The 134,339-nt window shown below is 46.1% G+C and overlaps 1 protein-coding gene across 1 annotated transcript; it reads left to right on the forward strand.

Moving 5' to 3' along the window:
• Positions 1-51,606: 51,606 nt before the first annotated feature.
• On the forward strand, positions 51,607-96,078 carry SLC6A1 (solute carrier family 6 member 1). Its single transcript, XM_048315254.1, has 15 exons — positions 51,607-51,890; positions 77,426-77,830; positions 78,781-78,912; positions 80,279-80,379; positions 81,766-81,875; positions 81,985-82,117; positions 83,376-83,510; positions 83,628-83,731; positions 83,947-84,071; positions 86,046-86,158; positions 88,222-88,353; positions 88,831-88,933; positions 90,189-90,289; positions 91,671-91,838; positions 93,699-96,078. Exons 2-15 carry the CDS (start codon positions 77,596-77,598, stop codon positions 93,801-93,803), a joined length of 1,797 nt encoding a protein of 598 aa, XP_048171211.1. The 5' UTR covers positions 51,607-51,890; positions 77,426-77,595; the 3' UTR covers positions 93,804-96,078.
• The last annotated feature ends 38,261 nt before the right edge of the window (positions 96,079-134,339 follow it).

A 134,339-nucleotide genomic window follows, 5' to 3' on the forward strand; every position in this document is an offset into this window, starting at 1 on the left:
CTGCCTTCTGAGCTGTTCTGGCTCTGCTTCCAGCTCTCCCCATCTTGCATTTGTAGTGCTGAAGCTTTCCTAAATCTTCCCTGTGTTGCTGTGGTTCTCCCGTCTGCATGGGAGTGGAGATGCCCCAGGGATCACACAGGGCAGGAAACCCTCAGAAAGGGCAGGTGCTGCTGAGGAGACAATTCCTTTGCCATGGGACAGGGAGGAGTGCTCCTCTGGATAAATTAAATCTTGATTTTCAATTTATATCTTTGTCAATCAATAAATATGTTTGATGGGAGCAAATAGACTCCCTCTCCTTTCAGAAGTTGCCTTTCCTCTCTGAAATCACCACAAACAAAGGTGATCAGCCCCCCAAATAAATAAATAAATAAACAAATTGACTGTACTTTGGACAGGGTGTGTGGGATTACTGTGGTACAACACCTCCAAAAGACACATTTTCTGCCTTGGAGGGTGGGGCAAGATTTGCTTTCTTCCTCAGACTGGTATTTTCTAGTACTCCTTGGGTGTCTTTCCCTTGCTCCTTCCCCTCAGTCTATTTGAACTTCTGGAAGGAGAAGAGAAGGAAAAAAGCTACCAAAAATGGGATTTCCCATTCCATGCCACACGATTTTCAGATGCTTCAGTTTGACTCTTGCAGTAGCAGTAGTTTATAATTGTGGGGTTATTTCAGCCAGATATTTTGGTGTTCATTAAACCCTGCAATCTCTTATAGCCCTCAGGAGGTGCTGCTCACAAGGTGTTCCGTGGGTGGGGAGCTGAAGCTGTGGTGAAGGAAGCCAAGCTGAACAGTTGAGATTATAATGCCAATATCTCGTGGTCCTGCTCCTTTCTGGGACTTGAATTCCTTTCCAGAGCATGAAGTGGATTGAGGGGCAAAGCCTTGCCTTCCACACCTTCAGAGGTTTGTGTTTGTAGCATTAAAGAACACAAACATCAGGGCGATCTGCAGGAGGAGCAAAGGCACAGGACACTGGCTTAAAAAATCACCTCAGCAGCAGAGAGCAGAGGAATATGTGCCTGCCACTTCACTCTGACTTGATTTGACAACCTCATCTCATCCTAATGTCACAGGACATCACAGTCTCATTTTCCCATGGCTCAGTGTTGGAGGGAAAGAGCCCTGTGTGTGTTTTGCATGTTCTGCTTCAGAACAGAGCAGAGTGAACATTTCCAGGCTCTGCCTGGCAGGGGCTGCCTAGAGCACCAAAACTGCCTGCTAAGTCCCCTCCCAATTAAAACAAAAACAGGGAGATTTTACTATTCCTGTATTCTTCTGCCTTTTCACTTGGCTGAGCATTACTGGATGCTGTCTCTCTGTCAGTCACATCTCATCTTATCCCTTTGCCTCCAGCCCTTTCGGTCTGGAATTGATTTTCTCACCACTCTAAGCAGAAACTGTGAGATCTGAGCATTTCTCAGAGCTTTGTGCAGTGGTGGCAGTGGGCTGCATCCTCCATGCAGCTGCTGAATGTCTTTATTCCCCTCTCGAAGGCAAAGGAAGTCGCAGACACTCAGTAATTGTAGCGGATGCTCAGAATTTTGCATACTCAAATCCATTTTTGATGCTGCTGGCAAGTGTTTGCATGAATGTCTGTGGATAAATCCATGTAAACGTGGGCAGGCCCATGTGTATCTGCATGTATAGATGCACGTTTCCTGACTGGAAAATTCTGCCTGATAAATAAATTTGTCTCTCAGCCACCGGAAAAAAAATATTAAAAGCTCTCGATGCTCTAAACAAAACTCACCACAACTGCATTCCAATCATATTCTGTCAGTTTATCTTCTAAATAACTCAAATGGCCTCTGATTTGATGTGTGATGGGACTGGAATGAGCGATTCCTTCACCAGCCTTGGTGTGAGTGGCTCCAGGGCCCTGCACTGCAGCTGTGTCTGCTCAGGTAAGCGGTGCCTGAGACACCTGGGATGCTCCATACCCTCCTGGAGAGCATTTCCTTCCCCAGGACAACCAGGGATTGCAGTGTTGTGGCTTCCTTTGATAGAGAAGCCGTGGGATTTGGGGTGGGTTGGTGATGGGAAGCAGAAGTCAGAGGCTAAAGAGGAGGATGGACTAATATCCATTCTTGGATTGAGGTGAACTCATCCTTACAGGTATAACAGAGTGGCATCCACCCCTACACACAGAAATACGGATTTGTTCCCAGAGAATTCTTCAAAGAATTGGATCCAAGGCAGAGTGAGGATCCAGGGTTTACGTCCACTTCAAAATTGGTGACATAATCAAATATGTAAAGTGTAGGAAAAAGGAGAGCAGTTTTTCCGCTGAATCCCTGCATCATCCCAGCAGTTTGTGCAGGCCATATTAATGCAGAGTGCCTTTAATAATGGTGGTTTTGCAAGGAATTAATAAGGGAAGTCCAGTTCAAAGGGTCCAGAGACAGGCAGAAATTCGGGATAACACAGAACGCCTCCCTTGGGCATGTGTAGGGCCCTTTGTGCAGAAAGTGTGCTCAGGGTGATGTCTTGAGCTATGGGCTCAGTAAATAAAGAGAGAAGATAGAAAACCAAGCAGGGCACACATCTTTCCATCCTCACACCTGCATGCCAAACACGAGGAACGCTGAGAAAACAAAAGGCAAGAGGAATCCTTCCCTGTCTCGCCCGATTTGCAGCGATTTTTTGCACTCTCTGACACTCACAGGAGTGGTGGCTGTGCCTTGAGCCCTCAAGATCTGTCTCATTCTTGTGCCAGGAGCAGCAACAGCCCCTTCTGGCTCAGTGCTCACTGAGACCTTCCAGTGCAGTGACAGTGGCAGCAGGGACAGCCCCTGGCTACCCCTGGGTGTGTGGGCATGAAATTGTCTGGGTGTGTGTGTATAACACAGCCCTGTGTGCGTGTGCACATAAATGCACGGAGAGACTCAAAAATCCCCCATTTTGTGGGGCTTGCAGGCAGGGATGGGGTGCAAAGAGCAACGTGAGCATCTGTCAGAAGCCTTGGAAGGGTGGGGGGTTGCTCTCCCCATGGGGATTTTGCTTTTTGGCAGCAGATTCCTCTCCCCACCTAGGGTAATCGCCCATGCCTTGGTTCTAGATCCATCATTTGGACATGGAATAGACCACTAAAACCAGAGGCATGCCAATAATAACCTTCCACCTCCGGTGTTTTACGTGCCTGTGCAATTTCCATGGCGCCTCCTCTCATGGAACGTGGGCCAGTTAACCCAACATCCTGCCCTTTGTAGCTCTGTCTTTCCATGGGTTGGTTCAGCATCCAGATTTGCTCACTGGAACCTTCTCCAGAAGTCTGGCCCCCTCAGAGGGTTTTCTACTTTCACTGTGCAAGGATCACATTAATCTGGGGGGGATTTCTGGGCTCTGCCATACCCAACAGCTTTCCAGCATTTGATTTCTCAGAACAAACAAATACCTGAAGTATTTGAGTATTTGAATTGTTTGTTTGCTTGTTTCCACTTGGGAAAAAAAAAAAGAAGTTAAATTGAAAAAAAAAGGATGGAGTTAATAAAGGAGAGATGAAGGGGAAAATAAAGGAAAAGAGGCACCTGAAAGAGTGTTGTACCAAATCTGAAACTGCTCATGGGTGCTTATGGAGCAATTTCCAAAGTTTTCTATAGAGAGACCTGACTCAGTGAGCAGATTTGTTTTCAGGTGTTGGATGGCTGTGAGCTGGTGTGTCTCAGCAATCCACATGCCCCCACCTATGGCTGCACTGCACTTTGAAGCCCCAGATGAGTGCAGCCCCATGCCCACAGCCCTCCAGAGCCTCTCCTGGGAGCCAGGCAAAGCAAACGAGGAGCTTTATGGAATGGTGATTAATTCATCAAACCAACAAAGCAGAACGCTGGATCTCCCTGAATGGCTCATTAACCTAAAGCAGATTAAGCTGCTAACACTAGTTAAAGTCACATCTAATCGGGACTGGCACTGCAGGGAACACTGACTGGCACATTCACCCCGGATTCACTCCCTCAGTGCTTGTGCCTCGGCTGAGCAGGATGCAGGGGCTGCCTGGGAGAAGCCCTCTCAGGAAAGTGAAGAAACTGAAATTCCCTAAAAATATGTGTATACTCTTAGATCTTTATGCTGTAGGAAGCACCTTGCTAACAAAATTTCTTTGAGGTTTTGACCATTGAAGTCTTCTAGTTGCAAGTGCATCAAATGGCACGGTTTTCCTGAACTCGGTCAGTCTGTGTCCACTTACATGTTTCTCTATTTCCACAGGAAAGTGATGGGATGTAAGTAGAATGTGCCATAATTCAGAGAAAATGAAGCAGCTTCTCTGTACGGGAAACACGGAATGTCACACTTCCAGGTGAATTTGGGGTATGAGGCTTCATACAGGGTTCCTCTCCGCAAAGTGGAACCATCAGATGTGCTGGGAGAGTGGTATCACTCAACCCCCGCCCATGCCAAACAGGCCCATCCTACCCCTCCACACGGCCGTGTCTGACCCAGGGGCTTGAATTAGAAACCTGTGAGATGCACCCAGGGCGTTTCTGAGCCTGGCTGTGGCCGGAGCAGCGAGGCAGAGCTGTTCAGCTGCACTGAGCAGTGGCCACTGCAGCTCTCCCCGTGTCTGTGCTGGCTCATACGAAGCTCAGCGCCGGCTCTGCCACAATTATTTCTTTACCCATCCTGTTTGCAGCTGAGTTGAAACAAGAGCTGACAAGTGGGAGATACTTTGGGTACATAATTGAACCGAAATGCGGTTGAAAATGAATTCTCCTAGAAGGCCTCTTGGAGCAGCTTCTCGGGTTGTTTTGTGGGATGTTTCTCCACAGATCTGGCTCTTTGGGACAATGGATTTGCTGTGTTTATGTTGGGAATCTTTGTCTCCTGTGCCTTTGGATGAACATTGCTTCCATGTCATGAGGGAAATGTGAAAACATTCTGTTTGCCTTTTTCTGCTTCTCTTTTACTTCAGCTTTTGTTTCTTGCTTTTTTAACTTCATGGGGAGCACCCAGTTGCAATCACTATTCCTTTCTCCAGCTGGACTGGCTCAGTGTGTACAGAATGAGGTGTGAGAGTCCCATCAGTGCTAACAGAAAATTCACACCTTCAAGTCCTTCCTTTCCCAAAAAGCTGCAATTTGTGCTGTTCTTTTGGTTCCTCCCTCCCATAACCTCTTTGCTTTGCTATTTAGCATTCCAAACCCCAGCTACCTGAAGCTGAGCAGTTCACTTGCCACAGCTAAATCAAATTTACAGCTGCACATGCCTATAGTTAGCTGAACTGCAGGCAGAACTCTGCTATCTTTTGGTTTTTTTGACATATTATGCTTACATGAGTAAAATCCCTGCTGTCACAGCACCACTCATTCTTTCTAATACTGATTATTGCCCCCCTCTTTTATCTCCTTTACTCTTTTACTCCTCCTTTTGTCTCTTTTTCTCTCTCTTCCGAATAAAGCAGCTCTTGTCCACCAGCAGAGTGCCTTTAAACGGGGAGGATATCAGGTTTGTTCACATTTTCATCTCAAATAAATACAAGCAGTGAAGTTATTAGCTGGCTGTAAAAGGCTGTGGTCAGTTCTGCACCATGTCCTGGTTATCAGGGCTGTGCTCACTGCCTTTCCCTGCAGCCTCTCCACAGGTGGGCTCTCTGGATAACCACTTGCAAGCAGCATTTCCCTAAATCCATCCCCATCTCTCTAGTTCAGCAGCCAGTGTTGGAAGTGGCTGGGAGCTGCTCTTCTCTCTCCCTGATCCAACACCTGCTGCCTTCCACAGCCTGGGTGGGTTTCTTCTCTCCCAGCAATATCCAGGCACTGGACATTCCCAGGAATATCATCCTCAAGATAAATCTGTGGAGGTTCTCAGTGCTCCTTAACTAGAACTCTTTGGCCTTTGAGCAACGGAAGGTGCAGGCTGAACCCCCAAGCTGTGGGGGAAAGGAATTGCAGGTTTTCTCTGGCTGCTGAATTTCCCTCTGTCAGTCATCAAAATGCACTGAGCAAGACTCAAAGGCAAAAGGGATAAACAAAACCAACATCTGTATCTAATTACTGCGTGAAAGCAAGAAGAGTTAAAAAAACACACTGCACACAGAAGAACAGCAGATCTGCTGCTTTTCTGTCCCTGTTTGCCCTGCACAGAGGCAGTTCCTGGTGGTTTGAGGCACTCTGGGATGGATGCCGCCTGTCACCATGAATGGAAAATGCAAACGTGGCTTTCAGTCCCACCAGACCCCTGTGAGCTGTGTGGGGACTTCCTACAGCCCCACAGAGCAGGGTCCCCTCCAGCAAGAGGCTTTAGAGGCTTTTTTGGCAGCCTGTCCTCCCTCCAGCAGTGCTTTGCTCTCTGCTGGCTCCAGGTGTGCCTCTGGAATGCAAGGTGGAAAAGGAAAGCGTGGTATTCACAGGGATTTCATTTCCCCTCTCACCCCCCACCTGTTGTCTTGCTTTCAGTGCAAGATGCTGTTCTGCACCATACAGCTCCCACATCCCAAATGTGCTCCCTGGGGAATCTAATTTTCCAATAAATTTCAATGCCAGCACACCCTGAGGGCTCCACAGGACCCCCCTGGCCATAAATGGGACGTGGGAGCAACGAAAGCTGCAAATCACCTGGGCCTTGTGGCGAGAGATGTGCAGGTCTGAGGAGAAGGGGGGTGAGCACTGTGCAAGGATTTGGGAAGGAAATGTCATCAAGCCACATTCACAGGCAAAATACCAAAAAAAAAAAAGAAAGAGAGAAAAGATACTGAGCACTGCTGATGGCAGATGCTGGTTGAGCAGGATGCAAATTGCAATCAACCCCTTACAAAAATAACTGGAACAGACTTTGTCTTCTATTTGGAGAATTATCTTTTTGCATTTGCTGCTACCTTTTTTTTTTTTTTTTTCCTCCTTCCTAGGAGTTCTTTTTTTTTTCAAATTTATTTTCTTTTCAGGATGATCCATTCTTTCACAGGTCAATTATCAGACAAATGCAGGCAAAAGTGCAAGTGTGGTGACTTTTTTCCACTCTTGACATTCACTACAGAGTGAAAGAACCAACCCCCTTTTCTTTCAGCACCTGACCTGACCCAAAAATGAGTTTAGAAGCACTGAATAAGAATATGCAAACCCCCAACAGGTAGATGTGGAAAGTGTGATGCCTCCAACAGAAAGGCAGAATTTAAACCTAAGGCCTCATTACTTTATTTCTTGCTTGTAAACTTGGCCTCAAACTGGGCAAAGTAGATTATTCTTTCTTCCAGGTGTCAGAGGAACTGAATTCTGTCAAAGTCGTAAAGTTTCATCGGGACTTCTCCTTTTCAAAAGATTTCAGTTAGAAGCTTTAGTTGGATTTGTAAAGGGTGCTCAAATAAACCCCAAAACCTCCCAGACAAAAAGACCTGCCCAGAAGTTAAAAAAACCCAGTTTAACCCAAAGCAGGCTTTGCTGAGTAGGGCAGGTAATAAATCAGAAATTCCTTGCAGACCCTGTGAGCAGACAGAACCTCTTCACATTCACAGTGCTTTATGCAGCACCTTTATAGAGCCCCCTTTTGGAAGAATTTAAATGCTTTTTACTAAAATGTTGGTGATGTAAATGGATGGCAACCAACAGCAAATTCTGCTGAGTGAGAGCAACTGCCTGGAGAGGAGAGCAGAGCAAAGGGAAACCGAAAATCGAATTCCCTCCCCAAATCCTGCCACACTGAGGCTTCCTGCCAGCCCTGAACTCTCCATAATAAATGGGGGAATGCATAAAAAATGTACATTTTTGGGGTTCTGTTTCTTCATTCCCTCTTTAATTACGTTGCTTAGGTGGTGGTTTCTTATTGAGTAAGTTTTTTATATGTATCCACTTTAAAAGCACAGATTGTGCTTGCTTTAAATAGGAACCACGTGCCCCTAAACTTCTTGGGCTTCCTAGGGAAACTTCCTCCAACATAACTTCTAAATTAGCATAAAAATGTAAGAGTTTTGTATTTTCTCCTGATGGAATGTGCAGTTAGCTTGGAACACAACAGTGGGCTTTGAGTGCAGGAGGAATGACTCCCCGATATTTGATATTTATATGAAGATTTCTACCTGATCCTGGTGTCTCCTGCAGCATCCCAGGCTCCCAGCACAGCTGCCAGGATGTGCATGGATCCCCCACAGCAGAAGAAAATCCAGGTTCCTTGGCTGGCGATTTGTGCCAAGTGGGAATAGGGAGAGGGACTCGCAAGATGAAACCCTGCAAACTTTATTTGTGTGAGTAATTCTAACTGGGCCGGAGCCTCATTTCATGCCTTGCTGCCTTAATCACAAAATGAGCCTTTCTCTGGGCCCCAAAGCAGCTCTGGAGAGACAATTTAAACAGAAATCCTGCCTCACAGAATTCCTGACAGGGGGTTTGCAGCATCCCTTTCCTCTGCAGCCATTTTGGGACCATTCTTGGTGTTCACTCTTCCATCAGGGAATGGTTTCTCTCTTGGCCATTGGTTTTGCTGTGCTTGTGCACAGTTTGTTTCCAGATGGAGTTCACAACATGGAATTAAAACCCAGTGTGTTCGGAATGTAGGGCAGAATGATAATTTAAAGGCGAGAAAAGGTCTGGAAAGCCTATAAGGGAATATCAGAGAGGAGAAGAGGTTTCCATGACAACAAATCCACCAAAAATCTTTGCATTCATATTGATTCTAGTGATGGATGAGTCAATTTGGGGGCAGGGAACGGGAGGGGAGAAAAAAAAAAATAAAGGAGAAAATTATTTAACCCTGATGAAGAATGCAAAATAAAATAAATGATAGAAGTTGTTCTCCCTGAAGTGCTTAAGTCAGACCCCAGCTAGATGAGCCTTCATGCAAAGCCTGGCTTATTTCCCTGCAGCCTGGCTCACTTTGGAGGGGCTTTTGTTAATTGTGCCCCCCAGCTGAAAGGGGACAGTGGTCTGCACAAAATGGGGCTGAATGAAATTATAGGGGATTGTCTTTTCTGTGGGTGGCAGAACCCAGGGTACAGAGCAGGGCAGGGATGGGCTGTGTGTGCCAGGCTGGAGCAGCCTCAGGACACCTCTCTGCTCTGCTCTGCTGCTCACAGAAGACTTTTCCCCTTCCCTCTCTGCCTGGTTTGCCCAGCTGATGCCAGGCACTGTGTGCCACCCTCCCTGCACCCAGCGTGGGCACCCACGTGGCTGTCCTGCCCCTCTGGGCAGGTGTGAGGGGCTCCAGGAGCACACACCCAGCTGCCCTTACAGCTTTTCCACTCCTGAGTGCTGATATCACTGGAAATGAGCCCCTTGCAGATTTTTACACATTTTGCTGTTTTTTAAAACCTTCCCTGCGCGTGGCTTTTACAAAGTGTGCGGCTCTGAGGCCCAGCTGCGTCTGTGAGGAGAATGAAACAAAGGGAAGGGGATCAGTAGGACTCCAGCCTCCAGTGAGGAACTTACCAAGGAAAAGCATTTTGTGCTGGGTGGTCTCCCGTGGACACCACGTGCACTCAGATAAGCCCTGCTCCCTTCAGCCCCTGACACCCTGACTCTCACCAACACCATCCAAACCCGTCCTTTGCTTATGAGAAATCATCCCCAATATTTCACATTCTGCTCGTGCCTCAAACTCCTTTCGAGAAATGGCTGTGTTATCTTTTTAATGGATTAAATGCAGCTGGACTGAAACCTTCCTGCAGTCAGGGGAGCTTCAAGGAACACTGCTTGGCTTATCGTTGCCACCCCATGCAGGAAAGGCAGGAAGGGCTTCATTCTGCTGGAGCTGGAAGCAAAAGCAGAAAATAGAGCTGCAATTGCTCCAGGAGCCAGCAAACCCCAGTGCAGATAATGCAGCAGATCATTGCTGGGATCTCTGGCATCTCCCGGAGCAGGAATCAATGCCCAGGTCTGATCTTACCCTGTTCACCAAGCACAGGCTTTGTTATCAGAGGCCTGAAGGACCTGGTGAGCCAGGCCGGTTTTGCGTGTTAATTCATAACCTCATTGTCTGGAGGTTTTTCATTTCCAGGATGAATTCTTTTCTGTTCTTAAACAAATAATGAGCTGAGACGCTGATATGGCTGATTTTAAAGTTATTGCTCCTACGTGCTGGGGAAAAAAAAAAAAAAGAGGACATGGAAGGTCTTAAATGTGGCATTTGTTGGGTTTTTTTATCATAACAGAGAATCATGGAATATTCTGAGCTGGAAGGGACCCACAAGGATCAAGTCCAACTCTTCAGTGACTGGCCCATACAGGGATCAAATCTTCAGGCTGGATTAATCCTGGCTGTTGTCTGATGAAAACCTGTGGAACATTGTTAACAGGCAGCTCTTTGGGTTCTCACACTCTTGCCCTCACTGTTTAAGGTCTGCTTAGGTTTTGTGCCTGATTCTCACTATTTGCACATCTCTAACTCGAGGCAAGTGACTGAAAAATGAAGCTGATTTGATGATGTATTACTGAATTTCATGTATTACTGAAGTCGACAATTGAAAAAAGGTGTGACAATGGTAAAAAATATGGCTTGGCTTTCACACAAGGATAAGTCATAGACTAAGACCTGGAAGATCTTGGAAAAAAGACAAAGGAGAAGGATGGCACAGCAATAAAATCCCAGTGGGTGTGGAGACCAGCTGGGGCAGCAAAATGCATCCCCAGAATGCCAGCAAGGGGCAGCCAAGGAAAACAGCAGCAAGCAGATTGAAGAGCTATCAAAAAGGATATCTTTGGGTCACAGTCCTTACTTAGATTTGAAAGGCCTTGCTGGTGCAAGTTCCAAAGACACAGCTTTAAAAAGAGGAGGATTTGTGCTTCCTTCTCTGTTCTCTGTCCCTGGAGACTCCTTAGAGCTGGGGTGGCACAGCAAGGCCTGGGGTGACCATGGGAACGCTCCTGCCTGGCCTGGCACCTCCTGCACCTCGATGATTTTAAACTTAGTGCCAAACCTGTCCTGTTCCCGTGTCCCCCACCCCACTGCAGGCACAGCTTTAGGGCCAGGAGCAGCCCTGTGGAGAAGCAGTGGATGGAAACATTCCCTCTGTGTGCAAGGGTTCACTCAGCACCTTCGTTTCCATATTTTGGAGGTCACCCCGGCTGGCAGGCTCTGCACTCATGCAGCAGAGGAAGCTTCACTGGCAGCTACAAAGGAATGAACCATCACATCTCTGATCTTAAATTCACGTAAGATTTATTCCTATGGCGGGATGAGCTTGTGATTTAAATGCAAATGTGCCTCATTTAACTTTTAGGTCCTTCTAAGGCCCATGGGAAGGCCTGAACGTGGCACTCTGTCAGCAGCTGGCACTGCCTCTGCTCCTCAGAGCACAGCAACAGGGACCATTACTTAGATTTAAGGGTAGAATATGTTTTAAGAGGCTGTTTGGAAGGTTATTCCAAATTTTCAGGCTGAGATTACCTAAAAGAGTTTCACACCATCTCCTGTGGTAATACTGGAAAGGAAACTGAGGATATAGATGAGAGGGCTGAACACCCCAGTGACAAATGAGTGTCAATGCCCTGTTTTCACCATTCAGTTCATTTTTAGGAGAAAAATCTTCCCCTTTTAATGGGACAGAGAGCAAGACTGGCAATTCAGGTCCCAGGGACGAGAGAAGAATTCAAGCCCTGGACACCCAGTGTCTAAATAAATTTGTGAATAGGTCTTTTTTGCTGTCTCCACACAGACAGACACACTCATCTTCAAGCAAGAGTTTCTCAGAAAGTTTCTGATTGAAGGGAACACAGAGCTCCTCTGCTCTAACTTGACACAGTTTCCTTGAAGTCGGTGAATTGAGCTGGGGGAGAGTCTAAACCACAGTCGTTAGCAGTGCTTTGATATTCACAAATTATGCTCTTGAAATGGATATAAAAATCCCAGCTGTCCCTCAGGGGAGCAAACAAGGGCTCTGAAAGCTGGGGAAGGAATTATCCAGTGCTGGACTGCTTCAGCCCTGTGTGGAACCCAGCAATGAACTGGATCTGAGCCTGCCCTCAGAGGAGCTCCCCGGAAAAATGACAAAGAGAATTGTTCAGCAGGTTGTTTTCCACCAGCTGCCTCCAGAAAGTGATCCCTGTTTGTGGCATATTCTGTTTATTTATTCATCAGCAAATGAGATTTGGAGGACTAAAGATAGGGCTGCCTTAGCAGGCAATGTGGGAAAGATTTGGCCACAGGGAATTGTGTCCTCACAAAGACAATACAGCTGTGTCCCTCACCAGGGCTGTGTGGGAAACAGCAGCTGGGGGGGAAAGGAAAGGGAAAATAAGACAAAAATATAAACGGGATAATTTTAGACAGCCTTAAACTGGTGAAAAACAGCCAGCAGAACCAGGAGGAGTTGATGTTCGTCGCTAGTCCTAGAATTAATTTGAGATGAGTGTAAATTGGCTCTTTTAGGGACAATCCTAAACCTCTCAGAGGTGTGTTCTTCCCTTTCCTTGCCAACTCACTCCAGGGAAAACAATCCCATGGGTAACTGCAGCAGGAACACCAAGGAGAGCCTGGAAGTCACAAAATCTGTCATGAAAACATGTCAAATACCTCAATAAAGGTACAGCTATGCCCAAAACCTGAGTTAAGAGTACAATTTTTATATTTACAGATATAATGCTGACCGACCATGTGAGATGAGTGGTAAAGGCTCAGCTATTAAATCACTAAATTCCATTTCAAAAGCTAAAAGAATTAACCTCAGAGACTTTCATGTGTTTATGATTTAATGCAGACACAAAGTTCCTAACAGAACTTTGGGGTGATCATTTAGTAATTTTTACTCTTCTGCACAAAATACGACAATATAAAAAGCAACCCCTGTGCAAACATCTCCCCCAGTAAATCCCAAATGTAAAGAGGACGCCAAGCCCAACCTAATTAAAACAAATCAGGTGTTAAATCACCTTTTTTTCAAGCTAGGTGCCAGTGGATTTGGGAGTCTTGCTGGTGGGTGATGCTAAATGGAATTTGGTCTGCTGTGCTTATTGTTTGTTATTTCGGTGCAGCAACATCTGGCTGAGCCAGGCTTAGCTGGGCTGTGCTCGGTGCACATGAGAGTCCTGCCACATGTAAAACACAGGGTGCTGGGAGTTTTTTCCCAAACAGTCAGTGATTAAACCAGCATAAATGTTAGGGAATGCCACCATTGTTTTGAAAAAAACAGGAGGAAGAAGCCTGACCATACAGCATTACCAAAAAGGAAGGGACTTCATGTAATAATTATAAGTTTTTATATATAAAATAGCAGTTTAAAGTGGGAAATCTATGGAAACAAAGCCCTGAATATTGGTAGTGCTAATGAGGGGTTGTCAGAGAATAATACTCTGAAAAACTGTGTCTAGAAAAACTTGGCATTTCCTATAAAAAGTGTGTGAGAGAGGTTATTTATTTATTTTTTTTAACCACATTACCACTGGCACATCTCAGAACTGCTCAGCAGGTGATGTGGGACCATCCAGGATTTCCAGGAGGCACTTTGGAGCAAAGTGCAGTGCCAATAGAGATGATGATTGGATTAGCAGAGGGGATAATGGATTTGTGAGAAATCTAACCAGGATTTGAACGATTTTAATGTGCACCTAAATTCCTTTTGGCGAAGGGAACAGCAGGTCATGGAATCCCAGGGAGCACTGAAATCCAAATATGGATAACAGATTTCTGAGAAATCCAACCAGGATTTAAATTATTTTAACATACACCTAAATCCCTTACGGTGGTGGAGAAGGGAACAGCAAACCAGGGAGCACCCAAACCCAAATGCGGCGACAGAACGAGGGCTGCTTTCAGGAAAATTGCTGTTTTCCAGCTTTCTGCAACAAAAATAATGATGTGCCCAAGCCCCAGGCCGTGAGCCCCTGGGAGGGGCTGTAATTGGTGCCTTCTGTGCCCCCCAAGCCGAGCAGCCAAGGAGAGCCCAGGGACCCAAAGTGACACAAACCCACGGCCAAACCCCGGCAGAGCGCTGGGCTATGAAGGCTCTCCAGATGGGAATTTAAATGCTGCATTTGCCCTCGTGTTGTGGAGCAGGTTGCTTTACCCCTCATTTGCTTGCCATCTGTCATTACTTGAGAAAAAATGTGCTTGTGACTCGTCACCCCCCAAACCCAGACAAGATCCCGCCTCGAATCACCAGGAGATGCAATTTCAGAATAATTACAATGGTGCAATTAGGGGGAAATTTTCATTTTGAAGTTGTTTCAGTTAGTAAAGTAAGGTAAAAAAACACTCCAGCCCTGGGGTGGATTTTTTTTGTTTGTTTTATTTGGGTTTTTCTGTTTTATTTGGGTTTTTCTGTTTGTTTCTGCACACACAAGCGAGTGGGTACATCTGTCTGGAAATCTGTGATAGGAGCAGATCATAACCAACCAAAATGGACTGAGAATATGATATATCCACTCTGTTGGCAAAGAGTGTTCTCAACTGCATTTGTGGTTTCATTTCCCTGCCAATTTGGGAGTGCAGTTCTGTACATAAAACCTTAGCACATGGGAAAAAAAGGCAGCTATTTATTTGCCAAAGAATTATGAGCTGCTCTTTGCTCACCTGAATTGCATTAGGGAGGGAGAATATGGTGATTTTTCCGAAGAGAAAAAGAATGGCGAAAGCCTAAGACCCAATATAAAAGAAATGCAATGAAACATAATGTAATTTCTGGGTTTAGCTCTTCCTCTACCAACAAAAAGGAGATACAGAAAACCTCAGAAGTTATTACCTATTTTGAAAATTTAGTTAAATAACATAAGCATTCTTTTAATCTCCCTGTTTTTTATGGAATAGCCATGGAAGAGTGCGGCGTGTCAGACACTGAGGCCAGAATATCTTTTCACATCTTTCCTTCCACCAGTCGAATATGGGAATCCTGCTGAATTGACTTATGCTCTGGTCAGAAAATTCTATTAGATTCACAGGACCAGAGGGTCTGTGATGACAATCTCCTGTGGACTTTTAGATTTCATTGAGTTGATTCTCACTATTTCTTGGTCTGCTGGGTTTAAAAAAGAAAATTCTCAACTAGTCCATTGTCAAACTGTTGAAGTCACAGTCCTTGTGCTGCCTGACACACAGGAAAATGTTTTGGGGTCTTTTTAACCACTCAAATGTGTTCAGAGTGAGTAAATCTCAGAGTTGCCAGGGGTAATATTTGACAGCAGTCCCTGTGCTGGGCACTGGGGAGGCACCACCCCAAATCCTGGGGTCAGTTCTGGGCTCCTCAGGACAAGAAGGACACTGAGGGGCTGGAGCAGGGAAGGGAACGGAGCTGGGAAGGGGCTGGAGCCCCAGGAGAGGCTGAGGGAGCTGGAAAGGGGCTCAGCCTGGAGCAAAGGAGGCTCAGGGGGGACCTTGTGGCTCTGCACAAGTCCCTGACAGGAGGGGGCAGCCCGGGGGGTTGGGCTCTGGGAACAGGGAACAAGGGATGGAATAAGAAAAAACTGCCTCAAGTGGCCCTAGGGGAAACTTAAATTGGATATTTGGAATAATTTCTTCCCTGAAAGGGTTGTCAAGCACTGGCAGAGGCTGCCCAGGGCAGTATTTGAGTCACCATCCCTGGAGGGATTTAAGAGATGTGTAGATGTGGCACTTGGGGACAGGGGTTCGGGGACTTGGCAGTGCCAGGTTAACATTTGGACATGAGGATCTTAAGAGTCTTTTCCACCCTAAATGATCCTGTGATTCTAATTGGGAGAGCACGGTGCAAGTGACAAAACAGAATTCAGGACTATTCACAAAATGCAGCTGTAGGGGGAGGAAAAAAAGGGTGGAAAAGAAAGAAGCAGTGAGATTTCATCAGCTGCATTTGTGGGGGAACATATGGAATGGTTTATGCTTTGAAGGGCTCTGTATCTCCAGTGCTCCTGGCTGGGAACAGGGGCTGTGTGCTCAGAGCACATTTGACCTTGTCTTGCTCTGTCTGCCTCTCTCCCATTCCCATCTGGGGCAATCCCACTGCCCAACCTCTGCATTTCTGCCCTGGAATTAGCGGGTGTCGCTTGCCCTGGGTTGGAAAGCCCCTGTGGATTCCCCAGTCCCACAAGCAGCTCGTGCTGTTCACACTGAGGGCAGTCAGCCTGTGGGGTTATCATTCAAATCTGACTTTCTGCTCTCTGCCAGGGATGGACACATCAGGCACCTTTCTGTGCCAGTGCCAAGGGAACAGAAACTTGGTGCTTCCAGGGGAATTGGGGATGGCAATTGGGATAATGCCACCATTTTTTTCCAAGAGATCAGAACCTCACAGTAAGCTTTTGAACATTTCACCCATTCGAGCATCACTTACAAGATTAAATGTAAGATTGGATGTTTGTTGTTCTGTGAGAAGCTCATAATTAAGATCTCACTTGTTAGAATCTCTGGACAGCTGAAGTCCTTCCTTTCATATTTAACACCCTTCAGTGGACTAAGAGTGCTTTGCAAATTATTCTCCTTAGAGAGGTGAACTTTGGAAATTTCTTGTGTTATCAATGGAGTTAAGGCATTTTGTAAAGGCAGGTTTCAGTGCACCTGTCTTATTTTTCTCGTGGTGAAGCTTAGGTTGTTGATAATCCACAGTTTGCTTTGAAATATATTTTTCAGGCTTTTGCCAACCATCTTTCAAGGTCTTTTTTCTAGATCTCTGAATATCAGGGGAACTCCTCCAGGGCAGGAGGAGTTCAGTCCCTTCACAGCCAAATCCTTGTCTGCCTCCCACCATTTCAGCAAAGAGAACGACACAACCCCACAAATCAAAAACTTCACATCTTCTCACTTGACAAAACTGCTTTGCTTGCAGTTTAAAAACATAACAAGGAGGAATTAACATTAGATTTGCTGGAGAACTCCTGTAAGGATATGCTGATTCTGCCATTCCTGCCAAAGCAGAACCCTACTGTCACCTGTATCCGTGGGAAAGGAGAAATGGATTTAAGGATCAGAATATGAACCCCAACTAAGAGACAGGAACTCTGGGGCAGAGTTTGCCACGTCTCCTAAACTCCTCAGTGCCTCAGTTTTCCAAGCTAGGCAGCGCAGGGTGACAAAATTACCTGGATCAAGCCTAAGGAATGGGATAGAGCCAAACCAAAGGAGGCAAAATAGAAATCCCTTCCTTGAGGCTTTCTGTCCAGCCATATGCATTAATTTCTAAATTAAATTCTTGAAAGGACAAAAAATAGCTGATTAACAGTCAATCCATACTGCAAATGGCAGGATACAGGAAAGGAGCAGGGAACCAGGTGGAATGTGAAGTGTCTGTGGTTTTCTGGGACCCAGCCCCTGCACAGAGGGACACAGAACCAGGGTGCTGTGTTATTGTGCAAATAAAAAGGCAGAGAGGGGGGTCTGGCTTGTAATGGAAACTGTGCTCCAGGGCCAGGCACTGCTGGGACTCCAGATGTCAGGAGTTGCTTCAGCATACCACAAACCACCACGAAATGTAAAAAATGCAGCTGGAACAAAAGGTTAGGCTGCTTCTCTCCATGCCTCAGCGCCGGCAATGGGAACAACAACAAAGTCCCCTGGCAGCTGGGGCTGCTCCAACCCTGCGCTCCCCACGGCCAGGCCCTCGGCTCACTACACAAGCAGCACCCTGCCACGAAGCAAACAGGGTTTCTGTCATGCCAGCACTGCATGAACACCCCCTACCAGGGCAAAAGCATCCTCTCATCTCCCTGCAGCCCGCTCCGTTCCCAGCCCAGCGTCCCCGTTACACAGCGTGTCCCACTCCTGTGGAGAGAGCTGAGGAAGCACTGCTGAGCTAAACAAACAGCCCCGAGAGCTCTGCTTTGCTGAAACTTGCCCCAATTTTCCTCCATCTTCATGCTCTCCAAAGGCCCAGACTGGCTTTTTATGGGGAATGTCATGGATGGGTCACTTTGGCCAAGGTAGGGAAAACCTTGGGAGAAAACAGCCTGCAGGGCCTGAGTGCCCACCTCGCTGTCCTGCTGCTCAGCTGGGGCTGCTCTGATCCTCCTGGATCATTCTTTCCAGGAGAATGAGGGTTATCCCATCTCCCTGCTCTTGGACTCAGCTCTCCTCACAAAGAGTGCTCCCTCCAGCCTGGACCATCAGCGTGGACCTAATGACTGGTAAAGATGCAGCAAAGGCAATATTAGGGATTGTCCCACTGAGAAATCAGGTATTGAGGTGAAAAGAGCAGGACTCGGATTCTCTGCTCTGAAGGACTGTGCGATTTCAACACTTCAGCTCTGCTTCTAAATGGAACAAAATCCTCCAGTTTTTATAATCGTATCCTGTATCTGGCTCTTTAAAACGCCTGTTCTCTCTTCTAGTTCCAACAAAAAATAATAAAAGATTCAAAGGAGCACGTTGAAACCTGTGAAATAAAACATCAAGGCAGGTAAGGGAGGAGGAAATGGCAGTAATTTTTATTGTACCAGCTGCTGTTATTGGTAAACAGGCTTTGGGGCATGCAGCTCCTGCCTTGGGTCTGAAACAGAAACAGTCTTTGACTGCTTTCCAGATGGATCATCTGGCCTAATAAAAGATACTGGGTCTCCCAGCATGCCTTACCTTATTCATGTGTTTAGGCCTCTTCTGCTACAATAAATAAGAATAGGATATTTCTGTAAGAAAATGACATTTCAACAGTGTTAGCACCTCTTTCATCCCAACACCACTCAAGAAAAGATACCTGGTTTTGTCAAACTCTCTTCTTCAGCAGGCTCAGACTTTCCTATTCTGAATAACAACTCGATTTAGGAGAAATTATCAGTGTTCCAAAATAACACATAAGTGTTGGTAAAACATGGTGAGAACAACTTTTATTTGGCAAAAACCAAAACTGGTTGGAAAAGGGTCAGAAAGAAGAATAAAAACGGACTCAGCAGAGGCATCACATAAAGCCTGAGGTCCTATAACAGGACAGGGCTGAGAAAAATGGAATTGTAAGGGTCAAGTGGCAATTTTTGCCATCTCCAGCCGAATTTGGAGTTCCATATCTTTGAGCACAATCCAGTCACCAGCTGTGATCAGAAAATGAGCAGAGAATTTGTTACTAAACATTTAAAAAAGCCCCAAACTGAGGGCACTTCCCAGTTTCTGTCAAGTTGCCCTCCATGCTTTGAAAAGATCTACATTTCTTTTTCCTGGGTTTGTACTCAGCCAAGGCAGGGATTTCTGTTGAGATCTCTTTGCTCTTCCTGAGCCTTTTTTATGCTCAAGCTCTGGCTCCTCTCACATTCAGACATCAAATCCTTGCACACTCTTTTCTCTACCTGCACCAGAGATCCAGGCAAGTGTTCTACTAAATTTTAACCCTGCCTGTAAACAAATTCCAAAATAAATCATGAGGGACAAAATCAACTCTACTTCTGTCACCTCCTCCTGCTCATCCCATACAGCATCAAATAATTTTAATATTAACCTCAGGTAGGCAGCAAGTTATTCATTACCTGTGACAGTCTAAGGGAATTGGATTATTAGGTTTATTCATATAAAATCAGAGTGTACATTTTGCTGAAGAGCCACAGAACAGTACTGACAACAAGAGGCTACATTTGGGAAAGGAAACGAGTCTGGAGAGAGTTGTTGGCTTTGGGAAAGCATTTCCAGTCTACCACTAACAGCAGGGTTTTCTCTCTTGTGAAGGAGGGCAGAAAAGGAAAACCGTGTCCATGTTCCAAGACATTTCAGGGTAAAACTCTATTTTCTGTATTTCTGTATTTTCTGTGGCTCTCGTGGCTGCAGTGTTGGGATGGAAGGATGGGGGCTCTGTGGGAAGGACAGGCAGGGGACACGAGGAGCAGGTGGCACCTCTGTGTCACAGAGCTCACCTGGGAGGGATGAGGAGCCACCAAGGATCAGGACTGAGGGCAGGGCAGGGACAGGTGACATTTTAGTGGGGTTTGCTCCAGGCCTTCTGCCCAGGGAGACTCTGTAGGAGCAGCATCACCTTAAACCCTGGTCCTTGTGGGGCATTTCAGCCCAGCATCTCTGGGAGGAACACGCAGCAGGGTAGGAGAAATCCAGCAGGTTCCTGGAATGCACAGATGGGAATTCCCTTCTCCAGAGGAGAAGAGGGGCTGGGCTGGACCTGGTTCACCATCAGGGGCAGCGTGCAGCTCAAGGGCAGCCCTGGCTGCCATACAAAGGGCACAAAAGCAACATTAAAGGAACTTTTCCTTTCCTCTCTCTGGTGAACGTCCATCACCCTGTGTCTGATGCCCTGAGAGCAGCCCCACCTGCTTTTCCTTTCAGAGTTAAGTGGGTTTAGCTCCCAAATTTGCCCCTGACTGTTTCAGTTGCCAGTGAGCTCGGAGATGGCTTTGCCACTAAAATTGCCTCGGTGGCTTTGTAGCAGCTGTCTGTTCAGTGGCACCATGGGATCCCTGTTTAATGTTTAACCATAGGGTTTCTAATAGGATTTCGAATATCTCATTACTTAGGGCTTAGAACTGCATTTCCAGCCCCAGCAATGTACAGACAACCAATCCTCTTAGCCTAAGGCTTCTATTACAGGGCTCCAGACTGTAGCTATTTCCTCAGGAACAACAGGAAGACAAATTATTCACTCAAATTTTCTTTCTTTTAGATATCAGGACCAATGAGGATGAACACCAGTTGGAGCAGGTGGGATTTGGAGTTGTTCTGTGTTATCCCACCTGCAGTTGCTCATTCTGCATCTCACAAGCCTCAAACGATTCACCTTTAGAACCCTCAGTGCCTGTGAGGAGCCTCAACACCTTGCTGTGTGTGCAGAATCCACCTTCCCATCCCCTGAGGAACAAAATCATTTAACTGCTGGCTCCAAAAGTGCTTAGGGAATGTGTCCTTTTGAAAGCAAAATATCCCCAAACGTGCCTAGCTTGAAGTAAAGCCCAAATATTCCCCTTTTACAAAGGGATCCAGCCCACATTATCGAGGAGTGGTTTACTGGTTAGATTAAAATTGCTATTTTGCAATGAATTTGAAATGACAGACCATTAAATGCTTGGTTGCACACTCAAAGAGATGGGTGAGGCACTGCTGACTTTCTTATCTCTGAGATCTAGTGAAAAGCTTCCAAGACAGGAAGCTACATAATGTGCTTTAAATAATTCCATTAATTTGAATAGTAGATGCCTATCTGGCCTCTTAAGATAGCTCTGAAAAATTCCAATTTTGATTTCAGCATTTCGAATTCATCGTAGGGGAAAAATAATTTCATGTGTCTCCCTAAACCAGGGTGTCCTCACCAGTTCTGCAAGAAGCCAGCATTAAAAATTATATTTCTTTAGCCTGTTTTTTTATCTAATTTCACCGCTCTGCGCTTCCCCAGGAGATGCTGACTGGGCAATGAACAAGAAGCATCACTTCCAAAACTCAGTGTGATCAGATCATCCTCCCCAATATCCAAGTGCTTCACTGCTCCTGGGTGCTTCTCCTGAGCTCCAGGAATGCTGTCAGGGTGCCAGGGGCAGGGCAGCTCCCAGAGCATCAGTGCAGATGGGAGGCACAAAGCACCACCAGCACTGACGTGGCCTTTCCATCATTAGAGCATCTCCAGTTGTAGAGCTGATGATTGTCATTGTCTCCAGTGCCTGGCAGCACCCTCGAATTGCTCTTTATTATTGAGCCTTGTGATTCTGCCTCTCCTCCTCCACATGGATTTTCTTACTACAGTGATGCTGAATTTAAATATTCCTGTGGTTCTGCTCACAGCCCTCAGATTAGCATTTCTTGCTTGGTTTTTTTTCCTGGCACTGTTCTTGCAGTCTGCTCTTCCAGCCATTTACTCCATATAAAACACTCCTTACCTTATTTATATCATGCCTCCAAGAGCTGAGACATCTGGAGAGGAATTCACAGACTCCTGACATGCATTAAAAAAAAAAAAAAAAAACCAAAAATCAAAAAACCTCTCAACCTCAGCAACACTTTTTTTTTAAAACTACCACGTTCTCACATTTGTTTTTCCATCACACATGCACGTATGAGTGCATTTGTGTGTGCAGCTGCTGAGGTCACCAAAGGGGAAACTGAAATATTTTTAACAGCGGAATATCTCCAGTTCCAAATTCCTTGACTAAAGGAAACCAGCCCATATGATGGCAAAAAAAAGGGAGGTGAAGCAGAGATTCAGCATTGCAGGTGACACTGTGGTGTTATTTCTTTCCACACGGAGCTGTTGGATGGACCCAGCCCCAGGAAAATTTTCCTTAAGGGAAGAGCATTCAGCAGCTTCTGCTAAAACTGGGTTATTTCTTTTATCAAATAGTTTCATTAATGAAACTTAGAGTTTCATCTGAAACGTCTCCTTAGTCTGGGGTGAATTCAGGACACTTCCTACAAAATAATTATAGATGGAAATAAATTTTAAAAGTGCTTTGATTTTTGCTCTCATGAATCCTGCTTGGCACTGGGAGTAGTGTAGCACACAGAAAAAAGTCTAAACCACGAGCAGGAATATTGACTGGCTACTAAAAACTGCTGATACTTGCCAAGGTTTCCAGGGCACCTGCACCTCTCACCTTCCTCATCTTCAGCTCCAGAGTCCACAGTTAATGATACAAAACCCACTTGGAATCAAAGAGCTCCCTCCCTGGCACCTCTCACAGAGAAGATGATGATTTGCTGTTACTTCTTGTTTACGAAGCTGCCACCACCTCTATCCTGACAGGCATTTTCCACAGAAGATGCTGGCAGGCAGGGGAGTGTGTCCTTCTCCACAAAACCCTGTGTGTTCTCTTAATGGGAGCTTAGTAGGGCCAAGCCTAGAAGGAAATTCAAGCCAGCTGCTGGTTACCAGTGCTAAAAGCAGCAAACTCAGCCCAGCACTGGGAATTTGGTCTCTGAGCAGAAGATGCTTTTCCAGCAGAGCTCCAGGGCAGGAAGACTGCAGCCACCAACACTTGGATGGGCATTCTCTGGCTAATGCTGCCACCTTTGAGGCCAGTGGATGCTAAAGTGAGCTGGGAAAAATCCTTGTCCAGAGCAGCACTGCTGCAGCCTCCTCCTGATCCCACGAAAAGCAGAGCTTGGTTCCCAGTTAGCCTCAGGAAAAGGGGAAGCTGGTTAATTTGTTTGATCTTAGGTGAGGGTGAATAATATTTATTGTGTTATGGTTTGAGACTTCTTGACAGCTGGTGTTAGACCTCATCCATCAGGAAGGCACTGAACAGGCTTTTCAGGAGGTGGGAATCACTCCTGCAGACAGTAACCAAGAGGAGCAGGTGCCTGACAGCATTTAATGCTCTCAGAAAGCACATGCACTTGCCAGGCCATTGTTTTATGGCTGATGAAGGCAGAGGCAAGCAGGAGAACGGAGAAAGGTCAGCAGGGAATTAAAATACCACCAAAACACAGAGGCTTGAAAAGAGCCAGAATGACTCTGAAGTCCAAACATCACTGGACAGCAGGAGCTCTAATTTATATACATGATATAAATGTAATTTATGGTCACTTTGAATCTTTCTTCTGCTTCCACACGAAGCAAGAAGGCATTTGCAGAAACAGCTGTGCTGCCTCCATTCCCTTCCCTCATCCTCCCAAGGAAATAATAAATCTTTTGAAGCTGCAGATTTGGGTTTACAAGGCTTTTGTGTGCTCCTGCCCATTGGGAAGGGTACAAACAATTACAGTGTAAGACAGACCACGTTTATCTCTCTGAGGGATGGGATCAATCCCAAACACTTTGACTTTCAAACCCAGAATTACATTGTTCATTTTTATCTCAGTTATCAGTCTTCAGACTAACCTGCCTCGGGAGGATTTTATGCCAGCTCATAAAAAGTTGAAAACTGTTTGGGATCTCATATTTTTGTGTTCAAGTTCTGTGTCCTTTCTCTTTGCATGAATAGCTAATTACTGTTATCAGCTTATCTATCAGCTTGTCAGTTTTTTCTACTTATCTCTTACCTACAGGACTTTTATTTTAAATGTCCTTATCAGAGTAAGGCAGAAATTATCTTTACACTGGCAATCTCTTCAGTGTGGTGAAAACACTTCTCTTTTCCTGCTATAAACAAATTTTAATAAGGTGGGCTCTGATTTCCTCAAATAATTCCTAACAACTACTTTGCATCTGAACTTTTGGAAATCCTTATTCAAGAAAGACATAAAACACAGACTGTAAGTCTTTTTTGCTCTTTTTAAGATGGCATGGGAAACCTTTTCAAAAGAAGTCATCCTGGGTGCTCAGTTTGAGGGAATAACCAGGTTTTCAGAGCACTGCTGCTCCTCATTTCCCAGAGAGAAATCCTTTTCCCATTTGTTGAGGATGTGAAATCACAAATTTAAGCAATCTTAGCTTTTCTATCTCACTACAAAATCCAGTTTGTATTACAGAGAGAGCCCCACTGATGCTTCTCTGGCAAGAATCGGCATAAATGCCCATTCGTGTTTGAAACTGGTTTATAGAATGGAGTAAGGAAAGAGTTGGAAGGGGGAATTCCATCAAGTGTGATGTAAGCAGGTAGAGAAGCTGCTGAGTAAATTGAGCACCCCCAGCGTGTCCCACACCATGCAATTCCCAGGAGCTGGGGAAATCAGCTAACAGGGCAGTCCCTGGGTTGCTTGAGACCAGTCAGAGGGGCAGTGGATGGCTGAGACTGCTGGAAATGCCACTTCTGGAGACTTCTGGGCACCTCCTTCCACACAGCTCGGAAATCCCTGCTGTGTAATCCTAACAATCCACAAAATCCATGCTGGATAGGAACAGGGCCAGGAACAGCCTGCAGGGTGGAGTTAATGAATATTTGGGGTTGTAGGACACCGTTCCTACAGGTGATTTTTACAGGACTTTAAAGCTGCAAAGAACAGCAGAGGAGGCGTCAGAGCTGCGAGCAGGAGCTGCTGTGTGTGAAGGGAGAAAGATGAAGCAGGCCTGGGAAGAGCTGGCTGCTTTTATGGTGTTTGTGGTGCAAGTCATGGCAGTGTTTCATGGCTTCTCTGGCCCTTAAGATATTTCTTTCCCCACACACTCAGCTGCTGGGATACCCCCGTGAAATCTGTGCTTTCAGTGTTTGAACTCCAACCCTGGCTGTGCTGGGTGATGCTGAGGGAGCTGTATTGCACAGTGAAGGTCAGAGGAAATGCTCAAAAACTTAAGGATGAGTTTGGAAGTGCTTTAAGACTGCTTAAACAAGATTTGCAGGGTTTACAGCCTTAAACAGGGGTTACACCTTGTTGTGCACAGCCAGCTTGTGGCTGGCACATTGTTGATGCCCCACGAAGTCTGCACTGGCACAGACACAAACATTTCTGTCTGTAAATGCCAGTCAGAAGGGCTCTTGCCCTGGAATAAGATCATGGTGTCATTTTGGAAGAATTCCTCACACATCTGTGCCACACTCACTCTTTTTACACCTCTCTCTTCCCGAGTTGGGATGGGGCAGTGATGAGATGGCACTGGGGAATAGAAATTTCCTTTTCCAAACTGCTGCTGCTGCTTTTCCAGCCTCTGCTACAGGGCTGGAGTGTGTGGTGAGCAGGAAATTACAGGGTAAGGATTGAAGAGACTTTTAAAAATTGATTTTTTTTTTTTAACCAACTGTAGAAAAGGTGCTGGCTTTCAGTGTGCTTTTAACATTAACTCCTGCTGGGATATGTATTCCTGAGTGTGTGCACATGTGGTGTTTGTTTGGGGGTTTTCCCACACACTAAATTATTTTTTAATAACTTTATACAGACAACAATAAACCAGCAAAACACGTGACACTGTGCTAATGGGACCGTGCAATCACCATCAGCAGTAGGACACAGCTCAACAGAGAAATACAGAATACTTGTTTATTCTCCCAGTGAAAATCAATTCTCTTGTAGCTGCTTAATTGCTTTTCCCCTCTCCCTCCTGTTCTTCCAGCTAAAATTGATTTTAGGACTTGCCTTTGCAAGGGGGCTCCCCCTTATCAGACACCCATGGCCAGTAGAAAAGAGATCATTAGAATGGTCATAAAATGCTTTGTTGGTGGGCTACAGATATCCAATTTTTGGGGTTAGAGTTAGGTCCCAAAATAAACTGAGACTGAAAATCCACTGTGGAGGGCTTCAATGTCTTTGCAAGGATACAGCTCGGAAAACTTCAGACGAGGACAAAAAACACTGCGCCACATTTTTGCAAAACGAGAGCGTCTCACCCTCTCCCCAGGAAATTAATCAGAGTGCAATCAAAATATATTTCCAGCTGCTGGAGTTCACTTCCTCCCTTGTAGATGTTGCTCACATAAACCTCAAACTCAAAGTCGTGTGGGCTGAGCAGCCACTCTCAGAAGCTGCACGAAGTGGCAGTGCCTGTCTTATCCCTGCTCTCTGTGCTCCTGCTGGATGGAACTTCCTCACACAGAAATCCCACATGTGGCAGAGGGAAAAACCCACAACACACCCCCCTTGTAGCTGAGATTTACTCCAAATCAAGCAGCAGCTTCCTAAGTGGCAGTGGGATCCACACAGCCCTGGCTTGGAACTGTGACTCTGCTGTGGCATTCCCACTCTGCAGACTGGGATCAGCACAGCAATGAAGGGAGGAAAGGGCTGAGATAAAGATGTTTTCAGAGGTGAAGCAGCAGCTAAGTGCAGAAAAAAGCAGAGGAAGGAGCTCATTGCCTGTGTCCCAGAGGTCTGGCAATTCCCAGGAAAGCAGAGCTCCCTCTTGCACAGTTTTGATTGGGAAGACAAATAGCACAGCTCTGAACATTTCCCACCCCGTCTCCTCCTTTTCCCCGGCTTTTGTTGCTGAGCATGATGCCCTAGGACATGGAATATCCCTCTGGATAACTGGGATCAGCTGTCCTGGCTCTGCACCCTCCCAGTTTCTCTTGCACCCCCAGTTGCCTTCCTGGAGGGCTCAGAAGCAGAGGCGGCCTTGATGTTCTAGAAGTGCTGTTCACCACTAACTCAATCATCCCTGTGCTGTCAAAACTGGGGCACAAATCCAAAAACCAGGTACTGTGATGAAAATTAACTCCATCTCAGCCAAAAGCAGAACATGGGGAGCAATTACAGCTGCAGGGAAAACACGGGGCAGGCGGAACGGGCTGGAACAAGGCCAGGACAGCGGGGCTTAATGTTCTTCCTCTTGTGAAAGGAAGAACAAAAACCACTTTCACCGCAGCACCAGGCCCTACTTTGGCTTCTTCTGAAGCACAGCACCTCCCATGGCACTGTTGTCAGCATTTTAGTTGCCACAGGCTCCCAGGGAACTGGTCCCTGTTGCCTTCTGGTCTTTATTGCCTTAGGTTTGAAAACGGGGGGGGAAAAGCCAAATCAATTCAGACCCAAACCCTACAGCACACAGGTGATTTTAAGGGACTTGCTGCCAAACTTTAGAGCACAGCACCATTGGAACAGGGGGCTGCTGCCAATCCAGAGCCTGCAGGTGACTTTAGAAGTTGTTTGCACATCCTACCGGAGGAAAAAACAGGCTGGAGAAGGAGTAATAAAAAGAAACATCAAAATATTGGAAATATTGCACCACTGAGCTAGAACTAATTAATTTGCCTAACTATCCTGAACAGACGTGCAAGCACAGCACTGAATGTAGTCACAGCACCAGCAGAAAATGCAAAATGCTGGCAGGCTCCTAAAATGGCACAAAGTGCATTAAATGGCTCTGCATACAAAATCGCTGTTAATATTTAAATATTTGTATTTTTGAGCACAATTAAGGCCTGACATTAAGGCCTGACACAGGGATGAGGGTATCCAGTCACCAGAAGACGATGGCAGAACTTCGACTGGGGAAGGGTTTGTCCCGGTAATTCCAATGTAAAGCCTGAATTAAATCTCTGATGGTTTTTAATCTCTTTCCAAACAGATCTGTTAGTGTGTTCGGTTGATAACTGAGGGTATTTTTAGCATTCCTGTGAGTGTCTAGCATTGCTTTGGGTGTTACTCAGTTCTGCTCATCAACAAGTTCACACAGCACAGCTTATGTGGGTTTTTGGGGAAAAAGAGATTGGCACAGATTTGAGGACTCCCTTCTCAAAGGTCTGTTAAAGGTTTTTGATGTCAGTGATTATTTTAACTTGGGAGCTCGTTAGGAGATAAGGAGGGATGACATTACCTCAATTCTTCGTACAGAAGGATCCGAGTTCTGTTTGGCTGAATAACACAGAACTCACTGAGAGTCCATTTCTTGTCCTGGTTCAGTTACCTGCCCCTTGCTAGGAGATCTCCTCTGAGCTGGTAACAGAAATGTTCCTTCTCACTTCTCTTACGCACACAGCTCCCCCAAATAGTGCCTCAGTCCCCTGGATTTAGTCCCAAAAATCCCCTTGTCTCAGAAAATCAGGCCCTATGCTCAGATATGTACTTGGGGATCCTCCTTTTCTTCCAGCAAACTGGTGTGAAGCAGAAACTCTTATATTTAGCCTTACTATATCTTTTAAAAAAATAAAAATGCATTTGATGCTTTGAGAGAAGAACTTGATTTCTTTTTTTTGTGGTGATATCCAGCTCCTCGAGGTGTGAAATCTGGAGGCTGATTTGTCAGCCATACATTGAACAAACACCACCTTCATCTGCAAGGTGCACCACAAACTGAGGGCTTGGATGTAGAGAAGTGTTACAGGAGTGAGGGGAGGTTTGCTTTCATCTCCTAGCGAAGAACAAGCTCCTTGACAGAATAAAATGTTGCTTCTTGCATCCTTAAACCTGTTCAAGAGCAGGTGAAGGATGGATCCTGTGCTTCTGAAGTCATCCTTCTGGGGTTTTAATGCTTTATTTCCCCTCTGTGTGATCAAAGAAAGCAAAACTCATTCACACCAGGAAAGCAAACCTCATTCACACCAGGAAAAATATATATATTTATAAATATATATGTGTGTGTGTATATATATATATATACATACACACACACAAAGTTTCTGCTCAGCAAATCACACTGCCTGAACACAGCTTGCTATCAGTTGCACAACCAGGAGGAAATGCTGATGAGATTCAATTAAGTGGTACAAAAGAACTCACTCAATTGACTCAGTTCGTTCCTGAGCCCATTTCCCACAGATGAGAGGCAATAAACCCCCAGAGGGCAATAATCAATGAATTGAGTACAAAGCCCTTTGGGTTTCTCCAGTTTTCAGTGTCTGAAACAGCTGGTTCTGAAAGATCTTGGAAAAATAACCTTATAGAAGGGTCTGCACAAGCCCAAATCCTGGCACAAGCACCCTGCAATCAGGAAATCATGTATTTCAAAAGGTGTGTTTTGTGGGAAGAAAGGTCTGAGGTCTCACTGATCCCTTTTTGCTGTTCACTGATAACCTAAGAAGGAATTTAAAGGTGAAAAAATTAAAACCCCTATGTGGAGCTGTGCTCTTCTTCCCATGACTTTGAGGAGTGAGTTCTCCTGGTGCTGTGTCCATGAAGATTTTCTATTTTCCTCCTATGAACAACTTTTATAGATTTTTTAAAGATTTTCTCCCCAGAATTTGTGTGGCACTGGGGCCATGGGACACGTGGCTGCAGCCACCTCTGTGTGACATGCCTTCCTAGACAGCAAAGTCCTCTGGCTTCCAAATAGTGCCCAACACACTATTCTGGCAGGAGGGAAAAAAACCCAACCCCAGCTTGTCCCAAATTAATCTGACACGGTTCGCAGGACGAAAATAATGCTAACTGCATTTGAAAAATAACCTCCTCAGCTGCATCAGTGAGCTGTAGGGCCAGTGAGCTGTAGTGTGAGGGGCTGCTTTGAAGCAGAGTGTGCCAGAGGAGGAAATTTTGAAAACTTTTTTGGACAGCAGGAAACGCTGGCCCTGGCACCAGCTCTCCCAGCTATTGTCCCTGATGAAGCTGGCTTTTGCCACTTCCTCAGCCACACAAGGCCTCTATAGTCCCTCTTTTCCCTTGGCTCAAAGCTGTGATGAGAGGTTCAAGTTTTTTGTCCCTGCTATACTTAGTCCCTCTCCTTGATGCAAGTTTTATATCCCCTCCAGATGTTGTCGAAGTCCAATAACTGCTCTTGAGAGCCAAGACAGATGTAAGCTATTTTTTAAAACACAGCTCGAGCCAACTTTCTTTCTTTGAGATGTAAAAATATAACAAAGCCTTATGAATGCCTTTTAATGCTATAGAAATGCAGAAATAAGTGCTGCAATAATCATTAGATTATTTCTCATCATCTCTCAAGGCCAAATCATAGCTCTGACAGAGTCACCGTGGCTGGGCTCCAGTGCAATCATCACCAGGGACCTGCTCCAAACACCATTGTCAAAGTCAACGAGAAACTTTTTCCCACTGAGTTTGGGGTGCTTTGGATCAGGCTCCAAACTGCCCAAGCTTGCAGAGGCTGCCTTTGGTCCTACCAAAGCCAATACAAACACAGAGGGTGGAGATGTTAAAGACAGAGATCTCCTCAGCACTGCCCGGGGACATTTGGGCAACGAGTTCTAGAAAGCAGGTCACTCCTTTCCTTGTTAACTCCTCTGGCTGTGTTCCTTTCTGCATCCCAACCTCAACAGATCCAGTTCTTGCTCTATCCCAGCCCTGAAAGGTGAGGGGAGGCCAATAAATCTTCCTATAAGGGATAAAGTGTACCGATTCCATTGTAACAGCTTCAATACCTCCACATCAAACCCAGCTGTCCCAAAAGCCTTCACTGCTGCCTGACCCTGGGAAACGGGAGCTATGGATAGTGACACACATTCCTGCTGCCTTTAATCAACAGATAATTAAGAGGAAATTACAATCATAATAGCATATTTCACCCCAAAGGCTCCGAGAGCTCTCGATAAAAAGTTGGCCAAATGCTGTGCTTAATTACAAGTCCAGATGAGGGTGAGTGCTCTTTAACCTCTGCAATGCAGCCCCTTCCATGAGGGAACACTGCACCTGAAGGAACATTGGAAAGACTGGACCTGCTCTCCTGAAGTGCTCTGTGCAAGGAGAAGGGCCTGGAGTAAAGACTCTCTGAAAAAATCAATGGGATCACCCAGGAATAATTGGAAATTATTCCTCAGCTGGAACCTGGGTGAGGGGAATGGTCTCTTAGCTGGTACAGACAGCACGGGCAGGGCCTTGCTCACCAGAACCTGGGGATTCACTGGGTCCCCTTCCAACCTTCCCTACAAGCACCTCTCTGCTCAGCCAGCAGTGTCACCTGTGGGGTGACATCCCTTACCCAAGCCCTGGCTGGCCATGACTTCACTGAACTTCTGAGATCTGAGGATGTACAGCCCACAATGACCACAAGTGTTGATAATTTAGCACATTATCAGCAGCAAAGAATCTGCTTGAATCTGGTCCATTATTCAGTGCTCTGAGTAAGTTCCTGTCTGATATCCAGCCATCCAAAGCAGCAATGTCAAAACAACAAAAAGCAAAACCAAGAAACAGCCCACACTGACCAGGAGGATGTGTTTTCCTTCCGGCAGAAAAAGCAGCTACCTTTTGGGAAGAGATGACACTCTGGAATTGTTTCAGCAGTTGACAAATGGAATGATCGAAGCACCAGTCTGTTTATGTGCCACCTAGAACAGCATCACAAGTACAGCACAGCAGCAGACACAGGCAGCAAGGGGTCTTACACCTGCCAGAACCAGTGCTGAGGTGCTTTGTGCTTGTCAGCACCACTGCTGTCCTCCTTCAGGCCTGCGGGGAGCAGCTTCCAGTTTACTCTCATTTTTTGAAAAGATGTCTAGGGTTTCAGCCCTCAAACCCCCAATATTGCCCTTAGGTTGCTAGAACAGTGCCTGGGGAACTTTTCTTGCCAAGACTGTCCAGGTGACACTGAACTGCTGCCTGTAACAGCTCAGTCCTATGAACAGCCCTGCCCCACATGGAGTCTTGGATCTTTTCACAGAACTGACAGTGGGATGCTCCAGACTTCTCTCTCTCTCTCTCTCATTAGCACCTGCAGCCAAGCCCATGCCACCCCAGAGTGTTCCTGAGGAGAGCCAGCACCCAGTCACACCCCAAAGGAGCCAGGCCTGTGCATCCAGCACCCTCCATCCAACAGATTCCCTGAGAGATGAGCTTCTGACTCACCAGCTTGCCAACACAGCAGGAGAAGCCTGGCACATTTATAAATAATCTGGGGGAAACTCGGGGGAAACCGGAGTTTTCCTCCCTCACAGGAGCTGTTTGCAACAGGAGCTCCTGTTTCTTGGATGTTTTTAAGGAACTCTGCAGCACAGAGAGGCATTCAAATCAGGGTGTTCAGGGGACAGGCAGGGTTCCACCTGCAGGTACCCAGAGCAGCACAAGCCTGTGCTGAAATCCATGCCTTGATCTCATGGCTTTTAGTCTAAAGGTAGCTTGGACACTTCTCTGCACCTTCTGAGCCCCCAGATCTCAGAGTTAGGATGGGAGAGCTGCAGATCTTCCTCAAGTCAATGAACTGCAGCATGACACCCAATTTTAAGCAGATCTTCCCACTGGACCATGTCACAGCTCTGCTCTCAGGTAGGGCTTACAGGGAGATTATGGCACTGCCTCCAAAACCCAGCACAGTCTTAGTCCTTTCCAAATTCCCCCTGGCACAACTTGGGACTGTGTCCTCTTGTCCTGTCACTTGGGAAAACAGACTGACTGTACCTCCCTACATTCAGGGAGTTGTGGAGAGAGGTAAGATCTCCCCTGACCCTCCTTTCCTCCAGGCTCACCCACCCCAGCTCCCTCAGCTGCTTCTCCTGTGTCTTGTTCTCCGGTATCAGAACAGGATTATTTTAAATCTTCAAATCTCTCATGGATCAGACCAAGCTGAATTCAGATGATCTTGAAATCTGCTCTCTTAATACAGATCACAGCACTGGCCAGGAGGTCACGAGCAACAATTTGGGACCCACTGTGTTAGGGGTTTGGGGGTTTTGGTCTGCACGTTGGTGGCTGTTAGTGTCATTTATTCCCTTAATTCCCTCACAGAACTGATTCCCTTAATGTCAATTTATTCTGCAAAACTGGAGCTTTCCAGAATGAATACATCTAAGCTAGAGCAGTGCATCAAAAACGTGAGAAGAGCTTCTCCCCATGGCTGCCAATGCCTGGGTCATGTAGTTTTCACCTTTTCCAGCAGTTTTGACCTCTCCACAGTAAATTGCCACAGAGACACAAGACAGCCGACCCTGCTGCACTGTCACCAGAGCTCATGGCACATCCAAGCCCAGAGAGAGGCACCTCTCCTGTTCCAGATCCAGCCTCAAGGGAAATGAAGTGTCAAATTCTGAACAACCGAATAGATCCTGTATTTTAAAAAAGCTGGGTCAATCAGCACCAATCCTTAGCCAAAATGCAAGCACAAAGGGACTATGATGAAGACAAGGACTAATCAAGTGCTAATCAGTGGCAAAATCTATAACCTGAAGTAATGATAGAGATGCCAGAGCAGGAGTTACTCTGCTGTATAAATCAGCTCAAATATCATTAGCTATTACTTTTTGAAGCCACATAGGCAAAGAAAATTCCTGATTATTATGGTGGATTACAGGGCAATCCAATTATTATTCTCAGCACAAATACTCCTTGTAATTAATGGGCAACAGAGTTAAACTCTGCTGACATGTTTTCTCCATTAAAGCTTGTGAGCAAGTCATTGAAGGTTTCGAGCAATCTGGCAACCTCTGCACCAGTAGCTGGGTTTGGAAATGGTAATTTGTAAGCCTGTTTTATGGGATGAAGCCTCCTGATCCGTATGTCCTGATAAACGTCAGTGTTTGTGTTGCTGTTGCTGTGCGATTATCATGTGTTAAACACCGGTTCACATATCACCCTTAAATTCTCCCTGAGACATGCAGACATCAAGAAGATAAATATCTGCCACGGGTTCATGATCCACTGATGGCGTAAAAGCCAAAAACTCCTTCAGGCCTGCTGGGGATGGAAAGGAGGAGGCCAGGCCCTCCTGACTCAACAAGTCCTTGACAGTGCAGTTCATGTGGCTGGTTTTGTTACTGATTTGGTGTATTTTAGCACAAAGATTGCGAGTGTCACCTCATGCTCTAGGCTGTGTTTTCATGCAGCGAGACACAGGGCAAGACAAGATTGATTCCATCACTGCGATGGTTGCTTTAATCCTGCCACAAGAGCAACCAGCTTGCATCCCTCTCCAGAGGGTGTTCTGTGGGTTCAGCCCTCTGGGCAGCTGTCCCTGCCTGTGACATTCCGGCTCAGCTCGATGTTTCTTCTCCCTGCTCCTCACCTTCCCTGGGTGTCTGGGCTGGGGCTGTCCTTGGGGTGGCTCAGGTGACCCCACCTGCCCCTATCTGACTTTGGATCTTACTGAGGAAACCCCAAACTGAGCAGGATCCCAGCAACGGGGCCATTCTGGCCACATCTTCCTATGCTTAGGACATTTTTGAGGAGGCTTGGGAACACATCTGCCTCTCTCCACGTTCAAAACACAGCTCTAAGCACTCCTGTTTGAAATAACTTCCAGCTTGGTAGCACACATGACCCAGACCCCATCAGAGAGATCTCAGCCTCCAGCAGCTCTCCAAACTTTGGTCAGCTTTGGTTCACTGGGGCTGAGGGGAAACCAGCAGAGTGAGAACCCATCCCTGGATTGGGTGTGCCCGGCACGATCCTCGAGCCTGCCCGGAGGAGGATGAGGGGCAAGGGGTGAGCTGGTCCCAGGTGTCACCTGGCACTGTGACACGGGGCTCAGCCTGCCACCAGCCCCGAGGGGACCCGCCGGTCCCGAGGGGGATCCATCGGCCCCGAGGGGACCCGCCGGTCCCGAGGGGCGGTCCGGGGGCGGGCGGGGGCGGTGCGGGCCCGGCCCCCAGCCCGCGCGGGCGCTGCCGTGCGGGGAGGGCGCGGCGGAGCGGCGGGCGCCGAGCTTTAAATGAACATTAATATCGCTCGGGGAGGGCAGCGCCGGTGGCTCGGGACGGGCGGCGGCGGCGGCGGCGGCGGCAGCGGCACGTCCTGCTCCTCTTCCTCCTCCTCCTCCTCGGCCGCGGCGGCAGGTAGGCTGTGCGCCTTGGACCGCGGAGTCCAGCCCGTGCCCGAGCCCTGCGGTGCTGCCGTGCCCCGCGGGGGAACCGCGCCGTGCCCGCGCCCTGCGCGCCCGGGACGCTGCGGGATGCAGGGATGCTGCGGGATGCTGCCGGGGCGCAGAGGGGGACGCGGCCGCCTCCGGGGGATGGAGACTGAGGCGGCGTCTCCTCGGAGGGCGGCGGAGCCCCGCGGAGCGGAGCGCGGAGCGGCCGGAGCGGCGGAGCCGGTGGCCGGGGGCGGCCGCCTGTTGCCGGCTGTCGGAGCTCGGGGCTGGCGCTGAGCCGGCCCTCGGGGGCTCGGGCAGCCGTGCCGGGCTCTGCGGAGCTTTCGCCGGCCCCTGTGCGCTCCGTGCGGGCGGCAGAGCCGGCGGTGCGGGCTCCGCGGGATTAGCGGGCGCTCCCCCGGCAGCGCGGGGCTTTCGGAGCCGCGGAAAGCTGGACCGGCCTCGCCCCAACAATAAAAGTTATTTGCAGAAGGCGGAGTGGTTTATTTTCTTTCGTTTGCTCCTCAAATACATCCCGATGCTCCGCTCGCCCGCAGCGGAGCGCGGCTGCGGAAACGCGAAGTGTCAGCCCAGCGCTCCGTTTCTGGCTTGTTGGTAGTGGATTTAAAGCCTTAGTTATAATTTCAGTTCATCTGAGAGCCTCGCTCGGTTGCTTTAGAACTCGTTTAAAACTGTATTTTCAACGGAGACGAGTGAACTTTAAAGAAAATCAGGTCAGCCATAGATTCCGGGCATCAAACCCTTTCAGGTCCCAGAAATAGCCACAGAAGTAGCGTGACCAATTCTTTTTTCATGCACAAAGCTCTTTCTTTTTATTTTGGTTGGAATTTCTGACAGATACCGGAGCTCATCAACTGGATATTTTCAGCTTACTTTAATGAAATAACCATGCTTTCTAAGCTTGCTGTTTTAGGCAATTATATTAGTCTCCCTTGACTATACGAGGTTTGAGTTTCTGCTAGAGCTTGTGGTTCGTAAAATAATAAAGTCCGTTTAGCACAAGGTTTTTCTTTGTGCGTTTTTAGGGTTTAGATCTATGGGAAGGTGAGGAAGAAGATGACTGAGAGGGAACATGGATATGAGCTGTTATGGGGTAAAGAGTATGCGTGGATATTGATGGAAGAGGTTCAGGGGGAACGTTTTATTTCTAATATTCTGCCCTTGAAACAAAGCTGTTCTGAAGTTGTTGCATCTCTTATAAAGTCTTGAAACCAGGATTGACAAATACTTATCTTGCAGTAAGTGGGTCAGATGATAACATCTTCCACTGGATCTCTTACTTCTGTATTGGACAGCTTTGGTTTCTAAGTAGCTCTGAATTCCTAATCCCAAAGTCAATGATGTCATAATGACATCATCACATCCTTTCACCTGATTGATTCTCAGAAGAGAACAGTAATGAGATTTGATATACATGTCCCATCTCTTTAATATTCTTCCTCTGCTTCAGGGGATTTCCTGACCTGCCTGGCAAATTCCAATGAATCACACTGAGCTCTAGTAAAAAGACGTTTCTTTTGGAGACGAGGTGGAACATTAAAGGGACAGTGGCCGCTCCTGGTCTTTTCAAAAGCTGAGGAACTTGGCAGCTTGTGTTTCAAATGTGGAGCTCTGGATATGGAGGGCAGTGATTTAAAACTTGGACTTATTAAATTCGCGTGCAGGTGCGAAAGTGGCTCGGGTTTCAAAGAGGATCAAGTCACTTAATGTGTGTGAGTCTGAATGCTGGAGGTGCTGCAGGGGGCACAGAGACAACAGGAGCTGTTTCAGCTGCCAAAATACATTTCAGTTCTAATGGTAAATGCATGAAACCTGTCAGGAGTTGCCATGTTAAGAACGGTATTGAATGGCACTGAAGACAGCTCAGAATTTATTTATCTTTCTAATTAGGCAACATAATTGGTAAGTTTGAAGGATTTTAATAGCAACACTGCCATCGCAGGGAACTCCTTGTAAGAGAGTTTTAAATCTTTTGAGTGTGTGGAGTGTGTACAGAATGGATGGGTTTGGTTTCTTCTGAGGTTAAAGGCACAAACGGTGTGGTTTGCTGGTGATCAGCAGGGACTGCCGGTTTTTACAGCTGGTTTGTGTCGTGTGTGTCCATAGGAGCATGGTCTGCGTGAATTTCAGGTGGTCGTTTTCCTCCTAAATAACTTTGTGATCATGAATTTCTTCACAGACAGTGAGTTTGAAAGATTCCAGTGTGTGTTTTAGGCGTGCAAACCTTCCTGCTTCACACGGAAAAGGGGGAAACGAAGCTATTCCCGTTTGTTCTGTGGAACGTGTAGTTTTGTTTGGTGAAGTTAAAAGCTGAGCCTGTCTCGGAGCATTCAGAGGCTGCACAGACCAGCCTCGCTTGTCTGATGGATGTCGTGGGCTGCTTAAACATATTTCAGAAGTAAACAATGATTTGCTGGCATGGATGAGTTGGTGTTAATGTATTTACTGAAGGCACTGATTGCTGATTTTATTCTGCTAAAGAACTGTGGCGTTGATGGCACTATTAAGTCTAACAGAGTAGTAATTGAACATGAGGAGTGGGAACGAGTGGGAAGGTGGTGGGGGAGGATGTTTTTGGCTGTGTGTTGGAATCTATTCACCCTGTGAGTGCAATCCAAGCTCCAGATGCAAAAGAGAAATTTCTAAATAATCTGTAAGAGTTCTGCACTCCTCGTACTACATGCAGTGACAAATTTCAACAAGCTTTAGATTCTTTCTGGGATGACTCAACTACGAACAAGTGATTTGGAAAAAAAAATATATTATCTCTGAAGAGAATCCTTGGTGACAATTTCTTTTCAAGTTATCTTAGGATTTTCCACTTACCATGATTTCTTCTAACTCATGTCTGCCTTGAACGTGGGAGAGGAGAGATGAATTTGGACTTGGGGATATATCTGTGCCTTTCCAGTGCACGTTAGGGGTCAGCTGTGACATTTGCATGGTTGTGCTCTGAATGTGGTGACACACTTGGTTACATAAAGCAGAGCACCTCAGAGCCTCCCCAGTGCTGGCAGGGCAGGGGTGATGCTGCAGCAGCCCTGACCCTCTGAGCAGGTGACAGGGAGGGACAGGGCCGTGCTCACATCGTGGCAGAGCTCACACACAGCTCCTGCAGGGGCTCAGCAAGGCACGGACCAGACAGCCACGTCTCCTGTTGTGCCAATAGCAATGAGAAATTCAATCTTCAGGCTTTTAAACCAAAATCAATCTGCTTCAGAACCTGACTGAGACGTTTGGTCTCCCTGCTTCCAGTCCTGGTGCTGTCAGGGTGAGGAGAGCCCCAGTTTCTGCTCCCGTCCTCAGCTCTGGGTGAGGACAGAACGAGACACCAACCGGATTACTGGATTTACTCTTTTTCTTTTTAAATGTAGATCCATGAGGGGAAAATAATATCTATAACAGCTTCACAGCACACTTGTGTGAGCCTTTTATAAGGGCAGCATCAGCAGTTGGACGTTTGAAATGTGTTTTGTTCAGTCAGCTGGAAAAGTAACGTGATACGTGAATTCATCTGCATGTGGATCTTCTTTATTGATGGGGAAAAATCTGACAGAGCATGGACAGGATTTGTCCCTTATAAACTAGGAAGTAAGATAATTAATAATCCCAGTGACCTGCAGCCATCCCAGTGACCTACAGCCATCCCAGGGATCTGCAGCAATTCCATCCCAATGATCTGCAGACATCCCAGGGATCTGCAGCAATCCAACCCCAAAGATCTGCAGCAATCCCATCCCAATGATCTGCAGCAATCCCACCCCAAAAATCTGCAGCAATCCCAAAGTTCTGCAGCAATCCCATCCCAAAGATCTGCAGCAATCCCAGTGAAATAAAACACCCCCTGAAATGAATAAAATCACCCCAGATATTGTAGCTAACATTATCCAGTAGTTATGAAAATTCTTTCTGTTTAAGACATAAATTAAACATCCTGAGGTATCAATTGTTCCAAAATGGTTTTTCCATTCAAAATCATTTCTGAAAGGATTCGTTGTCCAAAACCAGAAGTTATTTAAAAGTAATTCCTACAGTGAATTGTTAAGATGGAAAATTTTAATTTGATTCCAGTTTTGATCTTTAAGTTATATTTCAAAAGGAAAGTGATGTCAAGAGCAAACTCAGAGCTGATTTTAGTCTGAAGTGCTGTCTTAGAGTAACCTGTGTGTAAATGGAATTTTTCTGTGCAAAATAACGATTATTTTCGTGTTTCATTAGAATGATGTTACAATGAAAAGCACACAGTGAAAAATCAGTACTTTTTATACCAACTGTATTCAGGAGTTTATCAAGCAATGCCTCCACAGCTGAGGTTCATTCTGTAGTGTTACAAAATTGTGTAACAAGACTAAAATCTGAGATGGAAGAAAGGAAGAAAAAGTCCTGTCAGAGGTGCATAAATACATCACAACATTTTCTTCTGAAAAATAGATGCTTTCATTTACCAATCATTGTATTCCTTTCAATACAAACTACAAATTCCTAAGGAAATTACCCCAGTCTCATCCTGAACTCTGCTTGTGCAAGCAATTATGATTTTTCCCTCCCTGCCCTGTCTTTCTGAAGTAAAGCACATAAAACTCAAGATGCAAACTCTTTTCCCAGAGAGGTTTGCTCAGTGTTTTCATCCCTTCACAGCAGTGTGTTATGGAAACCCTTTTAATCTGAAATAAGACTTCTAAGGTGCTCTGGAAGGCAGAGGGTACCACCAGCATGCAGTCTGGGATTAGTTACTCTGAGTTCTGTGATAGCTCAGGCAATCACTTTGCTCGTTGGGTGCTTTATTTTGGGGGGGTTTTTTCCTGGCTGGGGCGCGGTGGAGACTCCTCTGACACCAGAGTGCCCCAAGAGCAAGCCCTTTGCTCCGCCCAGGTGATATTGCTGTCTAACACCTCCCTTAATTCCAGCCCCCGCTGCCTCCCCCGGCACCTGTTTGCCCAGAGGAGCCGGGATGAAAAGAGGCAGCTGGTTAAAAACCGGGACCCAGCGATGAAACACGGCCTCCAGTCGCGGCCACAACAAGGGGGGCACTGTTTGGTGTTCTTCTCCTCCTCGGTTGTTTGTACAGGCCAGCGAAAGCCGAAGGAGACGCTCAGACAGTGGCACAGCACAGAGCCCCGCCGCTGCACTGCTGCTGCTGCTGCTGCTGCCGAGCCTCGGTGCGCGAATTTTGCGTTCTGCATCCTTGTTGCCTCCTGTAAACGCTACAAATAGCAGGAAGGGATGGATAAAACACACAGATGCTTTAATTATGATTTGATTACAGAGCGAGCAGAGGAGTCTATTCTGAGGAATATGCAATTAGAGAAAATTCTGAGGACTATCTAACCTTCCGAAATTAAAATTAACTGGGATTATTTCAACGGGGTTTGAACATCTCTGAAAAAAGATATCATTCCTCAAAGATCCTGCTGCTCCTGTGTGCTGGATCCTCTCTGGCTTAGCAAATGGGCTTCAGGGTAACACAATGTCATCTTCCTCAGCTGCATGGGCTGCTTCCTTCACCTCCCAATCCCATTTTATTCCCATTTTAGCATCCCTTGCTGGTCACATAAAGGAGAGCAACACAGAGCCTGGATGGAAACAGCCATGTCTGGGTTGAGGAACAAGAAAAGGAGAGCAGTTTAAGCATTCCTGGGTGATCAACAGAGGTTCTCCATCTCATAAGCAGGAAAAATGGAGAGGTGCACACTTGTGATGCACGTTCCAAAGGGAAGGTGTGCATGGAAAATTCCATGCCTTTTCCTCTGGCAAATTATTTAATAGCAGGAACCTATTTGATTAAATATGTTAAGCTTCTCTGTGGGCTTAAACGGTACTGAAATGGCCTGAATTTAATTCCATTGATTCCACTGGCTGCCAAACATGAGCAGAATTCCAAATCTGCGCCAGGGCCGACGAGCAGCATGCCTTCAGCCCCAGTGTAAAACCCCTGAAATCTTATGGAAGCTCCATCCTGGCGTGGGAATGATTGCTTTCTTTGTGTCCTGAGCTGGGCTCAGCCAGCTGGGCAGGCAGCAGCAGCCCTGGGGCTGGGGGAGCAGTGGGTCAGCCTGGGCTGGGGGCACGAGCAGGGCACGAGGCTCCGGGGTTGCGAACTGCACCCAGACACGACCCCTGGCAGCAGCTGCAAACCTCTCGTGTTGCATTTGCTTTCCCTCAGTGCTTAACACGTTCATGAGTCAGTGGGAAAAGGGCTTTTTTTGGGTCTTATTTTCTGCAGAAATTTTCAGTGTTTATCACTTCTGCTTGAAAATGGTGCTGGAAGCGTGGTGTCTGTTCTCCAGCCTGGCAGAGCAGGACCTGCCAGGACCCCTGCCGGGCTCTGCTTGGGGTGGAATGTTTGCTTTGTGGCTGGTGTGGAAGGGAGGATGGCTCCCACCTCAGCCAGCCCTGCTCCTGCACTGGTTGAAACCTGGGAAACTGGGAAATGGGGCTTTGGTGCTGCCTGGCTGCTCTGGGGATGGATGGGGGTGGTGAGAGGGGCACAGCTGCTTCCCTCCACCTCCCTGCTCCCCGTGGGGATGACTGACCTTGCTTTTGACCTTGCTCACCTTCAGCAGACCCCAGAGCTGCCCTGACAGGGAATGTGGCAGGAGCAGCAGAGATGCTGCTCAGGACACTCAGAGAATTCCTGCTCTTCCCAACAGGTGCTGAGCACAATTAAGCTCAACTCAGCACTCTGTCAGTCTCCTTTGTCACTTGTAAGGACATTTTCTGGCATAGTGCCTTATTTATTTATTTTAACATCTCTTTTTAGGAGCCTTCAAACCCTCCATCTTCAAAGCATTTGTGTTCCTACTGACCCATGTGTATTTCCCAGGGATAAACCCCTGGCTGGCAACTTAGGGATGATTTGTCAAGGGTCGCTTTAGTAATTGAGATTATTTATTTTCTGCCTGAAATTCCCTGGTTGGTGACTAAGAGAAACTTTGTATTAAGCTGTGCAGAGCATAATGAGGCTGCTGTAATGCTTTGATGTGGAAATGCTTAAATGCCAAAAAAAAAAGGAGAAAAAAGTGGTGTTATTGGTAGAGCTTGCTTAAGGTGTCTAGGGACCGTTTACATCAAGCAAATATAGATTATGCTATAAAGATTATAGATTTTGATAATGGCCCTTTAAAACTTTAATAGCAGACATCATAAAAAGGCCAAAATCAAATTATTTTCCTGGGCCCTGCAGCTGGTGGTTACGAGCTGCTGGTGGTTATGTTTTTCAAAATCAAGACCTGTGTGATATCAATTACAGAGGCATTAATGTTACAATAGATGTGCAGGGAGATTTTATTTCCTCACACCTATTACAAAGCCGTTCCTGGTCACCAAACTGGCTGAGCAGGCTGTTAAATTCGTGGAATTAAAAGGCTGGAGTGGGTTTGCAGCACGTTAGTCTCGCCTAATGAAGGTGGTTATGTAAGAGTCCCTTCCCCTCAGCTGCTGGAATTGTATTTCCCATGCCACTTCTTGCTTTCCATGTTGCTGATAGATTAGAAAAACAGACTTTGCTGCATTTTCTTCTCTTCTTCTTGTGTCTGTTCTTGAGGCTTATTAGCACAAAGTAGCTCTGAGCCATGGCTCGGACACCAGAGATTCTGGAAGCCTCAAACAGCCGTGATAATGGAGCTGGATGAAGGATGCTGGTTGCCATGGGAACGGTGCATGTGCCACACAAGATAATGTAACTGCTGTAGTGCAGGGATCTGTGCTGAATATTGATTGTGAGATTTCCTGGATTCCTTGGAAGTGCTGGGCTTTGTGCCGGGTGTTCCACCTGGCAAGGGAGAGCAGCTCCTCAGCTGGGCTCGGGCCAGGGAGAATTTCCTCCTCCTCTAAGAGCTGACTTTTGCACAGGATGGGAGAAGAAGGGGCAGGAATTCCTGGGGAGAATTGTCAGGGTCACAGCTTTTCCTTGGGGAGCTCACAGAGTCCTGGGTGTTAAACTGGAGGACTGGCACTGAGGTGCTCCAGGTGAGTGCCCTGACTTGACGTGACAATAAAGTGCCCCAGGAAGCTGAACTTTCACCTGTGTGATGTCTCTTGTGGTGGTTGTCACCTGGACACCTGCACAGTGTCACTGCTCCCCTCTGCACCCCTTCACTGCTCCTCTTGGTAGCACTGAAAAGTTCATTCTTGTCCCAACTTGTCAAGGATGAGTCTAACTAGTGGCAGAGCTGTGCAAAACAGTGGGATTAGGGAATATCAACTCATTGGCAGCCAAACATTATTATTTTGGCAGTATTGGCCATTTCCCCAAGCTGGGGGAAGGTAAAACATGAAGATTTTAAATGGGGGAAGGTAAAACACGAAGGTTTTAATCTGGGGGAAGGTAAAACATGAAGGTTTTAAATGGGGCAAGGTAAAACATGAAGGTTTTAATCTGGGGGAAGGTAAAACATGAAGGTTTTAAATGGGGCAAGGTAAAACATGAAGGTTTTCACTTGGAGCAATTCTGTGTGAGCAGGATCACACTTGATGCTGTTTTTCAGGTGAGGTTGGGATTCTTCCATAAAAATGAATGAAGCAGGACTGGTTCTGCTGTAATTTTGCAGCCTGAAGTTCTGGGTCCTGGAACGACAAAGAAACTCTAGTTATTGCTCCTCTAGCCCAGATCCTCACTGAAATAAACCAGCAAAGCTTCCCCAATGCTTTATTGACTTGGCAAGAGGCAGCTGGGGCCACTGTTGCTCCGCAGGATTGTGCAGATGAGGTAATGCAAATTAAATTCCTGTCCTTCTCATGTTTTCCCCCCAGGCAGGGTGACGCCACAAACTGCCGCTCACCTTCAGCAGGATTGCTGGCAATTGGCCACCTGTTAGAGAAAATGTGTAATTATGGACCTTACCAGGTTTTGAGAGATGATCTCCAGGTTTTGGGAGATTATCTGTGTTGTTTCATACCTGCCTCGTGCCGTTTGGATCTCTGGGTGTTGTGCCTTAGAAGTGCTGGGCCTTTAGGAAAAGTGAATTAGAGAGGGTTGTTTTGGCAGCTCTAATAAGATGCTTATCTTGAGGCAGAGATGGGGAAGTCAAAATGTATCTGAGGTGTTATTTGTCAGAAATGTGTCTGAGAGGACAGAATTAGAAATTCTAGGCTGTTGTGCCCTCTGGGCACGATTTGCAGGTTTGTGTGACTTTGTTCTCCAGTACAGGTCATGTCCAATGTGGTGCTCAGAGAGAAATTTAGTTTATTCTTTCCTGCTGATTTTGGGTTTAAATTCTGCCACACATCCCAGCAGAGTTCCTGGTTTTCTTGCCAGTTCCAAATCCTGATTGTACAGCATCCAGCTTCTCTGGGCTTCTGGGGTTTTTGTACAGCCAGGACAAACTGAGACATCATCTAAGACACCTTTTTATAACCAGGACACCTGCTCTGTAATGCACAGAAAGCTGTATTTTAGAGCACTTAAACACAGTAAGGAACTAGTGGACTTTGGTATGTTTAATTAAAACCATTTGGGCTTTTTTGGTTGGTTGGGATTTTTTTGGTTGGTTGGTCTTTTGGGTTTTTTCTGTAATTCTTTAATGTTTTCTGAGTTTATGTAATAATTTTGCAGGTGAAAACCTTAGGGTTTTTTAAACACAAGATATATTTTGAATTCAATAATCGAACCAATGAGTGAACTTGGACATCAGGCATGGCTTTGGATGTTAGTAGGACCTCTGCCTGAGTGAAACCTGACTCTGGTGGTGGAGCACCATGCTCTGTGATCCATCCCTCCACGTGCAGCTGCTGTGCACGGGAGGATTGGCATTCCTGCCAGGTGGCAGGGATCAGCTGGCCAGGTCTGCATGGAAATGTGTAAATCCACCCCCCACCACCACTGGTGTGTGTGAATACGGGGGTACTCCACAGCTCTCCCCTTTTTCCTGTGTCAGGGAGGCTCCTGCTCTCACCTGGCAGCGTTGGAGATGATTTCTGGGGTTATGAGGTGCTTCAGTTCAGGTGGAAGTGAACAGTGCCAGCTGGCGCTTTGCTCTGGCCTGTGCTGTGCCATAACGAGGTGACAATGTCCTTCTGAGCCCACCTGCAGCAGTGGCAGGTCACTGATCATCACTCATCGTCACTCGTTTGTCCTTGGGCTCTCTGGGCTAGTCCTGGACCAGCAGCACCTTGAAGAAAGCCCAGCTTTAAGTATGGGGACAAGCAGAACTGTCTGTAACCACGCAGAGCAGCATGGCTGAGTGCCTGTGGGGTTTTATGGGGTTTTATGGGGTTTTATGGGGTTCGTGGTGTTGATGCCTGTCAGCCTATTGCACTGCATCCAGGAATTTTCCGCACCAAAATGGTGCTAAATTCGATAAAATCAGGGGCTGTGATATCTTTTCAGCTGCCATTTTTCTGGAAAAGTGGACTCTGAGGGGATAAATACCAAAGCCATGTGAAAGCCAGGGAATCTGGCACTGCTGTTCCATGGAAAACCATCCAGTCACCCAATTCCCACCTTCCAGGTGACCCCTCAGGTGACCTCTCTTGGCTGCCCTGCCCTGACCCCGGGAGCTGCTGCTGATGGCTGAGGTGTGGTGCACAACATTCTGTAATTCCACCTGGTTCACTGCACTAAAACTGGGATTATAAAGTACAATTAACTCCCTGCGGCTGGCCGGGTTTTAGGAGTGCAGGTGGGAGAAAAAATGTGGCTGTTGCCCCCTCCCCAAACCCACAAAAGCTCTGCTTGCTGGCTTGAACACAGTAATGTTCCCATGATCAGCCTGTGGAGCTGAGAGGGGAATCAGAAGGAATATTTCTGGGAAACCAGCAGGGAAGGGAGCCAAGTGTGTACCTTGGAAAGGGCAGTGGCTTGAACAGACCAACAGGAGCTTTCCCTGGTTGTGAATCTGGCCCTGGTGTGTTGATCCCTCTCCTGAGGAGCACAGGGAGCCTTCTGTTGGATCTCAAACACCAGCAAATGGGACTGGCTGTGGTTTATCACCCAGAATTCCCTTTTTAACTGTTCTCTGGAGGCAGCTTTGCCTGCCAGTGCACGGACACATGGTAGAATCTCATCTTCAAGGCTGGCTGGAAGAGGAGATTGATGGCTGCGCTCCCCAGCCACACTGGCAGGGCTGTGGGGAAGGAAGATTGTTCTCCCGCATTCTCCCTCAGCCACTCCGAGGACATCAATTTCCACTGAGCACGAGGATGATTTTGCTTTTACACAACAAGAGTTTCCAAGGAGGCACTGGAGTGACAAAAGCTGTTGCCAGGGGTCTCCAAGGGACTTGACAGGTTTATAGAGTGATGATAAACTGCTGGAGTGGTCCCAGTGGAAATTGGGCTTGATAGAAATAATAAAGAATTGGAAGTGCTCAAGGACATTGTTGGAAAGCAATTTGGAGAGGCCGTGGAACATTTGGATTTGTCTCAGTGTGGTCCCTCCCACAGAAGGGAGCTGAGCTGTGACTGGTGGGATTTATTACAGCTTTTTACCTTTTCATATTGAAAATTGAGCTTCAGCATGATAGCCTGCTTCTGTCTTTATGCAGATTACATAAAAATAAATGGGTAGCTGATGGAGGTAATATCTTGGGGACAGGGAATTTCATTTCCAAATGGAAATTCTCAAAGAACACCTTTTATTTTACAGGAGCCTGTATATCTTAGCCAAAGTGGTTTAGTGATGGACAAATATGCACCTGGAAAATGCCTAGATGGGCCTTTAAAGATGTCCCAGAATTTCCTAGGTAATTTTTTTAAAGCCTATTTGAAACAAACCACACACAGTATTGTGTGCAGCTCACATCTGTGCCAGCACTGACAGTGTTAGAAAGGCAACCCCATCTAGTTTCTTTTGTTCTTTAAATAAGCACTTGCTGCCTCATCTTCTGGGCAACACAAAAGCTGTTTTATTTCCAAGAGACACACACTTGCTGAGTGAACCCTGCAAGAGATTGTTTTCCTCTCATGAGACCACTAAATTTTCCTTTGGCCACTATTTTTGAAGTTGTAGAAAACCTCAACAGAATTCCACTGCCAGGGCAGAGCTGCCTGTGTTGGGATTTGCTTCAAGAAGTTAAAAAAAGGATTACTGAGATATGTGAGTGTCCCTGTACCTGGTGGTTAAAATCCAGGTGTGCAGTGGCTACAGGTGAATTATTTTCATTTATCGATGTGATGATGTTAGGGGTGAGATGGAGGGGCAGGGGAATCACTGCCTTCTTTAAAGGTGGAGCAGTGTTGTTTGAAATTCTTTGTATTCAGACTCCCTGCAAAGCTCATTTTTGGCCAGGACATATTGTGAGGATTAATTGCATTCATGTCAAAATTAGCTGCTTCCTCCTTCCACTCAGACAATATAAAACCACGCTGGTGATGATAAACAGATAGTAAAGCATGCAGAATAAAGGTGGGCAGATTTCTGGGCAGGTTTCTCCCTGGGGGTGACCAAGGTGTGCAGACTGAGGGCAGCTGAGCTGAGGGGAAAGAGCTGAGAGTGCCCAGAGATGTGTCAGTGGCACTTCCCTCGGGGACAGGAACACGTGGAAATAATTAACACTGCAAGGGAACGGCCACAGAGAGGGGAATTCAGAGTTTTCATGCTTGGGAAGCAGATGGGAACCATCAAGGCCACCCTCCCTGCCTGCCTTGGCTGCGCACAGGAGGTTTTGGCAGCAGTGCAGAAATATTTGCTGCTTGGTCCGGCAAGAGTGGTTGCTCCCTCTTGCATCCTCTGGGATTAAAGAATAGCCGAGGAGCCAAAGCCTGGGTGGTTTTTTGTCCTTGTGCTCCATTTTATTCCACTTGGCCTGCTAATTTTTGGTAGCAAGAAGTTCTGCGCCATGTAATCCAGCTCTCCCCAGCAGGTGCAGGTTTGGGAGCTGGGCCCAAGAGTTTGCAGCTGAAGAGTTTGAACAGCAGCGGGGAACAACCTCAGCTTGCAGTGCCTCAGTCTGCTCACTGCTTGCTCCTGGATTAGCAGTATAAGCAAGCAAAATATTCTGCAGAATGCTTTAACCATCGAGAAAACCCCAAACAAACCAGGCAAAGAGCAAAACCCTTCTAAGAATTGTTTCAGAAGCAGCCCTGGGACACGAGAGACTGCTTAGCAGCTGGCACGTGTGGCAGCCTAGCTCGTGTGTGAAAGCAAAATATCTGTCTGTCTGCAGCTCGTTGTACTCATCAGGGCTGTATTCATGCATTCCTGCAGAGAATGGTGCTGTAAGGAGATTTGCATGGGTGCCATCCATCCTGCTGTGCTTGTACTACCAGTGATTACGCCGGGATGGTTTCTATGGGAAGCACGTTGCGAGCCAATCTGTGGATCTGCCACATCCCCTTGTCTTTTCTGCTGGGTTGGGCTGGTTAAGACCACACTGCTTTGTTTATTTATTATTTTTTAAAGGCATTTTCTGTGTTTGCATATGAATTGCTTTCAAGGGTTTGTTCTAAGCTTTATTCCGAGCTGGAATGGTTGTACAGCAGCTTTTTGTCCATGGTGTTCCTGCCTTCAAGACGGAGAGTTTGCACACAGCTGCTGGAAATGAGAGGAAGCTCTTGGAGTCGAGTTTGGGCAGCTGGAAGAGAGAGGAACGGGGCCTTTGCAGAAAGCCATAGCTCCACTGGCCTGGATGCTCTTACAGCAGTGGACAATGCAGTTCTGTGCATTTAGATGGTTATGGGGAGCATAAAATGTTGACTGGGTGGCAGCTGAGCTGCTGTGACTTTTTGTGTGGGAGGGTCCTTATTTTGCCCAGGAAAGCTGAATTGGTTGTTGTTCTCTCTGGAGGATGGGAATCACAAAAGAATGCTGCTTCCATTTATTCTTCTCGCAGTTTTAATTCAGTTCCAGCTACTTCATGTCAGTGCTGCTTCCACAAAATGTTTCCAGTTCTGGAAGAGCAAATTAAAATAACCTCCATCCAATTTAAAACAAGGCTCTATATTTTGTTTGTGTAATGGTGACAGCTTCCTTAAAACCAGAGTGAAATTCCACCACCAGAATCACTCTGAAATACACAGCACACCCCTGAGTGAATTGTGTGTGGGGGTGTCTAAACTTGCAAACAAATGTCTCCACCACCACGGTTTGTTTGTAGGAGCTTTGCTTTGCAGGAGCAGGGTTTCTCTGTGCCATGTAGCAGTCAGGATTCACAGCTTTCCTGCCAGATCTACTACTCCAGGAATAAAGAGTTCCTTTGTTTACAGGAGTTGGGGGGGGAAAGGCACCCTCCAGGCTGTTGTCTCTGGCTCCTGACATGTGATAGAACACGAGCGCGCCTTCGCCTGTGGGATCTCAGCTTGGCATCCTCGCAGGGAGGGAGGATCTTCGAGGGGAGCTCGGAGCTGACACTTCGTCATCGCGCCGTGATAAGCCCTAAAAAGAGCTGCTGAACACTGGAGGATGTGGTGCATAACAAAAATCATCATAAAAATGGCATGCTGGGAGAGTTAGACACAGGGGTTTGTATTCAGGAGCTGAATTATGCGAGGTGTGGAGCGCTGTCCTGTGGGGAACACTCGCAGGTAATGGGAATTTCTTTGCTAATAAAAGGCTTCAAGATCTGGTCCAATGGATCCTAAAAATGGCAGTGCTATTTGTGGAGGTGATTGGCAGCTGTAACCCCTCTCCCACCCCCATCCACATCTTTCCTTCCCTAGTCTGAGCCAGCCATTAGACCAAAACATAATTAAATTTAGTATTTCAGGCCCAAACTAGACATTAATCATCCAGCACAGGGGTTTTTAATTTTTCTTGGAAGTCCAAGGAAGACAGGCACCTCCATCCCACTGAAATGCACACGTGTGTATTTTTGGCTCCTTTGAAACTTTCAGCCAAGCTATTCAATATAATCCAATGGTGATCTTTTAGCAACATATTCTTAATGACATATAAATATTTGATATTTGATGTTCCCATTGCCCATATAATGTTTCAAAACAATAATGCTCCCACAGTTGTTTTTTGTGTCTATTTAATTTTACCACGTGATACCCACAAATGCTTCCACAGCTCAAGAGAACCCGACTTTCCTCAGTTTTCTCCTTGTCTCCCATTGAGGTGGGCAGTGAATTGCTGTGGATTGCACAAGTTTTCTTATCCTGAACAAACCTGAAGAAACAGAACACTATAAAAATGTGCAAATAGCGTTGGCCCTGCTCAAGTGTGACAAGGTTTAGCCAGCTTTGCCCTGAGTGTTATCCCTTCAGGATTACAGGGAGAGTTTGATGCTTGTGTTGATAAAACATAAAGGTCTTGTGGTTTGAACAGGATGGGAATGATGGAAGTGCAAAATCTGAATGGTGGGAGGCACTTCAGCCAGTTTACACCAGCAGGAAGCAATATTTGGAGCCTATTTGCTCCATTAAAAAATAATAAATAAATAAATAAAGGCAGGAGGATTTGTTCTGCCCTCCCTGATGGAAAGCTTCATCCACAGCAGCTGCCCCCATGGGCCTGGCTTCCTCCAGGACCTCTGAGCCACCTCTAGAGGTGATGGACATCTCCAAAATTTGTGGTGCACCCTCACAGAAAATTTGGGTTGGGAAGAGCCTCTGGAGGTCACCAGGCTCATACACGAGCACTGTGTGAGCTGGGTTTGCTGTGTGTCTGCACTTGCCCAGGTTGCAGAAAAATAACAATAAATCAATAAATTATGCACATCACTCACTTTCTCTGCTTCTTCCAAGCACACAAGTGTTTGTAGCCACAGGGAGATGAAGATTCCTCTCCTTACTGCAATAACTTTATACCATGGTGCGCTGTTTGTTTGTTTAGGCTGGTTAAAATTTGCTCTCTTTAGCCAAAAACCCTTTTCCTTCAAAGTGACACGGGCTCCCGGTGGAGGCTGAGGATATTCACTGCTTTCCAGAGCCAAGGCCCCTGTTCGCACAATCCCTGCAGTCTGGCAGGATATTTGGAGTAGGTCCACAGCTGCTTTAGACTGGCTTAGAGCTCAGTCACAGGGGAGAACTCTTCACTCAATCTGTGCCATGCAGATAAGGACTGTGATTTTTCTGTGGAAAAATCTGACTTGTTTTGTTATTTCGTTGCACTCAGAGGCTAAAGAATGAACTATAACATGTCTTATTCTTGAGGAGTCCCCATTGCCTGGTTAATACCTGGAAGATGCAGCTCCAGAGGAGCTGGGATGTGTTGCTCACACTCAATATTGTGCAATACTGAAAGATTTCTGTTCTTGTGGAGAGCCAAGGAATTGCTCATTGTCTAATAGGCAGAAACAGATTTTTATTTCTACTTCTTTGGAAAAAATGCATTTTGGAAAGGAGGTGACTAGTAAAGAATAAAGAAATGTGGAGCCATATAAAAGATAGCTTTATTATTTCAATCCAGGTTTTGTGGTGTTGGGCTCTGGTAAAAAATGAAAGAACTTTGTGCCTTGGTATGAACAGGTGCAGCAATTGCTTTTGCAATGAGTCCAAGCAAGTAACATTAAGTGCTCATTTTACACCTCAGTGAATGCTGTGCAAAGAGCAGAACTTCCCAGCAGCATAAGCAGATATAATCCCATTGATAGCTTTGGCGCCGGGCCTGTTCACTTAAAGCAGCGGAGTAGTATCTGCTCATGCCTCAGTAAACAAAACCTATTCTATTATATAGGTCAGGATTTGTTTTGGGACAGTCCTCAGCCTTTTGAATGCTTCCCTTTCCAAGGTTAACGCTGCGTTCCCAAAAAGAGCTTCTGTTCCCCCAGCCTCCCGCTCCTGGGGCTGCAGGAACTGTGGGGCTGGCGCTGCCTCCCCTCAGCTGGCCCTGAACAATGGGAGCAGTATTTGGCTTCCAATCCCTCGGAACTTCCCTCCCAGAGTGGAGAGGGAAGGGCTCCCAGGATGGATGAGTGAATGCACTCCTGGGCCCGGAGCCTGAGGAACACTTTTGGCTCCTTTAGAAACACGGCAGCTCTGTGAGACCACAGTGTTCCCAGCTTGAAATCAGGGACAAAAGGGTCAGGGGACCTTCCAAGGCCGAGTGCTGCCGTGGGGAAACGTGGACAGCTCTGCTGCTGCTGGGGAGGTGAACGAGCCGCTGGGGAATGGTGTGTGCAGCCGCCTTTAGCTGGTGAATAGAAACGTAATTTGGAAAAGGAGTCAGGGCAGGGTTCTGCGAACTCGTTGTGGATGGGGCAGAGAGGTGGTTTGGTCCCAAAGCTGTAACAGCCTCTTGTGAATGAGGAGCTGCCTCGGGATTCTCTGTGGCAGGTAAGGAATATACATATTATATATATAACATTCTGCCTGCTCGCTACTTCTCTCCTTCCTTCTCTTCCCAACCAGGAGCCAGGGACAGTGGAGGGAGCAGAAGGGATTTTTCTCCTCTATTCCCTATTCCTGTAGCTCTTCTCCAGGAGCTCTGCATGAGCAGGGCAATGCTGCTCGGTGGTCCTGCCTTAGGCTCAGCATTATTTTCGGAAATGTTGGTACTGAATATTATCTTTTAATTTTTTTGAAAGAATTCATCAAAGTAAGATCGTATTTTGAGTATTTCTCTCAGTGTTCCCAGTCACAGGACCCAGAAAAGTTCAGTGCTCACTGGGGTTCTCTCAGCTGCTGGGAAGCCTTGAGCCAGTTGGGAACACCTCAGCTGCTTTTATATTTTGCTTTTTTTAATGGAAGCATTTGCAGCGAGGCAAGGAAAGGACATTTCCAAAAACGGAGCCATCTCCTCCCTGGCAGGTGTCTCATGGAACCATGGCTCAGTGTTTTCCTCCTGCTACTCAGCTATGTTAAACTTCTGGGGTGTTACCTTAATTTCCAGCATCAATCTCACCAGTTTAAAGCAAAGCTTATCCATTGTAGTGTAAAGAAAAAAAAAGCACAGAGGGAAAGCACGTAATTCTCATCAAGTGTTGATTACAGTTTTGAATAAAATACGTTTTTCCTGTGCCATCACTGCTGTAGATTGTTAATAAAAAGAAAAGTAAACCTCAGCTGTGTTCTCCTGGGGCTGGAGGAGGCAGCAGTTATTTGCTTCCCATTAGGAAGGTGACATTCCCAGAGAGATGGCCTAGAAAATTGTTTCCAGAGAGCAAGAAAAATTAGTCCAGGAGGGTTATTGAGCATCCAGCTCTCTGCTTTGCAACAAATTGCTGGGTACCTGGCAGCACATGGCTCTGTGACAAGTGTTCAGCCTGGGGGGTGGTGATGACGGAGGAGATGCTCCAAACACCTCTTCCCTTTCACATTCTGGCTGAGCTTGCAGAGCTACAAAATTCCCATGTTTGGGCCTTTTGGGGACATTGATAAGCTGAGCAAGGACATGCCATTGGTGTACAAGAAATATGGGGCCTCATAATAATGCTGGGTTTGGGTTTCTGCTTGTGAAGTGCTTTTGATAGCATGTTGTGCTCATTTTCAAATTGTACTAATTAAATGGACCCTAAGACATAGGATAGAAAGATATTAGGCATTTGTGGGGCTTTCTGTAGCAGTTTCCATGTGTGGTCTGTTTTTTTTTTACCTAGAAGAAGCTGTTCTGCAATTGGCTTTTTGCAAATCAAATTGTTTTGGTTTACTTTCGCTCCTAAATGTGACAGTGCACCTTATAAACCAGTGCAAGGGGGAATAAATCTGAATTCATTATTCCAAAACACATTTCACTCCCCTTCAGATCTGTTTGTCAGCGTTTGGCACTGTCACCCCTGTGCCTGTGGGACTGTCCTTTCAGCCAAGGCTTGGAAACTTTCAAATGGGAAGTAAGTGAGCACTCCCAAGCTGCTGCTGTAGGCTGAGGGAAATGAGGTTTCGTGTGCCATTTGTATTCCCTCTGGGTTTCTGACCAGCATTTCGAAGAGAAAGTGAGGAAGAGATTTACTCCTGTGATCCCTGTTGAGCCCAGCTATTGTGAAGGGATTGTGGGAGCTGAAAAAGAGCACCTCAATACCTGTAGGGACAGATCCATGAGAAATAAGGCTGATAATTATGGTGCTCATCATGAAGTTTGTTCTTTGATTTAGCAGTTTCCTGGAACCTGGGACAGACTCCCAGTCACATCTGGGGTGGAATTCATCAGCTGTTTGTTAGAAAAGAGCTACTACAGGTCCACAGCATGCAATTGCCAAAGCTGACACCTTGCCAGGACTCTGGATTTACTTTTCAGAAAGTGCCAAGGCATCTTTCATAGTCACAGATCACGACTCTCACCTTTGGGATGGGACACGAGGCTGGGCTTGTTGGGAAAAAATGGTTGCAGAAATAATTTGCCCAGTGTATAAATAGCATCTGCATGTGGTTGTGCTCCTCAGGAGAAGAGGGGGAGCCAGCTGAGCTGCCGAGCAGGACAGATAGATTGTATCTGAAAAGGAAAATATTGGTTGCAGGAGGACAGAGGTAATTGGGACCATATGTTCCAATCTTTTCCTCAACTGAGCAGTCATGTATTGCAGTGCAAAGAGCTGAAAATGCTCCACACTCATCTCTGAGATATTCTGCATGTTCAGTGATGGCCTTGAGTTCTTTGGGGCTGTGCAAGTCCAAAAATCTTGGTTGTTCCCTCTTTCAGCAGGAACCGGTGGCTAAGCTGGAGAAACAAGAGCAAGAGGTGAACTCGGCTGGTGAGGTTTGGGAGCATCAGGGAGCAAACAATGCCTTGGATATTGACATCAAATAGCTGGATAAGGTTTAGAAGTGATGGAAAAAGGGAGCTTCCTTCAGTTCTACAGGAAAGGACGCAGCTCCAAGTTCTCTGTGAAGGGAACAGTGTGGAATGGGACAAGAGGTGGAAATGAGGAATGCTAGAGGTGGCACAGGAGTGTGTGTGGTGCATGTGAGGGACTGTTCAGCTGTGCTGCAGAGAGCACATTTGTTCCAGAAAGTTACTTGAGAATGTTGTGCTTTTTAGCAGGAAGCATGGAATGTTCAGATATGAGCGAGTATTCCGATTTTTCTATGTAAATTTGACCTCTGGCTTTCTGAAGGCCAATGGAGCAGGACTTTGCAAGGCCCAGGAGGCACATTAGCAGTGAGCAGCATCCAAATGACATTTCAAACACTAAATACAGCAACTCCTTCTCCTCTTCTATCCCATCTGTCATTGTTCTGTCTGTCTGGCTAATTTACTGGAGTCTTGTCATATGACAGTTTATTTCTCCTCATCACAGACTTATTTCATGTTTCTAAGATTTCCAGTTTGGCTGCAGGGAGGAATATTGCTGCAGTGCAACTCTCCACTTGTCTGAGAGATAAGCTACGAAAATCTCATTGTGCTTTCCTAGAGCAGTGTGGGAGTACCCCAGAGCAGTTCTTGACCCTGTGCCTTATCATTAAAAGCCACAAATCATCTGCCTTCATGATTTGAGAACTGAGAGTCCGTGTTGTAGTAGAGGATCAGTGTTATTAATCCTACACCTGTCGTGATAAAATGTTCTTTGATGGTCATTGCACATGAGCTCCTAATTTACTTTTGTTGCCTTTCCTTATTTCTTCATTGCTGTTGTTATTTCATCTCTGTTTCTTGTACATCTTTCCTGCTTGGCTTCATAAAATGAGATTCACAAGGGGCTGGAATGATCCTTCCAGCCTGGGAGAGCGTGGCCAGGGTGGGAGCTGGCTGGGGAGAAGGAGTTGTTTGTGCTGCGTTATCCACTTGGTAGATAAAGCAACAGATGCTGCTCCTCCTTGCCTGGAGATCTTTCCAAATCCAGCAAGAAACAGGGACAAGGCAGCACTTCTGAGCAGAGCTAATGGGTGAATAACTACATTCAGGACTGGAAATTCATAATCCAGGGGATTTCCCACACCACAGAACACGAGCTCCTAGTCCAGCCTGTAGTCACCCCTGGCTGTGCTATCCCAGCACGGAGAGGGTGTCTAGGGATGTGTCTCTTACTCCCAGTATGGCTCTTGCTCCCCTTTTTCCATCACTCCATTTCCCAGCAGCAAGGGGGGTGTGGAATTGCCATCCCACTGTCCCGAGAAGGAGCTAATCCTCTCTCTCCCACTGTGGTGTGTTTGACAAGTGTGAAGTGGAAGCAGGGGAGAGCAGGAGCAGAGTTTCAGCAATGCCTGTTCTGGAGCCTTTTATCAGCGACGTGGGGTTTCCTCTGCTGAGAGAGCCCCCTTTCCCTCCCCCAGGCTGCTGAAACGTGACTGTCTGTGGGAGTCTTCTCATGCTGAGCACCGGTGCTGCTCTCAGAGCTGCTTTTTGGGCTTGTCTTTGCCAGGGTTTCTGAGGCAGCCTCTGATCTCTCAGATAGGTCGAGTTTGCCGATGGAAGCTCTGCCTGGGAGTGTTCAAAGTGTGTCTGGCAGTGGCCTTTGAGTCGTAAATAATGAACATTTCCCAGGATAAAGTTTGGAGAAAGTGGGTGGAGGTGAATTTTTTGGCTGGGAGGAGGAGTGTGTGTGGTTTTTTTCTTTGCCTTCTCTGCTTTTTCAGAGCACTGCGCTGCCTAACTGGAAGATATAATGGCTGTATGAATTGCTATTTAATCAGGGATGCTAATTAAGTCTTAGCTCTTTAATGCTTTCATGGGAGAGCTGTATATGATTTGCAGTGGCTGGAATTGCAGTTGCAGGCAATTAAGCTGCTCTTGGCTTTGTAGGACCTGAAAGTGCAATTTTCTGAGGGATATTCAGCACTTGGAGAGATCCTGTCACCTTTAACATTTCCCTTGGTCTGAGGGTAGGAGATGTTTGGAAAAGGAAATACTCTCAAGCAGTGAGGCAATGAAACAATACAATTTTGGATTTTAAGTAGCTTTTTTTTCAGTGCATAATGACAGTAGTACATCCACTTTTATGGCACAGTTAATATAATTGAAGGTTAAATATAAAGCCCATCCCAAAAAGGAAATCTCACTTGTTTTTTTTCAGCATTGCTTGTTTTATATTGCAATTGAGAAAGGTTCTGAGCTGGGGCTATCTGCTGCCTTATCCGATGGCAGCAAAGAGTTCCCACTTCTGGATCTGAGCAATCTTTTCCAAACGAGTGGGTCCCACCAGCAAGTGAGTGGAGAAATTTAAGGAGGGGGGCAAAAAGTGTGGAATATTTGTCAGGCTTATGTAGAGCAATCAAAACCAACCCAGGAGCTAAATTTTCAACTGAGAGCAAGCAGGTCTATTTGGGATTAAGAACAGGCTGGGATTTTTAGGGTTTGAGGAGTTTTAAACCCCCAAACATTATATCTTGGTAGCTGATATCAGTGATACCGTGTTGTGGTCACCATAATTTTGATCCTCTAGGAGCTGTTTCAGTAATCATGTCCTAGCCTGTCATCCAATAGTATGCCACTTCTGCATGGCAAAAGGGACAGAAGGGAGAAGAAAAATGAAAAAAAATATTCATATTTCTCTTTTTTGATCTGAATGCTTCTTGGAAAGGCAGTCTGCCCTTAAGAGAAGGGTAATTCAAAGAGATTTCAGGTACTTGAGGCCGGAGAAACAGAGCACAAAATGGACTTTTTAGGTTGAAAGTGTGGTCCATAATCACAGCTCCTGGGATGAGAGGGGTGTTTCGCTTTGCCTTTGGCAGAGTCCCCTCAGCAGCCACTCCTCAGCAGGGAAGATGGAAATGCAGAGGTGAGGAATGGGAACAATGATGTCCTCACCAACAGTGTCACATCTCCCTGAGCAAAGGTTGGTCTTTGCCCACTCCCTGCAGGCTGGGCAGGTTCCCTTTCCCTTGGCTCAGTGTGCTGCTGCACTGCTCTGTCATTTCTCAGCCCCAGTGCACCACTGAATCATTTTACACCACAGCCCTGCGACGATAAACTGGCAAATACTGATCGAGGGAACCGATCCCACAGACTGTGGCCGTGCAAATGGGGCTGAAACTCCCCGTGCCAGTGTAGCCAAGCAAATCCCCGAGCTCAGCAAGTCAGCTGGGGCACTGGAAATGCTCCAGTGGGTGAGCTGATGAGCTTATTCAACAGGGCTGTGTGTGGCAGCTGAGCTGGCGTTTTCCGAGCCTTTTTAACCGCCTGCCTGCTGGAATGCTCTGCTTGGTGCTGATTTTGGGACACGTGGGATCTTTCCCCTAGCACTCTGGGCTTTCTTTGTGAAGAATTTGAAGCACTACCATCCTGCCTTCGGTCTGCCCTGAAGTATTTTCAATACATACCTCAAATAAATGGTAGAAAGGCAGAAATGGTGATTGACACAGCTGATAACCAAAGGAGGCTCTTTCTGCTTTGCATTTGAGACCTGTTCCAGAGCTGGGATTAGCTGTGTCCTTCCAGGTTCATTCTCTGCAAAGCATTTCCTACACACTGATTTGATTTTTTGCTTATTTCTAACCTGCCCCTCTTTTGACAAACTCCACAGGCGTGTAGAAGTTGTTCATGGCCCAGATAGTCAGACTTCAGGAGCTAAAATCTCCCCGAGGATCTGGATACCAAATTGCTACTGAAGGGCTCATACCAAAACGTGGGAATTGGTGAAACAAATCCTTTGGATGCTGCAAATTGCACTCTGATTTTGAGAGGGGAAGAGGACAGGCATTATGAGAGCTATTCTTAAATTCATGGTGACCTTTGGAAGCTTGAATGATCCCCACCACAGGAGCTTTGTGTGGGGAGAGGCTGCACTTGAAGGTGTTTGCAGCCACCTGATCCTCCAGAGCCTGCTGGGTGATGTGGAAAACTTTGTGCTTCCTGAAGAGGAGCAGGTTCCCATTCCAGGTTCCTGTTCCAGCTCAATCAGTTCCTGTTAGATGGCTGTGGCCATTCCACCTTTCTTTTTGCACCTTTGCTGTAAAACAGACAAATGTTCCTCTATTGATTTTTGCCCTCTGGGAGCTGCTCTATGTAACGCCCTGGCAGGAAGGAATCGCTGCTGCCGAGAGAACTCGCAGGCATCATGTGAGATCAATACCTCCCTCATTTGTTCCAATGTGAAAACACATGTTTTCCTAAGATCTGTTCCATGTATTTACCTGGAAATCCGCTCTTTTTTGGAAAGGTTGTCTGGGCAGCCCTGAGATGCTGATGGAAGTCGAATGCATCGATCCCAAGGAGCCCCTGTGGTGGGACAAAGTGACATCCATGAAGGGGAAAGCATGGAGTAGAACATGTACTATGGTGTGGCAGCAAAGGAATAGTTGCTAATCCATCCTAAATGACCCTGGATGCCTGCTGATGGATAACTTTCCTCACCTATTATCCAAAAGCAGCACATTTTCCTGATTGCCCAAAAAAATACAGCCGTCCCCATTTTGAGGCTGCTTTCTCAGATAAATTAAGGAAGGTTTTTATTGCATCTGTGAGGGCCTCAGGGCACTCCTCTCACATCTCCACTGGAGAAACTCTGGCACGATAATCTAATTTGGACTCCCTGAGATTAAGGGTCATTTGCAATACTTGAATGGCAGGAGTGTGCTCCGTGGTGGATTTGTACATTCCCTTTTCCAGTGAGGACCCTCTCTGCCAGCTCAGGGTCACGGGCAGATTTTACAGGTGGCCAGGGGTAGGATTGCCAGATGTGCTTCAGGAAACGGAATTTTTCCTGATAGACTTCATTATCAGCTACAGACCTGGCCCAAAGCCATCTCAGTAGAGAGAACTGAGTGTTGCTGTTGGGTCAAATTGGGTTTTTTGTTTATTTTCATACAAATATCCTTTAATCTGAGCCGGAATATAGGGAGCTTGAGGAATTTTAAAGAGAAACACTAAGAAATGTGGCTTCTTGAGTGAATCTGAAGCACTGATTGATAAGTAGAGGGTTTATTGCTCTTCCTGTTGTGCGGCCTTAACCCCAAAGTGGGTCCAGCTGGAGTTCTTGGAGGAGCCCAGCTGTGGGGGAAGGTTTGATCTGTGCTTTTATTACTGCTAATTTCATTAATAAGAGAGCTGCTGTCCAGGAAGAGACTGAATTCCTGAACCAGAAACATGCTCAGGCTTTAAATGCTTCAATTGCAAAGTGGTTTTGTTTACTCTGAGAATGTATTCCCCACCAAAGCTGCTGTTTCAGATACTTTAATGTTGGTTTTATATATGCTCGCAGTCATTAGTCTGCAAATGATGATTGAATTAGCAAATTAGATTCCTTCACCCTTGGCAAGTGCCACGAACCTTGCAATTGGAAGGCTGTGGAAGTCTGAGGGGGAGAAAAAGCAGTTCCCAAAAAACAGGGGTGGGGGAGAAAGCACCAAACCAAATTATCTGCTGCAGCAAATAAGGTTTTATCTGATGTAACTAAATGCATATAACTGGGTTGGGCTTTTTTTTCTGTAGAGTCAAATGAGATTAAAGTGGTGTCGGTATGAATGTTCAAATCCTCAAGTGTGGATCTGGAAAAATGTTTCTTGATATCCTCTGTCAGAGCAGGCAGATGAAATTAAAGCTGTCAGTCCTGCAGACTGCTGCAGACTCATCCATTTTGAGAGCAAGGCAAGCAGTGTGTGTGTGCACTCTTACCTGATAGGAAAACACATTTTTCCTCCTTAAACTTCTTGCTGATGAACTGTGTACCTTTGGAAAAAAGGCAAGCTCAACCTAATCTCCTCCAGGGGAAAAAAAATCATACCTCCCATGTGTCATATTTTTGCTCAAGTGGTTTATTATTCAAACAAATGGTGTGGGGGGAAGGTAACTCTGTCCTTCGCCTCCTCAAGGAAGGTGTTGTCCTCCTAAGGCTTCCTACTGAAAAATATGCCCGAGAGATCATGGAAAATGTGTTTTGTAGTGGCTGAGAGTAAAGAATTCAATTTCTGCCTTTGAATGAGCAGTGGTCCCCTCAGAACAGGGATGGTCAATGGGCTCAAACAGGATTTAACACTTCCCTTGGGACAGGACCTGCCGTGTCACCAGCAGGGTGAACCTCTGCTGTCTCTCAGAACATTTGTCTGGCCCTTGTCAGGAATATACCTGGTGCTGAACTTCCCCTGTTTTGTCTGGGACCTGCAGGTTTTCTCCTCCTGCTTGCTGGTCTGGGCTCCTGATTGATTTTCCCAGTGAGTTCTGGTCCAGTGTGGCCTCAGCATCACTGCCAGAGGAGTTCCAGGACTCCAAGCACTGCTTCTGGGGCACAGGCTGAGGGGAAAATTGTCCCAGCTGTTGACAGTGGCTCCCAGGTTGCAGAACTAACCTTTGCTTCCAGATTGTCTTGAGTTCTCCTTGAAGCCTTGACGTTCACCAGATGGTGCCTTAACTTTCTGTTTGATAAAAGCAGCAGGCTTTGAGTCATGACAGAAGCCAGCATTTGGTGCTGTGTGCCTCCATGACCCTTTCAGCTGGTTGGCAGTTCTGAGCAATGTCACTGCTGGTACGTGGATATCTGCTGGTAAGTTTGTTGAAAATAAAAAAAAAACCCACAAAGCAATTCCTTCATGAGGCAGGGAATTGTTAATCTGTGTTTATATTGCAGCGAGTAAAGTGGATATTTTGTCTTATATTAGAAATGACTGACTTGTGTGAGAGCCAGACATTTGTAATGGTCCCAAGCAAGGGACCATTAGTTAGCTGGCACTCAAGGGATGCCTGAGGAGATTGTTCCATATATTTATTTTGACCAAAGCAGCAAAACTTTGAAGCTTCTTTACTTCTTTGAAGCTACAGACAGGTCAAACCAAAATTCTAGTGATGGTTTTCAGTGCGTGCCCTCCACACTGGAAATCCGTGTAGGATACTTCAATACATTCAAAATAAACCTATTTAAACCACCACAGTAGTCAGAAGGTAAAAACCACGCAGGTGCACTTTTAACCTCCCAAATAAAGTGCCACACCACAGATATGACTGCCCTGGAGCAAAGGATCCCTCCAGGAAGGGATCCCAAGTCCCCTCACCCAGGGCCTGACAGGTCCAGGGAAAGGTGCACGAGCAGAGGCTGCATCCAGAGCCTCTCACCTGACAAATCCAAATCCGAGCCCCAGAGCCAAGCAAAGACTTCCTGCCGTGAGGGTGTGAGAATTCAGGAGAAGGTTTGCATCTCTGAAAGGCCAATTAGTTACAGGAAGTTGATCTGAGGTGCTGCTGAGTTGTTGTTATGGGAATTAGGGCTGGGATTCACAGCTCCAAAATCCCCCCAAATGCATTTGTGTTCCGTTCAGAGCGATGCCAAGGTTTTAGAACAGACTGACCCCAATGCTTGTCTTCAAGGGAGGCTGGAAATCCTTTGGGACAGGCGTGAAGCCTTGCCCTGCTGGTATTGCCATGCAATTGAGCCATCAGCCAAAACCAGCAAGGACTGGTTTTCATGCAATGACCACTTGCAAAATGCTCGAATTTATCTTAAGCTTTTTATTTTTATTATTTTTATGTTTCCTTTTTTTTTCAACTGAAAAGAAAACAAATTGTTCTATTTATCTCCTACCTTCAGAGTGAGTGCCCTGATTGTTTGTCCTTATCACTTCAAGCCAGAAAGTTTTATAGATTTGCAAAGCACCTCGATATTGCAGCTTCAAATTCCTGATTTGGCAGGAGGGGTGGGGGGAAAAGAATTCGTTGTTTCCATTTAAACTGCTTTTAGTTCAGACTGAAATCCCATTTAAACTTGAAGGCTTGGATTGAAGTTTGAGGATCAAAGAAAACAGAACAGATAGAAAATGTGGCTTTAGCTTGGAGCTATATCTGAAAAGGGTAACCTCAGATTCAGGTCTTTTCTTCTCTATACTGCACCCCCTCCAAAATGGGCTGATTTTTCCAGTTTCTCCTGCCAAGAGTCTTAACTGCATTAACATGTGCATGTGCCTGCAGCCTTTTTTTGTTTGCTTTGCTCTGTATGATAGCTGCATGTAAGAATCACCAATGTAAAGTCTTCTCTTATTCAGAAGGGAGGGCTATTTAAAAGAAGCCACGAGCTAAAACGTAGAGGCAGCCCCAAAATTAGAATCCTTTGGATTAGCAGTGTTGGCAGCTGCTGTTGTCAGTCGAGAGGCTTTGTAAACCAGGAAACAGCATCTGCCAGAGCTTCCTCCTCTCCACCAGGCTTGGGGAAGTGCAGGCCTTGTGTTGGGCTAAAATTGGCAAAGGAGTTTTGTGGGAGTTGTGGGGGGAAGAAAAAAGAATTGCAACAAAATGATAGAAACTGAAAGAAGCTCATCTTGCACAAAGGTGGCACAGCCAGTCTCTAAAAAAGGGGATAATTTAGCTCTCTGTCAAAATGTGTTTCTAGCCCTCACTCTGATGCTCGGAGCTCCGTGGAGCCTGCCTGGTGGGTGGGTCTGGCAGCTTCACACCACGGTCCCCTCTGGATGTCACCCAAAGTGACTTGCCCAGTCACACAGAAAAAATCTGATCTCAAATGTGCCAAGATGTCATCCCATGAAAATAACTCAGCCCTGGCACTTTCAGGCAGCATTTTCAGGTTTATGAGGAGCTCAAATATCCCCAAAATCAGAAGCACTCACTGGAGGTGGCAGGAGGAGCACAGGGGAGACATCCAGAACAAAAATGCTTTATTTTTGTGGCCCAAATTCTGTTGGTTTTATTAATACTTTTGAAGCTTTACTTGAGTTTGAATTGATCTTCAAAGCTCTAATTTTTCTTCATCACCACTTTACAGAAATTGTTTTTCTAGTCCTTGTGGCTTCCTACTTAAGCATGAAATTGAATCTTGGGTCATATTTTTAAGGCTAATAAAGAGAAGTGTTAAAACTTTGTTTCCCTCTCTCCACCCCACCCACTGCAATGGTGAAGGTGCACCTTTTCAAGCATTAAGAATCAACATCCTTTTCCGATTAGAGATCCATTTTAAGACAGTATCTGGTCTAAATTTGGCCTGATTGGGCACTGGGAGTTACACAGGAATTTAGAGGCTGAGGAACACCGAGTATCTGGTGAAAATCTGGGTGTTTTGGTCAAATTCTGTACATTTTGGCCTTGCAGTCTTGGTCAAATCAGTGTTGGCTGCTGCTCCTCTTCAGCACTGGGCTCTTGTAGTGGTGCAATGTGGGGAATGACACAAAACAGGTGCCATTCACAGGCTGCTGATCAACAGTCAGTGTTTGCTTTAAATATGAAAAATTCAGGCTGGAATGATGCTCTTTCTGCTGCATTCCGACATGTGGTTCTACCTACTCTTACCCAAAACAATAACACCTCCAAAAAATGACACAGTGACAGATGGGAGCTGCTTCCAGTCCTCAAACAAACCTACATCCCAGGGGGCTGGAGCAGCACGTACAGAAGGCAGGCAGAGGGTTTGATATCATGTTTTCACATCATGTTTTCACCAAAGGAAGTGTTTTACTTTGGGGATGTGGCAGCTCCAAATAATTTAGGCAATGTTTTGGTTTTCATAGGCTTCCAACACCACTGGTGACCCTGATGTGCTGAGTGCCCAGGCCTGGCTCTGGCAGATTTGGGCTCTGGTCTGGCAGAGCAGCTTCAGGGCAGCAGGAGCACCTTCTCCATCTCCTTTCCCTCATGAAACACCTCCTGCCAGCAATTTTGGCTATGGCATCCCAGGGCATTCTCTTCTCAGCTTAGAGATTGGTAAAAATTAAATAACAAACACCACCCCCAATTACTTACGCTGAGGTTTATTTTCTTCCCCAGTGACCGTGATCCTTGCCGGAGCTTTTGTGTGCTTTTATTTGCCTTTATTTGCTTCCACGAGGCAAAAAGTCTTTCATACTTAGTCATTTGTACATGCTGGAGATGAAAAGAGGCTGTTAGGAGAGTGTAGCAGCATTATTATTGAAGGTTAAGGGATTGCACTGGCACGCAAAGAAACTCTGCTCTAAATTCTGCTCCAGCCTCCTGCTTGGGCAAATTACTTTGCCTTTCTGAGTACTTGCTGCTCCCTTTTTCTGTCCTGGCTTCCTGCATTGGTGTGTCTCCAAGGTCGGGCTTTGTGCAGCTCCCTGGGCCAGCAGAGGCTCAATGCCCCTAAGGCAGGAAGTCAGAACTGCCCAACTCCTGCCCGCAGCAGCTCCCCGGGGCTGCTCCGGCCACGGCACGGACCGGAGGGCAGCTGTTCCACAAACGCCAAAAAAAGGGGCTAAACAGCAGGAAAAAGGGCTGGGTGGGCTGTTTATCACCCTCATCTCCTCCCAGGCAAGGGGGTGGGAGAAGGGGAGCGAATCTTGGGGTTGGTGGTACCTGTGAGTTGGCACCTTTGATGTCTGCAGTGCAGCGCAGGACAGTAAATCCACTGCTCCTCTGACCTCGTGTCTGGCTTGTTTCTGTGGCCAAGGTGGACCAGGAATGTTGGGTTATTTCCTGGGTGTCAGGTGGGATGGATGATGGAACCCGTTGTAGCATCAACCCTGATGCCGCCAGCTCTGACCTTTTTGAGCCTCTCCGTGTTCCCCAGCTGTTGCATTTCCTCCCCTTCCAACCAGTGTGCACTCTCAGGGAAGGCCTTGGGGTCTGCACAGCAACAATTAACACCGATCAGGGCTAAAGAATGGCACCCAACTAATGTAAAAACAATGGGCAAACCCATTTTTATGCAGCAGTAACTTGTGCTATCAACCTGCTCCATCAAACTTCAGATGGATGGGAGTACAACCAAGAGTCCAAATAAATATGGGAATGCTGTCCTTGCTTTGCTAAAGCACATCTTATTTACTGTGTGGGAGCTAGAAGTGAGTGTGTGCTTGCAGTAGATGGTGATTATTATCTTTTATTATATTTAGTATTTTTACTATATTTACTTATTTATTATATTTATTTATTTATTTATTATATTTAATCAGCCTAGGAGGTCAAATTAGAAATTGTGGCAAAGACCTTATTGCAAAGAAATACAACAGTGCAAAGAGCAAAGGAAACACTGCTCCAGAAGGTGGGAATCACCAAAGCAGGCAGGTACCCCAGAGCCATTTGGTTCTTCTGTAAATTGCTGGAAATCCGTCTGGTTTGGCCCAAAATGTTGTGATGTGTAAATATAAAGTAGTAGGAGAAGATTGTGCTAATGTGAGTTGAGGAAAAATCCACCCACAATAGTTTATGGGTGCCCCCAGCCTTGTTGGAGCTACTGGGATTGATTGGGAAGTGGTGGCAATCAGTATGAAAGCTTTGCAAGGGACTGGTTATCTGTTAATTTTGATACGATTCCATGATGAGTGGAAAAAGCTTCTCTCTCCTTGCATCTCCCTCCAACATCCATTGTCTGGTTTAAACAAAAATCTTACAGGGTCCAGAAGGGAATATCATTACATGGTTATGAGAAAATGTTGTAGATTTTGCAATGGGCCTCAAGCAGACTCCCAGGGTTGTCAGGATAATTTTGCACTTGTGGTATAAGTGTGTTTTGCTGTATCCTGACCCTTATGTTAGCAGGAAGAACAAAATCCATTGTCTTTCAGAAATAACCTTGCTCTGGGCTTCGTGGCCAGCACTTTTCATGATTTTGCATCTTGCATTTCTGTTTTGTTTCTCTTTTTGTTAATTTTACTGGGTTTTTTTTCAGACTGATTGCAGAATCCCGTAAAACTGCACAGGTATACATTGGCTAGTCAATTCTTCAGAAATATGAAACTCTGGTTTCTGAGGATTAAGTGATTAATATTTATTTAAGGAACTGACCAGAATATGTCCTTGATGGCAACACTGTATAAGAGACAAGCTCTCACTGCAGGTTAGAGCTTTGTCTCTTTGCACCAAGAGGGAATTTCATACCAGGAGAGCTACAGAAAGCAGTTGTGAATCTCATCACTGAACTGAAGCTGGACTTGGGGAGTAGATACCTGTTCTTTGGGCTCTAAATTACACAGGTATCTCCTCAGGAATACCAACATGTGAGCAGTTCTGGTCACGTTTTGTGGCTTTTGGTTTTCATCTTTATTTCTGGAGTGCTGAGTTATCCTTGCAGGTGAAGATTGGAAAACTACAAAGCAGCTGCTTTTCCTTCCTGGTGGTGGTGGGCTTGTTTCCAAGCCATGGTTAAATATGGCATCCTTATCATTTCTTTGGGTTCTTGTGGCAATTTGTGCATCTCAAGAGAGACAGATAAGTGCTATAAGAAGGCTGGTACACTTTAGGGAGAGGCAAGACAGGCTATTTTTAGGAAACTATTGTCTTTCTTCCCTTCATATGCAGACTCTGCTGTGTAGCTCAAGAGGAAATTTGTTTCCTTAGAGGCAGCTAGAACTGGGAGCAAGCAGATGAGTTTTCATGGCATGTCTTAGGGCCTGAAGGAAAACTGCCTGGCAGGAAGGGCCCTGGGGGTGCTGGGGACAGTGGCTGGACACGAGCCAGGGCTGCCCAGGGGGGCAAGAGGCCAACGGCCCCTGTGCCAGCCATGGTGAGGCCACAGGAGCAGGGCAGGGATTGTCCCCTGTGCTGGCACTGCTGAGGCACCACCCCAAATCCTGGGGCACTTCTGGGCTCCTCAGGACAAGAAGGACACTGAGGGGCTGGAGTGTGTCCAGGGCAGGGAACGGAGCTGGGAAGGGGCTGGAGCCCCAGGAGAGGCTGAGGGAGCTGGAAAGGGGCTCAGCCTGGAGCAAAGGAGGCTCAGGGGGGACCTTGTGGCTCTGCACAAGTCCCTGACAGGAGGGGGCAGCCGGGGGGGTCGGGCTCTGCTCGCAGGGAACAGGGACAGGAGGAGAGGGAACGGCCTCAGGCTGGGCCAGGGCAGGCTCAGGGTGGATATTGGGGAAATTCCTTCATGGAAAGGGCGCTCAGGCCTTGGCACAGCTGCCCAGGGAGGTTTGGAGTGCCCACCCCTGGGAGTGCTCCAACACCTGTGGCTGTGGCATGGGCGGAAGTGGTCAGCGGTGGCCGTGGTGGTGCTGGTTGCACTCAGTGATCTCCGAGGTCTTTTCCAACCTTGATTCCGCTCTCAAGGCAGCCCCACGGAGGAGCAGCACAAAAGGCAGCCCCAGGCTACGAGCGGAGGGTTCAGAACACGCTGCGGCAGCAGGAACGAAGCTCTGCAGGATGAAATTGAAAAGGGGAGAAATGCCGGGCTCTGTGAAAGGGAACAACTGAGAGAGCCACAAACGAGCCACCAAACTTCTCACAGGGGACACCACCAGCAGCACAGGTGTGAAGGGACTTTTTTTTGCCCCAGAATTGTGAATCCACAGCCCAAGCCACGTGCACACACTGCAGATGTGTAGTTTTACTCCCAGCAAGCACTTGGGAATAAAAAAACTTCAGCCCCAAAGCTTGATATCTAAACAGCAACACAGAAGTTATAAAACAGCTGTCGAGAGAAACAAAACACAGCAAAAACAAAGCAGAAAGGGAGCAAAAACTTGTCACGCTGGCCGTGTTTCCGAGGGTGACAGGTTCTGCTGTGCTGGGAATGCAGCACCAAACACAAAAATCCTACTGCAGCTCCTGGATCCCACAGCAGGAAGGACATGGAGAGTCCCAGTGGGAATCAGGGATGCAGGACTCGGCTGTGCTGCCATCACTCCCTCAGGAATAGCCAGGTTTAGCTCATTCTGTCTGCCCAGAGAGGGGGGATTTGCTTCTGGATCCCCTGGAATGTTCCAGGCCAGGCTGGACTTTGGGGCTGGGAGCAGCCCGGGACAGTGGGAAGTGTGCCTGCCCGTGCCAGCGGTAGCACTGGATGAGCTTTAAGGTCCTTCCAACCCCAAATCATTCTGTGAGTCTTAGAGCCCTGAAATTTTCATTACAGAGGTGGAACTGGAAGAGCTTAAGGTCCCTTCCCAAAAAAACCCCATTGCACGGCTCTGCAGCTTCTGGAGCCCTGGGTCCATGGAAATGCAGTTTCAGAGGGGCTCCGAGGAAATGGTGTTTTGGGGAGAGCAGAGTGGCTGGAACAGAGGAACAGGAACGGTCTCCGAGCAAGCCCTTGTGTCTCAGGGAGCGGGATCGGCTCGCTCCTAACGCACCTGGTGATTCCCAGAGCGGGGGATGGAAATGCAGCCCTGGTCTGAAAGAAACCCTGCCCGGGAAGGCGGGCTGGGATTGTGAGCTGGCTGCGGGAGCTCGCTGTTAAAGGCGATCTTTTGGGTGTAAAGGTGCACCTTTGTCTCTCTGCGAAGCACCCGGCCGTAGCGCCCTTTGTGCTGCTGTCTCCTGATTTCCTTAAACTTTTATTAAACTGTCTCTTTTCTTCAACTTTCCTTCAAATTTTACAAAGAGTGAAGCTGGTTTTTGCCAGCTGCGCATGCACTGATCCCTGCGCGGGCGCGGATCCCTGCGCGGGCGCTGATCCCTCCGCGGGCGCTGATCCCTCCGCGGGCGCTGATCCTTGCGCGGGCGCTGATCCCTGTGCGGGTGCTGATCCCTGTGCGGGCGCTGATCCCTGTGCGGGCGCTGATCCCTCCGCGGGCACTGATCCTTGCGCGGGCGCTGATCCCTGTGCGGGTGCTGATCCCTGTGCGGGCGCTGATCCCTGAGCGGGCGCTGATCCCTCCGCGGGCGCTGATCCTTGCGCGGGCGCTGATCCCTGTGCGGGTGCTGATCCCTGTGCGGGCGCTGATCCCTGCGCTGGCGCTGATCCCTCCGCGGGCGCTGATCCCTGTGCGGGCGCTGATCCCTCCATGGGCGCTGATCCCTCCGCTGGCGTTGATCCCTGTGCGGGCGCTGATCCCTGCGCTGGCGCTGATCCCTCCGCGGGCGCTGATCCCTGTGCGGGCGCTGATCCCTCCATGGGCGCTGATCCCTGCGCTGGCGCTGATCCCTGTGCGGGCGCTGATCCCTGTGCGGGCGCTGATCCCTCCATGGGCGCTGATCCCTCCGCATGCGCTGATCCCTGTGCGGGCGCTGATCCCTGTGCGGGCGCTGATCCCTCCATGGGCGCTGATCCCTCCGCATGCGCTGATCCCTGTGCGGGCGCTGATCCCTCCATGGGCGCTGATCCCTCCGCATGCGCTGATCCCTGTGCGGGCGCTGATCCCTGTGCGGGCGCTGATCCCTCCATGGGCGCTGATCCCTGTGCGGGCGCTGATCCCTCCGCGGGCGCTGATCCCTGTGCGGGCGCTGATCCCTCCATGGGCGCTGATCCCTCCGCATGCGCTGATCCCTGTGCGGGCGCTGATCCCTGTGCGGGCGCTGATCCCTCCGCATGCGCTGATCCCTGTGCGGGCGCTGATCCCTCCGCGGGCGCTGATCCCTGCGCAGGCGCTGATCCCTGTGCGGGCGCTGATCCCTGTGCGGGCGCTGATCCCTGTGCGGGCACTGATCCCTCCGTGGGCCAGGACCACATCACAAATAGTCCCTCTGGCGGATCACTCCGCGGGCGGGCACCATTACCGCTAATACAAGTACTTATAAATTCAAAAGAACTCGTTAACACAGAAGAAAGCAACTATGCTTCATGCTCGGTGGGAAACACAGAGTCTAAGGGCACAACTCCCTGACAGGAGGGGGCAGCCGGGGCGGTCGTGCTCTGCTCCCAGGGAACAGGGACAGGAGGAGAGGGAATGGCCTCAGGCTGGGCCAGGGCAGATTTAGATTGGAGATTTGGAAAAATTTCTTAATCAAAAGGGTTGTCATGCATCAGAAGAGGCTGCCCAGGAGAGTGGCTGAGTCACCATCCTTGGAGGGATTTAAAAGATGTGTAGATGTGGCACTTGGGGACAGGGGTTCACGGTGGGCTTGGCAGTGCTGGGTTAATTAGGGATGGACCAGATGATCTTACAGGGCTTTCCCAACCTAAATGATTCCATGACAGTCCTGTCATCTCTCAACATGTTCCTGTATTTTCCCCCTGTTGTGCCAAGCACCATGTGAGGAAGGAGGCAGAGAGGGAAATCCACTGGCCTGTTGTGTTCTTACTGTCCAGGCTTTGTCTCACCCCTTTGTGAAAAACGAGGTTCACTCTCCTGTGAGAATTTAAAGGGTTTAATATAAAGACAATAAGAGACACATAAAATAAAGCAAAGGGATGACAGCCGGGTGCCTTGGCGCTCTGCCAAGAGCACACCTGATGCTCGAGGTGAGTCCTTTTTATACCATTTTTACTGTCTGTTCTCTATTCATATTCAAACTTTTCCCGAAGCTGTTCTGCATGGCCACTCCTTGGTTCCGTCTTTTTAGTGCATGCGTAGTCTTCTGCCTTGTGGTTTTATTTCTTTTGATTCTTGGGGTTGGGCCCGCTAGGTAAGAGTCGATGGTGGGGTGGATCTCTTAATTCTCCAGACAGTCAGGGCTGATTGCAGCTTTGGCCTCTTTGCCCCCCGGGCAGAGCGGTGATAGCGGCTCTGGGCTCTCCTGGCTGCCCGCTCTCCGGGCAGAGCAGCCTTTGGGCCCTTTTGTTCCCTGGACAAAGTGTTGATCAGCAGCTTCTCGGGCCTCATCCTCTGCTCGCTTGGAGGTTCTCTTACTTGCTCACACTTGCTAACATTCTTGCTAAAAAGAGAGAAAACTACATCCGCACAGCAAAAGCATTTCTAACATTATATAATATCTACCTTAATCGTTGCGAGAAGCCAATATTATAATATATAACACCTTGTTTGACCCCAACTCTGCCTCCCCACTCCAGTGGCTCCTTCCTTGGAAAAGCTGCTGCTCAAAACACCAAATTTCCTCTGGCCTGGGGCTGAGCCCTTCTCTCCTCCCCACAGCAGGAATTGCCTCAGGAATGGTCCCCTCGGTGCCCTGCTGGCTCTGGGCAGCCCCAGCAGCTGGATCAGCCCCCGCTGGGGCAGACGGAGCCTCCAGCTGCTGCCGGGGCCCTGCCTTGGTTCCACCTCAGTTGCCATCCTGACCTCAACACTGGCCCCTTGCTCCGAGTCCAGGGCTCATTTTGGTTTCTCTGGCTGCCTGGTGAAGATGCTTTTTGGAGGATTTAGAGAGCAGGCTGGGAAGGAAGTACAGCCCATAATCCTAGGAAGGACGGGATCTGATTTAACACCTTCTCAGTGGGGAGCTCAGCTAGAAACATCAGAAAAGTTGCAAAATGTGAAACCTGAACACGGGCTCCCCTCTGCCAGGCTTGAAACTGAGCCAGATCCTCCCTCTGTGTCCTTCTTGTGCTGCTCTTTGCAGCACCAGATTACACTGAGGAACTTGGCTCAGGTGGGAGCGCATGTTCCACATCAATGCAAAATTTGTTTTAAATAAAAATGTTTGCTGGACAGAGCTTGGTTCTGCCACCCTGCTTGAGCTGTGCTCTACTGTTGGAATTGGCTGAGAGCTTTGGCCTGTCTGTAGAAGCTGAAGGAAACCATGATTAATTTGGAACGTGAATAGGCAGAAGCAGCAGGACAGGTTATAATTCGTACTGGAATGGCAAAACTTGTCCAGGTTGGTCCAATGCCTCCTTTCTGTTGGAGCCTTCCCTACTTTTAGTGCGTCTTGTGTGGAGAAGGGCAAAGATGCCTTGGAACTGTCGGGGTTTTGATCAGTGGAGAATTAATGGAGGTGAGCTTTCTCTGCTGCTCAAACCATGGTGGTGCCTTCTCCTGGTGGATATTTGGCCACCAATCACCAGCATTTTTGCCTGTGACACTGAGCCCTCCCCAAGCCCAGCCCTGATGCCCTGTTAGGTACCTTTCTGCAGGGCTTGGGGCAGGGATGTGCACAGGCATCTGCTTTTGAGGTTCTGATGCCTTTTCTGTCAGCACAGCTGGGTTAAAGATCTGTGCCAGAAGAGAGGCGGCTTTCCCAGGTTTAGCTCTGCAGTTCTGGTTATTTCATAAATGTGTACAGTTGGGAGTTTGCTGAGGTGAGGTTTTACAGGTGACTTTGAAACCAGCGAGCTGGGATTTCCAGAAGTGGGCACTGGATCCCTGTTCTTCAGAAGTTTCAGGCATCCAAAGTGGAGAATTCTGCTTTGCTCAACACTAACATTTACACAGACATGTTAAAAATCCTTTTCCATGTCCTACTTTAGGCACCACACTCTGGAGAGTTCATCTGCTGCATTTCCCTCTACTCTGCCCCACTTCCTGGCCTGGTCCTGAGCAGAAGTGTTTGCACAGCTGCTCGTGCACAAATAGAGATTTTCCTGCTTTGTGCTGCCACAAGCAAGAAAACTTGTGAAAGATGACAGCAATATTGCTGTTCACTTTCATTTTCCACAGCCAGCCCTAAACTCCTCCAATCCACTTTTGTGCAGTCCAGGAGAGAGAAAAATGCTTTTGTGCAGTGGCCCTGTCTTTGTTGCAGTTTCCCTGGTAGTGCCCATGCCCTTGGCCGCTATGTGAGCTTGGCTCTCCCAGGCCATTCTTCTCCAGCGTGGTGGTGCTGCGGGACAACCAGCTGGGATCCAACCCCTGATCCAGAGGGCTTTCAGCCCTTGGCTCAGCAACCCTAGTAACTGAAGTCAAGGAAGCTCTTTTGTGCCCTGAGGAATGTGGTGGGAAGCTGCTGTGCCCTTCCTAGCACACTCAGGGTTGGCGTGGAGGGAGCGGGGGAGCAAAGCCCGAGTTATTTAATGGATCTCTCCATCTCCTTCCCACAAAGCCAGCGCTGGAGAGCGAGTGCCGTACCTGCTCTGCTGCCTGACAGCTGCAATTTGTATTTCCCTCTGCCCAGGCCAACCCACAGAGCTTACATAAGTGTCTTTTTGTCCCATTCCATGTCAGAGCAATTTTAGATTTAAATCCCAGTGCTGTGGGATATTGCCTAATCTGATTAGAGAGCGTGTACCCAGGATCTTTGCTGCTGCACTGTCACTTCTTCTGGGTTGTTGTGTGCGAGTCAGAAAGCACTGCAGTGTATGGAGAGTGTGCACTGGAGATCAGACTCTACTTCTGTTGTCATTTATTATCATTATTTCCTAGGCTTGGGGGAAAGTTACTTCTCATAGTTTGGAAAAATCCCTACTTTCAAAACTGTGGAACTGAAGTATTTCTTCATTGTCTGATGCTCATTTGCTATAGGACCATAAATGCACAAATGTCCGTGCATGGGTGCCAGTGCCAGTAAAACCTCCAGCATGGTTTCCAGATGGAATAATGGCACCAGCAGTGGTGGGTAAGAAGCAAATTGATCAATCCCCACCTCCATCCTCTCAAAAGGAGCCTCTGCTGAGTCTGGGCTTGCCACTGGTGAGGTTTTGGATACTTGTGGTGTATGCAGTGGTTGTGCTGTGTCATAAAATTAAGCACATCCCCACAGGTGATTGTTTGAACCACTGTTTACAATGTCTTTTAATATAAAAAGGCTGCTTGCCAGCCCCACCTCGCCCTCAGCAGAGATGTGCTGGGGTGTCTTGGGAAGTTTCAGCATTACAGAGGTACTGAAACAGGTCTGGGCTCCTTCCTCCAGGAGGTTCCTTGCTTTATTCCTGTGATTTCCTAACTAACCCTCTGGTTTCTCTTTGTCACGGAGTCTTGAATTTCTCTCAGCATTCAGCAGAGGCTTTAATGCCCACCAGGCTCTGCAGGGCCTGGGAGGGCTGGAGCAGCAAGGACAGGCTCCACACCCAGCACTCACCGGCAGAGCCTGTTTGTAGATCTGAGGGGCTGAATCCCTGCTCCTCTCAACCTCTGCTCCTCTCAACCCCTGCTCCTCTCAACCCCTGCTCCTCTCAATCCCTTCTCCTCTCAATCCCTTCTCCTCTCAATCCATGCTCCTCTCAATCCCTGCTCCTCTCAATCCCTGCTCCTCTCAATCCCTTCTCCTCTCAATCCCTGCTCCTCTCAATCCATGTTCCTCTCAATCCATGTTCCTCTCAATCCATGTTCCTCTCAATCCCTGCTCCTCTCAATCCCTGCTCCTCTCAATCCATGTTCCTCTCAATCCATGTTCCTCTCAGTCCATGTTCCTCTCAATCCCTGATCCTCTCAGTCCATGTTTCTCTCAGTCCATGTTCCTCTCAATCCCTTCTCCTCTCAATCCACGTTCCTCCTGGTTTGGTTGCTCCCTTCTGACTCAGCCCAGATCCCTGGTGCCAGCTGGGAGCAGGAATTTCTCCTTCATTATGAACCAAACGAGATGTACATATAGATCTCTTCCTGCGCTGTTGGGTTGTTGGAGGGGGATTTTATGGTGGTTTGGGTATGGTTTTTTTTTCCACTCATCCTGAACACACTCAGCCTCTTCCAATACTTGGAAGCTCTGCTGATGACAAAGCCCAACCCAAACACCAATTGCAACAACAACAACAAATCTAATCTAGTGCAGGACTGTTTGTGAAGTACCAGGACACCCTGATGGGTTTTTTTCCATCCAGGCTGCGCTGGCTGAGAAGAGCCACGTTCAGTTCTGGCTGCTGAGCAGCAGATGGAGCTGGCAAACTGCACATCTGGAGCTGCACCCTGGAGCTGGCTCCAGCCACCCATGGATGGCCCTGCAGCTGGGCAGGTCCCAGTTCTGGGGTCCTCCCAGTTCAGCCTCCCAACAGGAGCCCCCTTTTGCCATCACAATTATCCCTGTTTCCTCCTGCATCAGGGAGTGCACTGCCCGGACTGCCTGGAACGCTGAGCACAGCCAGGAAGGGTGGGTTTGGTACAGGAGATTGGACAGGCTTGCGTTGGGATGTGGAAAACTCGGTCCACTGCTTTGTGAAGGGAGGTATTTGCTCACAGAAGGACTTGTGAGGGTGTAGGCAGAGATGGATTTTCCCTCTCTGAGTCCCATCTTGAAGCGGAACGGAGAGGAAGGAAGGTTACAAGCACCATCCTTGTTCTCTCCTCACCCCAACCACACCTAAAGCCGATTCTTCTACAGCTTCCAACCAAAAGCTTTCTTTTTAATAGTTGGATGTGGCTTTTTAATAAGCACTATGATCATGCAGTGATCTAAAATGAGAAGTTGAAGAAAAGCACAGCCTTTACACATTTTATGTTTATTTATATTATTATATTCATTATATAATTCAATTGTAATTTTATTTATATTATTTTATATAATTTTCCATTAGAAGTGAATGGCTAATAACCCCAATCCTCTTTTATACAAGTCTGTAAATAGAATTATTGTTGATCTCTGCCTGACCTCGTGCCCGGTGCTACCAGCACAGGGTGCAGCTTCACCCTGGCAAGTGTTTCATGTGTTGGAGCCTCTGGTTTGAGCCCTGGTCTGACGTGTGGTAAAAGGAGTTATCAAGGGAAAATAGACAATAAATTGATTGTGGATGGGTCACAGAAGACATGAAAAGCATTATTTCAGTGTGTTTTTTCCAGCTGAAGCAGAGCTGTGGAAGTTTGTGGGAGCCACAAGCACTTCAGAGTTGGCTGAAACACACCAGGTCATTTTTCATAATCCGTATTGCTTCCTTGATGATTCTTTCATTTAGATTTTGAAACTGTACATAATGAGAAAAATGGTCTTTTAAAAAGGCCACGAGTGGTTGGAAACAGGAACTGAGGGGTGATCCTTGCAGGCTGTCATCTTACTGTGCTTATCATTTCAGCTTCGTGAAACATTTGTCTTACATTAACAGCTAATTATAACTGCATGCAAAACTTGACATCATTACCCAGGATTAAGGCCAGTTGCTTGATCTGGTTTATTGTTTAATTCCTTTGGGAGCACTTGAGAGAAAGGTGTTTTAGATAAGAACTTTCTAAATTCACTATTAATCCACTATTAAAGGTGGCAACTGCTATTCCTTGATTTATTTTTTTTTAATTTCTTTCTGTAGTCCTCTGTAGAGATCTGTAGGGACAAAATGTAATCAGTGTGTCTTGGAGATTGTTTTGGTTTATACTGAACATTCCAAATTTAGTATTAATCCACTATTAAAGGTGGCAACTGCTATTCCTTGATTTATTTTTTTAAATTCTTTCTGGAGACTCAGATCTATAGGGAAAAGTATCATAAGTGAGTCTTGGAGATTGTTTTGGTTAATAGAGAACATTTTAAATTCAGTATTAATCCACTATAAAAGGTGGCAACTGCAATTTCTTGGTTGGTTTTTTTTAAATTCTTTTTTGTGTAGACTCATAAGAGATCTATAGGGACAAAATATAATAAGTGGGTCTCGGAGATTGTTTTGGATTAATAGTGAACTTTCTAAATTCACTGTGAAGCCACTATTAAAGGTGGCAACTGCTACTTCTTGATTGGTGTTTATTTCAATTCTTTTTTGTGCGGACTCATAGGAGATCTGTAGGAAAGATGATAATAAGTGAGTCTTGGAGATTGTTTTGGTTAATAGTGAGCGTTCTAAATTCAGTATTAATCCACTATTAAAGGTGGCAACTGCTATTGATTTTTTTTTTTAATTCTTTCTGTAGACTCATAAGAGGTCTATAGGGAAAATTATATGAAGTGGATCTTGGAGATTGTTTTGGTTAATAGTGAACATTCTAAATTTAGTATTAATCCACTATTAAAAGTGGCAACTGCTATTTCTTGATTTCTTTTTTTAAATCTTTTCTCTGTAGACTCATTAGAGATCTACAGGGGAAAAATATAATCAGCGGATCTTAGAGATTGTTTTGGAGGGACTGTGCTGTTGCAATTATTAAAGGATCAGGGGCATGGATCATTGATAGAATTATGGGATCAATAAAAGAACTGTAGCAATAGGCCTGTAAGCAAAAGGCCTGTGCGTGAGAAAAACTCTCCATGAGAAAATTCTTGTGTGAAGAAAAAACAGGGCTGGGAACAAAGAAGGAGTTTGAAGATTTGCAGCTGTTCAGATAAGACCTGGAGAAGGGGAGGTAAACTCTGAATTCTTTTAATCATAACATAACTGTAGAAGCTTGCCAATGTAAGTCCAATTAGGTAGAAGTAGAAATTCGCCTTGAAAAGTTTTAAGCCACTTAAGAGTTAACAAGCTGGTTTGCTATATAAGTGCCTCTGGATTGCTAATAAACGGAGTTTTGCGCTTATCAACCACATTGGTTTTGGACTGCAATTTTCTGCCCCCTCTGGAGCCACGGGGCCTTTCCTCTTTTTACAATTCCAACACTGTGCTGATTCTACCCTGCTTCGTGTTGGGTCAAGAACAAATCCCTAGAGCAGAGCCAAGCCCTTCCACGAGGCCTCGGCTCGGTGTGAGTGTCTGAGGTGTCCCCGTGTCTCGCAGGTGGCTCCGGTCCCCGCTGAGGCTCCGTGTCCCGGCTCTCGGGGCTGTCCCTGCCGTCGCCGTCGCTCCCGCGTGGATCGCCACGAGCCGCAAAGCTGCTGTCCACGTGGACTGGTGCTGAAATCTCCCGCCCGGCCGCCGCCAGAGCCTCGCCAGCCAAGCCCAGAGACATGGCCACCAACGGCACCAAAGTGGCGGACGGCCAGATCTCCACCGAGGTCGATGCCTCCATCACCAACGACAAGCCCAAAACCTTGGTAGTAAAAGTGCAGAAGAAGAAGACGGACCTTCCAGACCGAGACACGTGGAAAGGGAAATTTGACTTTCTTATGTCCTGTGTAGGTTATGCCATTGGCTTAGGGAATGTGTGGAGATTTCCGTACCTGTGTGGCAAGAACGGTGGAGGTACGTTTGCTGTGTCCTTATGGCTCGGTTGGTGTGTTGAGTCACCAGAAAATGACCAACAAATCAAAACTTGGCTTTAATAGCTTTTTCATACATATAGCTGGTTTTGGTTGGGGGTTTTTTGTTGGTTTTTTGGGGGGTTGGGGTTTTTTTTTTTAGGGTTTTTTGGGTTTTTTTGGTTTTTTCCTTTTTGTTGGTTGGTTTGGTTTGGTTTGGTTTGGTTTTGGAGGGATTTTGGGGTTTTGTTTTTTATTTGTTTGCTGTGGTGTTTTTGGTTTGGGGTTTTTTTTCCAATTTTTGGTTTGGTTTTTGGGGGGATTTTGTTGTTGTTGGTTTCGTTTGGTTTTTTTGGTTTCTCAGTTTTTTGGAGGTTTTTTTTTGTTTTCCACTTTTCCAGGAGGTTCAGAGCCATTTTGGAGTGGGGAGCTCTGCTTTGAGCTCTGCCCTGAAGTTTATTCTAACTCCTAGCTGGCAGTTGAACTTAAAAGACCATAAAGTATCAGAGCAGAACTAAAGCACCATGCCCTTCATCCAACCCTGCAGATCCCTCTCTTTTGGGCTGAGTTTTGAGAGGATTTCATAGGGTTTGCAACTGACTCTGAGCTCCCCATAAAAGGCTGGTTCCAGCTGGAAAGCAGCCAGGGCTGGTTCAAGCCTTTGTGCTCTCCATGAGAGATGAAGGCAACAAAGCCCACAGGTTTTTGGATCTCAGCTTTTTACTTCAACAGAAAATATTTAAACGATGGGGAGATAAGTTTTTCCTCCTATTTTCACCTCTTGGGCTGCTGGTTCAGAAGTGCTCGTGTGATTTCCACTAATATTTTTTAAAAGTTACATCTGAGAGAAGAAAAACCTGTGGGTTTCTTTTCGTGTGTGACAGGGATGGAAACAGTGGAAATTCAGCCGTGTTTTTCCCCGCTGTAACAGACTTTTTAAAAACTTCTTTTTAGGTGCATTCCTGATTCCCTATTTTCTAACTTTAATTTTTGCTGGAGTTCCACTCTTCCTTTTGGAGTGTTCCCTTGGTCAGTATACATCTATAGGAGGCCTTGGAGTGTGGAAGCTTGCTCCAATGTTCAAAGGTACAGTATGGATTCAAATTATTCCTCACCTGTTCCCATATTGCAGAAGTTCCACAAAGTGCCGGGGCAAGAATGTTTCTTGATGCCTTTCACTTATATTTAAACCATGATTTTGCTAGGGAAAACACTGATTTTCTGAGGTGTAACTGATGATTTTGAAACATGCCGGGCTATATATTTTATTCTTCATTAAAAATAGCAAGATTTAGGCGTTAGAATCTCAACAAACTTATTTTTGAACTTCAAAAACTTTTAGGGTTTTTTTGTAGAAATGTATAAAGACTGTTGAAAATAGCATATCCAGCAGTAGTTGTGTGAGCAGGTATGGAACTGTTCACAGAAATTTGGTGAACTTTGGTAAATTTGTCTGAGCTCAGAGAGGTTGGTATCTCCTGGGTTTTTTTAAAAAAACTGAAACTCAAAAGCCAGACACCTTTGGCAATTTCATGCTGAATTCCTTAAGACAAGCTCACTCCACACTCAGACTTTGAGTTTGAGGTCTGATTGCCAGAACCTCGGGGTTTTAATCCCGATTCTGCACAGATCCACAAACCTCTCAAACGATGCTTTTCACCCATTTAATCCCAAATCCTTTGACACTCCCAAGATCCCGAGTTCTGGCCCAGCAGAGCTGCACATGGTGTTACAAATCACCTCACACAGTAGGGCTGGCAATTAGCACAGGGTGAGCTGAAAGTTTGTTGGGATTGAATTTTGCTCTGGGAGATTTAGCATTGGGAAAACCCAGAGAGATGAAATTGTCTCTCACAGAGAAGGGTTTGTGCTCGAGTTGCTGCTGTTGGTAGGGGTTGGTACAACCTTGCTCTGCATTTTACTGGTTATTGTGAGCACTTCCTCCCACTCAGGGCTGTGGAACAACTGTCCTGGATAGTTTAGAACACCCCTGGAGTGTCCATGTGGAGCAGAAGATGAGGCATCCTCATCATGCAACCCTGACGTTCCTTTAGTCTGTCATAACAGCCCTGTGCTGAGCACCAGGCACTCTGACCCGTGTCCTAAATGCCTCTGAACACATTCTCACTGTGTGTGCATCTGCCACGAGGTCCTGTGGGGCTGATGTTGCAGAGAATGAGCTGATTTGGCTCTTTATCCTGCAAGTTAAACATGCCAGGGAACTCTCAGCAGCAGCAGCAGCAGGTGGGACTGCACCACACAGGGAGCTGAACACTGGCAGTGAATTCATGGGTGACTGAGCCATCACCCAAATAATGACCTTTGTGTAATGGCCCTTCTGAAATCCTCACTTCTACAACATTTCCTGAGTGGTGCCTGCCCCATGTGTTGTGTTTGCCCTGAACTGCAGCTGAAAGTTCCCTTGTTTCATTTCTCTTTGTTTTCCTTACAGGTGTGGGACTGGCTGCTGCAGTCCTGTCCTTTTGGCTAAATATTTACTACATTGTGATTATTTCGTGGGCCATATACTACCTGTATAATTCCTTTACCACTGTAAGTGTGTGTCAGGGGATGGGGAATTGTTTGTTGAGTGTATAGCCAAGTAAAATATGGATAAGTCACTAATCTGCCTCAGTGTAGATGTGTGAGGTTAACACAGCATGCACAGTGGGATAAGCCATCCTTACTGAAGAAAAACTATTTCGTAAAAATCCCTTTTAATTTTTCTTTTTCTCCACAAGAGTTTTAGAACAGAAAACTGTGAGCCTACAGGCCAGTCACTCCCCCAAGAAAAATTCTAGTGTACAACTAATTATCATTTTTCTTCAATAGCAGCCACACAAACATGAGTTCTTTGGGAAATAGTATCATTTATCAATGTGGTTTAATGATGGAGGATTAAAAAAAACCCCATGGAATGGAACGTCTCTGATTTGATTAGCTCTGAACTTCCATTCATTGTTGTTATTTTTGCTTTGTTTTCTTTCCTGTTTACTTTATTTTTAGCTGCCTTTTTTCCCCCCTCAAGGGTGATTCATCAGCTGAGTAAGTCTCGTCTGATTTGTGGGGCTTGGCCATCTGAAGAAGCATCCTTACATAAGTCTCAATAATTAATGCATCATTGTTCAATTGTCTCTTCTATACATTTTGTTTATGTTGGCTTGTTCTTGGCTTTAAAGAATTTTCCCTCGACCAAATTTGCATTAATTAGTCTGGGAGTGACTTGACCATTTCTTCTTTGTTATCCTCAGAATTGTCATTGATGTGAAAGGTCAGGCAGAGTCTGGAAGTGTTTTCTGTGGCCCATGTTAAATGAATATTGACTTCTAATTCCCTTGAAGCCTCTTATCCTTGTGTATAAAGCAGGCAGCGCCCTGATACAACAGTTCTGTGAGAGGATTTTCCAACAATTGCCATGGGAAGGATCTCTAAGTTGTATGCAAATGAGGCTCATTCTAATGAGTATCATCAGAAACAGGTTCTGCTCTTCAGAACTTCTGAAAGATGTAGTGGACACATGCAGAACATGCACGTAGCAAACAGAAGTGTTACTTTTTTCTAATTACTTTCCCCTGACCTGAGGGGAAAATGAAAATCTCTAATCAATAACCATCACAACTTTATTATATCGTGTTCAACAAGAGGTACCAGGACCTCCAGGAGGTCCTTTCTGTGTTTCAGTATACTCTCATGGTGAGTGTATTGAATGCAGAGCATTTGGGCTGCTATGTTAAAGAAAAGGAGGAATATTTCCACATCTGCCTCCCACAGCTGATAGGAAGTTAAATAACTTTTACCCCAGGGAGATCAATGTCTGCAGAGCTCCAGGTGCTTTAGTTCTGCACTCAGCTGTCAGTTCTAGCAAAGAGAGCAATACCTGAGGTCAAGATTGCTTAAAAAGTGTTTGACTTCAGGTTTTTGGTCCTGTTCCTTCACCAGACCCTCCCTTGGAAACACTGTGAGAACCCCTGGAACACCGACCGCTGCTTCTCCAACTACACCTTAGCAAACACCACCAACATGACAAGTGCCGTGGTGGAATTCTGGGAGTAAGCTCAGCATTTTCCTCTCTCCTTCCCGTGCATGCTCAAGGATCACCTTGTTACCCTTCCTGTTTTATCTCCTGAATGCCAAATGCCCCATTCTGGCTCGTTGCAGACGCAACATGCACCAAATGACCGACGGCTTGGAAAAGCCGGGGCAAATCCGATGGCCACTGGCAATCACCCTGGCAATTGCCTGGATTCTGGTGTATTTTTGTATCTGGAAGGGGGTAGGCTGGACTGGAAAGGTAAGATTAAAAAGTACTGTAAATCCCTTTCAATTAAAAATGCCCATTTTGCTCAAATATTCTGAAAATTCCTGAGGTAAGAGGCACTGGGGGCAGTTTGGCTGGCACAACGATGTGAAGTGTTTTATTTGTATTTCCTCGGATTGGTGCAGCCCCATGCTTTTGAAAGAGCTGGCTCCTCTGTAGCCAGGTCAGACCGCAGCCTTAAAGGCTTCACTTACAGGCTTCTTGGCTTGGCCAGGTATAAAATCAGCTAAAAATATTCCTGCTTGTTCCTGGGGTGAATATTTCAGCTGGTTTGGACAGCAATAGGGTGAGGATGAAGTGGTTTGGCTCTAGCAAGAATTGTGCATTTATTGCACAGCTCTTGCTGGGCTTGGATACATAAGGAAGTGTTGGGAAGAGCTGCTCCCTCCTCCCCTCACGCTGAGTGGGAAACATTTGAGGTTCTCCCAGAGGATTTCATGCCGTGCTTCCTGGGATCTGGCTGGTTGTGAGTGCAAATTAGGATTTCCTACTCGATTAAAGGAAATTATTGAGAGACCTTTCTGAATGAAAGGGCAGCAACACTTGGCATTGGCTCGTGCCTTTCCCTCTTGGAAGAAATCCTAGGGAAATGAAAAGCCACAGCAACGAGGCTTGGTGTCAGCTGAAGGGTTGGGTTAGAAGACCTCAGGTCTGGTGCCGGGGGCTGGGATTTCTTCACACTGAAGGAATGGATTGCTAGCTTTTGACAAGAGGTTGTAGCTATGACCCACTTCAAACTGTGTGTTGAACAGGGCTTAGCTGAGCTCAGAGCAAACCATTTTATTTCTCCTGCCTCCAAAGTACGTGGCAAGAAGAGGGCTGAGTCTGACTTCAGAATGGGTTTTTTATGGGACTTTTGGAAAGGCAAGAAATAGGAGCCTGTAATACAGAGGAGGAGAGAGTGGGAAAAATAAACTGCCAGATGTTTTATGAGCAGGATCCTGGTGCCATGATCCTTGTGCTTTTGGGACTTCCCTGTGTTAAATACAAAAAAAAAATGTGTGAAAATATCCTAGTCCACTCTATTCCCTTTGCAGAAAAATAGGCAACAGCCACCTGCCTTCAGACCTGGAGTTCAGGGAATTCTGCTGTAGAATTCCCCAAGCTTTGCCATTGATAAATGCCTCAATTTTAAGAGCCATCCTCAGTTGCTGCTAGAGTATTTTCAGGGAGCAAATATTTTTGATCATTCTTCCTTTCCCACTTACACTGTCTTGTTTCTTCACATCAGGTGGTATATTTCTCTGCTACTTATCCCTATGTTATGCTGCTTATCTTGTTCTTCCGTGGTGTAACACTGCCTGGAGCAAAAGAAGGCATTTTATTCTATATAACTCCCAACTTCAGTAAGCTTTCAGACTCTGAGGTAAATATTCCATCCTGGTAAACAAAAGTTTCACTCCTAACTGTTCCCCTTTCAGACATATCACCTGCTCCTCAAGTGCAGAAACAGATTTTTAAAAAAATTGTTTCCTGCAATCAGGTTTGGCTGGATGCTGCCACACAGATTTTCTTCTCCTACGGTTTGGGTCTTGGTTCACTGATTGCCCTTGGAAGTTACAACCCTTTCCACAATAATGTTTACAGGTAAGCAGATGACTGCACATATTGCAGTGGCACTTGCCTGTCTCAGCTGGATCTGAGCTCTGTCTCTGTGTACAGATAATTGAAATAAAGTTTAGTGTTGAATATTAACTGTTCTATCTGGCTGGGGGTGAGATGTGTAACTGCATTTACACCAGTGGGACAAAGGATGAACATTTGTTTTCCCTGCTGCTTAAAGCCCCTTCCCTTTGTTTCAGGGACTCCATCATAGTGTGCTGCATAAACTCATGCACGAGCATGTTTGCTGGCTTTGTCATCTTCTCCATTGTGGGATTCATGGCTAATGTCACAAAGAGGCCTATTGCAGATGTTGCAGCATCAGGTATCCGATATCTTTTCCTCTAGCTGTGCATCAGTTATTTTTTGCTTGTAGGTTGTTCCTGCAGCTGCTCAAAACCCCTCCTCAGAGCTCCTCAGCTCCCTGTCCCTTCAGCCTCCGAAAGGGAGAGCGTTGTCCCAAGCCTCTCCAGGCAGAGCAGGAGGAACGCTGGTCACTATAGATCATTATGGGGTGTTTTTTAGTTAATATTTCCCAATTCAGTTGGGTTTTTAATTCCTTTTCCCATTTCTTGAGGTTAAGCCCCTCGAGGCAGAACCATTTCTCACCTGTTCAGACCTACACCTGTTTCAGGTGACCCTCTATCATGAAAGTCATTTTATTTAGGGCAGGGAGACATCCATGGGAGGATTCTGTTATTCCTTGCAGTTTCTTGTCTGCCTTCCAGATGAAAAAGCTCAAAGCAGCAGAGCAGATGGTTGCCCTAACCCAGCTGGTGCACCAGATACTCACTTAGCAGTTCTGGCCACAGGGAGGGATCTCATAACTCAAAGCTTGGTTGGAACTCACTGGTGGACAAAATCTGGATAACTGTATTAGCAAACACAACCCACTGAGGTATTTCCTTAGTTAGAAAAGTGGGGAATTTAAGCCCTAAAGTTAATCTCCAATAAATTGCGCATACAAAGAGATTGGGTGCAAAAGGATGACGGCAGGCACTGCTGTTAAAAGCTGCTCTGGAAAGGCAGTGGGGTGTGAAATAAGCTTTTAGGATTTATGTGTTTGATATGGATAGAGTTATGTAAAGGCTACACCTGCAAACAGGACAATATTTTTACATCATAATAAGTACATTTGATAAGAGACCTCTGAAAGATGCCCATGGCCGCTAATTGCAAAGGAAATTTGAAAATTTGACCTTTTAATTAAGGCTTTTATTTCTCCTAGCAAGCTTGGAGGCTGGTGCTAGATTTTACCACCATGAGAGGTTTTTTTGCCATCTTTTATACAGCTTTATAAAACAAATGGAATTATTAAAAAGTGTAGCTGCATTTCTGTGGAATGTGTAACAGGGTAAAATTAACATATTTATCTCAGGTTTATTTTGCTTTTAGCACTGCTATTTGGAATGCTTTCTGAACTGCTTTCCAATCATAGCTGCTCTTGCTAGCAATTAATCGCTTCAAAATCCTCATTAGGCTTTGACAACCCAGGTGTTGATGCCAGCCCTTGCTCCACTGGTTTGAGAGCTGTGACCAAGCACTTGTCACTGACAGAATGTTAATGAAAACTGAAAAGTCAGGGCCACTCCTTAGGTGAAGCACATGAGCTTTATTTCTGTCTTTATTAAAGTTCCTGCAGTTTTCCCTCTGACCCTGACATCCAGCTATGCCATGAGAACAAAAAAACCTCCTTTTAAATAAGAATTAATATCCTCCTTCCAACACCATGCCCCCCCCCCCCATCAGCAGTTAGCAAGAAGAAAAAAGAGTTTGGCTGTCCACAACTTCGGAGTTTATTAAAAGGTGTTATTTTGAGAGAATGAATGGAAGGGACCAGCAAATGTGAATGCTGGAAATGCTGGGAAGTGTCTTCTCCCTTTCTGAGCTGTCTCTGTTTCTCTTCTGAGCGGCACCAAGCAGAGGATGGCAGCTGTCAATAACTGCTTGAGGGGAGAGAGAGCTGAGCAGCGCCTGCAGACGTAACCCTAGCCAAGGATAACATTCCTGCCTTGGCTATGCCAAGGGGTCTCTCAGGAGCAGCTTCTCAGCTGCACGCAGAATTCTGGTTGGTTGGGTTTGGGGGCTTTTGGGGTGGTTTTTTTGCTTTTGGCTGGTTCATTTTAAAAACCAGGTCCTTGCAGTGCCCTCGTGGTCAGCAAACACTGAACAGCTGAAATCCCTGCTCGGGTGCTGCATCCAGAGCTGTCCAAACCAACCTCAAACCGCAGCAGCAGCAGCAGAGAATCCCAGCCCTGACCCACCCCACTGATGTTTTGTCTCCTGTTTGCCCTCCCAGGCCCTGGACTGGCATTTCTGGCGTACCCAGAAGCGGTGACACAGTTGCCCATCTCCCCTTTGTGGGCAATACTCTTCTTCTCCATGCTGCTCATGCTGGGCATTGACAGTCAGGTAAAACTGCACTGAAAACAAAGGAAAATACAGATTTTCTGCCATGGTGTGGAACGAGGTTGGGCTCTCCCTGTGCTCTCCACTGCCAGCTGGAAGTGGTGCAGGATGGTGCCTGGCATAATCAGATAAAGAATAAGAGGCACTGAGGAAAGACTGAGTTAAAAACTGATGCTAAGACACTTTTGCTCTTTCATGAACTGTTGGAAGTGCATGAAAAATGGGCAGAAAATTTATTTTGCAGGCAAAAAGGAGCTCACCTTCGAAATATTCCCTGTTAAATCACAATATTGAAAATATCTGTGCAACGCTCAGCTGTGTAGAAGACACTGGGATAAGTTTTGCAAGGTTTAGATGCCACAGGTATTTCTGAAAGGTGATTTCAGGACTCACCACTGGAGTGAAAAGATGCACCACACATTTCATTTTAGTATCTGGAGTAAATTCAGGGGGCAGTGGGATCATTACTGAGGACATTCTGTGTCTTGGTGTGTTCTGAAATCACTTCCCAAGGGAAAGGATCACAGCTTTATTGGATCAGGCCTTACCTAAGCTCTGGGTGGTGTCTGACAACTGGAAATGATTGAGGAGGCTCCACCCCGGGGTTTTGCAAATCCCAGTAAGATATTCTCTGTCTAGGTAAAACAATTAAATAATTAAGACACGGAATAATTAGAAATGGTTATTGTGACACAAATAAAAAAGCACACGGCACAGGATAAAACCCTTCAGTAATAACTATGTCCAACAAAAGCTTTTGCTAATCAGCACTGATTTTAATACAGAGAACAACCACACTGCCAGCGCTGAGGAGAGCACCCTGCCTGATTTTGCAAGGAATACTCGGAGGGCTTGGTCAGGGAAGTCCCTCCTGCCTGCTGAAATGTGGGATCATTTCTGTGGGACCTGTCCTAGGCAGATGTGTTAATTCACTTGCAATCAGCTGCAGCTGGCAAACCAGCAGCTCCCAGTTCCTAGCACAGCCTTCCCAGCACGTAAAGGAATGTGGGATGTACTGGCTTAGCACTGTACCAGTCTTGCAGGAGAGAAAATCCATCATTTTCTATAAATTCAAGCTGACTTCAGCCTGTGAACACAAAAACACCAAGAGGGCATTTTATCCCGGGAGATCAAAGAAAGTTGAAAATTTACACTTTCTATTTCTTTGTTTTTCAGTGAGCTTCAGGCTTGACATTAAAACCTATTGCTCAACCTGGGGACAAACTGCTGTGAAATTAATTGGGTCAAAAATATTCTTGAAAGCACTTGTCTCTAGGCAACTAACAGCTGAGGAAGGTGGTCTAATATTATTAAAAAGAATATATATCTACAGGCTGTCATGCTTTCTGCATTTTCAGTCTGTCACGGGAACATTTCATACACTGTAATTCACGGGAGCTGTAACCATTGGCTGAATTCTGATTGCACTGCTGAAAATTAATAAAACTTTACCCACCTTCTGGTTTTCACTATTGGAGGCACCATAATGACAGCATTTATCTGAATACACGCTCGCAGAAGGATTCTGGAGTGTGGCTGTGATTTCCATTTGGAGGACACGGCCTCAGCTAGAATGTTTTCTGGGGATGCAAAAGAGATTTGATTTATTCCATATGAGAATCATATGAGAATCTTTAACCTTCTCCACGAAGCACTAATCTGGTTAGACTTTCTCTGTGTGTTGGCTTTCATGTATGTGAGTAAATCACATAAAAAAGAAGCATATTTTGTAGGATTGAGGGATCAAAGCCCTCAACTGTAGGTTTATCATCTTTATTACAAAAAAAGAGCAATTTCTGCTCACAGAGTGAAAGCTACAGTTCATAGCTTAGAATTTTGAGTGTTCCTCGAGCTGGAAATCTTTTTGCACAGATCTCTTTAGACAGAAACAAGGATATTCAGGAGCAGAGCTTCCACTGCAGTCAAGTGAATTTTCATTTCTCGTCAAACGGCTGCAGCCTTAGGCCAGCGAAGGGTCCAGCAGCAAACTGCTCCCCAAAACTCCACCCTGCCATGGCAGGGCTCTGCATTGTGCTGTTGTGGTTTATGTTTCCCTTCCCTTGCAGTTCTGCACCGTGGAAGGCTTCATCACAGCCCTGGTGGACGAGTTCCCCAAGCTGCTGCGCAACCGCCGGGAGATCTTCATCGCGCTCGTGTGCATCGTGTCCTACGTGATAGGGCTGTCCAACATCACTCAGGTACTGCTGGCAGGGGGGATCTGTGCCTGGCACCTGCATCTTCCCTGCCTCTCCCTTCCCCAACCCAGCCAGGAATCACTGAAGTGTCAGGGATCAACGCTGTCCAAGATTTTGGCAGCTCAAGTGTAGAACCCCTGTGGTCCCTGGGTGCAAAAATGCACAGCAACACCCTTACAGTCCAAAGAGTGGCGGCTGGGGGTGGATGTTGGCATTGCAAACTCTTTGAGGGAGATGATTAATGATTAAATTATGATTAAATTGTTAAACAAAGAGCAAAAAGTGAAATTAAACTTTTCGGTTTGAGCAGCAGCAATCTTGATTTTGTCAGCAATGACCTCAAGCCTTAAAAGACTTTAACCACTTTGATTAATTTGCACTAATAGGCCCCTAACCTATCCACCACCGCTAGTTTGTGTCTTACATTCTGAAGCTGGAGGCCTGGCACTATTTTCAATGCTTCCTTCCTCTCTGTTTTAGGGTGGAATCTATGTGTTTAAGCTTTTTGACTACTACTCTGCCAGTGGAATGAGTCTCTTGTTCCTCGTATTCTTTGAGTGCATCTCGATATCCTGGTGCTATGGTAAACAGCATGTTTGGCTTTTTCCCTAAGTTTTACCCAACCTGAGGATAATTCCTCCTCTGATCTCCAGTTGAATATGCACGTGCTGGGGGTGGAACTGGAAGTGGCCTTGGTTTCTATGGATATAATTCCAAGCTGGCTTGTGGAAGGTGCTGCTGCCTTTTAAACACCCTGCCCCAAGGCCTGGGAGTCTTGAGGTGTTTCAGGAATACTAAAAATGTGAAATTTCATCTCTTTTCCTGTCCCTCTTCCCTGGAAAGCTTGGATCTTCAGAGGTGTTGGGTACATAATGCTTTATGGTTTTGGGGCTTTGTAATATTTTGTTTTTCCAGAAATTCCCTCACTCCAGGATCCTGCAGTGAGCCAGGCTCCTCGGTCAGTTAGGGAATAATCCCCCTAAAATATCCAGAAGCCTGGACTAGCAGTCTGTGGCTCTAAGGATTAATGGATCAGTGGGATATTCACAGAGCTGTGTCAGCTCCTCTGAGGAGCTGCTCCCACCATCACCAAGGCACTCCAGCTGCACCAGAGCTGGAGAACTGGGGCCTTCCTGCTGGTTTTAGTGGGGCTGAGCGGATGGAGCAGCCTTTGACAGGGGAGAGGCACTGCTGGTGAATCCAGAAAATGGAAAAATACACCAAAACTACCACAGAAATCACAGACCAGTCTGAGCTGGAAAGGACCCACAGGATCTGAAATGAATGGTCCATACAGGGCTTGAGCCACACCTTGGAATTATCAGCTCCAGGCTGTGACCAGGAGGAAATCAGAGCTATAAATGCGTGACAGACACAGCTTTGGGAAGCTGATGGAGAGCAGCAGCAGCACGAGGGCCTCTCTGATGTCAGATCCACTTCTGCATGGTGTGCACTGCAATGAAGCTGGTTAATGCTGGGCTGGGTTGGGGTTTTTATAACTGTGAAATACACCCTAAATTTCTCATTCTAATTCGACTTGGAGTTGAAATCGATCAAGGGTGTTTCTTGCATCTGACCTTCACATCTGCAAGTTCCTCATCTTGCATGGGAATAAGTTTGCTGGTCTCTAATTAATTAATTATGATGTGGAAGAGTGAGAACAGGAGATTTTTGGTGCTTCTGAGCTTGCACATTTTATCCCATGCAGACAGGTGAAAAGTTATCTTGGGATCTTCTTGGAGATTCCAAATACATTGATAATTTATGACAATATCTCTCAGAACCACTGAGCTTCCAGCTGATTCCATTTCTCTGCTGTTTCTTATTTCTCTGTCCAGGTGTTAATAGATTTTATGACAACATCCAAGAGATGGTGGGATACAGACCCTGCATCTGGTGGAAACTCTGCTGGTCCTTTTTCACTCCTATCATTGTGGCAGTAAGGAGCAAACTTTTATTCTCTGGTTGAAAGGATGTAAATGAGGTGGCCTGGGTGCTGCAGCCCTGGCATTTCCACCCTCACAGGTTCATTGTAGCTCTGACCTCACTCCCTTTTTAAGGATTTGAGCAATCCCATTGAAGGCAATAAACAAAAAGCAGTGTCATTAGAGGAAGTTTGTGCCCCAAAAAGAGGAGCCAGGATTTTTATTAGACCTCTGGAAATGCTCAAGAGTTTGATTGGCAAAGTTAAAAAACTGCAAGGAACAAATTTTGACTATCTTTCTGTATTCTTAAATAGAATGTAGTGATCTAAAATCTAAATTTTCCACATACACAAAAATGCCAACATTCTGTAAACTGAATTCCTTCTGGTAACACAGCACGGTTCTAAACCCATGTTCTCTCCTGGGATTCTGTGGCATGTCTTAATCATTTTATACTGCATTGCTGTGGGTTTTCTGGCAAACTCTGCAAGGAATTTGTACTGGAAACCACAGGACAGCCTTTTCCTGATCCTAAACTTTATCCAGTTAATCCCATTCAGTACCTTGTGAAGGAATAAGCAAAGAAATGTAAATTTACTGCACATACACCGAACCCAGATGCAATAGAACAAACTAATCAAGCAGCCACCACTAAACATGACCCAGTATTTAACCAGAGAAAAGCAAATGAGGAGCACTAAAGAGACACAGAAGTATCTTCAAGTTGAGGGTTCCTCGAGTCATCCCTTCCCAGATCAAGGCAGCTTTCATTTTTCTGAAAACAAGTGTTCAGGAAGGCATGTGAAATTCATTTTATTTTAGTGGCACAGGAGGAAGAAGCCCAACATTGTAAAACTGGTCAGATTTGTCAGGTCCTCAGCAGAATGTGCTGGCCAGCCTGGATTAGTGTAAAATCTGCCTCTGCATCCTCCTCTGGGAATCTGTCTTTAGCCTGGCACCAGAATGAGCCTTCCTCTCTCCTGGTTCACTGTAGCAAGTTTTCCTGGCTGGTTTAGACATTAGAGATAGGCCAGGACAGGAGTTTTTCCTGGGAATGCTGTATGGAACACCACGTCTGCAGGTCACCATTGGAGAACATCCCAAAAACAATGTGTGGGTGCTGCTGCTCAGTGGCACCATGTACATGTCCACAGCTATTCCCAGGATCCCCATTTTCCCCAGCAGCCCCCTTCCCTCTGGCTCTGTGCAGGTTATCCAAGGAATTTACTGCTACCAGTAGCACACTTGGATGATCTGAGGTGTAGGTTTATATGTGAAAATACAGAGTTAAAAACATTCATTTCAGTAAGAAGCATCTTTGGAAGCTCCAGAAAAACTCTTGAAGCCAGAACACTCTGGGAATCTCATCCAAAACCTTCCCTTCTGCTTTTGCAGGGAGTGTTCATCTTCAGTGCTGTGCAGATGACCCCGCTGACGATGGGGAGTTACGTGTTCCCAAAATGGGGCCAGGGGGTTGGCTGGTTCATGGCCCTGTCCTCTATGGTGCTGATACCAGGCTACATGGCATACATGTTCCTAACCCTGAAAGGCTCCCTAAAGCAGGTAAGTCTGGCTGTCCCCACCACCTTGAGGCCCGTGCAACCAAAGATTGCTGGGCACTTCTGTTCCATCATCTGTTTCCCCCTCAGTCATTTTGCTTTGAGCAAAAAGAACCCTAAAAGCACCAGCCCAAAGACACAAGAGTGTCAGAGCCATCTGTTGCTGAACAGATTCCCCACCTTCCATGGGGTCCTCATCTCTGCTCTGGCAGCTCTTGGCATTCCAGCTCCTCACACCTAGAAAACAGAGGAGCAGTTCACAAAATATGGAAATCTGTCCTGGTTAATGCCAGACACGCGGCCGTGGATGGAGGCAGGGGATGCTCTGGGGGAGCTGGAACCAAACTCAGGGAATAATCCACCCAGCTCTGGGTTTGCAGGAGTCTGCTCAGTGGCCCTGTCCTGCATCTCCCTCATGGCATCCAAGGCTTGAGCTCCTGCATGTCACCTGCTCAGAGTCAGCCCTGTCCTGCTCTGCTGCAGCTGGGAGGAAGGACATGAAAAATCTTGGGGGGCCTTCCCTTTTGCCTTTATTTAAGGGATTTCTGTGAGCAGTCACTTCATGAAGAACATTAGGGGCTTTTTTCTCATGGCTCTCAGCCTCTCCCTGATTCCTCATCCCATTTTTAAAAAGGAGGTGACAATTCTCATGGAAAAGATTCAGTTTTTATTTCAGTCAGGTTTTATTGCAGTCAGGTTTTATTTCAGTCAGTTCTGAGGGCCTCAGTGATGTGCTGCTAAAGGAATGGGAAATACTGACCAGGTTATTGTCCCACACGCTGTTCAGGAACCACCTGCAATCACCACACCTCTTTTTAAGTCTGGGTGGTTCCTCAGTTTTCCCTCCCCAGCTCCCCCTGTACATCACAGCCAGTTCTCCAGCCCAAGTAGTGAAACACTCTGTGATTGTGGGAACCAAAGACTGTCAAAAAGAATTTGTTGGAACTTCTGGAATGTTCTGAAATCAGCTGACAGAGCCATCTTTGCAAAGGGCTGGATGATCTTAAGCAGAATTGACGAGTGATGCCTCATGAAATGCTCAGATCTTGATCCAAATATTTGTCTTCAGCATATTTTCAAAGACTCAGTGAGGCTTCAAAGAAGTCTGCAAAAAATTTCTGTGTTTTGGCCTTTTTTTTTGTTTCCCCCTGCCTGTTCTGAGCTCCAACACTTTGAATAGATTTCCCCTGGTCTTATGAAAACTTTTAGGTGCAAAAGGAGAACCTTTGCCCTAAAATACAGCTGCTGCTTGGGCAGAGTTGTGTGAGACCGTGGTAAAAGTTCCTCATCTCAGCCTTGCTGTGGATTAAGGTTTTATTTTTGAAAGGCATTAAGAAATAATCATTAGGTGATGGGAGGAGCCTGCACCAGCGAGAGGCTCTGAGGAGCCAAACTGGGATCTCTTTTGAGATGTGAACGTGAGCTGGGCAGAGAAGCTGCAGGAACAGAGAGGACCAAAGGACGAGGACAGACAGGATAGGAATAAAACACTCTTAAACACAGATCTGTTTCACCTGTTTCATCCTTGGAGGAACTCTCTAGCTCCTGTGTTCCCATCACTCTGGTGTCCAGCTGCCCACTGCAGCCCCTGTGCTGGACCATGGGCTCACAGCAGGGCCTCTCCTCATTTCTTTTCCCCAGGAAAGCTCCCTGTTGGCATCCAGCTTTTGGCACAGGGTCTTTCAGCTCCTCCCGTCACGTTCAGGACAGAGCTGAAATCTGTTCAGTGGACGTGGCTCACCGCTGGTCCCTGGGGAGACAGGCACTTGTAAAGTATTGTCTTTAAATAATAATAATTTTAAAAAAGAGTGAGGTTAACAGCAGTTTTTTGGCTGCCTCACGTTTGTTGTTGTCCTTTGAACAGCGCATCCAAGTGATGATTCAGCCAAGTGAAGACATCACCCACCCTGAGAATGGGCCAGACCAGGCCCAACAGAGCAACTCCGCCAACAAAGAAGCCTACATCTAAACTCCTCCATCGTCCCAGTACCGCTCCTTCTCCAGAAAAACAAAAAATATGGTTGAATATGACCACAAATTCATGTCTGAGAATATAATTACCTACCTCTAGTGGCAAAAAAAAAAAATATGTAAAAAAAAAAGAAAAAAAAAGCAACAAGGTCATCTCCACTCCAAGGGAATCGCCATGGGTTCGATCCAGCCGTCGCGAGCTCAGATGTTTGACAGCGTTTTGTGTTCTCCGGCAATCCACGGACTGTTAATGTTTTTATCCTTTCACAATGATAGTTGCATACCTTGGAATTTGTAAATTGATGTGCCAAGACCTTTTTAATCTACCTTTTAGCACGACTATTTGAAGTTTTGTGCTGCTGATTTTTAGTAGTTGATCACTATTTCTTACCGCTGAATCCCAAGACTGTTATTTCTGACTTTGCAAGAGTAAAATTAAGTTTGGAGTTGTTTTGTACAAAAAGAATGAAGTATTTTGTAAACAAGTGGTTTCCAGTGCAAAAGTCTGCCCTTAAAATTTGTTCCAGCTGAGGCCATTTGAGGGGGGAAGAGACTCTTCCTTCAGTTAACAGCAGGCACAGCCTTCATAAACATTCCTAGCGCAAAAATCGAGTTGTTTGTGGCGGAGCAGCCCAGGCCATACACACTGGCTGTGCTCAGCCTTTCAGGGTGACTTTCAAACAAGGTCATAAATTTCTTTAAAACTGCATATGTTGCTTCTTATGAAAAGAAGATATCTTTGTGAATCAATGTTAGAGGCATGAATATGAATATTTTAACTTTTTTAGCAAAGTAATAGCCAAGAGCTCCTAAAGATTCCCAGGAGTAAAACACAAAGTATTTGCCATTCAAGCTCAGAGTACCCTGAGCTTTTATTATGCTGTTACCACTCTACTATTATCACATTGCCACCAAAATAGAAACCAAAACAACGGCTTAAAGATCGCAGCTTCTCCTTGTAAGTTCCAATTTAGGGCTCAATTGAACTTTGACAGTTCCCAATCACACACTCCTCATGGTTAGCACTTTGAGAGCAGCGGGATTCCCATTTCCAGGGGCTGGGTGGTGATGAGGGCACAGGGAGAGCTCTTTCATCCCGATGCAATCCCGCTCTGGGCGCCGTCCTGCGTTTGCCGCACAGCCAGAGAGCCCGGCCAGCCCCTGGAAGTTTTCCCTGTGTAGGGAATGCAGCGGGAGCCCCGGCTGGCATTTCTCGTTTGGCAGCTATAAGACAGGCACGGAGGCTTTTTGGGAGGGTGATGTTTGATTGTAAATGACTGTGACAGAACTGTGCAATGAAAACATGCTTTTCAGCCAACTTTTTGTGCACCGTACAATGTTAGATAGCACAATTTATGTAGAACTACTACGTGAAAAAAAAAACCATGTTACCTGTGAATGTTGGGTTTTTCGTTGTTCTCGTCTGAAGGTGACAAACATGTTCTTGCAATAAGGTATTATTCTCAGAATGTCAAGCACATTATGTAGAAATAATATATATATATAATACACATGTATTTCAAACTACATCCTAAACTCTCAGAGTATGTTGGGTAGGTTCTAAACTGTTTCATACCTAGGTCAACTGTAAAATACTACGAGATCTAAGCTCCATCCTAAACGGCCATAGCTGAGATGCAAACGTCCTGTAAGTCTTTGGGATTTAGAGGAACCCCTACATCCTACACAGGCATCACACATGATACATCATACTTGTGGATTTCATTAGACTAAGGATAAAAACTCCAACTTTCTCTTTATTGTTTAATGTAACCGAGTCCCATGTTGTTCTAAGGAAAATGCAGTATTTAATGTTTGATTGTAAACAATTATGACAGATGTTTGACAGACCTGCTCTTTAGCAAAAAGCTGTACAAACGTTATCACATAGCACAAACTAGTGTTGTAGAACTACTGTGTGTAAACTGTGAATAGCTGTATCTTTTTTGTAGTACTTGCCCTGAAAAAGAAAGATTATTGTATGATCATATATGCTTTTTGCAATAAGGAAACTATCCAACACCGAGCAAATCTATCTCTATATAAAAATATATATGTAATATATACATATTCAAAAATATATACAGAGCCTGTTTAAAAGAGTACAGTATTATTTAGTAAATTGCAACCTGTTCTATGGACCAAATGTAAAATATTTATAAATTAAGATGCATTTTAAATGTCTATAAACGGTGTCATAATTAAAGCACGATTGTTATGTAAGTTTCCAAGAGTTTAGAGGAAAAAGAATAAAGGTTATATTATACATTAAATTCAGAATTTTGCCGTCTTTCATTGGACAAAGCCAGTCTGTGCTATTTGCAAGCTCCAAATGTGTCATTTATGTAAAAATATCCTTTAAATATTACACACTTGTGATGTGTATAATTAATCCGTGCTATTCCTACGATGTAATTAGTATGTGCATACATTATACAGGGAGCTTAAGAGGTGACAGTTAATAGTCCTTCCTGGCATCCTGCTGCTTTAATTCTCCTGTGGGAAGATGGCAGAGTGAGCCCCAGGAGAAGGAAAAAATGGATTTTGGGATGACCGTTCCTCGGCTGCACTTCTGCTGATGCTTTGGGGTGTGAGCTGCAGCACCTCCCTGGTTTTGGAGCCATCCCAGCATGGATACTCCACAGGCAGATGATCCATTGCTCCAAAAGATCCCTGCTCCTGTCTCAGCTGCCCTGGCAGGGTGGGAAGATGCGGAGAAGAAGTCGCGGCGCAGCTGCAACGCCGCTCCTGGGCTCGGGATTTAATTATCTGCCTGCAAAATTGGAGCAGGACTTCATGCTGGGGAAGAGCCTGAGCAATTTAGAGGACCTGATTAGAATGGAAAACGCTCCTGAGAGAGGCGTCTGGAACCATAGACTTCAACTGCCAAGTGCTGACCTTCGGGAGCAGCGCTCGGGTGCGCACGGCAAGGGCACGGCGGGGAGGGGAGAGCCCAGATTGTTCTGGAAAGGGGGAAGGAGAAACTCTGGGAATATGGAGGGAAATGAGAACTGTGTTCATGGGCTTTAGGTGCTGTAAGGAAGAGGCTGAGGGCTGTCAGTGCAGGCTGGGGGAGGCTGGGAGGGCAGGGGGGCAGCAGGGGCTGAGGAGCAGGAAGCTACTTGGAGGATATTGCGTTAGCGCTGTGATATTTCCATGCTCTCCTGGAGGAATTTGCTCTTGCTGTGCTGCAGAAATCCCAACAGCAATTCAACAAGAAAAATGCAAATAAGGTCACTTCTTCCCTACAGGACTGCAGGATGCCCCGGGAGAAATCCATGTCCTTGCTCGTCAGGAGTATTAGTTCAGCTACGTGTGCTTTTATTCTAAAATAACACTGTGTTGCTTTTGGGGGTTTTTTGTTTGTTTTAAGCCTGATTATTTCTGTTTTGTTCTGCTCAGGCCACAATAACACTACAATTAACTATTAGAATTGCTCAGCCCCCGCTGCTGGTTGGTTCTCGGGGGCTGGAACCCAAAGGCAGGGTGATCCCATGGCACAGGGCAGCAGCTCCTGCTGCCAACACCCCTCCACAGGCACAGCCTCCTCTGGCAGCTCCGCTGGGCCCAGCAGGGAGCAGCAAAAAGGGGCTGCACTGAAGGACATCCACCTCTCGATCCCTTTCCCTCCAGGATGGATTCACTCCAGTCCCAGGAAGAGGAGCCCGTGAGATGTTGCACAGCAGCAGCAAACACCCACAGACAGACACGGCGAGGGAGCGGCAACACCAAATCCTCACTCCCAGCAACCTCCAAGGATCAGCTCAGAGCTGCAGCAGCTGCCAGCCGCTGTTTGTGACTCTGCCAAAGCACCACAGTTACCCAGTTTCACTGCTCAGGGAGGAAAGCACCAGCCTTTACATCCTAAAGGCTCTTTTTACTCCCCCCTCACTCTTCTTTCCCAGCTTCTCGCCCTGCTCAGGGTGTTTAAAATAAACCCAATAAAAATGAGGTGGGAGGGAGGGATATACCCATACACAATTTTTTCTGCAAACTATATCTGCCTGATTTCCTCTCTCCTTCCTGTGAAGTTAAAAAAAATGAAAAAATAATTAAAAAAAAAAAGATTAGAGCATAAATGGGGGAAAGTGAAAAAAAATATTCATCCCTCCACAGAGCTTGGTATTCTTAAGAAGCTGATCCAAGTATTGCCACTTCTCATTCCTGTGCTTACAGTTTGAGGCCAGTCAATAATTACACCTCTCTTTCCTGCTGACAACTGATGGAGAATGGGCAAATTTCCTCTGTTTTCACAGAAATCCCGTTAATTTTTAGAGTTGTACTGTTCTGGTGTGTTCTGTCCTCCTGACACACATTACAGCAGGCGCTTTCATTCAGGATTTGTCCTTATTTTTAAAATGTGTGGACTGGTGGGAGAGAACTTATTTAGCCTATCCACAAGAGCCTGTAGTGACAGGACACAGGGAAGGGCTTCACGCTGACAGAGGGCAGCGTTAGGTGGGGTAAAAGGGAAGAAATTCCAGCCCTGGCACAGGGTGCCCAGAGCAGCTGTGGCTGCCCCTGGATCCCTGGCAGTGTCCAAGGCCAGGCTGGACATTGGGACTTGGAGCAGCCTGGGATAGCAGAAGTTGTCCTGGCCCAGGGCAGGGGTGGAATGGGATGGGCTTTAAGGTCCTTTCCAACCCAAACCATCCTGTGATTCCACGATTCCATGATTTTGCCACTCCATATCCGATCACTTTCCCCCAGGTTGTAAATGGTCTCACATTCAACTCAGTGGCAAATCCTGAGTTATTACTTTGGAATATCAAGCAGGCTGAAGTAATCCTGTGAGTTATTTGTGAGTCATGAGTACATGCTGGTGCTAAATGTGTCCAACAGTGCCTAAGAGAAGGACAGGACGGATCAGGCATTGTCACAAGGACAAAAACTAATGTGTTTTGCCAGCAACAGTGCTTTAGTCAGGCTGCCAGAGCTGCCTGCCGTGCCTTTGGGGATCATCAGCTGAGAGGTGGCTATAAACAAAGCAACAGTGGGCAGAAAATAGCCAAAATGTCATGTTCAATGGGAGTCTGAAGTTTCCTCTGCACTTTACCAAACTAGAAACCCGCTCAGAGCTGGAAGGGGAGTAAAACTCGATGGAACGAGTCGCTGCCTTATTCCCCCCCATCATGCAGTTCCTGATTCCTTATAATTATTCTAAAGCAACCTAGGAACGTCTAAAAATGTTTAACATAAAAAAAGAAGCCTAGAAGGCTCGGCTTAGTCTAGGAAAAGGTTTCCCAGGCCCCAGTGGCACTATCATTTACTGGGCACACTACATGCAGACACAGAGCTGCCTTTGCATCCCAGTGCTCCCGGTGGATGGGAAGTCACTGACAATTAACTACAGCTCCTGCTGGGCAGTGGCATTGGCTAAAGCCCCAACCAGACCCCACAAACCACAGCTTCCCCATCTCTGGCTGGGCCTGAGCAGCTGCTTTTCCAGGCCTGATTTCCAAAAAATAGCTGCAGTTCCTGCTGCTGGGGCTCAACCCCTGGGCAGGTCGCATAGGGCTCCTCCAGAGCTCCTTGGGCAGAATTTCTGTCCCAACCCACTCCAGTGCTGGAGCAGGAGGCCACTGAACATCCCCTGGTGGGTATAAAGCTGGTTGGTACTGCAGGAATGGCACCAGCTTCCCTGGAATGACTGAGGAGCGCTCTGACGAAGATGCCCTGTGAGTAAAGCAATAAATCTCTCTCTGAATATAAGCCAGAGAGTCAGGTTGCGTTAGGGAATTATTTCTAGGTCATTTCAGTTCACTGCACTGCACTGCAAGCACTGCACTGAATGAATGACCAAAATAATTAATCAAAACACTGGGGAGAAACACCAACTCACACTGCAGGCAACAAACTTTGCCTAAAAGTGACAGAGCTCAGCGCTTTTTAACCTGCTCTTTACCAGCTGTGACACAGCAGCAGCACATGACCTTTCCTGCTGATTTTCCCCAGACCCAGCCTCACTCTGAGGGGCTGAGGGTGACCTTTCCCAGCCTGGTTCCCTGTGTTTTGTATCGTGACAGAACTCGCCTGTCAGGATCTGCTTCAAGCCTAGCAAGTGGGACCTGGGTGTGGGTTAGGAACGGCTCTGCCTCACTCCTCCCGCCGTGCTGAGGGGAAATGAGTTCCAGTCCACTTCCCACTGCAGGCACTGAGCTCCCAGCAGCTGCTCCCAGCGATCCACCAGCCCAGCTGGGATGAGAAAGTGCGAGCTGGGAATGAGCCAGAGGAGGGAGATTTGTTCTTGCCCAACTCAGCCATCACTGTTCTAACATTCTCTGGAGAAATCCTTCCTGATGCTGGCACAACCTGAGGCTGTTCCCTGGGAGCAGAGCCCGACTGCCCTGGCTGCCCTGTCCTGTCAGGGAGCTGTGCAGAGCCAGAAGGTCCCCCCTGAGCCTCCTTTGCTCCAGGCTGAGATAATAAAATGCACGTTTTTGAGCAAATGGCACAATAAAACAAGTCTGGAGAACATCGAGGAACCAATCCACTGCCTTTTGCTGGTGGAGAAGGGGAATTGTGCTCGGCTCCATCACTCAAAGACGTTCAAGTGCCAGCATGAACATTGTGTGTGTCGCTTTTCAGCTTCTCACTTTCACAAAAAACTTACCCAGATAAGCTCAGAGAAGTTTTTTCCCTCGTTCTTTGCATGCTCTGTGTTACTGAACATTCAGTATTTAATGATGTGCTGTGGGTTTGGCTCATCTTTTCCCTTTGTAAGGCCCAGTTCTCTCCAGGGCTTTCTGGCATGCTCGTTTTGTACATCCACACTCTGCTTTGATTTTTCCTTATGTCGTGAACTTCAATTCTCCAAGATTATGAAACCAGGGCTCGTGGATGGGGGTTATTTTTATTTACTGCTGGCTTTTCAGGAAACATTTCCTTTCAAATTCTCCAAGATAAGTCCTTGCTGCAGGAGTAGCCTCGTTAGCAGCTTTCATTAGCACAAAGATGCAAATAAGAGAACGGCACCACCATGCTGCTGTCCAAGCGTTGTCCCTTTGGAAATCCCCATTTTTCCCAAGGAGCTCTCCCTGCTCCAACCACCTTTTCATTGTCACTTTTTTTAGCATTTTATCACTCCTGCAAAGGCCACTTTCCCTCTCCACCCCCGTGCAGATTTCCCCTGGAAAATCACGGTCGGAAATATCCCGTTCCCATTCCCACTGGGTGATCCCAGCTGCCAGGATCCATCCCAGGGCACATGTGCAGCATCTCCTGGGGCCTGGAATCAGCACGGGGAGGCAGGGAGCAAGCCAGAGCCCACGGTACATTAACCAGGAAAGTTTGGGAGTGTAAAACTCACTGGGCTGTCAGAACAATGTTCCCGCGCCGCTCTGCGCAGCCCCAGCTTTTTGTCAGGGTAAGAACAAATGCCACAACTGCCTGAGCCTTCAAACCAGCCAGGGACATTCTTTTAGTGACTGATGGAAGTGAGAGGAGGCAAGAGAGGAGGGAAATTCATCCCCTTTGAAGTCCCTGGGGAGTCCACATGCTGAGAGCCGGGTGGCCGGCAGCCCGTGGCTCCTCCTGCATCCCAGGGATGAGCAGCCCCAGCTCGGACACAGTGGACAACATTCCCCATTTCAACTGGCCTCGTTCAGGCCTCCTGGCCACACACTGCTCTCATGGTCTCTGGGAACATCCTGATGGCAAACTGCAGGTTGTAGGATGGCCTTAGAGCTCAATCAGTCGTATTTTAACTTTGCCACCACCTGTAGTTACTAAGGTCGTTGCCTTTATCTGCTCAAGGACTTTATCCTCATTTTCCACTGCCTCTGGAGCAGGGGTCTTGGCTAAGCCAAGCTCTCATTCCCTCAGCACTGCACAGACACAAAGGCAGGAGCAGTTATTGGTGTTTTACCTTGGCTTTCGAAGCAGGGTGAAAGGTTCATTCACCAGGCTCTGTTTATCAGTGAATAACAAACCCAAAGCCCTGCAGAGATCAGGGCACTCCCATGGCAGGGGGACACCCCAGGCCGTGTGAGGACAGCTCCAGGTGACATTTCCACCAGCTGCATCCTAATGGAAGAGAAAGAGCAGCCTTAACACCGAAGGTGCTCAGCATCTTTTAAAAAAATAAACCCCACCAGGTCCAGCTTCCAGCTCTTTCACAGGGATCTTCCCCAGAACTTTTTGAGTCTTGCAGTTTCAGACAAGAAATCACCTTCTCACACGTCTCCATGAAATCTTGTGAAATGCACAGGATTTGTGCCACCTGTAGGTGGCAAACACTCAATATTCCTGCACACCTCCCTCATTCAGGGGAACGTGTCCTTTCCAGAGACATCTCTGGTGGCTGTGATGACTCAACCCAAATTAGCTCCTTTTTCCTTCCACCACCTTGAAAGCAGCATCAGGTTGTTTTTGCTATTTACCCACTAAAACAGCCTAGCAGCCTTTAGCAAAAAGGCACCAACACCTGGCCCCTAAATTCAGTAATTAATGGTGGCTCTGCAGCCTGATTATTTTACACACAACGTGCAAAATAAAACTGCTTTCGGAACTGCTGGGCTGATTTTTAACCTGCAGGCACCTGCCGGACTTAAGGGGATGCAGTGAGCTGATTTAAAAGTAATAAGCATTTCCTAATGACACCCTAATGAGACAGATCTTTATGATTCCATTTCCTAAGGCTTTCCAGACCCACATTTGCCACAGGAGGCAAAGCAGCAGCGCCAAAAGCTCAGGGAGAAGCGTGGCTGTGTTTCTGGGGTGAGGTTCCCAACACCTTTCCCACCATGGGTGGAAAATTTGGGTCTGGCCTTTGAAATAAAAGAACAAAGGAGTGACCTGTTTTCCTTCTCCTGGGGCTGAGCATATCCCCTAGGCAGCTCGATGGAAATTGTAATTATCCCAGAGCTAAGAATGGCAGCATTTATGATTAAAAACGAAAGCCAGTTTGATGCAGAAGAATGGGTATTAGATCACTTTGTACTTCTCACTAATTATTACATCATGAATGGCTGGTTTTATTTTTTAAAGCAGTCAAAACTACAAAGATCTCCGTATGCAAATATTTCCTAACACTTTAGAAATTAATTAGAACAAAAATATTTTGAATAAATTGCTGCAGATGACATACTTTTTTAAAGATTTATTCGTGGTTAAAAAACCCTTTATTTTCCTTTTCCCTTGAAGAATCACAGATAAACATGCTTTTGATACACATGAACTCATTTCAAAGCTAAAAACTACTTTCAATAAAATCAAACTGTTCAGGTATTTATTAGGATGGGCTGCCCTGGGAGGGGGTGGAGTCACCATCCCTGGAAATGTAAAAATTAAATATATGTGGCACTGTGCAGCATGGTGGCGTTGGGTTGAAGGATCTGGGAGGTCTTTTTCAACCTTAATGATTTTCTGATTTTCCTCTCTGCTTAGTAATGAGGAGAAATAGGAAATTGTTAATTAAAAAAGTATATTTTTAATTCCAAGAACTTTCTATTGGAGCACCACGTCCTTCTGGGATAAAAAACACCTCAGAGGAAAGGGGCCACAGGAAAAATGCAGCTACAGGGTGCAGAGAGGGAGGCAGGGCCGAGTTTAGGAGCTTGTAAAAAAAACCTTTTCTCCAGAAACCTGGACCTGTGCTGAACAGGGCAGAGCAGGGAGCAGGAATTCCAGTGGGTCTCCATCCAGAAATTCCCCTTCTCAAGGTAAGGATGTTTTCTGTGCCAAATGCAGAGGATCTGCTGTGTGGGCAGGTGCTGACAGCTTCATCCAAACACGGGGGAGCAGCAGCTCTTCCAAAGCCTCCTGAGAAACAGGAAAGCAGGGGAGGAGGAGGAGGGAAATCTGCTCCAGCATCCTCCTGGCTGGTGACAACACGGAGCAAATGTTCCTCATTCCCGTAAACAATCCTGCACCTTGAGAGCAGGAGGTGTGGTTTGGGGTTCTTTCTGTGAAATAATTATAGGTGTGATATAATATATAGGTGTGATATAATATATATAATATAATCTGTGAATAATTAAAGGTTGCCTTGGATGTTTGCTCGATCCATCTTCCCACGTGCAGCTTTCTCACAGGGCTTGCCTCTAACGCTTTCACTTTGGGCATCTGTAGGAGTCTGGAATTCCTCGTTAGAAAAACCACACTGATGGATGTTGCCCAGGTGGGAACACCCCTAAAAATGTGTACAAATGAGGGATGTGAGGGGTGTGTGCAGGCAAACTCTGTGTGTCCAAAAACCCCCTGATTTCAAAGGAAATTGGGGAAACACACTGGCAGCTCAGCCTGTGCAAATCATCATCTTCACCAGCAAGAAGAGGCCTTAGGAACTGGATTTTTGGGCATTTTCTGAGCTAGTAACAAACCCCCAGTTTTGTGCAGGGTTTGCAGAACCTCAGGGCTGCTCAGTCTGAACTTCTGACCTGCCCACAGCTTTGTTTTACTTGGGTTAGCTGTGACAGCAGCGTCTCTAAACAACCAGTTATCTCTGGATAATCTGGTTTATTTTTGTTATCTTGGTGTGCTACAAACATAGTTTTATAATCACGGCAGTAATTCCATGTGAAAGGGGAATTTTAATGAGCGCAAGGCAAAGATAAAATGCAGAGAAACACAGGCCTGGTGCAACAGGGAGAACTGGGGTTGTAGGATGAGGAATACACACATGGGATGGTAAAATCTGGGGCATGAGAGACCTCCAAGGCAGCAAACAGCTCATCAGGATTGAAAGAAATGCAGACCTAGAGATGGACAGAACCAAAAAATGGTATTGAAAATATGTGAAAGGCACCATGTAAATTCGGATGAACTGTGGAGCTGTTGTTCAGTGAAGAAGGAAAATAAAAATGTGAAAGCATGTTGGCAAACATGAAAAATGACCACAAATTAATCCCAGAGTGAAGTAAAAGAAATCACCACCTCCATCTAGGCGGCTAATGACCCTTGAATGAGATCACTGGGGTTTCAGTTGTACCAACAGCACACTCCGGGCTGGATATTCAATCTATGAGTCCCATTTGCCCATAAACAGGATTGACAGTGCAGCAGCTCCATCACTGCCCTCCCATCCCTGCTCAGCTGCAGACCAAGGCCAGCACTCCAGAGGTGTTGAATTCCCTGAGGAATTCTGCTTTGGGACTCCCTCCCCAGCTGACACTAAAGCACGGTCACCCCAACACGTCACTGCCTGAAGGACTCACCCGAAAAATCCCCTTCCTCGAACTGCAGAGGGCAAAGAACCAGGATATTCCTTCCCAATGAAAAATGAGGGGTGCCTGGAACGTATTATTTCAAAATGTATCACGGGTCTAAACAGGATTAAGGTTCAGAGTTAATCTGGGGGGGTAGGAATTTAAGGAAATACAGATTTTTTTTCACATATTCTGCAGGAGCCGGGTGAATCCATTTCCCACAAAGTTTGTTCAACTGGCCCCTGCAACAGCACAATTGACTTCATTAGTCTGTCTCAGAGCCTTCTTGTTTTGCCTACCAATCAAGATAATCACCCTGTCACATGAGCTCTGCAGCTGGGACAAATTGGAGGTCTTGGGAACCAGCTGGAGTTGAGCACCCAACCCCACAAAGCTTCCTTGGAGCGTGTGCTTCCAGCAGTTCTGTCCTGGAGTTTAAAATACATCCAAAAGGTGGTGAATTTCCATTTCCTCCTGATTTCTCCCTGCTCCACATGATTGCTATGGCCAGTTGCACTCACACCAAGCTCTTGAGGGGAGCAGAGAATTGTGCTTTGACCATCAGGTGTTTTCTGGGATATTCACATATTTTCCCTGTCATGAGCTCCCCCCAGCCCTTTCTGCCTTGCTGAGGGCAGGACTTGAGGAACGTGCAGGAATCAGCTCCAGCAGCACCTCTGGATTTCAGGATTCTACAGATTTAAAGGCATTTCCCACGAGATTTTTGCTGCAGCTTTTCTCAGATGCACATGGTGAAAGTCACAATCTGTGTGGAGAGCAGAGAGGGAAAACAGAAAATACCATTTTTCCTATGAATCTGTTCAACAGTATTTTTGTAGTGGCAACGGCTTCACTACCCCCATGAATCTGCTGAAGCGATAAATTCCATTCATTTCCCTCTATCTGTGATAAATCTTGGCTTGAAATTAACATTCCTGCACAGGAAGGCACAGACGGCTTTGAAATGTCCATGAACCCTGCGAAAATCTGAAAAATTTGAACTGCTAATAAAACACCAACCAAGCAAGGGAAGTCTAAGACTCCTCTGGTTCACTCCTGCTATCCCCTGTGACTTGCAGTGATTTTCCATGGGGAATCTCAGCTCCTGGTGAACTGATGCAAGGGCACAGCGAGGAAGCCACTGCAGCCACGTGACCCTTCAGATATTGTCCAAGTCCCACTGCTTTTATACTTCACATTCCTTTATTTCACAAATATTTCCCCGTGTTTGGAGCACAACAACTCAGTAGTTTCAGAGCAGAAGGCTGAGGCCAGCTTTGCCCACGACAAAGCGCAGCCAGTGCAAACCAGACCGTGGAATGAGTTTCATGGAAAAATAACCTTACAAAGCATCGTGTGCAGCTCAGGTCCCAGGGCCTGTTTGGAAGGGGTTTCCCCTTTCCCCACATCAGACAGGCTGTGTTTGTGGATCCAGGGCAGCAAAAGTGGGGAAAAAACATTTATTTTTCTGCTCAGGTTGCTGCTCTGCAAAGCCCCAACACCAGAATTCTGCCTCACTGTCGTCTGTGGGCTTGCTTATGACCAGGAAACTCCACAGAGCTCAGCACAAATTCAGGTTTCCACATCACCAGAATTTGGCTGGATGGTGAAAATAAAAAAATAATTTGGTTGTTTAATAGCAGCTCAACAGAACTGAGACCATGGAGACAAACATTAAACAGCACAACCTTCTAAACTAAAGGGAAATTTCCTAAAATGGTCCTAGAAAGCTCCAGGAGAAGGCAGGTACTGCCCATCTGACTGATCTCTGAGGGGTGAGAAATTCCAGGGGGCCTGGGATCAGGCAGCCACACGTGGAATTTATAAAACCTTCTGATCTACAGCTTGTGCTCGTGCCTATGATTTTAAACCAAATTGTTCTATTTTTCCCAGCCACCCTTTTGTTTTAGGCAGAAACCTTAATACGGCACTGTGACATGTATTTAAACAAATGGCAGATTTAATTAATCCAGGATGGGTTTAGGAACAGAGCAGATCACACTTTTGAGCTCTTATTATTTGATCAGTCAGCTTAATCCCGAAGAGCAACACTGGCAGCTTCTTACTGCACCTCCTTTCATCTTTCTTTCTTTATTACTTTTTTTATTATTTTAATCACAAGCCTTTTGTGTTTTATAACCTCTTCTGCTAAGTAAATCATAAATACTTTGAAGGGTAATTTCAAATATTTCCTCACAACCTTTTCTCCCCCTGTTCCCATTTTGCTGCTGATTTCCTCCTTCGTGTCTCGGCAAAATCCAAGACCCAGCGACAGAAATTTTTTGTTGTCACAACTGAATATTTTCCAGAAAGCCTTTCAGAGGAAAATCTAAGTGTTCTTCACCTTCCAAGCCTTCTGGCATGGAGCTGACATCACATACACGAGGTTCTTCGCTCAGACAAGCCTCCAAGCAATCCAGCAGCATCGCCAGCAAAGATTAAGGACACACCAAGGTCAAAAGAAAGGAAAAAAAAAGCCCAAATAAAATAGTACCAGCAAGGCTCACTCTGTTAAAGTATTTAACTGCAGACAAACAATCCCAAAACCTGGAGAAAAAGAAGATATATCTGGATATTCTCGGATTCAGGATGCCCTCTGAGAAAAATTTTCGGTGCTTAATTATTTAAACTGCAAAAGGCAGTTTAGATAAAGCAGAGTATGACATCACTCAGCCAAATCTTTTAATGATATCAATTTCAAGTTTAACAACAACGATATCTCACAGAGCACCCTGGGGATTAAAGTGATTTACTGGAGCTGTTTCTGAAAATACACTGGTTGAGTTGAAATCTAAATTGTTTGTATGTAAATCTGGCTGAAAAAAACATCTTAACAAGCGAGGTTTGCAACGTGAGACGTTAATGAAATTGGGTGTCACAGCCCAGAGTTAATGGCTCTGTGCCCTCCTGCGTGTGCTGCTGCCTGGTTTTGTGTTGGGATAACGGGATTGGAACAGGAATCTCTCAAATGCCAAAGGAAAACCCTCAGGTAAAGGCCTCCAGGAATGGCAGCCGGCTACAACCAGCCCTTGTTCCATTCTGCACAGGAACCCTTGCTCCCCAAAACTCCAACCCTGCCTGAGCTCCGGGCTCCAAGGCTGGCAGTGAACTCAGTGCCAACCCAAAGTCTGGGCAGTTCGTGTCCTTGTCCACCTCCCTCCCTCCCAAACATCCGTGTGGTCTCCTTCTAAATCCTGAAATTGTACCAGAAATCCACTAAAGATCTAAACACCACTGTGTTTTCCCCTTGGCAGTTCCCAAACCAAATGGTTCCCATCGCTGGGAATTCCCTGGTTTCCAAAATCAGTCTCTAGGGAAGAGCTCTGTGAGGGAGAGGGGGAAAGGTCTTGGCATTGGCATTGGTGAGATGCTCCTGGTTCTCTCCCTGGAAAGGGAAGGCTTTGAAGTGGAAGGAGTTCCTCACCTCCCACCCTTCTCCTGCCCAGTCCTCCAGCTGCAAAGCAGAGCTCCCCAGGCCCCACGTGAAGGATTTTGGGGAGCCAAGGCTGGAGCATCCTGCTCAGCTGCAGGCACCCCTGGCACCTCACGTTGCTCAAGCCTGTTACATGTTCCAGACTCGCTGGAAAGAAGAAAATTTTTATTTGGGCATTTCCTAGCAGGCAAAGAAGAAATGGGGATGGTGCCACGGGCTGGGGAAGGGTTTGATCTCAGATTAGGTCATCCTGCTTCATGCCCAGCCAGAGCTGATTGTTAATCTGCTCAGTGCTCCCTCCCAAGCTCTGTCAGCACCCAGTGTCCTGCACGCCAATAAATATTCTGGGCAGCCTCCTCTCCCACCTCCCATTTCTGCCTCTTGCAGGAGAGCACCTGAATTTCAGCCCCTGCATTCCAAAAAGACATGAATTTCAAACAGCTGTGCTTCGTGGACTCACTGCCCACAGAACCCGCTGGTAAAAATCCATTTTAGAGCTCTTTCTGCAGGGATTTTCATGCAGTCAGTGACATTCTGTGCAATCAGAGGCCAGCTTCAACCTATTTCTGCTTACACTTGTAAATAAAACTTTCAGGAGGGGGAATTTTTTGCTTTTTGCGTGGTTTGGATGGTCTGAGCTGGGATCCTACTGTTAAAGTTATCTGACAATAAACAGCCTGGAACTGATATTTCCCTGGCTTTTCTCCTAAAATTCCTAAGGGGTGAGCCAAATTTTTGCCGTGCCCACCGAATCTGGCAGGGTGACCCCTCTTTTTGGACTTAAGACAAACCAGCAGAGAATGATGAAGATAATTCCATGAAATCCAGATCCCAAATCCTGACTCTTAACACGGGATTTGTTAACCAGATCCATCTCCTCTGAGTACATCATCACACTTGTTGGTGGGAGGGATCTACTTTTGCCACCCCAATTCATTCTAGACCTTGCAGAGTTCAGCCCAAGCAAATTAACCTTTTCCATTCCAGCAACCAGAACTTCCTCTGGTGCATTCTCGCATTTTGTTCACTCTGGAAACCCCAAATTTTTATGATTTCTAGAAGCCCAACCTCCTTTACCACAGCAATTCATCAGCTGGGTGTGTCCTGCTTAGAGAGAGAGAGAAGTCACTTGTTTGGGGAAAGAAATGCAGGAGAGCTTCACCAAAAGGTTTCCTGTCTCAGTTTTAAAGGAGCAATGCAATAAGGGCCCTATCCATTCCCTCTCCCTTCTCTTCCCCCAGTTCCCTGCACAGGTTGCTCACCTCCAGCTGCCAGGCAACACGCCTGTCTCACATGGCCTGTCTCACATGCTCTGCATCCCTGTGTGAGCCGAGAAAAAAGGGGAAAAAAATGGATCCTGCAGGGGCAAAATTATGCTGACAAGTCGGGAGCGCAAACTTTTCACTGCGCTCCCTCCCCTTTCTCCCGTGCTCAGCGTCTCTCCCAGCACATTAAATCTCACCTCCCCTCTCTGCAGAGCAGCACAGACCTCAGTAACCAGAGCATGCTCAGGATGGGCACTGGAAAAACCCCCAGACAGGAGAAAGTTCCCAGAGCAGATCCCTTGCTGCTGCAAGTGCTGAAATTCCCTCTGGACAAGCAGCTCCCACGGGATGCTGCTGCTACAACAAATCCTGCACGTGCCACGCTGATCTGGGACAGGTTGCAGACACGGAGCTTTGTGTGTTCTGCAGCAATGGCAACTCCATTTTCTTTACTTTGCTTATTATCAAAGGCTTTAAAATGTGGCCATAAAGCAGAACCCTCCGGGCTGCAATTTATTTCTAATGCAAGGTCGTAGTGCTGCCTGAACTCTCTCTCTCTCTCCTGTTATCTGCCCACACAGACTACGAACATCTCAAAGAAATAATAAAAAGTACCATTCACTTGAGCTCCTCTTTATGTGCTCCTCTATTCCTTTGTAATCCAATTATTTGAGGGGAGTCTCACAGGACTACACTTGGGATAAAAATAAGTTTACAACTTCATATGCAGAGACATGTTTGTTCAGAAAAAGACCAACTGCACTGCTCTGCTCTCCTTTAGCAATACTGATTCCCACTTTTTTAGGTCCACACCTCACTCCCAACCCTCAGCATTCCCTGGAAACCACCACAGTGCCAAGCTTCCTTTAAAAGTACCACAAAATTCAATACATTTCTGTGCTTTGCTTCCCACCACTGCTGATCCCTTCAGCAGAACACTTTTCCTTGTTCTCAGACCCCAGTTTGGAAATGGGTTGGAGCACAAATCCGGCTCTGAGCCTCAGTTTACCATCAGTAAAACACCCGGAGCCCTTTGCTTCCCTCCTTTATGCAAATTGTTCAGCACAGAGAATGACTTTGGCTGCTACAACAGCTCCATTTCCGACAGATAATACTATTTGCCATCCAAACTATCTGTAAAACAGTCACACTTGGTGGCAGATTTCTGCCAAATAGAAAAAGAAGGACGCAAAACAAGCAAACATTTCATTTCAGAATGAAGCCAACTGAGCATACTCCTGAAACAAAGACCCAAAGACAAATTTATCTCATTCAAGCCACAATTTTCTAAGGAAATGATGAGATTTTCAGATCTCCTGGAATTTCAAGGCTGAGGCAGTCATGGTTGAATAGAATATTGGGGTTTGGCTCTGAATTACTTCCTGCAGAAGAGCAGGAGAGGGCAGAGCACATCTAGGCCGTGGATGTGCCACTGCCCCCGCGGTTTCAGCCTGGGTGTCTGTGCCACCACGAGGATCACACACAATTACTGATGTGGATTCCAGAGCAAAAGGCTGTCCCACACTCTGAGCCCTTTCCTGGCATGGCCAGGGCACATTTCTATCCCCCTGACCCTTCCCACAGCTGTAAGATCTCTCCAATCCTAAAGTAAGACCCTCCAAAAGTTCTGAAGGGACAGGGTGTCCCTGCAGTGCTCACCAGATCACACCTTCTCCTCTATAAATACACCAGCAGGGACCTGTGAGTTATTTTTGGGTTTCGCTTTGCCTCACAGAGACTTTTCGGTCCAAAATTCCCCAAAACCAAGCCCCAAGTCTGGGCATTTTCCCTGGATTTCCACTCCACGAGGCCTTCAGCAATCCCTGTGCTTCTCTTGGTCCATTCCCAGCCATCCCCCTGTGACAGGACAGGTTTACCCTTGGGACACGGTGGCATCGTCCCATCCAACCAGGGTAAATATCACCTTGTGTTGATTCATGGCTCTGAAAACATAAACCCCAGGGGCAGCAGATGATGTTGTGCAGAGAGCTCACAGCTGTGGCTGGATCACCACTCCAGTTTCTGTGCAGCAAACAACGGGGGAAACAAGCAGGGAGAGATTTAGGATGTTTTGCCCACAGGCATAAAACCAATACATTTTGTTCTCAGCCTGCAGGCCCAGAAAAACATTTAATTCTGGAGTATTCCTTCAGTGCAACACTGCTGTGCCTCAGCTGCTCGTTCAGTGAGAGGGGAACATAAATCTCACTCGAGAGAGGAAATAGGTGTTCGGTGTGGAGAGTCTCTGGTTGAAATTGATGTTTGTAGGGAAAAAAAATGGGTTTTCACAGCCAAATATGGGCACTATCCATTGTGCAGCCTGGTTGGAATGTTCTTTAAAAGCATCCAGAGAGTTTCAAAGATGAAGAAACGAGACCTTCAGAGCTAATTTAAGGCGATTAGAGGATTAGTGGCTATAGGCTGGGGGAAGTGAGAAATACAAAAAGCAGATTTTGAGGGGGTGAAAGTGTTTTCTTAAAACTATCACCCATATCAGCATAACAAAATATTAAAATCTGTCTGAACCACGCTATCAATGCTTTGAGAGACCTGTTCCTCACACAGACCTCTCACCAGCACTGAAAAATGAATTAGAAGACAAAACAGCTGCTAAATTGCAGAGGCAAAGCCGTTCCCACAAGACCTTTCCAGAAGGGCACACTCTCTGTAGGAACTGTGTCAGAAATAAATTACCCTGAGGGACACCAGTGGGGCTGCTGACACCTTCCACATCACCACACAGATGTTTCACCCATGAAAGAAGTCAAGAAAATATCTTCTACCTTGGATTCCATTCCGAAAACATTAAAGGAAGGCGCCTTGAGTTATGTATGGAACTGGTTTCTCTGCTTAACTCTGTCCCAGTCCGTTTCAACCATATTTTCTCAGCAAAGCATCTCTTGTGCCCAAAATCTGCGGTGTCTGGTTGAAGCTGAGAGTCCTTGTGGCCAGCAAGCAACAGCCCAACAGGAACAGAAGGAGACTTGCACCCACCAAACCCCACATCTGCATTTGCACTTCTGCAACCAGCAGCAGAAATTCTCCAGGGAGGAACAGCAGGAACCCCCCAGCGCAGGGGTGTGAGGAGCCGCCCTTGGAGGGAATTATTGTCCTCAGACAAACACAAGTGCAGCTCCAGTGGGGAGATATTTGAGTTCTGAACACGTGGATATCACCTGAATTGCTTCATGTCACCGAGGAAATCTGTGCTCCCACTGACTTGGACAGAACCAGATGGACCCTGCACGTAGGGAGGGTTTTCCTCAGCTTCCTCCAAGCCTCTAACCTTCATCTCATTCTGTGATGCTGCTGTGGTCGTTAGTGGGGTTAGTGCACTGCACAGGGGCAGAGGGGGACAAAGAGTGTTTGTTTTTATATTTCTGTATTGAAAAGTCCTCTCTCATCTCCTGGGGACTGTCCAGCAATGAATGCAGACAAAAAAAAGGACTCCCAATAAATGCTGCCTACAGGTGAATGCCCAGAAATAACAGGGGAGGTGAAAACGGGCTAAAATTAATTAAAGCTGGAAATGTTGGCCAAGACAATTAGCAGCCAAAACACTCCCTGGCCCCTGGCAGAGTGGCCTGTGGTTGCTAAGCCCCTCTCTCAGCTCTCAGCTCTCAGCTTCCCTGGGCGCCCATTCCAGTGCAAGGGAAATGAAGATGTTGTGAGGCTGCTGAGCAGCTTTGCAGCACGGGCTGTGTCCCTTGGCCAGACAGCACGAGGGGAAAACCTCCTGGAACAAAACCTGCTCACAATCAAGACAAGCTCCAAGCATTAAAGTGTTTTCCTCTCTGGACAGCATTTTAAATTCGAGCTTCCAGTGCCCCAGGGAGAGCTGTGGGAGCCCAGCCAGGGCTGGGTGCTGGGGCTGGAGCTGTCCTTCCATCCCCTGATGCCACTTTGGGTAAGGGCTATTGATACAGGATGGCATTTCCCAGCAATGGTGCCACGAGGAGGTCACATTCCACTGCTGCAACTTCTATGTTCAGCCCTTAACAACACTGATATTCTGCTATTTATCCAAGTACAGCTCAATTGATGCACCCACCTGGCGGGTTTGGCACCACAGGAGCTCCCAGGCACCAGGAATGAGTCCCACAGGAGCCTATTCCAGCATTTTCTTCCTTCTTTAGTGGCTTTTTCTGTAAATAAACATTTGCAACTACAGTATATCCCCTATTCCCAGAGTTCATGTTCCCAGGTGAGGCAAACTGCTCTCTAGGACTGCCACCTATAAAAGTCTCTTCTCATCTAAAGCATTGTATTTCCTCCTGATTTTGTTTGGTATTGATCTGAAAAGTATTTAGATGAATAATTCCCAGATTAACTATTGGGTATTTTCATCTCCTCATTTACTATGTGCTATTCAACTGGTCAATTAAAACCCCTCTGCACAGACCTTGTTCTCTTGGTGGGATGTTGCTTTTCAAACAGCAACTTGAACTGCCCAAAAGTGGTTGAAATCGGTAGTTTTTCAGCACCATTATTCATCCTGAATTTGACAAAACATAACTGATCATGAGCAGCAATTATGCCTTAATATGCAAATCAGAGAACTGTAGGACGGAAATCCAGCCCAACCCTTTCATGCACAGAAATATCCACCACGTTTTTTATTGTTAATTATTTCATTTGTCAGTAAATACCACGAATGCCTCTTTTGACACTTCCCATGTTCTTCTGTGGGCTCCACAGCAGCTTTTTCTCGCCATATCCCCCGTTCATTGACCAGCTAATTTCAGTTCCTCACTCTGATCCTCTCAGATGAGAGTTTTGTTTGTATAATGGATTAAATAATAAAGCCAAAAAGTTGTGGGGTTTATATTTAGATAAATATATATTTAATATTTAGAGAGCAACTGGAAAACCAAGAATTGGCTAAGGCAAAATAAAGAACTCAAGTGTTGATATGCACTAATTTGCAATTTAATTCATTGATTTCTGTTGTTAAATGTGCACCATACATTGCCAGGTTCAAGTGTTTGATGCATTTAGAGTAGAGAAAGCAAATCTAAAGCCACAGTGGCACTGTGGAAGTGAGGCAGGGTGCTGAGGAGAGCCGTTCTCCAGGCGGCTAAAATCCAGAGGCAGTCTTTTTTTTTTTTTGGTGTCTAAATATGGCCTGGTTTGAACCCTTCAAGGCTGCCAGAGAAGGGCTCTGCAGCTTCACACCAGCCCAACGAGACGTGAAGAAAGTGGCATGTGCCACTTTGAGGGGACACTCTGGGACACGGGCTGGGTGCTCAGTAAACAGCGAGGAGCAGCGTGGCAGCCGCAGCAAAGGGAGACTTGACAGCACTTCATTCCTTGTGACCCGTTTGTTCTGCCCTGCTCTGGCACCAACACTTAGCCAGCCACTGGAAGGGAAAAAAAAACCCACAAGCAAACAAAAAGTGCCTGTGCTGCTGTGGAAAGACATTTATTGTGAAGATGGCAGCTGCACCAACCGGTGAAAAGGAGCTCTCGCTGCTGCGGTAAAGCTCTGATTGAATTTAGCACAAAATCACTTGAAAATCAAGCAAATGTGACACAGCCACTCTCCCTTGTGTTTGGCCATGTCCAGCAAGCACAGCCACAGCTGTTCTGCTTGCCACATGTGACTCCAGTGCACACTAGTGAAAAATAAAACACCTTCTCCACCGCTTCCTCTTGAGCCTCATCCGAATTTCAGTTCCATTCGGGCTCAGTCTTAGCTGGTAGCAACAATAATCCTGACCAGCATCTTCCCTGCAAAAGCTGGGATTGCTGCACGATCTTCCTGGCACCACAAACTCTGCTTTTTACAGTCCCAGTGGTTTTGTTTCAAGCAGTGCTCATGTGCAGACCATTGCTGTGACCCTGGGTACCGAGCACTGTGAAAGGCTAATGCCACCACTGTCACCAGGAAGGATTTTTGGGCTCACTGAGGGTTCTTGCAGCCTCTCAGGTTTCAGGAGAATCTGTGGCAACTGCCTCAGTGTGACACTGATGGGTACACGTGGCTTTCAAAGCAGCTGCTGTCCCCAAAATGACACACCAAATGCAAGCTGTAGGTGGATGATTTTAAAAGCCAAGACAGATTTATTCCTAAGTATGTGTTTATATTTCAAATAAATGTATTTTAAATATCAACTCCCACCTGGATCCTTCTGCTCTGTGTGTTACCTTGTCTTTGAACTCTCTCTTGCCCTGCTCTTGCTTAGCTCAGTGCTGGGAGTTGACCTTTTATTGCAATGAGAAACAAGGCCTTGGGCAAGGCAAGTACAAAATAAATGGACCAAAGTAAAATCTGATGGATTGCTTGAGTTACAACATCAAACTGCTAATGCAAACGTTATTCCTCATAAATCACTTCACTTTCCTAAACTTCCTCTGTGTAAGAGCAGCCTTTGCGTGTCAGAGCATTACATTCACTGATGGTTAACACACACTAAAATACAATCCCAACCTGCCTCTTCTGAGGGCTATTTTAATTCTTCCAGAGGAGCTGGGAAAGTGTTAAGTCCCTTTCTTCAAATAGATCCATGTCCTTCTTCCGTGGCCCCAGAAAACAACCTGGAGCTACACGGCACTGCTGTGCCTGCCTGGTCCAGCTACAAAGACAGCAGTGCTGGTGAATGCTGCTAACTGGGCAGTTCCTCTCAAAAAAAAAAGGATAAAAAAATTAAAAGTGATTTTTCCAGTGGATTTCTGTCTGAGACAGTGAATAAAAACCATCCTGGGGATAAATTTCTATCACAGGGTTGTGCCAGATCAGATGTTTAGGCTTTATTTCATTCTCTAAGTTGCTTCCCAAAGCAGGTGGGGCTGGGACTGCATGGCAGTGCCCAAAGAGGACATCCAGCTCTTTCCTGCACTGATCCTAAAGCTGTGGGAGCAGGGGAAAGTCCTGCTGGCAGATTTACATCAGCCAACTCCTCCTGCCCTCCAGCAAGCCCCCGAGTGTGTGCTGAGAGAACACGGGCTGCACCAATGATGTGCAAATAATAAATTGGGCACCACTTTTTATGCTTTTGCTGAACTGGGGAAGGGAGGACAGGATTTATGTCACTGTTCTACAGAGGGTACCAAGCAACTCCCTGTAGACAATTCAGGTTTCTAAGGGAGCACCCTCCAGGTCCGATCCTGAAAAAGCAATTTGAGCTATGCTGAAAAAGGAGCATCAATCAGGAATCTCCAAAAAGTTCATTTCTCCAGACAACTCTCAGCTCAGTTCCCTTTGCAGGACTTAACAGAGGTGGATTTTGAATCTCCTCACAGGGTCAGAGCAGCTCCCTTTGCAGCCAGCAGAATTTCCCAGCTGGCAGCCCTCGGGTGCAAGAATCAGCTCTGTGACAGATGCAGCGCTGCAAGACTGGATCTCCTTGGTCTCAGGAGAGAGAGAATTTAACAGTTGTAATAACTTTAATAATTAAATCCATTCCATGTGTGTACAAGGATTTGGGCATTACTGCCCCTGATTCCTCCCTGCACACACTGACCAGGACGCTGCATTTTCCCTCCGACGCCACAGGGAATTTTGCTCTCACAGGCCAGACTGCTCTGAACAACTCTGGTTGATAAATATCCCACGATATGTAAATGTTTGGGGTCTGGCACAGGCAGCTGCTTGTAGCAGGGCTTTTCCTGGCAGCAGGTCTATGGGAAAACAGGCAGGGTCCTTTTAGGGCTGCTGGAATGGTCCCAGTTTGTACCAAGGACCTGCCCTCCACACTTCCATTGCTTCTCGTGCTCCTGGAGAGGCCACTTGAGCCTTGGCTCAGTGACTTCTATTCCTGCACTGGAGCATCACCAGCTTTGTACCCATCCTCAGCCTTACACACGGGGCCTCTACAGCCCCACAGCCCTGATCATCATCATTTACCCTCAGCAGCACTGACTCCCACTGTGGAAGGTAATTGCAGCATCAGAGCTGCTCTTCCTCTAGATCTCCTCTGAACAATGAAGCCATTAATGACTTCATTAACCTAATCTCTCCTTAATGCCTACATTAGGATTTTGGCAGCTCATGTTTGATTCACTTGCCCAAGTGACCTCTCTTTCCATCACACACCTTGCTTGTCACCCTGTTATCACCTCTTGGTGTGAACACTGAGAAGGGAAAGTGGGAAACCACGGCTGAACCACAGGGGAAAGAAATTCTAATGAAGTGGTTGAAAGCAAAATTGGATCCATTCTGTCCTGGTTACCAGTCAAGCAGATTTCCCTAATTATGTTTGAATTAGTTTATCTCTCTTTTCCTCTCCACATACAGAGAGGCACACCCATAAAACTAAAGCCTGCTCCCAGGTAGGTATAGACACACTCATTCCAGAGTTTTAAGGGATTGAACTGACCAAATAAACAAGCAAAATATATTGAAAAGCCTGGAAGTCAATTCAGGGAAATAACATGAATAGCTGAATGCTTGCTTACAGGTACAAACCAATAAAGACTAAAATAACTGATTTACAGCAGCTTTGAATTATTAGCTGCTGCCAGAGTTGGCAGTTTAGGTGAATTTAAAGAACTCAAATTCGTTCTCAGTCAGTAAGTTTTCCTTGGTGCTGGAAAACCAAAGTGCAAAGCTCACCTGTAGTTACAGAAATAATGATTGGGTTGGGTTTATCCATAGCAACTTCTCAAAAATCAGGCTGTTAACGTGTGATCCCCTTCTATGCAAAGCTCATAAAGCTGACACAATAAAGCTGTTTAATCGATGTTGATTTAAGGGAAGCAAGGATTTTAGGGAGAAGAAAATGTGGTTTTGTTCAGGTTTAGCCCAACAGGGTCAGGTTGAAGAAAAATGCTCGTTTTGTACATGTAAGGCCTTCTTTAAGACTGGAATAAAATAAGTTCTTACAGTTAAGGATGAACCTCATAAGAGCCAAAACAATTAATTCACTTCTCATAAAACAACCCCCTTATTTTCCTACTAAAATGCAGAAGGGGAAGTGCTTGAGGTGCAGCTTCTCAGCGAGGGTCGGGGTTATTCACTGGTGTCTCTTTGGTCTCCAAACGAAAATTAAACTCCAGGTGGTTCCTCAGGAACTAGCCAAGATAATCTCTCCTCTAAAAATGCTTATAGAGACAGAAAAAGATTTTTAAAGTCCCCTCATTTAAGTTAATTCCTTTGGGAATTCCTCCAGGGCTGAAGGTTCTGCTGTCCAGTCCCAGCCATGCCCTCCAAACCCAACGGGTTTTTCCTCCATCAGTGCTATTTAATGGACAGATTCTTTCAATCAGCTCCTTTGCCATGCTCTCCCAACTTCCACATCATCTGAGACATGTCTCAGGCTATTCCCATCTCTTTTCTGGATAGCTTTGGACTCTGTCAAGTCCTGGCATATAAAATACATTTATTTCCTGTAATACTGGAAATTTTCCTGGAGCAATTGCTTTCAAAGGCATTTCGATGTCTGCCTGTATCCGGGGTGAATTCTGGCTTTATTAAGGTGGAAATCCACGTGAGCTGCTGTCAGGAACAGCAAAGTTCAGCCTGCCCTTACACTGCAGATTCTCAATGACCAGACTCAGCTAATCCCACGCTTTATTGCCCAGTTAATTGGTTCTGATGACTGATTGTCCCCCTGTGCTGCTTTACCTTGTAAAGTGCTGCTACAGGTGAGTCTTTGGAGCTCTGAAATGATGTTTTTCTCTGCACAAATGGTTTGAATTATGATTTTTCGAGCATGAAATAATATTGCTGCTCACTGTGTATTGTTTTAGCTTGTCCTAAAAATCTGCCTCCCATCAATCCTCAGCTGAGCCATGCAAATATGGAATTTATTCCCCTCCATCATCCTCACGTGAAGCCAAAGTCAGCGCCAAAGGTGAGGGAAAGCACCTGTGCCTGTGGTGACAAACCCAGCCCGAGGTCTGAGTTACCTGGGAGAGCTTCTCATCCCTGCCTGATGGGAAACAAGTTCCTTCTCAGGCCCGTGCTCATCAAAACATCCCGGGATTAAGGGCAGCAGGTATTGTCAGAGCTCCTCAATGTCCGCAGAGACCGCGGCCAGGCTCCCCCGCCATTCCAAAGGGAATGCTTCTCACAAAGACAGAAAGGGAAAAACATGCTCTGCAAACACTCTGGGCTGACCCCCAAGCTGTTTGGCTCCCTCAGTGTCACCTCACTGACCCTTTTCTTCCCAGGCAAAGGTTTCCACGTCATCTGCCACCAGCTCCCAGCTTCTGCCATTTTTCTTGGCATAAATCCCCGGGTTTTCACAAGTGAAAACAGCAAGAGACCACAAAATATCACCTGGTCATAATTAGCCATTAAGCTAAAGCCAGTAGATTTTTTACATTATATATTATATATTATAGTAGGTATTTTAGATTACTTTCCGGAGGTATCCAAAGAATTAAATTGATTCACAATGATTTGTGAGATCAAATGAGCACTATGCAATGATTATTTTACAGCTGCCTCACTGCATCAAATTCCCCTTCCCCAATGGGGGGAATTTAATTTAATTTAATTTCATTTCATCAATTAAATTATTAATTTATCATTTATCTTCACCTGGAAATGAATCACCTTCCATCCTTATCTGGATATATATTCCAGAGGAAGCCTTGCTCAAAACCTGTTTTATGTACACTATTTTCAAATAAACGTAAAATTAATTCAAGAAGAGCTTTTAAACTGCAGATAAAATAAGAACAAATAAATAAATAAACAAAAGCAGAGCATGCAGACAAAGCCCTGAGGTTCTCCCACTCCAAGGGAATCTCAGGAGTGGGATTTGGCTCCTCTACAAGGACACAGAGTCAGTTTGAGCATCAGTGTCACCGAGCAGCAGGTGGTGATGGCTGACAATATTGGATGTTTACATTTCTCTGTGTTCTTGCTCTGAAACCAAGGCACACATTACAATTTTTAGCTTTCCAGGTCTCCAGTAGGATGATGACCAAATGCTTTGCATGGACAAATAACCACCACATGCAGCTTTTAGGGTCCCAGAACTATTGGGTCCCTTGAATTATCCTTTCCTCTGGTGCTCAGTTCCACTGAGGGTTGCATGTCCAGCACTCCAGCATGAGAAGAAAGTAACTTGTTTCTTCACTGTTTCACCTCTTTCTTGGAAAATGACGGAGAATACTTAAGAAAATTTAGATTTGATTTAATCTGTGAGAATTGGCTTTTCCTTTTAGCCCCTTTGCTGCCTTTTCTGCTGGGAAATCCAGCCAGATGGATTTCAGGACAGCATTGTGAACAACTCCAGTTACCAGCATGGGGTTAGTCTGTTCCTCACCCACTCGCTGCAAATCATGCCCTGAGATTCCCTCATTTTATCTGGCAACTTCCTTTTAGTCCTGTATTATTTTCCAACCCTTGGGGAGCACTTCCTGAAGCCCCAGGCTCCCTCTCAGTGGGATGCAGATGTTTTTCTCCCCTGGTGCTCCAGCCTGACCTCGCTCCCTCCGTGGCAGCCCTTCAAGACACACATAGCTTTTCAGATCTGTTTAATTGAAGCCTGTAAGTCCCTTCCCAGCACCCTAATTCAGCTCCTTTTGCTGCTTCTGGAGGAGACTGAGCTTTGTGGCCTTCATTTTCCAAGAGCCTCCAATCTCCTAATTAGGCACGTGGTGTGAGGAGCCGGAATTTCACAAAATCCATCAACATTTGAGCACTGACCTTCTGAAACTCTACCCATCAGCCTCACACTGGCAGCTACCAAAGCCTTAGGATTTATAATTTTTTTTATTCTAAACCTTATTTTAGTAGCAAAATCCTGATGCCACTGGGCAACAGAGGTGCCATGATTTTTCAGGTGTTTCTGCAAATACACACAGTGACTTGAAGGAGCCCAGACACACTTTTATTCTATGCACAACCTCTTTTATACCATTAATTGAACAGGCTGAACTTAACACTGGCTAAGAAGAAAGAGAATTAAAATCACTCCTGGGATAACAGAAATGTGTGCTTGTCAGCACACAAAGTATGAGGCACTTGGGAAGAGAGACAATAATTAGACTTTAACTAAGGATGCAGAATATGTGAAAAGACCAAGCCATCTGCTTGAAACAAAGATGGACTGGAACAATGAGAAACCTTCTGAGAAAGAGGGATAATCAGAAGGCTAAAAAAGAGGATTATATTGCCCTGCTAGATTTCAACACCACCCCAGAAGGATTTGTTGTAACCTAAGAACCAAATATTGCATTCTGGCTGGCTGATGAACCCTGGCTGGCTTTGATAAGGAAGACGTGTGTCTGCAGCATGTTTCTTGGGGGGGAAAAAGTGAAATTGATACCCAAAGAGCCAGTTTTAATTTTCTGTAGCTAAGTGAGCTGTGGAGTGATGCAGCAGCACTGGTTCAGTGCCCTTGGTGGGGTAAAGGGAAGGAAACCACTGTGAGTATAACACACATGGATGCATTTTGCTTGGCTCCAAGTGGGAGCAAAAAGGAAATTCCCACCTGAAAGGAACATTTATTGCCACCAGAAATTCCTGCAGAGTGCTGCTGTGCAAAGAAGATTCACCTTTATGAAGGGGGAAGCACCTGCCTCAAGGCAGTGCCAAGAAAATCCAAACCAGCAGCGTTTCTCAGGGACACTTCTCCCAAACTGCATTTTGTGGTGTTTACAGATGAAAAGTTCAACTGGCACTGCTCCTGTGGGGGGAAACAAGAGGGGTCTGCAGGCTCCAGGGTCTTAGCTGGATGAGGCAGGTGGGATTTGGAGGCTTACAGGGATGGCTGCTCACCAGTCCTGACGCTGTGGGGACGTAACAAACACCTGATCACGCCGGTGCTTCCCCTCTCAGTGCACCCTCCAGAGCTAACAGTCCCCTCCTGCCTTATTAGACTGATATCTGGGGGGAAGAAATTGCTGCCTGTCATGTTGATCAGGGCTAGACAACCCCCACTCCACGTGCTTGAAATCAGCACATCAAGGCAGGGAAAATTAATGAGCAATTTGGGGCTTCAGCTGGGAAAGGCAGGTTGACCTCAGCTGTTGTTCTGCAGAGATCAACTCCATGTGACCCTGGTCACGCAGACCTCAGACACTGAGGGAAGCAGCTCCCCTGACATTCTCCTGGGCTTGCCAGTGCTAATTCAAACCCCAAAAAAACACCAGGAAAAGTGCATTCTGTATATTGGTCCCCCACCTACACAGGTTATACAAATCCATTTCCACTTCGTGCTCCCTGTCTATCAAACAAGAGTAATTTCCCCCTGGTGAATAGTAAAGTTTAATTAACATTTCTGAACTACTGCCGAATGTTCATGTGGAATTAAACAGAAAGAACTAATAATGGAGAGAATATACAATTCAAAACAAAGCTGAATGCAAAATGTAGGGCATGTAGTCATGAATCTCATTTTCCACTTGTGCGTGGCACAATTTAAAGGACATTTTTAGCCTGCTCTGTGTGGAGGAGGACAAATACTATGCAGCTTTAAATAAATACGTGTTTTTAAAAGAGGTGTCTGTGGGACCAGCTGGGATTTTATCCAGGAGAGGATACAGTAGGTTTCTCTATTCCTTCGTATCACTTTATTTCTCCACCTTCTCTTTCCATAATGCTTTATTTTGTTTCTTTTCCTCACAGTCTGGGCTAGCAGCTCAGCCCACAAAGCTGTGCTCAAGTCCACCTCATTCCAAAAGGCTGGACCCGATGAGTTGGAGAATTCCTGCACGTGAGAAACCCACGCCAGAACAAAACCCATTCCCAGGTCTGGAACATGGACTCGGCAGGACAGATCCGAGCCACGAAACCAGAGGAACAAAATGTGGGATGCAAGCTGCTGCCTGTTGCTTAGCAACATTCCCCTGATGTCACCCAAATCATGACCTCAGCACCAGAGATCTGCACAGGGATCATCTGATCTGGCAGCAAACAAAACCCCACGTCCCCATTTCACGCCGGCTCCGACGGCACCGTGGGCAAGGAGCGCGTTTGCCTCCTGATAAACTCTGAGAATGTGCCTGCTAATTAAAGCAATAATCTGCTTAAATTATGGAATTCTGACCTCACAGACAGAAAGGGAGGTGGGAGGGAGACAATGAGGCCGTGACTCAATCAGGTTTGCAGGGCAGATATCAGAGCCCTGCTGGGAGGGGACGGGGCAAGGTGGGCAATGAGCTGTTCACTGAGGGAGCACAGCCATTCTTTGCTGTTCCTCATGCAACACTCAGCTCTCACATTCTGTATTTTTACCTTTTCATATTCTGTATTTTTACCCTTTATATTTATGAATGTATTAAGTTGCAGAGTGCAAGCATTTCTTCTTTTCTTTCCCAAAGATGTCATAGTCCATTTCCTTCATTAAACAGCAAAACTCAAAAACCTTTCAGATATAAAATCCAAACTAAGTTGCTTCATGAGACAAAAAAGCTTCAATATTTTTCATCAAATATATGTTTCAATTAAACAAATAAATTACAGGAAATTTTGACTTTTCTCTCTTTAACTGGATAGAACTTATTTCATTCGACATCAACTTCTTATGTAGTGTGATAAAGAAAACAGAAGGCCACGTTTCATCCTTTATTGCAGACCTCTGAGTGTGGAAAGCACTTGATGAAGCTGGAAACAAATTCTGCTCGAGGCACCCACCCAAAAAGAGTGTTCTTGTCCTTAGGCTCAAGAAATCCCTGGATGCTGCTGAGCAGATTTAACATCACAAGGAATGGAAGGTTCATGAATAGAAAATGTTCCCCACCTCTGGGCTTTCTCAGTCAAACCCCCAACTTGCTCCTCCATATCCTTCAGTGTATTAAAACCTGAAAATCTGTCCTCTTCCCACCAACCTGCTCCTGGTCATAATTAAAAAAAACCCAATTCACAGTTCCCTGAACACTAAAAATTAAGCCAGAGCCATTGGCCCTCTCTAATCCTAAACTGCTGCAGCCAAAAGGCTTAAAGCAAAATAAAAAATGGTCTTCCATCCATTTTTTAGCTAATCCTACTGCTCATACAGACATTAGCATACCTGAACTTCTACTTGGAACCTAAACAATCCCTCCCGGTCTTGGGTATTTTCCTGGTTTTCCAGCCTGTGTAAAATTCAGCAATAAACTCATCTGATAAATGCTTCCTTAAATATTTATTTCCTGGATTTTATCACTGGCCCAGCACAAATCTTCCCTTGTACAATTTTCAGCTGTTCCAAAGCAGTCAAATACAAATCTGCCTCCAATCAAGCACGTGGCAGAAGTCAACTATCGAGTGGGCATGAAATATAGAAAGGAAAAATTGCAGCAGCTGCTCGCTGGCTGGAACACAGGCTTCAGCAGGTATTAACAACAAAAAATGGCAATTTTGGAGCAGTGGTGGGTTGACTCTGCCACATTGGAAAAGCTGACCTCAGGATGGCAGCTCTGGAAAAAAAGAAGCTGTCTGTGATGGTCTTGCAACAGGAAAAATGTCAGAAATTTGATGGTTATTTCTGGCAGAATAACTATGGGAGTACAGTGAACTTATGGGATTTACATGGGATCACAGAATGGCTCGGAAGGGACCTCAAAGGTCATCGAGTTCCAAACCCCCAACGAAAAAACAACAACAAACAAACCAAAGAAAATCTGTTGGTGGACTTTGCAATTATTTCAGCCCTGTTGGGTTTCATACATGTACAGGAAAATTTAATAAAAAATCCTGAATTTTGAATTGAAAAAACTATTTCACATTGGCCCACGTAAAAACAAGTTCTGTGCATTGATTCCCCAGCAATAATAAATAATAAAAAATCCTAGGAGGGGTCAAGCAGGAACCCAAAGCTCCTACCAACAGCAAGATTTCCCTGTTTTCTCCTTTATAAAATTAAGTTTATTAAATCAAAGTCAGCCCTGAAACTCAGTCACTCCCCAGGATGTTTTTAGATTATACTGCATGGATTAAGATGCAGAGAACTTGAGAAAAACAAACCAAGTGATTCTGAAGTGATTTACAGCGAGCTGCAATGAATGCCTGCCTGGGTCTGCAACTGCTCATCCACTCAGGACAAAGAATTCCATGTGCCTCTTCCCTCCAGGAGAGCCAAGCAAGGGCTGTGCAAAAGTCCTCTACTTTAACTTGGTAAATCATAATTTTAGGAAGAGTCTAAGGGTTGATTCTCAAGTCACTGATGCTGAGAGCTGGAAACTGTTTTTTTATATACTGTTCATCTGAATATAAGGGTTTATTTATCACTGCTGTCCTACTCAGAACATCACAGAGAGGAAGCCCAACATTACCATGGAGGTCTGGCACACCTTTTTATAACTTCATGAGTTCTCCCAACCTCGGATGGGTTTTCCTTCCCTTCCTTTCCCCATTCACTCCATCTTCTTTCAGCCTTAGATTCTGCCTGTAGCCAAAGCAGCCTTACTGCTTTTACTCTCACATCACTGACAGGTTTTCTGCTCTCACAAGTATCCCCTGAATATCACAAAAATTGAGGAATCAGGGAGGAATTTATCCAAAGTTCCCATTTGCATTGCACACACTGCTGCTGAACACTGGAATATGGGCAGCCTCCTGCCTCGCCAGCCAGCTCCTAAATAACACAAGAACAAACTCCGGAGGATTGTACAGTCTCTGATCAAATTTAAAATAGATTGCTGGGATAAATACTGGAGGCAGTGATGGGACTTTAAATCATCAAACCATCAAAGCAATCTAAAAATAACCAAGTGCAGCTTGCAGCCGCTTGATTTCAATGTATAGCTGAAATAACTGAGGGCCCCAATTATTTCCAGGTTGCATGTTCAATCTCCTGCTTTTCACACTGTTGTAGCTCCTGTGACATTTTACACCAGTGGAGAGGAGCACTGCCCATCTCTCCCTTACCTAAAGGAGCAGTAAAAGGAGAGCCTCAAGTGTTTAAAGCTACAGAAGTCCTGCCTTGTTCTGTTGTAGCAGTTGATTCTGGGAAAGGGGCAGGGAAGAGAGATTCTTACTGAGATTTGCTGCTCACTGGGTGTTTTTTCTGACATAGTGCAATGGCCCAGCTTTGCAGTGGGAAGTGCTGGGCTTGGGACATGAGGCATTGCAGGGGTTTGAGTTCTCGGGCTCTCCAAGCGAGAATTCCAGCCCTGTCCTGGCCCTCAGACCTGTCCCCTGGAGGGAATTATCCCGTCCATTCCAACGGGGACAGCGATGGCTCCAGCCCAGCCCCAAGCAGCTCCTGACAAGCATGGAAGGTGACAGGAGGAGAAGGGAAGAGCAGCCAGGGAAAGGCAGCACTGGAGGGGCCCAGCACGGCCGGAGCTTTCCCCATCTTGGGAATGCCAAGTGTTCCCCGACCCAGCATCCCCACAGAGCCGTAATTAAAGGAAAAATGAACGTTCCAAGTGCCAACACAGGCTGATTGTCGCCATCAAGTGTAAGGGTTCTTGACCCCCAAAGTCCTCCCTGGATGGGGGAGAATAAGTCCTTGCCAGGAATAAGAGACGAACGGGATCTTTGGCTTTCTCGGTCTTCTGGTAGTTTATTAAGTCTTATCAGCAAAGTACAAGCCACTGACGTGACCTAGACATAGCATGAGACAGAGAATGCAGCAAAAGCCGAATTATCAAGATTTCACAACCTTTTTAAAGGTAAACTAACCAACCAACCATCAAGACGTATGATATTTTCACTTTTCTACCAATGTCTAATAAATCTTCTAGACACGCAGGCAGGAACTGTGGAATCCTCTATCCAATCATCCCATAACACCACTGCTGCAGAATATGGAGTAGGTGAAGAAGAAGGTCTGGAGGCCAACAACAACCCTCCATTTTGATTTTTTTCTACTTTCTCTACTTACTATACTAATAAACCCCAAAATTCTAAATTTTTCACCCAGTGACAATCTACATAATATTCTATCACCTGTCACACTGCTGTAGATTCTAACTTTTCCCAGAGGCTAGGCAGTTTCCTCCATGGATGAAGGTCAAAAATTGTGTTGTCCAGGGGGGTAGAACCCCTCAAAAGAGGAAGAGAAATATTCTCTGTATTCTGGGCTCTGATAATCAAGGAATTCCAGAGGAAACAAGAGTGAAGGCCCGGCCTTGGGAATACTCCAGAATTCAGCCCCAACACCCACCCAGGTATGAGGCAAACAGGAGCAGCACAGGGAGAAGAAGGAAGGCAAAGCCTGGCTGGATTTGGTCCATGCCCTTCACAAAGCATCACAGAGGTCCCAGCCTAAGTCCCTGGGGAGCACAACTTGAGGTTCTAGTTCCCAGTAGGGTTCTAGACTTTCCTGAATGGTCCTGGGAAGGTCAAGAGATTCTAGATCCCAGCGGGGCACTAGACTATCCTGCATGGTCTTGAGCAGGGTCCTTAGCTTCCAGATCCCAGCAGGGCATAAGACTATCCCAAAGAGGGAGTTTGAAGATTTGCAGTTGTTCAGATAAGACCCAGAGAAGGGGAGGTAAACTCTGAATTCTTTTAATCATAACATAACTGTAGAAGCTTGCCAATGTAAGTCCAATTAGGTAGAAGTAGAAATGCGCTTTGATAAGTTTTAAGCCACTTAAGAGTTAACAAGCTGGTTTGCTATATAAGTGCCTCTGGATTGCTAATAAACGGAGTTTTGCTCTTATCAACCACATTGGCTTGGACTGCAACTTCCTCCCCCCACCGGAGCCACTGGGCCTTTCTTCCTTTTACAATTCCTACACTATCCTGCATGGTCCTGAGCAGGGTGCTGAGCTCCCAGATCCCAGAGGGGATTCTCGACTATCCTGTCTGGTCCTGAGCAGGGTGCTGAGGTTCTAGGTACCTGCAGGGGGTTCCCGACTATCCTGTGCGGTCCTGAGCAGGGTGCTGAGCTCCCAGGCCCCAGCCAGGTTTGAGACCATCCAGCTCAGCCTCCTGAGCAGGAGCTCCTTTCACACCTTGCCCACAACCACAGTGTTTGGTACATAGACATCATTTATTCATTTATCCTCTGTTTGGGACCTGCCTGGCCTCCAGTGCAGCAGAGACTTAAATGCACCGAGTTTAATCCGTGTAGCACCCAATAAATTCTATAATTGAACCCTAATTTATGTTCTGGATTGAATTTCTATTTATTTACTTACACATTTCTTCAGTAAAGAGCTTTAATATTGTCTCCTTGACACCACTGTAAATAAATTCCCCTCTGAATGGCATTTTCTATGCCAGTAAATTCCATCTCTGAAGTCCAGAGGCTTTGGGGCTTTTAATCCCCTCGCATGCTCCAAGCTGATGCACTGCAGGTGATCCTGTCTGCTTCACCAGGCAAAGCTGGGCTTGGAAAATGAGGTACATGGATTTTGGCAGGGCCAGAGCCACGGAATTCTTCAGTGGGAGAAGCAGAACACACGTCCCGTGCTCTCGCACGACGCATAAATATTTCTGTTTTGTGCACCTTGGCGAATAATCATTCTAATTTTATTTATTTTCTTAAAGTGAGCAGGAGAGTTTGTGCATGAGGAAAGATGTGGGAGTTTGGCTATGATAATCAGGCTACCGTGGGGGGGAAAACACAAATCTGAAGGAGCAGATCTCCCCCAGGCAATTTTGCAAGCTGGGAAATTCATTGCGATGTCAGTTCTTGAACAGTCAAAGCCTTTCAGCTCAGCATTAATCAGGATACATTTTAATCAAGGAGAAATAAGTAGCCAGGAAATAAATCTGAAAATTAAGCAATAGCAGTGGATTTACAAGTAAAATTATGACATGAAAATAAATTAATTTGTGTTGGGTGTCTTTCAGCAGCAGCTTGTGGGGGTTTTTTAGGCTTTTTTCTAAGTAAAGCAGCTTGGTAAATATAGACTGTGTATTTTCATATTTCTGCTTATGATCACTTAACTAATTAAAGTAAGACACATTACTTTTTAATGTGCATAATTAATATGTATCGTCTTCATTATCCTCAAGATCAGGGTGAAGTTAAACTGAAATGAGATGAGAGAATGCACTGGACTAAAAACCACTGCCAGAACACACCATGGACACACCACGATGGGATAGTTCATCTCCTTGGGACAAGAAAAGGCTGTTCTAATGGGAAAAAAAGCATGCACTTGGCATTGTACTTTTGTTGATAAAGACAATTTTCTACTTCACACTCACACTCAGAGCAGAGGCTTTAGCAGGAAGGATTCAGAACAAGCCAAGGTGAACTTTTCATCTGTTTGCAACAACTGGAGCCAAAGGATGACACCTTCCTTGGCCATCCTGGTTTCAGGAAACACAAAAATTCCAGGGTCAGGGCTCTGGAGAGCCTTTGGAACGTGCCAAAATACGGCATCCAAATGTTCTGGTCAATACCTACAGCTGTACATGGAGAGGGCTGGCAAGTTCATCCAGGTGCCTCTCAAAGTGCTCATTGTTAAAGTATTGAATGTGAAGGAAAACTGTTTCACAAATTACAGTGAAATAGGAAAAGAAAACTTTATGGTGTTATGCACTGCAGACCATTTGGAATTTGCTCCATGCTTTCCATTTGAAGGAATAAAAGGAAGAGAAAAAAAAAGGAAGAAAAAAAAGACTGTGAGCTTTTAGTGATGAGGAAGAAGGAGGGAGAAGGAGGACTCCAGGGAGGAGAAGAAATCCATTTATGACACAAGATAAGTGAGGGGCAATCTCTTATCTTCTCTATTGTATTCTCCAGGTGTCATGTTCCAGCTGTCCACAAGGGCCAGCCATCATTCCTTTTGTTTGTAAATGGGAAAACAAGCATTCCAACAGAGAGAAAACCAGGAACCAGCTCCCTCCAGCCCAGCCATTTGGAGTGTTATTTAAAATAGAAGCCCATTAATGCACACGTCACAGACATTCCTGCACCAGCAGGATTTTTCCCTGGCACGTGCATATCGATATTCCATTTATCCCCTCCCTTCCCCAGGTCTTCCACAGGCAACATTTACAGTTCCCTCTTTCTTAAGCCCCGACATGTCCAAACATTAAAAACACACTCATCTGTTAAAAGCAGCTCCTCTTCATGAGTTCCCTCAAGTATCTTTCCTAATATCTCATACATCCATGCCCCACATCCCCTTCCTCAGAGGAAGAACCACTCTCTGAAGCGCCAGAATCAACCATCCCTATGATTACCTTTGGCTCTCAGCTAAGCTGGATCACAGATACTCCGCTTCTGTTAGATATAACACACATATATATTTATTTTCAGAAGTTATTAGAGCTTTACTGGAGTTGCTTCCTTGCTCTCACAAGTCCAGTATCCCGTTTTTGAAAGCTGGGCCCCTTAGAATTCATTTACCTGTTCAAAATGAAAGGCTAAATCTAGAAGATTAAGTCCTAACCTGTAACTCTGAATCCTCTGTAGTTATTCCATACGCTAGATCACCACAGAAGACCAAAAATATTCTGCTGCATTTTATTAGCCATAACACTGGAGGACACATGGCAATTGTTGTTTTGATCTATATGTAAAATAACAGCACAAACACACAACAGAAGCAGTCCCACACTGGTGGGAGGTGTGAAATGCTACAAATGTGGGTGAGTTTACCCAAACACAACTGGGTTTTTTTAGTGTCTTTCAGCAGCTGCAAATGCTGTACAACCATAATTCCCTCCATTTATTTTGATTCTATACATTATTCAGATATACCATTCATGTCTGCTCCATTTTCAGAAGGATTCAAGGAAAAATGAGAGGGCAGGAGACACCAAGGAGCAACGCCAGGAAATCCCAAAGCACCACCACTTTCTTTTCCTGTCCCTCAGATCCACACACCTCCTTTCTAAACTTCTTCAATGTTTCTAACACCAGCAAAATTTTGCTCTCAGCCCAGACTGGACCTTATTGTTGAACAGAGAGTTATGTTTCCAGGGAATAGAGGGCTGGAACAGATAAACATAACAGGAGCTGTGTGTTAGTAAAGAGACTTTGAGATTCAGCAGCTTCTCATTTTTTTTTCCTGAGCCAGAAACATTTAAAAAAATAAAAAAAAAGGGAAGAGGAAATAAATTTACTATAAATAAGTAAAAAGCACTGTTAACCAACGCTCTCCACATTGTGTAATTATACAAAGGAAATGCTAATTCTGTCATTGCTTGAAGTAAAATAATGGAGGTTGCCATGAAGTTGTAATAAATGAAGTGAGAGCCACAGAAAGAGCTGGGGCAACCTTTGACCAGAGGAACTGGAAATGCAGTGCTCCACCATATATTGAAATAGAAATTTTATTCAATTTCAGTTAGTTCTCCACTACCACCACGCAGATTTGAGGTTCAGTGCCATGTAAAACTAGAGGACTCCCTCCAATTCCCAAGTAGAAACAGCAGCTGTGTTCAGATTTTAATTTTTTTTCAATATCTCTACAAGGCCCGAGCCTGTCTCAGCTTTCAGCAGGGCTCCATATGGCTCCTACAACTGCCAAGCAAAATATACTCATCAAACCCACAAGAGCTCTGCAGCCAAAATACTGCAGCAAAGTGATGAACTCTGGAAGAGTGCCTACAGAGTTTTGTTTGATATGCAGGGCAGAAATAAAACCCTACAGAAAGTTTAGCAGGTGCTTATACCTGAAGAAAGAAATGCTGAAATATATTAATATCTTCGATTCACTGCAGCAAGTGCAAGGAGGGCTCAGCCTCCTGAGACTACAAAATTTATATTGGAACAGCTCCTAACCCAGGAGCTAAAATCATTCTTCCTTCCCCTTCAAAAGTTCTTTATTTTCAAAGGTCTCCAACACCTTCTTTTCCTCTTCTAATTAAATAAAAATCCCATCTGCAACACAGCCATTAGCCCGGTTCCCATGTGCCTTGGAAGAGTCCAACTCTTTTTCTGAAAACTTCAACATCTGCAAAGCACAAAATTGTTAAGGAATCAGCAAACAGAAAAATTCAGCTAGGGGGAACGTGGAGCTTAAATCCCAAAATTCCAGGAGTGCAGGATAACAAATACAACCGAGATCTCGTGGGTCATTTCACACTGTGAGGGATCAGGTACATGACAGGAAATTCTCCATATTCTCCATCTTCCCCATCTTCCTGAGGAATCCCCTGGTCCACCTGAACCTGGATCTCCACGCCAGGCAATACTGTCTGTGCCACAGAGGCCAAGTCTTCCCTCGGGCATTGGGAAGAAATCAAGCACGGGGAGTGGAAGGAGCAATTAGATCCATCTGGGGAGTGTTTTCTTCCCCCTTTGTGCTCGCTGGGAAAACGCTGCTCGCATTTGTAAAGCTGTGAAACACTCGTCCCATTGCAAACGTCTTTTCTTTTGCCAAGCGAACTCTCAAAAATTAGATGTTATTGTGGGAAGCGCTGCCTAATGAGCCAGTGGCATTTAGAACATTCAGATTTTTATTCCTGCCACCCAGTTTTCAAGCCCTGAGAGTGCCATGAATAGGCTGCCGAAATACACGGGGTGGTCACAAGGACAATGGACCCGGGGTACAGCTGTTCCTGCAGCTGCCACCAGCCCCACACGCTCAGAGATGACAGTGATTGATAGAGAAATTACACTGCCTGCACTCCTCTGTGGCAGCCTCATTATCACACACAATGCCTGGGCTGCTCTGGGGAATTTTTACTCCATTTAGCTCTTCCCAAGATGAGTTCTCCCATCTCCCCAGAATGAGTAGAACGAGTATACAACAATAATCGATATCAGAAATAAACACTCGGTGCGGTATGAACAACATAACAAATTATATGTGATCATGAACAACCAAAATGGGATAAGTTACAACCACTTTTACAGGTAAAGAATTTATTTTGAGGGTGGCAAAACTTTTTTTACACTGCTGTAATTTCACCTGTCAAAGAACTTTTATTGTGTTCATAGCACGCTTAACACTGAGTGGTTTTGCAGTAGACTCTTGCTTTCACACCAGGATTCCAACTATTAGTCCAGGTTTCTTATCTGACATATAAAAGAGAGAAAATTCTGCTCCCACGGCACCAATCGGGAGCAGAACCAGACTTAGCCAAGCTGGTGATCAACAGGTCGCAGGTCATGGAAAGTTCAGATCCTCTCAGAACCCTCCCATCACGTTTTTCCACGTGCCCTGTCACAGAGCCTGCATTTGGTATTTACAGATCACCAGCTCCAGATTATTTTGAATGTTAGTAACTCCTCGGGATGCAGCTGTGATGGAAATCCTGTGGGAATGGCGAGTGACAACACCTACAGAAGTGTCCCAGTTAAATGGTGCCATTCTAAGGATTCAGTCAGCTCTTTAGGGAGTTCTTCAGTCTGTTCTTCTTGACCAAAATGAAGCAAATTATGCTTTTCCTTAGGCTTTAAAAATTACTCCGGTTTTTTCTCTCTTTGGGGACAGAGTTCAGACAAATAAATTCTGTCCCTTACCAAAACAACCCCTCAATTAAAACAACCCAATTAAAAACAAAAAAAAAAAACCACCAAACCCCACAACCAAAGGGAAGCATCAATTTTCCCCTAATCACCAAGTCTTTTTAATTAATCCAAGTTGGGAAGTGGAAGTTGGACCAAACCCATGGTACACCTGCAATGTTTTTAATGATAAATGGCCTTCAGAAAGTTTTGGGAAAGTGACCTCCACTTGTTTTATTGATCTGGAGCAGGAAACCCATCACTGCTGAGCATGGGATGGATGGGGCAGAGCTGCCCTTTCTGGCTGAGAGTGAAGCCTGGTACCCTCATCACCCCCAAAACAGCATCCCCCCCCCCAGGTCAGGATACTGGAAAGCTCAAGATGGGAAGGGAGGAGGCAAATCCTCTGGCAAAAGATGCAGCTGGCAGAAAAGCTTATCAAAATCATCACAGAATAAATAGATATTAAGAGGAAAATGGAATTATCACGAGCAGCAG

This window comes from Corvus hawaiiensis, chromosome 11 (genome assembly GCF_020740725.1).
Source record: "Corvus hawaiiensis isolate bCorHaw1 chromosome 11, bCorHaw1.pri.cur, whole genome shotgun sequence".
Classification (NCBI taxonomy): Eukaryota; Metazoa; Chordata; class Aves; order Passeriformes; family Corvidae; genus Corvus; species Corvus hawaiiensis.

Bases quoted from the DNA above. Each gene is read 5' to 3' on its own strand.
- SLC6A1 (XM_048315254.1), top strand. From the start codon at position 77,596: ATGGCCACCAACGGCACCAAAGTGGCGGACGGCCAGATCTCCACCGAG. The intron at 83,511-83,627 runs GTAAATATTCCA...TCCTGCAATCAG, and splicing joins GTAAGCTTTCAGACTCTGAG to GTTTGGCTGGATGCTGCCAC. The intron at 84,072-86,045 runs GTATCCGATATC...TTGCCCTCCCAG, and splicing joins TGCAGATGTTGCAGCATCAG to GCCCTGGACTGGCATTTCTG.